Genomic DNA, 144,179 nt, shown 5'->3' on the forward strand with positions numbered 1-144,179 from the left:
TTTCTCTTAATCATGTGTGATGGTCTACTCCAAAACAGGTGTACAAAGTCTAGCTTGCACAAAATTGTAACTTTACCTTTTGTGCACCAAAAAACCATTGTATTTGTTGCCTCTATTTCTTCATCTACAAGATCTGAAGTTGTGAGTGTTGTTATACAAATTTAAATGATATCTAGGACCAGGAAGAACATGAATTTTGTTCATATTTCCTAGTTTCCTGTCATTTCAACGTATCATAACATTCATGTTAGGAATCAGAAAGAATGAACTACTGTGTTATGTAGCTAAGCCTGTTTTTTTAAATAGTTGTTCCTTGGAAAGTACAAGTCCCACTTGAAGTTCAAAAAATATATGGAAGTATTGTACAGAGGCAGGGTTATACTGAGGAAAGATAAGAAATTAATATTTACATTTAGATGATGGTGTTCGTACATTTCAGATATCAGAAATAATCCATTTATGGAACATTTCCCATATCTATCTTTTATGTCAGGATCCTTTATTCACTGTTTGAATTGTAACCTGTTCAGCACTATGAGTTCTGGAGATATGTGCAAATACTGTGTTTTCTAATGCAAAAGAGAATGTTGATGGAATTTCCCCCACCTACATGATTTCTTCATAGTTGCATTGCCTTAATGCTGTACAGATTCTTGGGTTTCATATATCATTAATTTCAACTTGCTTTCTTTGTAAAAATTCTAAGAGGCAGAAAGCCTTAAAGAGAAAATTACCTCTAGTAAGGCAAAGCTGTGGAAACATTACCATACTTTCCTTTACCCTCAGGTATTTAGCTACTTTTCTTTTTTTCTTTTTTTAATTTCTTAAAACATTTCTTTAATGTATGAAACGTGAGTTCTTGTTTTTTCCCTCAAATACATGTTAGAAGAAAGCAATGAATGAACAGGTTCTAGGAAGTTTGCTTCAATAAATGTAATGGGGGACGAGCTGCTGCCCTCAGATATTGCCTCCAATCAAGCCCTGTATACTCTTCATAAGAAGTTGAATTGACATAATTCTTAGAACAGCATTTTTCAGGAAATTGTCCTATTAAATAGGAAAATTTTACTCAAGTCTGCAAAAGTGATAAGCATGACCCTCCCACTCTGCTTTGAAAGGTCATTTTTATTAGTATAGGCAAAATTGGAAAGTAAATGCATTTTCAGTGTCTGGTGTCTTTTGGCTTTTAATGGCCAAATGGCCTGATTTTTCAGAAGTGTAAAGCATGTGCAGGTTCTGCTGAACTCTATGGGAGCAGCAGGCATCACAAATTTCTGACAATCAGACCATAAGTTTCCTAACTTATTTCTCTCTTCTTTTTCTCCTTTCCCTCCTCACTATTTTCTTGTCATGTCAAAGATGACAAAGAAGCTTCACTCATGATCTGGTAAGTATAATGGCTCTCATGTCAAGGTTGTACACTGAGAGAACTATTAAAGTTTCCTTTCAATTCATTACAACTGAATTACATTTCAGACAATATACCAAGAGGTTCCTTACAGTGCCAACCACAGCCAATTAGCAATCCATCTGAGACTATTTAACACCACAGAGTTCTGTGCGGTTAAACCCATTATGAATTATCCATAAAGTATTCACACTCAGATTTAGCCTGTGAAATTAGGGTTCTCATCTATATTCAAAATTTATAAAGGATTGTCACCAAATAGTTACCTTTCTCAAGAAATGAAAAGAAAATGTCATTGGTCTAATATTTAGTCAAACTGTTTCTCGAGAATGATGAAGGGATGGAAACAAGGGGGTGGGAAGAGAAGAAATTGCAGCTCTCTTAAATGAGTACCATATATTATGAAGCAAACATTTTTTAAACAAAGTCATTTTAAAATGAATTGCTATTATTTTAGATATGAAAGAACAACACTGGCTTGGAATAAACTGTACTCAACCATAACTTTTCTAGTTATGGAAAAGTAGTATTTTAACTAGCCTGGCATAGTTAAAGCATTATATGCCATTAATATACAAATGCTAGTATATCTATTCATACCTGAGATGTAGAAGAACTGCTCATGTAAAATGTATATACATTTTTTATAATCTACAGATATAAACTTTTCTATCCAAAAATGACTGAACCTATACTAGGGTTCATACTTGTCTAACATCATTCCTGAAATAGTTTTACTAGTATAAAAGTGCATGTAGCTGTAGCAGAGACTTTAAAATGTGAGGTCAAGGTAATTTCTTGCCATTTTAATAAGCCATTCAGTTTCTCTGTGCAAAGGATTTTTAACTTGTATTTATTAGTTTGATTCTTTAATCCACCTCACTTTTCCCTTTTATATTTAAATGTGCTCTGTCAGAATGTACAAAACTTTTTTTAAATAGTTAGAAACAAATGGTTGAATAAGAAGCCAGTGTGACAGAAAAAAATGTCCATGTATAGATATTGTAGGCAGGTGACTAGCCTAGAGCAAAAGGGAATTGCTTTTGTTTCCATTTCTTCCAAAGGAGAATAGAATGAAAGACAGCAGTAACATTCTCCACAGCCAAGAAAAACACACTGTGTTAGAAGCTATGATTATATATTTTAGTTGGATTCAGTGATGATGCTTTTAGCAATAATTGCATTTTATCAAGACTTAAATCGTCTACAGAATAATTATTCAGGCTAAAATTGGGGATGTAGTATGAGACAAATCACGCTAATATTTTGGTTTGTGGTGGCCTACAGGGGAAGGAGGCAGAGAAGGACTACCTCCTGACTTTTTCTGAAGTTTTAACATGAGTGGGAAGAGGGAGGGTTTAGCATGCCTTGATTTGAAAACATTTCAGTGCTGACAAGCAGCAGTGTAAAAGGAGTAGTTCAGAAATTGAAAGATATGTTAAATAATTTAAAGATAATATACTATTAGGTAATATAATGACTCTAAAAAACCCCCAGTAAATGGGTCTTTACTTGAATTAAATTAAAATTACACAGCAACTTAAATCCCTATAATCTGCTAAGGAAATACAGAGTCTCTATGATTTCAGTCTATGTCAAGGAGAAGAAAAAACTCAGCAAAATCAGTGTGTTTAGATGTTTAGTTACCTTTGGAGAAAACCAAAATCATAGCACATTGAATAGTGTTTTTTAAAAATAACATGGTGATCTGAAGTATACAAGAAATGTGTAATCAAAAGCCTAAGGAAACAAAACCACTAAAACCTGTCAAATTTGTAATGAATAGTCAAGAGTTTGAATTAGGACAAGTCTTCTTGGTGAGGTTGGGCTTAACGTCCAAAGAGAAAAGGTCTAACTGGGAGCAGTCATGGTGTTCTTTTCCACAGAGATCCAGCTGTAGAGATTCAAACTATGCAGAAAAAGAACCCAAAACCAACACAATTTTGTAGAATGAAGAAAAAGAGAACAATTCCATGTCTGTGTAGTGTCTTCTTTGAAAACAACTGTTCAGACATCTACAGTTGAATTCCTCTATCAATTTTTTTGCCCCTGTGAATTATGCTCCATTTCCCTGTGTGTTAAGAGATTTAATTCTGTCTCTGGTTCCTTTGAAATGCATGCTATTGAGAAGATGCCACTGGTATTTTAAAGGGTTCATACAATTTAGGAAGTACAGCCAGAAGGGCCTTCATTAGGTCAGAACCATTGCAGCTTGTAAGATAAGGAATAGGAAAGACCAGACAGACCAAAGAATTTGTGATATCAGAGAACCCTGCAGTATTTTGCAGGGAGTTGGCTAGGTGAGCTATGCTGTATGAGGCAGAGGAAAGCAGAAATAATACCAGTCGGTTTGGGAGCCTTGCCAATCTCATCAGGGAGAAAATTTCTCCCTACATCAAATCCAGCAAGCAGCATAGCTTTGTGAGCAAGACACATCAGCCAGTCACCTGAGAAGTTTTCCTATGCTATGTAACATCACATTTCTGATAGTCCCAAGGAATATGAGAAATCATTCAGGAAATGATAATAAACATATGACAAGAAAAATCCTTCCGAGTCTCCTGATGGACTGGGAAGGGAATCCTCCCAGAAGGAAATTTGATGTGCTGACATATCGCAGACAAAAGACTTTGTCTTATATTTTCATAATTGTGTCCAAGAGAGGGTTGGAGCTCAATAATACTGTGTGACTTTGAAATCATGGGATCCTGTACCATTTCACGCATTATTCTCCCTCCTGTTTAAGTTTCACAGTTTGATGATCTAGCTGGCTGGCTCCAAGATTTATGCAGTGTATGCATTCAGCATAGTTTGGGCTGTTGTGTGAGTCTGAACCCCAAGCCCACTTGACAATGCAAGTGTCCCTATGCACTAGAGCTGTACTGTGTAGAAAAAGCAAAAGGTGGACCGATGTGTACAGCTTGTCCGTTGCTCCATGAAGGACACAAAAAGATAACTTTGGTCTATTACTAAAGTAACCTTCACATAATTAGGTAATATGTATATATAGCATCATTTCATGTAACTACTGGCACTCTTCAGTAGAAAGTAGATGCCTGTATCAGCCTCTATCCTCTCTACTATTCTGCTTTGGTTTTCCACTTATTTTTTCAGCTTGATAAGAACATGTCAAGAGCATGAGTTGTAATGAAATGCACAGGGGCATGTATTTAGAAGAAATTAAGCACAGATAAAGAAACAAAAAATTGTTAGGGGAGATTTTCCAAAATTACTAACTACTGAACTCCCTCATGAAAGCTTCTCTTGGGTAGTATTCGTACTTTCAGGCATCTAAATATGGTCTTAAACTAAGAAAGTTTGTAGTATAAAAAAAAAAAACAACTCTCTTTTAGTAGAATTTTGTGTTCATTTGTACATGAAGGCTTCAGAAAACAATGGCCTAGTTTTAGAGGAGATCTTATTCTGGGTGCATATTTTAATGTATTCTTAAAGAAATATTTATGACAATTGAAAAAGTTTAAATGCAGTAGTGTTGTTCAGACCATTACATTACCATCAACAGTTGGTTGTTAGCTGCCTTGAGGGACAGCAGAATTAAACTCAGATAATGTATTTTAATTTAAAATCCAGATTTGTGGTGAGCATTAGGTCATTTCTCTGGAAAGATGAAGGATGAGGATCAGAGGTGTGATCTGAGAGCTGGTGGTGGTTTCACATTTTACTGAATCGCAGTGCTAGTATATTTGATCTCTGTGTTTTGTAAGGAAGTTCACTATTTTTCAACAGAACAATTTACATGAAATTTTAAGAAGTCAGGTCCTTCTAAAAATGAAAGGAAGGAAAGCAGAAATCTTTTGAAGATACATATTCTTTCCCCTAAAACCTTGAGATGGAATTTGGATTTTCTGGGTCTTGACTATAATAACTGGAGCTTGCAGAGCAAAATGAAGAAAAGCAAGAAGGCGACACAAAAAATGCAATTGGAATGTAAGCACTAGTCCCAGTGAAGTGTTAGGATGTGATGGAAATAATATCTTGCATGCTCTAAAGAATGTCTTCTGCTCATAAACTTTGAAGCTCTGAGTTATACAGTGTATTTTGCAAACAAATTTTTCTATATGCCAGTGTTAATCCAGATCTGCACCACAAGACATTGAGCATACCATGTAAATTGGGTAAAACAAAAACATCCTCAAAAGGGCCAAAATGTAGCCATCTGCTTGGACCCAGGGAACGATATTTAGAAATCTTGCTTATGACACCATTGTAGTTTTCTATACACTAGCAATACAGCTACTCCATATTTCTCTCCCAGCTGGGGTAAAATAATGACACAAGTTAGGTGGCTTGCTGAGTTTCTGTTTGCAAGGCACTTTCAGACCCTCTGGTAAAATGTCTGATCTGAACTTTGTGTTCTATTGATATATACACTATAAAACGTATTTGTCAGATGGTAGCAAGTTATGATCTATGGCCTAAAAGTAACCAGATCACAGAATATATTGCAGGGGCAATGTTTCAAGGGAAATTACTCTTGATGGAGCACCTTAGACAAGCAACCCCTTTTTTACATATTAATTTACATGCTGAAGCATAATATAAATGTTAAAACCCTAAATGGTTTTGGAGCAGGAAAAAAATGTTCCTTGTACTCGTTCCTGCTCCAAACCTATGCATAACCCCAGCACTTTTTTTTTTTTTTCACAGCTCTGTCATTTCTTGGGCTTCCATCACTATCTCTAAATAAAAATTCTAGGGCACAGAGAGGAGAGTAATTCAGATGAGGGCTTAAGGCATATTGCTGCATCGCTGAAGACTGCCAAAATCAGCCAATTACAAATTCATTGAAGTTACAATCGATATTACACTTTCAATTTCATGAATGTTCTTTCAGAAAGACTCTTTTCAACTGTACAGAAAGAAAAAACAAAAACATACCCATGCAAGACCCTCAAACAATTAATTGGACTACAGAGTGAATGATTGGTTCTGTAATTTGGTTAAAACGATGTCCTAATTGCTTGTGGGTTGGAAGGATAAAGGTCTATAGTAATGCATCTGCTAGAGATAAACCATCCTTAAAGAACTGTGCTTTAAATGTCTGAGAGTATTCTGAATGAAAGCTTCAATGGCCATTTTCTCACTAATATAATTACAACATTAGAAGGGAAAAACAGAATTTCTCTAACTTTGTCAAAAAAGATGAAGAAAATCTATTTGCATCAATGAGGTAAGAGAATATAAGTGTATCTTTGAGCAGCTGGTTAAAACTTTCAGATGGCAAATTATGCATAGACATTTAAATGAGTTTTTATGTGGCATGCTGTGATGAAGGGAATGTCTTCCAGCTGGGATGTAGTCAGAATTGCTGGTAAACTTTATCACTGTATTATGATGTAAAATTTATCATTTTATCACTGCATCAGTAATTTGAAGATTTTACTATTTCTTTTTTACTACCCAGCTTCCTCAGCTGGGCTCTGCGGGCTAAAAGCTTAATTGCTGAAGATCATAGACATTCCCTGATTCCAACCATATTTTTCTCTGTTATGCTACTTCATCACCTTATCTCACTCCTATTATTCCTTTAAAAATTTGGCATAGCGAGTTCAAGCTCATTGACATTGAACAGATTGGTATTTACTTTTAATCTAGATTCTATGTTTTAAATGTTTCAGGTTTAGGAAAGAAAAAATTAATTCAGGGCAAATGTAAACATGAGTCAAATGTGAATTTGAAGTGTAGTGAAGAATTGTTACAGTCTATCCTATCTCTCCAGTTCATTCCTTTTTCTCACTTTCATTTTTATGACTTATATCCTTCCCTTCACTTTCTGACCGCTTGCTGACTCAGCTGCTGACATAATTTTAATTTCAAGGATAACTTTCACTGTCATCAGTGGGAGGTTGGGGCACAAAAAGACTCCCTTGAACCAGGAAAAATATAGAAAAAGACAGAGATATAAAATAGCAAATATGAAATTATATATTTATATAGGTTAGATAATTGCATAGCATGATCCTTCAGAATTAATGATTCTTTCTTTAAGTAATTGCTTTAACTTGTATGTCTGTTATAGTTTCCTGGTGATTTCCACAATGAATGAGTAAGCCTGTCCACCAGCCTGGAAAAAATCAGAGGCTAGGAGAACACACAAGAAAGTATGTATATATATATACACAAATTTATATTTATATATATATATATATATATGTTTTTGCTAGTTTTATTCCTACTTAGATTTCTGCTTGTGAATCAGTGTTGGAAACAGGATATTGGGCTAACTGAACTCCTGGTCTGAAACTGGCTCTGCGTTGGTTCGTAAGTTTTCTTACAAACACTGGCATATTTTATGGCGGTGGTTCCCATGCTATGTTCCATTCTATGTACCCATGAAATTATTCACATCCACTTAACAGCTTGATGATAAAGGGATGTGTGCTGCTCTGACAGTATTTGTTAAAAATTCTTCAAAGTTATGCATTTATTACTTGGTTTTTATACTCACGCACTCTTACCTATCTTTAAATATTAATTCTTTATTATTTTGTTGTCAGTTTCATTTTTCAAGGCCTTATGAGTTTTTAAATTTATAACTATTTTTCTTTCTATCAAACCCTTCCTCAGGACTAGCCACTGTCACCAATTTTAAAAGACATTGCCAGAAAGCATGAATTTTTATGTATAATGTGTATGACAGAACTATAATTTTTAATATTTTTTTGACTATTTTTATGATTTACATGTTCTGTTGGGGAGGATTTGCATTTAATCCTGTGACATGTTTAGTATCAGCCATGCTATAATTACTTAAAAACCCCCTGCTTTATTCCTATACAATATCACAATAAAATCCAAACCTATCATTTCAGACCTTTGATTTTTATTGACATGCTTTTAAAAAGTTGCCACTAAATAAACAATATACCAACAGCTGAGTCCTTTGAGATCAGTCAGTAAACTGTATTAAAGAGTTTAATTGTCAAGCTGACATCACATCACCCATGAACAAGGATTAAATATGAATTAATAAGCAGGATTCATTCTGTTTATACAGACAGCTATCTAAATTTTGGGTTTGATCTGTCATTGCAAGTCAGTGTTTTAAAACAGCAAAATAGTATATAGTAAAAATGAAAGAAAAAATCATAATTCTAATTAAACACTGGGATATATACACACTTCAATAACTACGTAGAAAATATATTACTAGTAGCAAAACCTGCCACAAATCTCACAGATGAAACTTGGTCCCTTTATTCATGTATCTATTAATTTTCTACTGAGTCAGCAGTGTGCTAGCATGTGTCATTCTCTTTCTAATTTAATTTCCTTGTAAAGAAAACATGAGTTTTGAGGATGTACCTGATAAAATATGGTTGAATTTTCTGATCTGTCTTGGACTTTAGAGGGGCTGCTTTTTTTGTCGGTAAATAGGCAAACTACTGCTCAGTTTTTTCTGACTGGTATAAAATGTGAAATCCATTGAGCATATTATGTCATGTCCCATGGCACAAAGGAGTGCCATGGTGAATGTGAAGACACGTAACCATCACCAGAGCTATCTCTTATTTTCGATATTAATTGACTGAATAAATCAGATGAGTCAACATAGTGTGGGTATTTTGGGTACTTCAGTTTGATTATGTATTTTTAATAAGACGTCACTACTGCAATAATAAAATGTTCACCCTGAAAAGAAAGATAGCTAGTTTAGCCATGCAGTTGGTTTTCTAAAGCTGTTGGAAAACAGCACTGAGGCATAAAATTCTTAGTCAATGGAAGTTGATTGATTCAGCTGTCTTTATAAGAAGCATGAATTTATAAGTAAACAGCTGGACTCTCCACGAGCTGATCTGCACCTGTACCATGTGAGATCTCTGCCTTCAACATACCCTGTTGGTAAATTCATTTTGTTTGGATTTGTGACAGAAGACTAAACCTGAAACCAAAATGGAATATAGGGTCTTGCTTCTCCAAGGACTGTCCTGAAAGGCTCCAGGTCCTTACTACCACCACCACCACCATGGGAAAATGGAAGCACTGGACAGATAAAAATAATCTCATAACATGTTTGGAAAACCATCAGCTAATCTCATCCTCTTTTAGGACCTTCCCCTCCCCCCTCTGGCAGAGTGTTTGCTTTTATCCTCAGCCTCTATGACTTGCAGAAAGGAGCTGGGCCTGATCATGACAGAAAACTTCCTCATTTAATTGAAACAGGATATCGTAATTGATTTTGAATCCCAAATGGACCAGCAGTTTCCCTCTGGCTTCATTAGAAAAGCTTTGTACAGCTTTTAGTGGCTATATTCATGGGGAGCAGTGGAGGCATTCGAACAGAGAAAGGATGCATTTAATGGCTCCACCTGTTTTTGTGTACAAGATCGCATGATTATCCATTTACAACAGCTAAAATGGAAACAGCTGTTTTAGAACAATTTAGAACTTTATCCCCTACTTAACTGCACAAATAAATAAAAATCCATTTCCAATGCAAATTATTCTTAATACCAGCTAAAGGAACTTAACAAGTTAGTTACTTTTGTACTCAGATTTTTAAGGTATTCATATTTATCCATGTGTTTTATCTTTAAAAATAGTCATGTGAGGTTTGATGATGACAGAAGCTGAGACACACACAACGCGGGCAGGCGTCTCCAGCACAGTTGAGTGAAACTACCTAAATGCAGATTGGCAATCAGCTTCCCTTGTTGCTGCTTTTCTAAGAGTCTGGACAAGACACGGTCTGTAGTTGATGCCATGGTGCTTTGTAATGTGTCTCTGTGTATCTTAAAAGTCATTGCAAAAAATATTATCTGGAATGCCTTGAGCTAGTACAGCTTGTCTACAGACCCCAACGACAGCTGTGTCAGGTATTTTAGAAGTTCTGCCTCTACTGGTTTCCCCCCAGCACGAACAGAAAATTACCAACATTAAAAGCCTATTGGTACACCGAACCTCTGTACCTTTTTTTTTTTTTTTCCCCTACATTGCAATATGTTATGCTTTGAATTTTATTCCCAAAGATTCTACTGTCAAAAATGACAGTGGGCATTCAGGGAGAAGTCCTTTTCTAAAGATGGAGAATGGATTGACACAGTGACTCACATCATGTCTGAGAGTGTCACAGGACTCTTTAAACCAGCATGGATAACCTATATGTTTTAGGGGTAAGAAATCCACGGCAGTTTTCTTTTCTTAAAATCCATGCACAGCTCAAATGTCTCAGCAACATTTCTGCAGCAAGATGGGTGGATTATCTTACCCCAAGCTACTAAGGAATAGCTGCTTCAGTAAAAGATTTGGGGAACTCCACAGTTCTCCATTCCTTTCCTTGCTTCCCACAGAATGAGAAGGCGAAGAAGATTTACTTGAAGTTGTGCTGTGTCTTTAAACTTCTTGAAAAGCCAGGTGAATTCTCTATAGGCATTCTGTTTCTGTATGAACTGGCTATTTTGCCTGACTGTCTGACTTTTCTTTCCAGACACCTCTTCATTAGCTTCTATTTAATACAGTCAGTCAGGTCTCTATATTGTATTTTCAGGACCTCACCTCCATCATATTCCGTGATTTTTTTTTTTCCTATCTGAAAAATTGTAAGGTCTTAATCTCCCAGACAGATTCCATGGGGTCTAAAAAGGTTTGAATCCATATATTAGCAATTTCCTCAGCAACAATGCTTATAGAATCATCTTCTTGGACACAAGTTTCCATGATACTTAAAAAAATTTTAATTATCTTTAAAACTATGTTCCTTCATTAAATAAAACTGAAATCAGGTAACAGGTTAAAAAGGTATTAAAGAACAATATGTAAGCAGAATGAAGTACATATACACAGAAAGTTTGGAGTCTTTAGTCATCAAGAATTCATAGAGAATAAGGGAAATACTGTCTTCTAGAAAAGGGAGTGTGAGTCTATATTTTAGAGTGCTAATGTTGAAATAATCTACTTAACAAATAGTAATAATAATAAATTCTTGGAAAAAATAAATGAGAGGAAAATGACACTTAGAAATTTTATTGCTTTCAATTATTTGATCATTTGTGATGACGTGGCTCATTCCTGGCTTTTGGAATGAAACTAGGGACATTTCTGAATTTGTTTAGTGCTGCTTTGCCATACTGAGTTAGTCAGACACTCAAGGTCTAATTCTGTCTGGGAAACTTCATCACACTGCAGGGTAATTTAAAAGCAAACAACAAAACCTCATCCTCATTTTGTAAAACAGCACAAAAATAATATGAAGTATGGTTTAGCTCAGGTATATAGTATTAAATATTATGTCTCTTAAAAGCCTACGGGGTTTAAATCATTGTAATAGTACACATTATAATGGCTTATGATGCTGTGTGAGAAATGATCAGTGCTGCTCCTGCCTGTAAGTCAGAAGACAAAGTTCTATGCTGGTGATGTGATATGAGCATTATGAGTCCGTAATTTCTCACATTTATCTTGTACATTCAGCTTAATTCTTAGCCAGAGTGTAACAAGCATGAAGCACACAGAAGTGGCGAAAAGGGTGATGGAAGCTTTTCTAGCGGGACTCGCTTATTTTCTCTGCTCTTGTCTCGTCCTTCTTTTGACTGGAGGTTACCCTGCAAGATCCTCATTATGCTAAAATGTGTTGTTAAATGCTAATTAAGAAAAGATAATAGCTTGAACTTTTAGACTAGTTCAGTAATCAGGAGCCTTCAGCTAATACATATGCTTGTTTCCTCATTTTAGAACAACTTGAATCTGCAGTATCTCCCTGTGTAAGATTTTTTTTCCCAATTTTTCTTGGAAACTAACTTTTTTCTGTTGTTCTAGTTCAGTTGATTATAATTTGGTATTTCAGTGAACTGACACTAATATTCATTAAACTAGTTTGTTCAGCCATAATAAAGAGCAGTGACTGGAGGTCTTCATCAGCTACCACGTGGCAACTGGCCCACAGCAGAGCTGTGATTATTGTCACAGTGTCAAATCCATCTCTTCTGCCCAGCTAAATAAATGAATAAAAGGAAAGACTCAACAGTTCAGAGTCATGATACAAATAATTTCCAATCTGATTCAACTAGTATGAAGAATGAGCTGCATTTACTGTGGTTTGCATGTTGCATGATTGCATACTACAGAAATACTGCCAAGAAATACACAAGAGTTGAACATAACAGCAATAAGAATTACAGAGAGAATTACAGAGAAGGGAGGAGATGCAGATCTGCCCGGCCACTGCCAAATCACGCAGCCCAGCACATGTTGTCAAATAATGTGAAACTGATGGTTTTTGGAGGGGTCAGTAAAAGCCTTATCAACATTCTGCTGCAGTAAATATTTTCTAGAGCCCACAGCAGAACTGGGTTAAAGAATCTTTTAAAGATATTTGTAGGACATGTCTAAATGAATGCCCTTTAATCTACTTAATAGGAGTTAGAAAATACGTTCTGCTTTCTAAACATTTTAGTAGTATTTATTTACTCCTGAATCTTTGTTGAATAAATGAGACTAAATCAGAAGTATACGGTGAAGGGTTGATTAGTTCATTCCTCAGTGTCCTCATAATTGCAGAAGTTTGGCTTTCTTCAGAGAAAATTATTTTCCTGTAATAAGAAGAATTTCAGAGCATTTACCTTGAATTTTTCAGAATATGAAGTGTTACCAAATCTTTGAAATGAGATCTGAATGGCAATAGAGGGTAGTGTTAATTATACTGTGCCATGTATTTCCCAGAAATAACAGCTGGCCATTTAACATATTATCTGGTCTTATTATTTCCCGTGAAAAAATGAATTCATGACATATTTAGCACTGACTTTCTTAAAAGACCTGGATTTTCTTATTCTCTGACAACTGCCATTGAAGCTGAAAGCACAAATCAGAATTTGGCCTCCAAAAAATAATAATATAATGAGGAAAGAAAATGGTCTTAGTTTGGATTGAAAGCTTATTGGCTTATGGAAAATGTTGCTATAAGTAGCTCATAATGGATAGAGAGTCAAGCTGTTTGGATCGTTAAACCTAGACTGAAAATAAATTGCTCAATTCCAGACCCAAAGAAAGTAGAATAATATTATCTCTTATGTATGCATTTATGCTCTGCTATTGCCAGATAGTAAGCTATATGGGTTTTAGAAAAGGGAGGCAAGTCTTGAAAATCATCAAAAGCCAGTGATGGGTAGGGAGGGATAGATTTCTTAGAAAGTTAATCAAGCTTGAATTCCTATTAATAATAGTTCCATGTTGTTTTCTGGCCTTGCTGATCAATCAGCACTGTATCTGTATGCAACCATGGTATTGCCCTTTCTGGACAGAATTTATTCTCAGATTCCCAGTAATTAAGGTTAAAAATGTGTTTTGTTTTCTATGTAAGCATACATATTTGTGAACCATGACAAAGAATGAAAACTGCAGAAGACAGTTACAATACAGTGAAGGACAAATCAGCTGTGCAAATTAACTTTGTCTGACCATGCATTTAAGTTTTGACTTGCGAGAGAAATTTGTATTTCTGATATTAGTTAGTTCCAAAATTTTCCACTAAAACTTCCTTAAAACGTCATTACTATTTGGTCTTTTGCTTTACATGCTCAGGATTTGAAAACTCTGTCAAACACCATATCTGTTTGACAGAGATTTTGAAACAAGCATCATAACTTTTGATCATTATTGATCTTGTCTACATGACCAAAAAACTAAAATATCTTTATTCTTTTTATGAACTACTTGAGTTTACTGTATTTTTACCACACATCATCAAACTTCTTTTGAGTAGTTGTCAAATGATAATTTCCAATTCGAACTGTCTTCAGCCAAGTCCCCATGTTTTTTCTAATTCTCTCCAAAAATGCCCAGCTGTATGAGTGATATCAACAGACTGCGATACTAGTAAGGTTACTTATTACCCTCTCGGGGAATCACCTTATGTGTGGATGTGTCTTATCTATTCTACCTCCTCAGAATTCTTTCCTTCTTTTGCACTCTAGTGGATGATTCGTGAAATATATAGAAATAAGTAATGTATGCAGAACATGAACATGAAACCAGTTACTTAAATCATTAGATTTAAAGGACAATGGGAGAGAGGAACAGGATCAATGACCTAAGTTACATATGCAGATTCTGTGCCTTGCAAACCTTTAAAGCTCCTAACTTTAAAACATGGCTTTTACCCTTTTGGCATCAGATCATGTTGTATTTGTATCCCTGTTAAGACTCTTATCAGAATTTTCTCAGAAATGGAGGCAGAATTTGTTTTCCTGTGGAAGACTACTCCTCAGATCAGAAGGGAATTTGGTCATGGGTTCTCCATGGGACAACTTGCACCTTTTCCTAAAATTTTAATGGAAAAAAAAGATTCTCCTGATTATTTTAAAGTGACTCACATAATGATCAGGTCTTTCAGTATCTTACCTGAACCAAATGAAGTAAAAGGCATTTGAATCATGGTTGTTCTATAGTTCCTGTTCAAAGTCATGCTGGAATCACCCTACAGACTAGTCACAGGTGACACACAATGAATACCTTGCTAGTATCACTAGTACAAAATTAAGATCTTGCTATTACTGCTAGTAAACCAATAGCCATTTTCTAACATAATTTCTTATGCTAGAAGAGCACTTTATTCCACCAGGTTATCTCCAGATGTTACTGAAGCCAATTCTGGGGAAAAAACCATGGGTAAGGGTAAAATAAGAGTAAAAAAAATCTTGGCTCCTGGTGTTCAAATGTATCTATAAATTAAAACTCCTTTGTAAGATATTTTGTTTGAAGTTATGTAAAACTTGGCACGGAGCCAAGTTTGTTCCAATGGCTGATAATTTCTTTCTCTGGTTATTAAATTTCTGTGTTTGCAATCATTTCTCATTCTGCTAATGTAATGCTATTTCTTGACAGACCACCCATCATCATTTAATTTTGTCTGCTGGGAAAACTGTGCCAGTCTATTCCTCTTCAGTGAAGGAGCCATATATCACAAGATTTTTTTAATCCTGGTATACAGTCAGAAGTAATTATGCTGTAGTTCTTAACATATACTACTGGAAGAGAATAAGCAGGTTTTTTTTTTCTAATTAGCTACTATATTTTTAAAATTAATCTTTTGACTTTTCTTATAAAATTTTTCCAGGCAGCTGAACAACATTGCTTTAAATGTGGTGTACAGAATTTAAGTAGATATGATAAATCCAAAGACAGGTTAAAACCCTGTTAGCCTGCATCTTGTTATCTTGCAATTCTTATATATGAGAATTAAAATTCAACCATACTGATTTGCAAAATCCTAACCTAAGCTCATCTTACAATTTGTTCTATAGGATTGAAGAGGTGCATAATGATCATCTGTGTTGAATTTCCAGACACATATTGTCTTTCAAAATGAATGTTCACAAATCAAGACACCATATATGTCTTTATGAAGACTACTTTATATTTAGTATGATGATGAGTGTAGGAGTACTATTAGATATTAGGAAAAAATATTCTACTGTGAAGATAGTCACATTAGAATAGATCATCCAGAGAGGTTGTGTGGTATCCATGATTGGAGATATTCACAATTTACTTAGATAATATCCCATTTTCAGCATGAACTTAGCCCTTTTCTGACCAGGTGCTTGGGCATCCCCCAACCTGACTCTTCTATGGCACTCCAGTGTTTTAACCACCCTGTGATCTGGAAACATGTTTTAGTGTTTCTTCATAATCTATCAATCAAATTACATATACATCTGAAACTTGTAATGTTCAGACAGTTTTCAAACAAGGAATTCATCATCCAGCTCAGCTGTTCACAATCCATCAGGTTTTATTCAAAGCACTCCAGTCATAAGAGCATATTCCTTATACATATAGACTAGTTCTAATATTGGCTGGCTTTTCCTTTCAGATTAAACTCCATAACACTGGATCTACTTTCAAGGTTTTCATTTGAACTTTTAAAGGTTATTGTATAGCATGTGCACAACATCTTTCAATAAACTGTCAGGTTAATTTCTGACTTCTGTTAATTTAGTGAAACTCAGAGTAAAGGTTTGGCCTTTGCCAGTTACTTCTTAAAACAGAGAGGAATGTGTATTTTAATTTGTTCTTTGTGATTGTTGAAAACATCCTTCTGTGACATGGGTAAGAAAGGCTTCTGTGGCTTGTAATGATCCATAATTACATTTCTGCCTTGAAGCAATAACTTCATCCTCAATTTAGCTCCAGTCTTTAAGTGTATAACTAGATACTTCTATGGCACTATAATAAAAAATAGTGCTTGTTATAACTATACATTTATCTCTCTACATACTGGGTCTGGCTGAGATGGAGTTAATTTTTCCCACAGCAGCCCTCATAGTGCTGTGCTTTGTATTTGTAGGTGGAAAGGTGTTGATAACACACCAGTGTTTTGGCTACTGCTGAGCAGTGCTTGCACAGCTCTCTAACATTCCCCACTCACCACTAGGCTGGGGGTAGGCAAGATATTGGCAGAGGACATAGCCTGTACAGATGACTCAAACTGACTAAAGGAATATCCTATGCCATATATCATCTGCTCAGCAATGAAAATGAAGAGAAAGGAGGAGGAGGAGGGACATTTGTAATTATGACATTTGTTTTCTGGTTCAACTGCTATGCATACTGAAGCACTACTTTCCAGGAAGAGACTGGACATTGCCTACTGATGGGAAGTAGAGAATAACACCTTTGTTTTCCTTTGCTTCCATGCACAACCATTGCTTTGCCTTTATTAAACTGCCTTTATCTTGACCCATGAGGTCTTTTGCATCTTATTTTATTCCCCCCTGTCCTGCTGAGGAGGGGTATGATAGAGCGGCTTGGTGGGCACATTCAAGGTCAACCCACCACAGTCTAAAATGTTTGCACACCTTTTTTGCTTTTATTTTCTGGAAACATTCTAGTAAAAATGAACACTAAGTCAATATTGGAGATCACCTGTAGCAGGTGATTTTAATTCATAAATACAAATATTCACATTGCAAACCTGATTCTTAGAATTTATGCTCGACGTTTAGGAAAATTAAACAATGCCTTGCAATAAACTTATTAACAGCTTCAAAAAATAGTACAATGAATAATACACAGAAGTCTCTTAGTGAATAGTTTTGACTAATCCTAATGAAAAATTTGGAATTTCCTAGAATACAATCATAAAGGGAAAGATACGAAAATAATATAATACGGAATTGGTTTATAAATCATTCCCTGGCTCAGATCATATGTGGGTAAATATCCATTTAAGTTACTGAGAGTTTTGCCTGAATAAATGTCTGGAAAAATTCTGCAGAATGTTGCTGTTGAGACACCTTAAAAGAGAAGGAAGGTGTTGAAGGGAGAAAGGAGACACAGAATTTCTTGTAAAGGACAAAGGAACTCAGGCCATTAGAAGATGGAAACCTCAAATGATCTTATTTTAATTTCTTTTTATATCTCGCAAAGGGATGTGGTGAAGAAAAGCTTCATTTTTATGCATGTAACTAAAAAATTTGCATCCTTTTTGTTTTTAAAAAGGTGATGAATAATTTAAAAATCTCTCCCTTGAATACTGAGAACAAGGAGAGCGAGGTTCAGCTTGGGGTTGAGAGATGACCGTTAATACAGTCTCCACTGATTTGGAAAAGGAGTCATCCTGGATAAGTTAAGGGAAAGACTAACATTTTCTCTTAAGAGCCAAAACCATCTTAAGATCTATTTCAAGAACAGTCAACACAGAGCTGACAGGATTTCATGAGTCTCAGGCTTGTGGGGCATGTCACACCCTGTGGACCACACTTGGTACTTAACTTGCCCTTTGTTGTTTTAAGAAAATGTTACCGTAAAGATCCTAAGGACATTTGTACACGCAGACAGTTACAAGAAAAGTTGTACCAAAGGAGCATCTTTTGTAGATGTTCCTATTCCAAAATTATTTTTTTATAGTTGAGTGTGCACCAGCTGCACGCTAAGCTGCTTTGAAAAAAGGTATCTACAGCAAGACAGGTGTGCCAGCAGAACGGGAAAACCTTTACCAGTTAGTAAAAATGTTTCAAGAGCATTATGCTACCTTATAGCAAAAAAAACCCAAACCAAAACTGCTCCAAGCTGCAGAGGAAAATGGATTTACCCATCACATCTATGAACATAACTACTCATTCTCTTGCCTTACCTTGTCTTCCTCTTTCATTTGGCCTTCCCTTTCCCCTTCTTGTTCCTTTTTTCCTATTTTAACCAAGGTCTGTGTTCTTATCCTCTAAGTAGAGAAAGTTCTCTACATATCGAACATACATACCTTACTTCTGTGCATCAAGGATAAAGCAGAACTTTAGTTTTGGGGTGGGCTTATTCTTGTTTTCCGGTGATTAAATTTAATTCATCCTACTTCAGTCTTGCAATTCTTTTCCTGCCTCCCTTTTTACAGGTAGAGTTTGACTCTTCAACTTTTAGCATAAAATCTCAACTTGATAGGGTGGCTCTTACCTGAGTACGCTGGGGTACACCGAAGCTAGTCTTGAACCATTTCCATCATGGAGCATCAACTGTCTCTAATATTTCATTAATCAGTGAAAGGCTCAATAGTTATTTTAACTGACACCTCAGCTCTTTTTTTTTTTTTTTTCCTGATCTTTAAAAGTCCTTATACCTTTTCCAAAATGTAAATCTTTGTCTCTACCATATATTTTTCTTCATCTGATAAAGGAAAATTAGATTTTTTTTTTTTATTAAGTGACAAAGCCCTTAGAAACTAAAATTCTTTTGAATCTCTTATATTAGGCCTCTATATAACTTTCAAATTTTGTCTCATGAATACTTCTCTGCCTTTCTATATCCCACTGTTTTGAGAGAGAGAGCATTTGAAAAGGATAACCATATTTTAATTTTGATGTAGTTCCTTTACCAAGCTGGCTCTACTTGCTGATACATTCTTTTTCTTTTTTTTTTTTTTTTTATTGAGCTTTTTTTGACATTTCACTGAGGCAAGATCAACTCTTTCGCTTAAAGCAAGTTTAAAGCAAGACTTACTGAAGAATGCAAGTCTATATGAGAGGTGATTTTTATGTCCTGCCTCCTGTGCTAAGTTGGTATATCTGTGATAAACCCACATACCTGTGTTTTGTTATCATCAGTAGAATGAGGTAGAAAAAGGAAAAGCAATAGCCAGGAACACATAAAGAAACCGTTTTATAATGCAAAGGTGTACGAAAGGGGAAAGTAGGAGTGAAAAATTAGCCCACTAAATACATAAGCATTAATAGGCATAATACTAGTTTGATCACAATGTCAAAGTTTTTGTAGATACATATTTAACTGGGGAGATAAAATAATAAATTGAGCAAGGGCATGTGCATCTTGGAATGTACAATGTAAAACTTACAGAGAATTTGATATTTATTCTTTCATCTATATGCTATAATTATATTGTTTATTATATACACTGCTGAGATTAATTTGTATAGGAAGTAATATCTGTCAAAAGACCTGCAGTAATGCACTTAAAACATTTTCAGGCACTAACCTGATTAATCATAGTGTTATTTGGAATCCTAGAACATGCATTTTTCCTCTTGTTCGTGTTTTGTTTTTATTTTGATTTGTGATTGCTAAATCAGGTAGGCTGCTTGATGTGCTTGCTGTGTCTGGCACTGAACCAATGTGAGTCAGCACATGCTAATACAGGAGAATTTATGTCCCATCAGAAAAACCCAGAAATTCTACCAACTCCAAGTGAAACCTATCTCCATGGGTTTAATAGGCAAACTTTTTCCAGGTGCTTTCATAAACACAGGTTTTCAGGCTTTATATTCAACTGCAGATATAGAAATGCATAGTGAGAGATGAAAACCCCACAAATTACTGTAGATGCTACTGTAAGATTTAAGAATATAATTAAGTTCTTTTATATCTAAGAATGAACTTATCAGCATTTTAACATAGGAAGCCTTTTAAGAAGTTTTTTATTTGAACTCAGAGACTTAAGGGATCTAGTGAAGCATATACTTATTTGGATTAAGTTTTTACTTGAGGAATTATAGCATATTTAAAATGAACTGCATTGTCTTTGTATTAGGTAGAGATCATAACAGCAGGATTTATTGTAATTTGCACTTTTTACCTTAAAAACAAATTCAGATGGGGAAGTTTGCCAGAAGATAAAATGAGATATCATGGGAACTAAGCATTTCCTATTAAAACAGTTTAAATAAATTATAAAGATAATCTGTTCCGGTCCCAAATGACTTCAAATCAGGCTCAGCCTATTGCTTCTAATAACCATTTTCTGTTTCCAAGTATTAACAAAAAAAATTAACAGGACCACTAGGGCTGGGAGGAGTATTTGTATCCTATCACTTCACATCTGCATTCACATGCAGATGTTGTTTAACCACACAGGATCTACTGTAGGATCAATACATTAGTGGTTTTCCTTAAGTACACAGTTTGGCAGTAGTCCACGTGCAATTTAACTCACACTATTACATCTCAGAGTAGTGATGTAAACACAAAAATATTGCCAAGCTCTCCATCACTCTTATGAAAGTTTAGGTATATATCAGTTCCTGGAAAATATCACAAAACCCAAACACTTTCCATATGTGTTTTCTCTACAGCTGAGTCTTGCCTTGAAGAGAAGGACTTGTATTATCCTAAGTACTGAGTACTTTGCAAAGGACAGAAGGATTTAGGCACAAAACAATAGCAAAAGTAAGTCACCCATTACTCAGAAAGACTGGAATTAATATTGATTCTTCCCTTCAGTGTCTCCTTATTGGCTGTTTTCAGGCAGCTTCCTGTTCTGCTTTATAGCTTCTGAGAAGGGTTTCTTAAGTTAAATAATTTTCCCCCTAAATTGTACAGGAAATGGGTGCTGTAATGTTGAGCTTTTCAGTAACCACTTTATGTCTAGCCATCACTGTAAGTGTGATCAGATTCTCAAATATGTGACAGTTGTTGAACTTCTTTATCTTCTTTCTTTTTCTGTATACTTTTGCTTGGTTTTGTTAGAAAACAAAATATTTTTTTCCATTCAAAACTTTCACTAAACTTTTTATTATAAATTATTTTTACTTATTTTCTGATTGTCTTAGAAATTCAAACCAATCTGTAAACCTCCCAGGTGCTCTCAGATGGCCAGATGCACCTTCCATTTCAGAAAATCTTCACAGTGATTTTAGACAAGAGTTGTGTTAAAAAACATATTTGGAGTTAGTCTTTAGCTATTCAACCTTTATATGCCACCTAGAATTCTAAATCCAACTCCCTCTCTAGACTTAAATGCAGATGGTGTTTGTTTTTGTCTTGGGAAGTCTGATTCAATTTCCTCTTAAATATTTGACATCTCTTCCACTAGTTCTAGGAAAGCAATAGTATATCCACTGTCTGGAATTAGGCCCTAATTGTAAACAGGGTGCTCCTCCTTCCATAGACAATACACTAATTTTAACTATTCACTGCTTAATTTACTGTAGATCTACCAGCTTCCAGGTGAGGATATGACATACATAGCTGTTAAATTAATGATAATTGGTCTGGACAGGTGAATTAATGTGCCTAATCTAGAAACATCTTAAACACTTTGGATTTGAATATTTGTCTTGAACATCATTATCTTGACATTCCATATATGAAACAACTATGAAAAAGTTCTATCAAAACAAAACCTGGTTTGACAGATAGTGTAGAAGAATTTATTTGAGAGCACTGCAAAATGAGAAGTAGAAAACACAGGAGAGGATATATCTTGTTTAAAAAAAAACAACTTCTTAAAGTAAAGCATTTTAAAGTTCTCAGTGGAGGACACATGACAGTATATATATTCTTTAAGTAAAGGATGCATTTAATTGCTTTACTGATTCAGGACTAAGGTCTGTAGGACTTGTGCATTTTATTGGTCTAGTTGAGATCAACTGTGACTTGGCTATAATTTAAGGATTTTTTAAAACCCTTGCTGAGGTAGATTTCAGTTAAATATGCACCTCAGGAAGTCAATGGAAATGTGCATATTTAACATTGTCAAACAAAATTCAGATTTAATATACTGCAAAATATGATTTGCAAAGGCATATGCAAAAGTAGTAAGGGCTTTGAAGAAAAAGCAGCAGTTTTAAGCCTGTAGGGTGAGATATTCACCCAAGTTTTCTAGCTTTCCAGTGCAATCTTGCACTTAATCCTACGTTCATGAGGTCACATATACCAGTCTTCTAATAAAGAACCCTTGAATATATGATACTGCACTGCATGTTAAGTTGATGACAAAATTCTCTGTCCTCTCTTCTGCTTGCATGGCTAGAAGTTTAAGTCTGGGCCTTGAATCTGGCAAACCCCACTAGAATTTGTACCTCAAGTCTGTATGCTGGGTATCTTTCCCTGAGTAGAGCAGTCTACCCTCCTTTTTCAGCCAAAATAGACAACTTTTGAACAGTTTCTCTAGTTCTCTGCTACTCTGCCTGCATTTACTCCCAGAAAACAAGTTTCCTTAATCTTTTCAGTCTCAATTCACAAGAGATATAATTACTGTTCAAGCAGCAAAACAAAGGCATCTAGTCTCTTCACTGTTTCAAAATTATTTCTCTTCAGAAAGTAACTGAAAATTGCCTCACTCTGGTCATACAAAAGACAATGAAATTTACCAGTCGTGTACTAACAAGCAGTGTCCACACTACACAAGTTATTAGCAATCATTACAGAAGTAAAACCACAGAACTAAAATACTCATATCAACCCCAGTTACTTCAATAACAGTCATGGTTTGCTCATCCCTGTCACCCCTGATTGCAGAATCAAAAGCTGTAGACTGAGCAAATACTAGGTCTGGAAAAGATTTTGTGCTTAAGTTGTGTTTGCCTCCTATGGTGCCTCAGCCGTACAGATCTAAAAATCCTCAATGTTATGAACTACTGTGTGCGTTTACGAATTGTATTTACATCTGGCTGTTATCCAACAATAATTCATTTTCACATTTTTTAACAAATTCCCTCTACCTATGCCATACAGTAAGTTCCTTCCTTCTTTGTTTTGTCAGTCCCAATATGCAAGTATCATTCACACTGGAACACACTGTCAGGATAACAATTTTCTTTCTATTACTGAGTGACTGCAGCACTTACTGTTAGGGAGGGTGACATGACTGGAATCCTCTGACCCTGAGGATCTTCCATTCACCATCACTCTCACTGGTCCTTGCACAGACCTATAGCAAACTAAGTTGTTTATAATAAAAAATATTTCAGAAAAAAAAAATCTGAAGAATACAAAAGGTAGTGAATGTATTTCTGCTAAAACAAAAATACAGGTAGATGGAAGTAATCACACAAAGAGTGAGGGATGTTAAGAGTGGCCACTGCCTCCAGCAGCTCAGAGCCTAGGTATCCCTCCTGCCCTGCTACTGAAGCCCAACCCATGGCATCTGGGGCCCTGACATCTCCATCCCATGGTGATGGATGTGCCTGCTGCTTTCCTGTTTGCAAATGGTGCTGATATTGCAAATATAGAAAGATAAAAACACCTTCCAAAACTCATTTATATCTATAGCATTCTACAACAGAATTTTAGCTCCACAATTAAATGGCAATAAAGTGAGAAAGAAGAGCAATAAATTGTTTAAATAATTTAGTTCCACTAACATAGATATTTTTTTTTGCCTTCTCCCAAGTTCCTCCTTTCCCCTGTGTCCCAGTACAGAATGTTCTGTACAGTCTCAAAGTCATTCAGTAGTTTATGTACAGAAATATCCTCACTAATTTTTTCTTTTACTTCGGTACTTTTCAATTGACATTCATTCTGAACATAATTGAAAATTTTCCATAGAAAATCAGTTGGAGCTACACAATAATTTAATGAACATATAGATCTAATATTCCATCCTGAACTCAGCTTGTTGACATGTTTAAACAATAAGCTCTTCTTTTCTTCTTTTTTTTTTTTTTTTTTTTTTTTTGTAAACAAGAAGGAAGCATGTCCTCAGAATTAGATTAGATCCTCATTTCATTGTGGCATCTTCTTTAAAGCTGCAGCCCACTCAGCCCATGGTAACAAAATAAGTAAATCAGTAATAAAATATGAAGAAGCAGTTATCAGCACAAACATATGCATTAAGAGAAAACACAAAATGTGTTTATCTTTTTTTTTCATCCTTTCAGCCTTAAATCTTAGACCTCATTTTGAAGTTAAGAGCAAAAGGCCTTCCTGTTCCTGAACACCAGTTCTTTGAAATGTTAACATAACACCTAACTTTTGGATTTTGACTAATTGCTCTGACTTTTCTTGATCTTTTTAATATTCTCAAGTGCCGTATTCTCAATGCCTGGATACAGAGGAAGGCAAGCTTCATTTACTTTCAGATCAGAACATTTACACAGCATCTACATCACATAGTCTTTGTATCTGCAGGAAACTTTCTTGAAGAGGACAGTGCATTAGGCACAAGAATTATCAGAATATGATATTTCCCCAATACTAATGTTTCAGAGAGAGCGTAAAAAAGAAGTGAAGTAACAGACCAACACTTTGCTCTGAAGAACCCTGACAGCTGATACAGCGTCATCTTCAAAGATGCTTCAGATCAAGTGCTTTATGAGGATATAACTGTCAAATAGATATTAGCATTACTACAATGGGACAGAAATCATAATTAATTTAAATATCAGTAAAGTGCATCTAAAGTAAGTCAGAGCTGTAGATGGCAGTGCCATATTCTATATCAGAGAACTTTTGACAAAATGCAGATAAGGACTCTGATTTGACAAGAAATAAACTTAGTTTATTTATTTTCATCTTGTTTATATAAAACTTCTTAGTTTCTACTGTGGAAAAAAGATGAAGCCTCCAAAAATTGAGAAGATTTCAAGTCCAGTGAAGAGAACTAAAGAATACATCTGATACTACTGAAAATAAGTCACATTTTTTATATAGGTGACTGAATAGGTTTCAGAGGACAGTTTATGTTTTAGGAAAAGATATCTCTGTACATTTCTAGAACAAGATTATTTGCTGAACCAAAGTATCAATCTAGAGTGATTATATATACTACATGTTATAATTTCACTGAATAGACTACAGGGAAGATTCTACATGGAAAAAAAAAAAAAAAAAAGAAAAAATTATATGTGGTTGTTAATACTTCACTGCGGTTAGAGACTGCTCCATGCTCAAGGTGCCTGCCAAACATTTGCTATAAATCTTAGAATCCAAAAAGCTGTGAGTATAAATGGATCCATGCAACAAGCCATCAGGAAAGTATTATAACTAAATACTTTTTCATGCCTATTTTACATAGCTGAACATGGTGTGATGTAAGTGGAGTTACTCCCAATCAATGTCAGCCTAAGCCAGGGATCAATCTGTCTTTATAATTTTAAAGAGAAAATATTTTTTTTCACTTTTAAATGTCATAATGTTGTGACTGACACTATACTAGTATAATGTTCAATTTTATTAATCAAACAAATAATAAGTCCCACTCTGCTGATTGCTTGCTTTTTTTTTTTTCTTTTTTTTTTTAATGGGTGCTATATCTGTTTAGGCTTTAAAAAACCTTCCTTGTGTACAAGAAAATCAGGACTTTTGCAGTAGCAGCTAAGCAGTACTGTCTGAATACTTGATTCATAGTGCCTGGATTTTAACTCCACAATAGGACTGTGCCAAAGAACTTAACGGATTTTGATCAGAAACTATTATAGTTGTCTTGGACATCTCTCTTAAATCTAGTGAAGCCAGTAAAGCAGATAAAAAGAGATAACTGAAAGTTTAGTGTGAATGATCTTGTTTTATGAATGCAGTGTTTTTCATACATCATAGCTTATTCCAGTTGCATTCCCTAGAGGATACCACATGATTCAGAGTTAAAAGCTCTAATGTACATTTGATCAATTTTAGTTTGTCACTTGGAGGAAAAGCTGTCAAACTGCCATTAAACTAAGTTTCTCCTTATTCTAAAGTACAAAAAAGTAACACTTCAAATAATGGGAGTATCAGGCAAAGTGAACTTATACTGTAATAGGGAGTGATGTAAGTAAAGCACCCCAGAGTACAGGTAATTGCAATGGGACAAAATAACAAATACAGATGAATTCTGTCTTTCAGAAAAGCATTCATTTAGGTAGACAATAAAAAAGACCCTGCAGCAGCAACAATGAAAACAAATAATTTTCTTAACACATTCCTAAAGGTTTTATAAACTAATTTAGAGTTCTGCAAATCATTTTCCATGCTTTAGTGCTTTTCCTTTGCCTGATAGTCGCAGTGCTGCCTGCAGGGCCTGAGGAAGATGAGGGTGCAGGAAGGGACAGGGTGGGTCATAGATGAAGGACTGATAGAATACATCTGACAGCAACATAAATATTAAAGGGATATGGGACACCTGGGATTTCAGTTGTTCCAATTTCAAGACAAATTTTGTTCCATATTTCAGTCTTCCTTACTGGTGCATTCTTGGATATTATAGTTAATTTATATTTAAAAAGCAAAATATCCAATTTTTAACAGGATTCTGAGGGCACTCCTAGGCCTGGCTGTCCCTGCCTGGTTCCTCGGGGGTTCCCCCACCTCTCCATGGCTCAGGACCCCATGTAAGCCCCTTCCCCAGAGACACTTCAGCAGGGTGAGTCTGCAGCTCCCCACAGCTCTGCCCAACCACGGGCCCTGCTGACCCATGGGCTCATCCCACTCCCATCACCAGGGAGGTGCCTGATGCCCTGGACTGGGGTTGCCCTGGTGTCCCCCAGCTGCCCTGATCCTGACTGGGGGGTGGGATGGGTGCTGCTGGTAAGGCCCTGCCCTGCCGGCTCCCAGGGTTGAGGAGCCCTCAGTGCTCCTGGCACCCCAACCCCAGTGAGCTGCCAGTCCTTGCTGAGCTCTGACAGTTCTCATGGCAGGACATCATGCTTTTCCTACATCTGAAATACAGCTAATTTTCAGTAAGTCCTGATTTTATATAAAACTTGTTACCTCAGATGTTATTAACTGACTAGGGTGCTTTGTGAGTTATAAATTGGTTAAAATCTAGCCGAGTCTGACTTGGTTTGAAAGGCGAAACTGAGGAGAATTTCCCAGTACATAAAGTGGTGGGACATGGTCAGAGACAGCTCAGATGTCTGACCAAAGATCAGTCTGGGCAGGGAAGGCATCCCATTGTCCATGTTTGAGTGAGCAGGGGGGGTATTTGATAGCAGGGGAGGGGGCTACAACCATGGCCCCCTGTAAGAAGCTTCTCGAAGCTCCCCTGGCTCCAAGTCAGACCCACCTTTGCACCAAGACTGAGCCAATTAGCTGCATCTCTGCAGTAATGTATTTAAGAAGGGGAATCTGGAAGGAGGAGTTGGAGTTGTGAGGAGGAGTTGTGAGGAGAACATCTGTGCGAACACCGAGGTCAGTGGAAGAAAGAAGGAGAAGGGGGAGAGGTGTGCCAGAGCAGAGACTCCCCTGTACCCCATGGTGAGACGGCAGGGCTGCCCCGTCCTGCCACCCATGGGGGTCACCAGTGGAGAAGATGCCGGTGTGTGGCCTGTGGGGGCCCCACGCTGACCCAGGTGGCTGTGCCCGAAGAAGGTCGGGGCCCTGTAGGAAGAAGATCCTGCTGTAGTAGTTCAGTGCTGGGAGGGAGGATTGCAACACACAGGGGTGACCCACACGCCCATGGGAGGGACTCATGTCTGAGCTGTTTGTGGAGGACTGTCTCCTGTGAGAGGGGGACCACACTGGGACAGGGGAGAAATTCCAGAAGTTCCCCCACCCTGAGGTAGAAGACGCAGCAGGACTGACTACACTCCCCATTTCCTGTCCCCTGCACTGTTTGGGAGGAGGTGGTAGAAATATCAGGAGCAAAGATGAGCCTGGGAAGAAGTGAAGGGTGGGGGAAGGTGTTTTCAGGATGTAGTGATGTTTCTCACAGTAATACTCTGTTATGTGGTGTTCTTGTTAGTGTTTGTATTAAATTTATGTTCTTTTTTTCTTCCCCTAACAAATCTGGGTTTTGCCTGTGCTTTAAAGGATGACATCATCCTTCCCTGTCCTTATCTAAATTTCCTGGGGCCTTTGCTTTCCTCCTTTTCAGCGCTGGAGGATGAGGGAGGGATTGAGCATCATCTTTGCTTATTTGTTCCTTCTCAGCACTGGGGGTGAAGTGGGGGAGTAAGCAGCTGCGTGATGCTCAGCTGCCCTCTGAGCTCCATGACACCCATCCAGCAGGTCCATCCCCTGAACAGTTCTGTGGAGGCAAATTTGTCTGTCCTTCAAGTTACATACAAGCTGGAGACATGTGGACCAGGAAAGTGGATATTAAGTCCAAAGTGGGTGGGAAACTGAGTGGGCTGTCATGTTCAAAGGGTAATGACCAGCAATAGAAAGTCCAGCTGTTGGCCAGTGACTAGCAGTGTTCCTCAGGGGCCAATAGTGGGGCCAGTTCTGCTTCATGTCTTTATTAATAGCATGGGTGATGGCATGGAGGGTCAGCATATTCGGGGATGTCACTAGACTGCACGACAGGGCTCCTATTCAGAGGGATCTGGACAAGCTGGAAAAAGTTGAACCTTAGGGAATTTAGCAACACAAAGTTCTACACCTGGGATCCCATGCAACAAAGCAGTCCAGCTAGAAAGCAACTTTACATCAAAGTACCAGGTACTTCTGACTGACAACAAATTAAACACAATTAGCAGGGTACTCTTGTAACAAATCCAGTCATGTCCTGGAGTGTATTAGTAAGACTGGAGACCAAAGGGTGAAGGAAGTGATTCTTCCCCTTTAATTGGCACTTGAGAGACTGCATCTGGAGTACTATGTCTAGTTTTGTGTCCTCAGTACAAGAAAAAATTTGACAATCTGGAGCAACCCCAGAAGAATGCTAAAAAAATGGATGGGCAGCTGGAACACAAGACATAATGCACAGGGTGAGAGAACTGGGTTTATTCTTCCTGAAAAGGCAGAGATTCGGGGGAGATCTCATGGTGGTCTACAACCAGGAGAAGGAGATAAATTCTCTCAGAGGTGAACAGTGGAAGGGCAAGAACCGATAGACACAAAATGCAATATGGGAAATTCTGACTTGATATAAGGAAAAAGCCCCACTGTGACAGTGGTCAAACACTGGAACAAGTTGCCTGGAGAGTTAAAAAATTTCTTCCCTTGAAGATTTTTAAAACCCAACTGGACACTGCCTTGAGTAATTTGATCTAACTGGGCTTGCTCTGAGTAGGGAGGTTATATGAGATGACAAGAGGTCCTTTCCATCTTGCAGGCTTTCATAGTTTCATGACTGATCTTAGTGTACCACGTGCACTGATGGGAAGCAGAGACCTCTGAGATAATGTAGGGCTTGGTGGGTTTACTTTTAGTGTATCAACAGAAATACCAGTGATTCATTCATTATGTGACTCAGTCGTTGAGGCAAGCAGCTCCAGTGCTGGCATGACCTGCAGTGGAGCACAGGGGAGTTTCCTGAATTGGAAAACCTCAGGGGAGCCAAGAGAGCCCCATGAGCCTGCCAGTCATGTCACAGCAGCTGACAGGACTGCAGCAGGGCCAGGAGCAATGGCACCCAAGCCCCTCCCACACATATAAAAGAAGCTCTGGGGAGCACAACTGACCATGAGTGCTGTGAACAAAGCCTTCAGAAAGCGCACAATAGCAGGACCAGGGAGCAATGCTATCTACCCAGCAGAAAGACATGATCTCTCCAAACTCTGCACCCACCACAACAGAGGCAGCTGTCCAGATAGGTCTGTGATGGGAACATGCTGCTGCACTGGTGCCAGGCTGCAGGATGGGCCCTGATCTTAGGCCAGTATGGGCTGGCAGCAGTGAGAGCACCTGTGGGAGGCGCGCCCAGGGAGAGGAGCTCCTCCGCTTAGTGACGGGGATCCAGGAGGAGGAGAGCAGGTTGAGGAGTATCAGAGAGTGAGAGAGAGAGATGAACTATTGGAATTGCACTCTACCTTCCCTGTGACCTGAAACCCAACAGACAGACAGAACCCATGATATGGAGGATTCCCTATCCTCTCTCTGCCTGACTGAACATGGTGATTTAGGGGACAGGGGGCAATGGCACCAAATTCCTGCCCAGTGCAGCAGGTGCATCTCCTCTGTGACAACCCCACCTTCCCAGGTGCCCTTGCATAATAGCTATGTGGTTCTGCAAGTGGAACTGAACAATAACAAGGATGACGGTTCATCTAGCTTGGAGGTGTCACCGAGGTTAAGTCAACCTGTGCCCTGCTTCAAAAACTGCTTCCATAAAGAAAAAAAGTCAGGTCATTGTCATAGGAGATTCCCTTCTAAAGGGAACAGAAGGCCCAATACGCAGGCCAGACCCACTTCTTAAGGAAGTCTGCTGCCTCCCTGGGGACAGGGTTAAAGATATGAGGAGAAAACTTCCTACCCTGGTGGGCCCTCAGATGATTAACCATTGCTGATTTTTCAGGTAAGTGGCGATGAGGTTGCAACAAGGCCAAGGGCAATCAAGAGAGACTTCAGGGCTTTGGCATGACTGGTTAAGGGATCAAAAGTAGTGTTCTCTATCCTTGCAGCTGCAGGGAATGTTGAGGGAAGAAACAGGAAGAGTCACCAGATCAGTATCTGGCTCAGAGCCTGGGGTCACAGGCAGAATTTTGGATTTTTTGATCATGGGTTGGTCTACATGACACCAGACCTGCTGACAACAGGGTACACCTGTCTCAAAGGGAGAAAAGGATCTTTGTGCAGGAGTTAGCAGGGCTAGATTTGAGGGGGGAGGGCAGCATGACAATGTTTGAGGGACTGTGTTAGTAAAGCCTTTAGTTTGCTATCTCAGTGGAGATAGGGGGTGAAGATCTATGTGGCAGCAAAGCCACAGGTGTTTTTAATGTGTTAGAAATCACAGAAGAACCTGAGAATAGTCACATAGGAATTAGGGCTTCTTCCCTAGTGCATCTACACCAATGCACACAGTGTGGGCAACAGACAAGAGGAGCTGGAAGCCATTGTGCAGTGGGAAAACTATGATATAGTTGCCATCACAGAAACACGGTGGGATGACTTGCACAACTGGAGTGCTGCAATGGATGGCTGTAAGCTCCTCAGAAGGGACAGGCAGGGAAGAAGTGGTGGCGAGCTGCGTATGTTAAGGAGTGTTTTGAATATTTGGAGCTTGATGGTGGTGATGGTAGGATTGCATATTTGTGGGAAAGAATCAGGGGGAGGGCCAACAAGGTAGATATCATGATAGGAGTCTGTTACAGACTATCCAACCAGGAGGAAGAGACAAATGAAATGTTCTATAAGCTGCTGTGAGAAGTCTCACAATTGCTAACCCTTGTTTTCATGGAAGACCTCAACTTACCAAATGTCTGCTCTAAATACAATACAGCAGAGAGAAAACAGTCTAGGAGGTTCCTGGAGTGTGTGGAAGGTAACTTCCTGACACAGCTGTTGAATGAGCCAACAAGGGAAGGTGCCGTGCTGGACCTGTTTGTGAACAGAGAAGGACTTGTGAGTAATGTGATGGTTGAAGGCCATCTTGGATGATGAAATGAGAGATTTTTTGATTCTTGGAGAAGTAAGCAGAACTCTACCTTGGACTTCTACAGGGCAGACTTTGGCCTGTTTAGGAGACTAGTTGACAGAGTCACATGGGAGGCAGTCCTGAAAGGCAAAGGATTCCAGGAAGACTGGATATTCTTCAAGAAGGAAATCTTAAAGCTGCAGCAGTAGACCATCCCCATGTGCTAAAAGACAAGACAGTGGGCAAGAAGACTGGACTGGATCAGCAAAGATCTTTGGCTGGAACTCAAGAGAAAATGAGAGTTCATGACCTTTCGAAGAAGGGGCAGGCAACTCAGGACAGCTACGAGTATATTGTGAGGTTATGCAGGGAGAAAATTAGAAGAGCCAAAGCCCAACTAGAACTTAATTTGGCTACTGCTGTAAAACACAATTAAAAATGTTTCTATGTATATGTTTCTATAAATACCTTAGCCACAAAAGAAAGGCTAAGGAGAATCTCCATCCTTTATTGGATGCAGGTAGAAACATAGTGACAAAGGATGGGGAAAGAGCTGAGGTACTTAATGTCTTCTTGCTTCAGTCTTTAATAGTAAGACCAGTTGTTCTCTGGGTACCCAGTCCCCTGAGATAGAAGAGAGGGACAGGGAGCAGAATGAAGCCCCCATAATCCAAGGGAAAATGGTTAGTGACCTGCTACATCACGTCAACACACACAGGCTTGTGGGGATGGATGGGATACATGCAGGGGTACTGAGGGAGCTGTGAGAAGTGCTCACCAATCCACTTTCAATCATTTATCTGCATTTATCCTGACTAGCTGGGGAGGTCTCAGGTGACTGAAGGTTAGCAAATGTGACATCCATCTACAAGAAGGGGGACGTGACCACTCTATACATCTACCTGAAAGAAGGCTTAGTAAGGTGAGTGTTGGTTTCTTCTTCCAAGTAACAATAGGACAAGAGGAAATGGCCTCAGGTTGCACCAGGGGAGGTTTAGATTAGATATTAGGAAAATTTTCTTCACTGAGGGTTGTCAGGCATTGGAGCAGGCTGCCCAGGGAAGTGGTGGAGTCACTATCCCTGGAGGTGTTTAAAAGACATGTAGATTTGGTGCTTAGGGACATGGTTTAGTGGTGGACTTTGCAATGTTAAGTTAAATGTTGGACCTGATGATCTTAAAGGTCTTTTTCAACCTAAATGATTCTATGATTATGTGACGCAATGGGTTACAGCCAGCTCAATCTCACATCATTACTCTTGGGCTTTTATGAAGTAAAGAAGTCATTATTCCACTGTACTCAGTGCTTTTCAGGGCACACCTGGAATACTGTGTTCAGTTTTGGTCTCCACTATATAAAAAAGATGTGGACAGATGAGAGGGCTGAGAGAAGGGCCACAGAGATGATCAAGGGATGGGGAAGCCTGTCAGATGAGGAAAGGTGGAGAGAATTGGGTTTATTCAACCTTAAGAAAAGAAATGCTCCAGTATTTAAAGGAAGACTACAAAGAAGACAGAGACTCCTTTTTAACCAGGAGTCACATGGAAAAGACAAGGGGTAATGGGTACAAGTTACTCCTGGGGAGATTCCAACTGGATACAGAGGAAAGTTTTCCACGAGAACAATCAGCCAGTGAAATAATCTCATCAGGGAAGCGATGGATTCCTCAACACTGGACACTTTTAAGATTCAGCTGAAGAGGGTGCTGGGCCATTTTACTTAGACTGTGCTTTTTCCAGAAAGGTTGGACTGGATGATCCTTGAGGTCCCTTCCAAGCTGGTATTCTAGGATTCTATGACTGATTAAGTAGGATGTATATAACAAGAGGATGATTACTTGTTTAGCAAAGTCATTTCAGCTATATTCGACATAAATATAGCAACAGTGACTTGCTAGACTCCCCTGTTTTGGGGGATTTAAAGAATTGCTTTAGATATCAAGTAGAAGATCAACCCAGAGACAGTTCTGGACACCTGTCTCTTTCAGAAGTAACAGAACAACAAAAATCATTGTTCTGATTCTTGAAAATCATTCTGTGCTTGCAAAATACTAAGTGTGGGAAAAGGGCTAATAGCATGTTTGAACACTCTTTTCAATAGCAATAGTGTTGGAAAGAAGACTTCTGTATACCATATGCCCTGTAGCATGGCAGAAAAATTTATGTTGCACTAGCCAGAGTCACTGCAGGAGAAGGGTGGAAACAGAAGAGAAACAGATAGAGGTGAGAATTTACAGCTTCCTTTATCAGCTCTAATACATCTGTTCTTGGTAACTGAAAAGGGGCATGGATTTTTCACTGAACAGTAAAAACACTACTGAGAAACTACAATCACAAGGTAGAACAAGGCAGAGAAGAAGGGTTCTGGGTCACCAAGCCCACTCTTTTCTCTCAGGAACGGTCTCATATAATCCCTATCAGAAATTTAAGCAGTTTGAAAAGGTTTCAAATACTTCCCACTTCAAGCTTGACTTGCTTCTAATCAGTCTCGTAGTTTGACTTCATCCTTCAGTGTTTTTCCAGGAAGAGCACAAGATTTTGCTGTGTGGGTTTCTGAGTAAATATACACTTCAGCACGTGGCTTACTACCATTAAGTGTGTTTCAGTTGTGATCAAAGCTAAATTTCAACTGATGCTCAGCATATACATCTGTTGAGGAAATTCATGAGCAGAAAAACTGTTCCTTACATTACTTAGTTTTGCTTTAAAGATAAATTGTGATTTTTCTTTTAAATTAGTCAAAAATGGCAACTACCAATCCTACAAAGGCAGTGCTATTAAGGCAGCAGAGTTTTATGATTTCTCCAAGCGCTGCTTGGAGTGACTGTAACAGTCCATTACTATACCTGATTTCCATTAATATACCTGATTTCCAATCAGAGAATTGCCAATGAAAAATCTAAGTAATTCAATGCTTGTATCTATTTGTCACTTGATCCAGCACGGTTCTGCAATTGCCTACTTTGGTTTAGCCACAGTGGGTTCACCCCAGCCTCTGAAGAGGGATGGTGTCACTATAGTGAAAATGATCTGAAACATTGTGCTGACATGAAGCTCATGCAGGTTCTATCCTATTACATGTCAGAACAGTAATTTTCTTCCCTTGATGCTTTAAAACTCATGTTTCCTCACAAGAGTTCTACCAACAGCAACTTATGAAGCTCAATGTCTCTATACTTAACCTTCCTAAAAAACAAATTATGACTGACACTATAATTTTCTAGCAAAATTGTCAGAAACCTTGTTTAAAAAAAAATCCACAACAATAATATACTTTGTTTGGTGGAACATGCATTGAGACTACTTAAAATGAATAGATGGAAAGGGAATTATCAGAAGAAAGATTGAAAATCTCTTTAGTCCTGACTCATCAAAGTCTGTAAAAATATTTAAGCATCCTTATAGTGTCATTATCTTCAATTTCACCTGAAGTTAAGCATATCATTAAGTGTTTTGCTGAAATGGGCCTTTTGGTTTGTATTGTAATTTTCTTATACACAGGCACGCACATTTATGTTTGCATTTAGGTGTATGTCTCCATGTGTATGGCTTACACAAAACATATAGTATTACTGACAATTCCCCTCAGAAAAGCCATTGATTTAATAATTCATTATATTACATATCGACAATAATAAAACACTTTCTGTGAAGGCCCAGTTGGGAAAACTTCCATTTCACTAGTTTGAGGTTATAAGTATACTAAACACACACTTTTGAAGGAATGGAATAGTCCCAGAGGGCATGACCAAACTTCTTTTCCACACAAAGGAACACATGTGCTTGACCATTCGCAGTAGAAACTTTGAGAAACCTGTTTAGCCTGGACAGTAAATCATTTAATAGGTGTTAAAACATTTTCTAAATGAGTATTGAATCTTAAATTATCTTTTTTGTCTCATAGATTAAACAAACAAACAAACAAAAATTTAATTTTGTGTTTTCAGCTCTGCAAGCATTACAACTATTCAGTTATATGCTGACCTTCACTACTAACAGAAGGAGTAAATAATGTCCTGGTGCTGAATAGAAAGTTGGATTACAGAGATATTAGCTATTTGTAGTGTTGCAGTGAATGAATCCCATGCCTGCCCACCCCCCACCCCACCCCTTTTTTTTTTTTTTTCCAAATTCTGCACAGACTTAAGAAAAGCGCCAAGATTTTTAACTTTAAAAATATAAAGTAATGTTGCAGCTATAAATCTTGAGGTGGTACACTTTTCTTTATTGATGCTAGAATACTGTTCCAGACTTTGGAGCCCTAGAAAAAACGTAAGACTTTATTTTAAACTCACAGTGAGGCAGCGAACCCTATAGACAGGAAAACAAACCTGCTGCGAAGATGTATTTTTAACATAGGCCTTTCTTCTCACATTCTTAATTTCATTCCACTGAGGTTGAAAATAATTTGACTGCTTCAGTAGACAAGGAAGAGATGTCAACATCACTTGCAGAAAACATCTAGTGACTTTGTTCTGTTCTAAGTCTAGGGAATTTTCTGCACTGAGTTAGAAAAGTTGGCTTTGTGCACTATAACAGTTAAACTGCACTTGGCTTGCCTGAATGGTAGAAGTAGTGCAAGATATTATCTCAACCGTACTCAACAAAGAATAAGTCCTTAAAAGTGAATTGCCTAGTGATGCTACTCAGCTAATTCAGATCAGGTTTTCCTTTCCTGGAAAATAACTGCTGAAGTTCTTCTTTTGCCATCTATTTGCATCAATATTTAAAGTGTTGCATAACTGCTGATGGCACAGTAAATTATCTTGTATAGTACTTGTACCTTTCCTTTCAGATTTCTATTAAGCTACCATAGAAACACTGGGTTCAATCAACCCCCTCTAACTAGTGTGCTGTAGGCATTTGCTGAATTAATTTGAGGGAGAACAGAGACACTTTTTTTGTTTGTTTGTTTTTAAAATGTCCAGTTTGGGCTGAAAAATTCCCCTAGTTAAGGGGAACCTCCTACATCCTTTGTTGGGTGATACTTGGATTGACTACCCTCCCTGTATGTATGTATCCTACTTTTTTATGTAATATGTCTAATTTTTTTTTTTTTTTCACCTGTAGCTATTTGTTGGATCTTAAGTATTTGTCAGTCTGATTAAATAGCCCTCTTTTATCAATTTCCTGTTTTTCATGCAGCTACTAATATATCCCTTGGTCTTGTTTTTATCAAGCTAAACAGCTTTGAGTTCCTGGAGAGAATTATTATTTGGGTTATTTCACAATACTTAAATCATTCCATACATCTTCTCTATATCCTTCAATTTATCAATATTGTTTCAGAACTGTGGACACCAGAACAAATTACATCACTAGGCAATTCATTTGCATTGCTACCAAGAACAAAGGGAATATGATCTTTCTGATCCAATATAAGATTTTATTATATTTAAGCAGTAAAGGAATGCATTGCTGCTTTTGAAATAGGAGCTTATGCTTAGCTGATTACCCATTATCCACTTCTAATCCTTTTCATGATTTTTCCATTTTTACAATCTTTGTGGCATCTACAAATAACATTAATAATGATTTTTTGTTTTCTTCCAAAGCACTGATAAAAATGTTGTGTAGAATATAGCGAAGAGGTCAGCCTTTCAGTACCCAGTAGAATATTCGCTTTTTAAGAAGATTCCCATTTATAGTTGCATCTTGAAATGTATCAGTCAATCAAGTTTTAATCTACTTAATGTCTACAATGCTCATTTGCTCTTGGCTGAGCCTCATTTTCAGTAACTCATATCTGCAGAAAAGCTCAGAAATTACTTCAGCAATGAACAGTTCTATTAACTTTACATCCTTATACTGTTTTTCAGGTTTACAGCAACCTCTTATAAAACTTTGGGATAACTACTTTTATTGAAAACACTGTTATTAAATCAGTATACTCATGAGAAAGAAAAATGGGTTTGTCAACGTCTATTTTCTAGAGCAGTATGATGAACAGTGTCAGTTTTATTATTAATATAATTCTGTACTAGTAATTGTATTATTACTCTTGGGTCATTCTGACAGTGCTTTGAATACTTAGCTCATGCCAATTACGTATCTGAACTCCTAGCAAAAATAGTCAAACAATAGATCTCAGAATTTACCACATTATCCTAAGACTTACGGAAATTCAACATAAATGATAAGTTAACACAGGAAAACTGTATCAGATTTGTGAGGAAGAAATACACTTTCATTATGTGTCCCTTCAAAATCTAGTTCATCCATAGTTCTAGTTCTGATTGATAGTATTGGTTCGACAGGAAACCATGAATAGAAATCCTACTGTGAAGCTTCTGTAGGTTCTGGAGGTTGGCAGTCAGTTAATGCAGAATGTGCTTAGAGAGATTTCCATGTATGTGAACTTTGTATGAGTTAGTGAAACATGAAACTACTTTCCTTTGGGTCATCCATAGCTGCAAAAATGTTTTGCCTGTGGCGTCAGTGGAGAGCTTTCTGGAGTGATTTTTCACTCACTTCACATTTTCATTTAGTTTTGTAAACTTGAGATCTCCTAAGGAGCTTTGGTATTTATTCCATACAGTTAATATTGAACAAGCTAATACATTGTGGATAATCTATTTCTACACTTTGCTTTATTAGCTCCTGAAGTCTCATTTCAACCTGGCATAGCCTACTAGAGTCATTTCTGAAACTGTCAAGAGTTTTGGGGATGTGGCAAGACCTTAGTAGCTGGTAATCAATGAGCACCCAGGACCTAAACTGTCTTAGCCACATGGCAGATTTCATCGAGTGGATTATCAGACTTGCTAAATATTTAAATGAAGGTTCCTTTCTTCCTTGGGTTGAGGCTTTCACTAAGAAAAATAACTTTGCACTAGCAAACAAATGCTTTGAACTGCAGTTCACGTATGTATACATGTGTGCTGGAGAGATACTTGATTTTACTTAGAAGTATCTTTTAATATTTTTGAAATGGTAAGATAGGGAATCAGTCACCAAAAAAAGAGAGTTACTTTGACCTTTCAAGACATTTTAACTGTCTACAAATAAGGGCCCCAATCCCCATGGTGTTATGCTATATAACTGTAGCAGCTAAGTAAGCTATCCCAATTTTGTATCAGTATTTGGAGCGGAAGCAAAGACAAAAGGTTACAGTTTCCACAATTCTGAAAAAATATGAAGTAATTTATGAAACAAAAATAAAATGGAAAACCATCATTGTGACTACAGTTCTGGCTGTCACTGGTGTGAGAAGAAAAAAACTGTACAGATGACTGAAGATGAGAAAATACCAGATACCATGAGGGGCGACCTTATTGCTCTCTAGAGCTCCATAAGGAGGGGAAATGGAGAGGGAGGTGCTGATCTCTTCTCCCTGGTACCCAGTTTGAAGCTGCTCCAGGGGAAGTTTAGACTGGACATTAGATTTTCTTTACCAAGAGGGTGGTCAAATACTGGAACAGGCTGTCATAGAGAGATTATTGATGCCCCAAGCCTGTCAATGTTTAAGAGGCATTTGGACAATAACCTTAATGACATACTTTAACTTTTGGTCAGGCCTAAATTGGTCAGGCAGTTGGGCTAAATGATTGTTGTAGGTTCCTTCAACTGAAACAATCTAGTTCTATTCTATTCTATTCTATTCTATTCTATTCTATTCTATTCTATTCTACTCTACTCTACTCTATATTCTATTCTATTATTTTGTTTGCAGAGAATTTGAGAGTATTTACTATTTAAACATTTAAGTACTTATTATTTAAACACTTTTTGTTTAAATAATAAATTCCTAAGTTGAACAGTGATTATGCTTTTAAAATAACTCAATTCAGCAACAGAGCTAGTCATATGTTTTCCATTTACAGATGCTTAATAATTACGTTACATTCTAAATTCTGTCAGAATAGAGAGGCCAAATAGGTCCCTGTGATAACACTGTTGTTAGGAATAGTTCAGTGTTGCAGTGGTGGTACTGTCATTTGTTAGAGCATTTTAGAGACACAGAAAACTCTTTCAAATATATTTCAGAGTCCCAATCCAAAGACCACATACGGGTATATCAGAATAAGATGAAACTGATGCAGTCTATGATTTATAGTTGTTTGTTGTCTGCAAAAATGACCTTGTTAAAAAGAAGTGATTAAATGAGACTGTTATGTTTTCAGTTGAATCTAAATATCAAAGCTGACTCTAAAAATTTATAAACATTTTTAGAAAACAGATGGTCTACTTCTGTGAATAAGGCTTTGAAGAACGAAGTTGGGGAAAGAAGTAAATTAGACTTTTCCACTGATCTTACTATTTAGTAAAGCTTTGAAAAGTTGTGAACACTTGTTCCAGTATTTTGGGGACTGTTATCGTAACAAATGTTATTTAGGTTTACTTTCACTATCTTTTATCTTATCTTTTATACATTTTTGGGCCTCCAAATACAATACTTTCACATAATTAAGAAGCATTAAAACAGCATTGAAACAGTTAAATGAAAAGGAGTAAAAACAACTGCTAAATATAGGAAAAAAATCTTAGGTTATCCATGAGAATACACAGAAAAAACTTTAGAGAAATTCAGTTCTTCTTCCATCTATTGTATCTCGGGAGGGAGAAAAGCCATGTAACACAGTTGCCTTCAAAACCTGCATGACATACCCAGAGGTACTTTTACATACCCATACATTTCCTATTACTGCTCATGGAAGCTGAACAGATTTAGCAGCCTTAGTACACACCTTATGTGTGGTTTTCTCCTGGAAGAAACTGAAGAAGACCTGTTTGTTTCTTTGGCATTTGCTGAGGTCATAGATTTGTGTACTAGCCTCTAATCTAAACAAGTATTTTTCTTTCTACATGCAAAGAACCCTCAAAACCTTGGTGGTCCTTAGTAGAAGTCAAGGACCAGCCTGAGCCTATAAGGGGCTAAAGGCATGAGTAATACAATGGCAGCCCTAGAGAGGCAGCAGCTAGGACACTGATGGCATGGCTATTAAAGGACAAGAGCACAGGCAAGGAGCTGATTTGGATAAAAGGCATCAGAGTTCTGACACATGCAGATGCCTTCACGCAGCACTGCCAATGCTGTTAATACAAAGATCATCTGTGGGGAATAACAGGGAGAATGACTTCTTCTGAGGGATGCTAAATAGCCATGGCTGTTGCGTGCAAAGACTTGGTATAGATATCAGTGTGCTTGAAAAGCAGCACTGCTAAGCTGCGTGTCCTCAGCCAAGCCACAGAACAGTGACCACATTAGTGGATCTTTTTTATCATAGACTTGACAATGCTGAACTTGCCTTCTACAGAAGTTTGACGTAGCCATTTGCTTTAATGTGAAAGCTACTTGCTCTGGGACAAGGTTCAGGGTCTGGATGTGAGCAACCATCTTTTAAGTACGCATTTTCAGCACTATTCACACCTGAAGTCATGGCCTGTTGCTGAATCTCTGTAGGGCAGTGCAGCTTCTGGTGCTGATTCAGACTGGGTTTGAGAAACTAAAAATGTTTGCCTTCAGCAATGTAACTGTATTACTCTATTCTCCTGTTACTAACAGACAAATTGATACACCTCTGAGCCACCTGTTCAGAGCTGGGTTTTCTGTGGTGATACCATCATAGTTTTGTCACTGGAAGTGGAGTTTGTTCTGGGGAGAATCCCTGAGGCCTCCATAGAAGCTCATACTCCTACTCGTACTTCAGAGTTCACTAATTTGCTTGGCTTTACGTGCTACTGCAGTGACATCAGTGCAGAAGCTGAAGGCTGTTAGTAGGCAGGGCATTTATACAGGGTATCTGGGTGGTGTGTGTTGTGGGTATGAAGTTGTTAGATTGGGATCACCTCACTCAGACAGTCCTCAGGAGCATACTAAGAGCACAGGAGCCACAATGCTCAGTTGTAATTTGCAGCCTGAATCTATCCTTTTGTGTACATCTTAGTCCATCTCTCACTGCTCCACCTGCATTTACCTTCCTTAATACAGTGTTATTGTCAGATGGCTGAGAATTGTAATTTCACATCAATTTCCAGTGGTGAAGGATGGGATTTTCTAGGAGTAGTTTTAGTCAGAAAGAGAATTTGTACCCTGATTAGCTGTATGCCAATGACAGATATAAACCTATCCCTAAGGGACTAAGATGAAACACGCTATCAATTTCTGAGCTTCACAATGATTGACTGCAGCCCCAATTAGGCTGGGACATGCAGTTTTATTTTGTGTACACCCTTCAAGGGCAGCTTGAAAAACCTTGTACTCTTAATTCTACTGAGTATATGGTTTAAAAAGTTTTTAAATTGAATTGTAAATTTAATTTCTTTAATGCAGTACTATCCTTCTGTCACAGAAAGGCAAATATTTTTCAGAATGAATTTATGTAGGGGGTTAAATCTACCTCAGACATTTAATTTTGAAGTGACCTTGTTTATGCTGGGTGGAAAGAAACATTTATTATGTGTTTGTTAACCTAGAGCTCCGTGCTCAGCATTAGAGCAGTTTGGGCCTCTGCTGCCAAAGATTAATATAGTTTTGATTTAAAGTCAGTGAAAATCTTACAATGCTTTTGATATTTTATTAATAAATTCCGTATAAAATTTGACCTATTAAAGAAAGGAGCCTCATTCCACAGAAAAGATGTGGATTTTTCTCATACTTGTGTTTTGGTAACCTAAATATTGTGTAAATCCTCTTATAACTTGGAAAGCAATGTCTGAATGACTCTGAAAATATTGTGTTTAAATAAACACACAAGAAGCAATAAAACTTTTTCAAGGACAGTGCTGAGTTGTTTGAGCATCAGATGTGAATGTGATTAATGATTTCTGAAATAACTTTGCATAACGCGCACAACTGAGGACACATATCTTTGGGTTTTATCTTTCATCTTTATCAATGCAACTAAGTCTTTTCTTTCAAATTTCTGTTTATGACCTATGGGACATATTTTATGGTGTCATTTAGTATCATTGGTGCGGCCACTATTGCAGTTTGATTTTAAAAAGTTTTAAACAGGCATTGCCAGTCTGAAGGTTAGCTCTAAGGGTTATGATTTAGAGTTATCAGATTTACTCTGTATTATATCATGGAAGGAAAACAAGACATGGCCTCAAACCATGACATTTAGATGGAGACTTCAGAAACTCAAAGACTGAATCTTGGCAGTCTGATGAGGGGTTTTAATTTTGCCTGGCTTAACAAAAAGGTCACTTTGTAAAATTTAAATCTGAATTCACAGCCCTATTTCAAGTTACCCACAACTTTTAGACAGTTGTTCAGATTCAGGATTTTAGTAAAAAATGTATCATGGGTAGAAATATGTTCTTAATTTCAGTTCTCAAATAATTTCACAGAATCATCTAGGTTGGAAAAGACCTTGAAGATCACCTAGTCCAACCATTAACCTAACATTGACAGTTCTCAACTACACCATATCTTTAAGTGCTATGTCAACCCTAAATTTCGTAGTCCAGGGACAGTTTTGGGGCATAAATAAAGAAGGTTTTAATTATGGCAAAGTCAAAACTGCAGTTGTTCACATTGAGTATTTGCTTCCTAAGTTGAAAGAGAGGAAGGAGATTCACTTCTACAAGTGAAAGGCATGCATCAGCACAAATTGCATTGGTTCAAATCCTGTGATTTAAGAGAAGTCAAAAAATAAGATGTAAAGAAACATTAATTAACTACATGTTGATTCTTAAACTGGAACTTTCCTCTCAGCTTTAGTTGTAGATCCCTGCACCTAGTAATTGGTTTACTTGCTCTGTTGTGAGTCAGTGTTGATAATCTACAACATTATGATCTATATTTATGACCCCATAAAGACAAACTAACCACATATTAGCACTGCTTCTGACTGCATTTCTTTAAACTATGGAAGAATTAATCCTGATGAGTGCACACACTGTAGTCAAATGGCATTGTTAAATCTGCCACTGATTGAAAGAGTAAAGAGAATTTCTGATCAACACCTTGTAGTCTCTTTTAATTGTCTGTTGGTACTTGGATTCTGGCATTTATCAGTTCTTCAAACAGCCTTTCTTGCTTACCCATCCGACCACTTTACCTAACTGATTTTGAAGAGTTAATGATGTCTGTCAGATTTTAGGGATCTGTATATCTAAGAAACAAAAAATATGATTATTTGATGGGACATTGATGAGCTAGTTTGTATATGATTTAATTGTCCCCTTCTTGACTAACCCAGTCATCAAATTATACTGTGTGTTACATGCAAAAATTTATTCTGTAATTGTCTTCCTGCAGTTTCAGGCTCTAGAGTCTACAACACCAGATGCTGTAACAATATTCTTCCCATAGTGTTGATAAACAAGCCAGAGAGCTCATAATGAGGTATCAATCAATCCCTGATGCCTATAGTTAAAATTTTCTGTTCCTGGTGCCAGAGTTACGTGCAAAGCTAGCGATCACTGATTTCTTATTGCTAGCTGTAGTGTCTGACACATCAGTTACAACAAGCTATAGATGTATACAGAATGAGGCAAAATGGTTGTACTAAAGGACATTTGCCCCCTCTGGAGCTTTAGTCTTCAACAGAGGTCTTCCAAGCAATACATGAAATATTCATTTGTACTTGAGCTGTCATTTGTCTATGTCCCCTTATAATTTGCTGTTCCTGAAGCACTGACTATAGTGCTCTGTATTTTATCTCTTTGTATTTTGTCTAATAAAATCACTGTATTTTGAGTTAAAAGTTTATCTTCTCTAGCTCTTTCCTTCAGGAAGTTGATTTGTGGAGATTAGAAACTCATTAAGCATTCACACTCCATGGTGATGAGTGTAGCCTACACAATCAAACAGTCAGATTATTGGAAATGTGTATAAGGTGCAACATAAAACATATTTAGATAGCAATTGAGTGTAAATATTTCATAGCAGAAATCAGATGCCAAGTCTGAATGCTTCCATACAACGAAGTGACTGCATTTTTCAAATTAATGTCTCTTTAGCAGAACATAAACCATTTAAAAATAAAATCAATTTAATGCAGTACTCCCATGTAATTCTCAGTTTACATACCTATGCAAATTTACCCTGTTACTAAATGAGATTATGCACTTCACAGACAACAAAAATGCATATATTTAGAAATTTGGGATACTAATTATATTAGACTTCAAATTATCTCTTAGGCTAACAAAAGTAAGCCTGTTCTTTTTCCTTTCGTAATGTGAAATAACATTTTCTAAGGAGGTCCCATGGAGGACCCAGAAAGGATCATATCCCAATCAAATTATAGTTACCCTAAACTAGTTTCTTTTTATTCTGCATTGAGACAATACTTATACTTGTAAACCAATGGGCATTACAAATATATATTATGCCTTGACCTAATGTAATGTAATGGATATATGTATGTTTATACAAACACATATATGTGCACATATACACATATGTGCATGCGTGTATGTATGTGTATGTATATGCATGAGTGAATATCTTTAAATACACCCTTTTATATCAAAGCAGAAGTCATACTGCAACTCTCAACATGACTTCTGTTAAAAAGATACCCTATTTCAGTTAATTCAGTTTACTATGCACATGCTCATACCTGTTTCTGAAGGAGCCAAACTAGTGTCTACCCACAGGAGCCTAAGAAATGTAAGTCTATGCCATATGTAAACTCATATGAAAATGTATTTGAATTCTCTAATCTAAAACATAGATATTTTTAGTGGTATTGTAATTAGATAATTTTTGAGGAACAACGACTTTGCTATCAATTTACCCAGTAAAAATATGCTATATAGAGAGGGAAGAATTAACATTAAGAATAGTATTAATAATTATCATTGTTGAAGATGAAACCATTCTTTCACATCACTCTTGCCTAGCCTGTAATGCACAAAATGGTTTAAACTGCTACTTCCTTGCACAGCCAATTTGTCCTTCTGTCTTTGGCTCCCATCCTTCATTCTCATCATTGGTTGAATTCTCTGCCAAACCCATCATCTCAGCTGAAACATTTCTGTTCTTGAATTGTACCTATCTTCATTTTGATAACATTTTTCCGTTTATTTTTGGTGTCCTTTTGAACATCTCACCTTCATTATCCTTCCCTCTTGACTGCATTTCCTCCTTTACTGATGTTGGATTACCCCCCACCCCAATGTATTCCCAATATATTCCCATACTTGTAATAAACCCAACCTTCAAAAGCCATTCCTCTCAAATATCCCTGGCAGCTTCTTTTCTGGTGCTTTCACCAGGGTCCTGGTGCTAGGAATATGAAGAACCTGCTGTGGAGAGAGACCACACTGTGAATAAACTATTCTGTGAGGGGCTCCAGCAGGATAGACCTAAACTGCTGCATCAGTGCTTTGAGAGTACTGTGCACAGGAAACAAGACTTCTCTTTACTACCTCAAGCAAAAGTAACACATTTTCTCAATACAGATGACAAATCTCTCTATAACAATATTTTGTAGCTGTCAAACTGGTAAAATCTTTAGATCAGAATTTTCAAAAAATACATGTGGACTTTAGTTCAAAATTTTTCATCTAACATGTGCTTCTGCTTCTGGATTTGTATACCCAATGGATGTAAATCCATTTGGTTGGGTGAATTTTCTGTACATTGGTATGATCATCTGCACCTGAAGGTGTTAGTTCTTGAACTACTAATCATGTGCAAAAGGTTCAAGTCTGAGAATTTTTCAGTATTGTCACTGAATAAGTTCCTTTATATCTCAATTTGATATTAAATTAGTGTGATTTTTTTTAGCACTGGTGTTCTCAATTTTTTTATTTATAACGACGATATTTCAACTACTGCATAAATAATTTATCTCATGTGTCACTGCAAATACACTATAGTTTCAGCATGCATAAACACAATACAATTTTACAGTAAAAGCCCATAAATTAATGTACCCATACATCTGAAAATCCTGCTGTTCCAAGCAGGAACTTTGCAGAATTTAGTTCCATTTCAGATGCATTTCTTAGGAATATATATTCTTAAAAGTCACTTTACCTATAATTAAAATGAGAGGCTGATCTGGATTTTTCTCTTTTTTTGCCACTTAAATTTTTCATACATAAGGGCAATACATGAGCACAGCTTGAAAGATACTGATAAGTGTGTACTATGAAACACTGAAAATCCCAATGGAAACGGGACTCAACTAGATCAGATATTTTCTTTCTACATCTTTTCCCAAATCTAGTGTAATTCAAAAAAGAACAAAAACCACATATATACTACCTCAGAGATTTTGCATCCATTTCTTAAATCTCTTCAGATTCAAAGTATACCTCTGTGCAGTTTAAGCCTGACTACAGCGACTGCTGTGCATGTTGCTGTGTGAGAGGGCAGAAATGATAAATCACTTCTTGCAAAATGAGCCACGCTCAGACAACAGACACAGTAAGAGTCCAAACAGTGATCAAAAGGCAGCATGGCTCAGTATAACACGGCTCAGCAATTCCAGGCTGTGTTGAGCAGTTTAGAAACAATAATGAGAGGCACAGAGAGTGCCAAAGACTCTCTTTACTCCCCCTCCACAACATAATATGCTTCTGGTGACACAGGACTATGTAGTCCAATCATGAATTACTTAAATGTTAGATTTTGGTAATCATATAAAAAGACCATGCCCTATTAAAAAAAAAAAAAAAAAAGAAAAGAAAAGAAAAGAAAAAGGATACTTCTTTGGGTTTGGGGTTTTGTTCCAGTAGTCAGCAATGAGCAGGAAAATGTGATATCACTCACCATAGCTGAATCCAGCTTGACATCGTAAAATATCACCTCTGTTCTGTCGGATCTCTGAAGTTACACTAGCCAGGTTGTTTGCTTTATTGAGCAGCCTAGTATAGCCCTAATATTTTTATAAAATAAGCTGAAATTGAAGGAGTGTAGTAATTATATTAGCTAGTTAATAAGCCAGTTAGATATTGATTTATGGCTCTTAAAAAGAATTATGGTTTATGTTGTACTCTAGTATGTACGAACAGCTGTGAATACTGCCAGCCACTTCAAGAAACAGATATAAAGAGGTTGTTTTCTCTTATGAGATAGATTTGAAGACTTCTTTTGCTAAAATTTTCTGCCACTGCTACCACTGATTTAGTGTTACTTCTCATAACAACAATAAGGGTGGTTATACGGCCAAGACTTGAGGAGGTACTCTCATCCTTTCATCACCAAGCAGATTAACGGAAGTGTGCATCAGACTGTAGTTGATAGGAAGTCAACACGCCCTTGCTTGCAGAACTATTTTTGCTGTAAGAATGAATTAATGCTACTGAAGTATCACTGGCAGCTAAGCACTGGACTTAACCATGTAGGTCAGCTAGCTAGTTTTCTCTGATTCCCTTAAAAATCAACGGGAAGTGGGTCACTTCTAAAGGGTCACCTTAGGGATTTTCTGTGTTAGACCTCTCCTTTCAGTTTTCCTCTGGATGAACCTGCTTCCCTGTACTGGCTTATAAGAGTAGGCAGAAGACTAAAGAGCTGAATTAGGCTCCTGGAGTTAAGTGTTTGCCAAGACCATTTTGGGTAGATGAGACCTGAGGACAGACCTGGGCTGTGTTTCATGAGAACTTTCTTTTTTAGCCACTTGACAAAGGCAGACTTTTGTAGGCTTATTTTGTATGGTGCATCAGTAGAAGTTTATTTTATGTCAAGAGTGTGGCTTTACTGTTAGAAAGACTAAATTCGAATACTAGCTCTGAAACATACTTGAAGTTTGTGGGAACTTTACCTAATGAGGAAAGAAATTAAGTACTTAAGGACTTCACATTTTACTTTTTAATGTAATTCAATAGAATCTATGGTAATAATTGTCCTATATTATATTATCATTATTAGTGATAGAAAATAACTTTTTTTTTTTTTTCCTGCAGATTTAATAGCAACTTGTGTTGCTAGTCTTCACCAGATCATTCTAATGTTTAAAGTTTTATGGCTGCAGAAATATTGCATGAAAATCCAAGTTCAGCATCAGCTGGTCCCCAAGATATTTGCTTTCTGTTTCATTATTCCAACAAATCAATGGAACAAAGATTGCTCCCTCTCAAGGCCATGAGAGCTGGACCATCTCTAATCAGTACTACCAAATTCAGTGATCACTGAATCATTTTCTGTAAATACAGATAGTTCTAGTGGAACTGTTTAATTTCAGTGAAGCTTCTACTTTGCACATACTTGGTAAGCAGGAGTATTTTATGATTATATATTAAATACAGTCCTTTTTTTGTTTTCATTATTTACATCTTTACATAGGTAGCTCAATAAACAGAGAAAACCTTAAACAAATATATAACAATGAACCAACAGAGGAAAAAACAAATCATAAAATGCGGGAGAGATGAACATGCACATGATCAATGTGATCAAGAAATGCCCATTTATTAAAGGATACACAGTAATTTATAGACTACCATAAAGTACACACGCAGCTACTTGATTGCTAATAAGCTAAAGCTACTTGTCCACACGCCCTTTTGCCCTCTATGATTGGTCCCGGTGTGGTGTCCATGTGCCATTCTCCTGATAGGCAAACATCTTTTTTTCCACAGTCCAGCTTCCTTATCTTTTTGCTATGCACACAGTTTCTCAGCCCCTTGGCTTTGCAAGTGTTCTTCACAACAGCCACAGCCTGTTGTTACAGTGAGGCCACTCGGTCTGGATCGCTCATAATATGTCCGTTGTTTTCCAGCCATTCCTCCACAATAAAAGGATGTTGTCTTGCTGTTTTCAAAGCAGCAAAATCATTCATCTACCTGAATATCTGTAAGGTCTTTGACACAATCACACACAACGTCCTTGTCTTTAAATTGGAGAGATAAAGGCTTAATGGATGGACTTTTAGATGGATAAGGAATTGGCTAGATGGCCACATCCAACAAAATGCAGTCAATGGCTCAATGTACAAACAGAGATCAGTAACAAGTGGTGTCCCTCAGAGGTCTGTACTGGGACCAGTACTGTTCATTATCTTTATTAATGACATAGACAGTGGGACTGAGTAACAAGTTTGAAGATGACATGAAGCTGAGTGGTTCAGTTGATTTTCTAGAAGGAAGATATGCCACCTAGAGGGACCTTGACAGGCTTGAGAAGCTGGACAATGTGAAGAGTGGCCTTCAACAAGGCCCAGTTCAAGGTCCCAGACCTAGGTCAGGGCAGTCCCCAGTATTAATATAGACTGAGGGATGAATGGATTGAGAACAATTCTGCAGAGAAGGACTTGGGCATAGTGGTAGATGAAAAACTGGACATGAGCCAACAATATGCACTTGTGGTCCATAAAGCAAATCAGATCCTGGGCTGCATAGAAAGAAGCATGGCCAGCAGGTTTGAGGGAATGGACAAGAAGAAACATGTTTAACCTGGAAGAGGGTAGGTTTAGACTGGACATAAGGAAGAAAATTTTTATGCTGATGGTGGTGAAACACTGGAACAGGTTGCCCAGAGAAGATGTGGGTGCCCCATATTTGGAAAAGTTTAAATCAGGTTGGACAGGTCTCTGAGCAACCTAATCTAGTGAAAGATGTCCCCACCCTTGGCAGGTTAGAACTACATCATCCTTAAAGGTCCCTTCCAACACAAATCATTTAATGATATTGTTCTCTATCTTAACAAACTTACTTTTGCATACCTGATTTGGGGTTCTGAACTGAGTACTATGACATAAGAGAGAGCGCTTGGAATTATGACAGATAGTTCAATGAAAACATTAGTGTTCAGTTGTAGTTAAAAAGAGTTAATGAAACATTTAAATTTTTATGGAAGAGGTAGAGATTAAACCATAAATGTCTGTCTGTCCATCCATCCATCCATCCATCCATCCATCCATCCATCCATCTTTACATTTATAGCTATATATATGCCTGTATTTAATATAGATGAATACAGATACAAATTTAATATATATGTATAGAGATGTATATGTATAGATAATATATATGTATATGTCTGTATATATGTATACAAGTGTACAAATAGACACATATACAGATAATATATATGTATACAAATACAAATTTAATATATATGTATGCAGACACAAATACCTTTCCATGTTACACCTATATCTTGACTATATGGGCAGTTTGGGTTCTTCCAACTCAGAAAGGATACTAGACTTAGAAAAGGTAGGAAAAAAACTGACAGGAATGATCAAAAATAGCTATATGACAAGGATATGAGGCAAACTGAATCTTTATCCTGGAGAAAAGAGAGAGCTAAAGTGGAAACTATAAAACTCTCTATTGTCCTGAGTGTCAAAGTGTAATATCTAGGGCATGAGTGCAGTTTAGCATTAGCTACCCTAAGCTAGAAGTAAACTACAAAGGAAACCTTTGCACTATAGTTGTGTTTCCAATTTTTAGTAGGAACATTTGCCACAAAATGATAGGTATGTTAACGTAACGTAACATAGTTTAGAATGCTATAATGTAATTTAACCAAAGGGGAAAAAAAAATAGTAATTTGGAGTAAGAGTACCTTAAATTATTCTTTGTTTTTAGTTTGCCTCAAGTTCAGTTTTACTGAATTTGTCATTATCTTTTCCCAAACTCTGCTTCTACTTATTTTATTTCCTGTTACCTGCCCTGAAAACTTCAGAACCATGATTTAGACCCATGTCAGCCAGAACACTTCCTTTACAAGCAGCAGAAATATCCTGTACATTATTCTTTATCGTTGGAATGATCATACTACACTCCTTTTCTATATTTTCAACATCTGATTCAGATATGAATAATTTAAAAATAAAACTAATAATGAAATATCTGTATGTTATATCATATATTGACATGATGCTTTCCTCAGCTGATGCTGAGCAAGTTACATTTTTATTGTGAAAACTATTTCACAGTGAAAAACAAGCAGAAATGGATATTTTAGCATGAAGACATTTCATTGGTTCTACTAGATTGTTTTGGAACTAGGAATGTGTGTGTTTGTGCATGCTGTCATTTATAATACAGATGAAGGATAAAATATTTTAACATGGTATTACCTTCACTATTGTCTGAAATGAAATAAAATTCTCAAATGCAGTCTTTCATATTAATGTGAAATAGGTTCTTTTCTTCCCTCATAGACATGATGCCATGTCTATAATTCTGTCTGTCGATTATTAGGGCTGAGAAAAGATCTCCCCCAATAGCTTCAGATTTTGTCTTTTGTGTCTTTCCATTCCTTTCCTAACAATTATTTTTTTTTTTTTTTAGAAAACTGTTCTCAACCCTGTTGATATGTTGATTTATTATCAGCTTTTCTCCACAAGCATCCAGATTTAGTTTGTGAAAATTTTCCAAGACCAGGATACAAAGTCTCTTGTAAGAGTGCTCTCTCATGATTCTTCGATTTAGTTTCCTATACTTTTCTTAAAGGAGTCTCTCCTGAATTTATGACTTAGAAGGTATTTACTACAACCGCAAATGAGGAAAGATAGGTATCTTCATAAATCTCTCAGTAAGAACCCTGAAATCTCTATGAACTTGAGAAAGCTTGCTCTTCACAAGACAAATCTGTTTTATAAATTTCTGCTTTATATTAACATTTGCAGAGATTTATTCCTTAAGAATACTTTGATCCTGGACTGCTTTTATCTTTTATGATGTTGACTATGAGTATTTTACATAAATTTTTGAAATTGCTTTAACTGGGACATATTCCATGTCAGTGCAATAGTAATATGATGTTATTTATAATTATAAATATAATATCGAGCATATTTCTCATTTATATGTGCTAATTACTCAAATTATAATATTAATTGAAGTAAAAATAAGCACTAGCAACATGCTAACTGTGTTGATTTTAGGAAACGACATCCTGTTGTAGACTACTGAACCTCGAAAAATGAATTGAAAGGTTATTGTTTGAGATAATTAATAGACAAGGGTAACATTAATTTGATGTCAATGTAACATTCTTGGAGTGTGGTCAGTGTCATATTCATGACTAAAGTGAATTGTTAATGTAATTAGCAAACAGATAAAAGCACTTGGAAAGAAGAAAAACAATGTTGCATATCTGGAGGGGGGTTTTTTTGTTTTTTTTTTTTTTTTTCTGGCACTTATTTCAGAAAATTTTCCAAAGAGGCCATATTTCTGCAGCCAATAAAAAAAACCCTGTCGTTATAGATTTCTCAATCTCTAAATGATCTATAGGTTTCTGTTTCATTATAAATTTCTGGAAAAAAAAATTCCTGAAATTTCCTGGTCCTTTTAAACAATTTTCCACCCAGAACATAGAACTTCTCTTAAGGTGATTAATCAGTCTGGTCATGTACAGTATGCAAGGCATTATGCATTTTGTGCTGGAATCTTTAGTAATAAATTCAGCAATCACTGACCAATGTTTGGTCAGAACAATTGTTTTTTTCTGTTTTGCTTTGTTTTTAATTTTGATGGACATGCATATAATCTAATTTTGTTCTCTTGCCAAATATCCTACTGTACAGCCTCATTTCTCCCAGTTATGTTATTTCATTTCTACAGAAGTTACATAATAGTAACCACTGAGGAAGGAAAAACAAACTGTGAAACGTGTTCATCAGTGAACTCTGTCCATCTTCAGCCCTAAATATGTCATGAATCCTGTAAGGAAAAGTGATAATGAGTGGCCATGTTATTAACGACTGCACTTCAAGTTAGAATAGAGTCTGTATAAACTGTAATCCTACTTCATCCTGCCAATTTAAGTTGAAAAGTTAAGTGTTTAACTTTTCAACTTAAATAATTACTGCACTTCAGTATGTTTGTATTTATGTACATGTGTGAGTATCTTAAGAGTGAATAAGATCATAAAACTGGTTTACTGTATACGATAACCCAATTTACTAATTCTCTTTTGGGGATAAAAACTAAAAACAAGAAAAAAAAAGGGGGGGGGGGCAAAATCTCTCTATTGTAACACATAATGAATTCTTATTATGTGACTAAGTAAATTAACTGACAATCAAAAAACCCATCGATAGGCCTATTCATAGGCCCATACATAGGCCTATTTAAAGCTGAGAAGTCACAGTTCTTGTACTGGAATTGCAGCACAGCCGGAAGTTCATAGCAGTATGTGTCTTTTCAGAGAGAGATACCCACTTCCATAAGTATATGCATATGTATAGATGTAAATTGCATATGCAGTACACACATATGTAGTATGGTATGTAAAACAGTATCACTTAAGAAAGTGTCACTGAGTGTATACGTGCAAGAATCTGAAAGAGTCAAGTTTGTACCCATTACAGCTTTGTGACGAGGAATTTCAGGCAAGAGTTAATTTCAAAGATAACTCAAGCATAAATATTCATGTGCAGTAACAAGAGTGTTTAAGTGTAGATAAGTAAATATGTGCACTCAAAATTTTAGTCCAGCACCCTCTGATACTACTCAGGAAAAATTCCATAACTAGCTTGAAAGAAATTATTCTTGCAGATATTCAGCCAGTTATTGTACTTTGAAAACTTTACTGAGAAACGTCCTTTCTTTTCCTTCATTGTTGAAACATAAATAAACAGGATTGACAAGTCATAGTTTTATTTTACTCTGTGGGGGTGATAGCTGATAGATTTTGATTGCACTTTAAGTCTGACTGGGATTCTGTTCTAAGCTAGTGATATCTCATATGTGATGGGTAGAAGAAGAACGTTCAGAAGAATGAAAATGCTCCTGTCTGTATCTTCTGGTACTTCAGGTGGTCTAGAGAAACATTCAAGAATAGATCCTTGGTCAACCCAGACATAGGTGCTGCATTTCTGAAAAATAGGTCCTTATTATTGAAAAGGTTCAATGCTGAAACCTAAGATATTTTTTTAGGGGAATTTTATATTAGATGGCCAAGGAATTGAATTTCAGGCTTCCTCATGTGAATATTGCTTGGTAGAGATGCAGCCTCCTCTTTCCTTCTCTCCTGCTTGTGCAGTGCCATTTTGTTTCTTGCCTACAAAGCAGCTGAGATTCAGCACATAAGGCGAAGAGAGACTAGATGGTTGGAAGTGGAAGAGAGTTTTGAATGTCCTGAAGGTAAGACAGGAGTTGAACAAAGCACTCCCATCCTGTGTCTGACTGCTTTAATGAAAACAACAGCAGCATTTCATGAATGCCTCTGCCTGAACTTTGTACAAGACTGTTCCTATGTGTCAGGCATGCATCAGTTAATGCCTTATGACTAGATGTGTTTGCTTGTGCTCAGGCACTGAAGTTGGCTGCCCAGACAAATCTCAGGCTGACAGGTAAATGCCTCATGAGTTTTAAGTGGGTCAGGGATAAGGCAACTTCAAATGACCGTGTTTTCCAGGTGGATATTTTTTTTGTACTTATGCAACATAATTTCATCCAAATTTTATTTTAGGCATGAAAGAAGGTGCCCTGAATCTCACTTCTCATTTGTCTTATGGTATGTCCTTGTGTGTTTCTATACACTTGGCTATTCACTTGGGTTTGTCATCTGAGCTCCTGCTTCTGTGTAGTCTGATTACAAATAAATCAAGGCACAAAATTCTTACCTTGGCAATGACATAGACTTTTTTTTTTTTTTTGTTCAGGACAACTTAATCTTAAATAAAGTTAAGGTGACGTTTTATTCTTAATCATGCCATAACTCTCATAATTTAATTTAAAATATCTTATTGACTTAATTATTTGCATTTGCTTAGTTCAGGGATTATATTCTTTATTCTGAGGGAAATACTGGCAGGCTGTGTGATACCTTTGCCTACCATAGGCAAAGAAATGAGTGTCTGATACTGATAACAAGCTACAAACTCCTTTTTGTTTTCCAGCATCACTTCATTTGCCAAAAGGGAAGATCACCTCATGCCTACCCTTTGTCTCTCTGCTTTCCACATGAAAACAAAAGGTAAACCAAATGACTCCTACAGAAGGCTAAAATGGAAGGTTGATAATTTTGATGCCAGACCTTTCTGAATGACACACATGCTGTCTGTGCTGAGCAAGCCCAGGGCATGTGGCTGCTCTCAACTGGTGGTCAGGTCACAACCCCCACGGTACACGAAGCCACCTGTGTTACAATTACAGGGCTGGCATGTGGGAACAAGACAGTGCAAGGAAAACACACAACGGGGTTTGAACAAGTTCCCCCTGACGTTAAGAAAGGAGATAATTGCATTATGATGGACCACGGCTGATGCCTCTTTTGTTTCCCCTAAGGGAAAGAAAACTGCACCCCTGGGTGCTCCTGTTTGAGCTGGAGCCAAGCACTGCCAATTGCTCATCCTGACTCCAGGTTCCCCTTGGGAAGCACTCTTGTGGCACACCACTTGCTGTTGTTGAGCTGTGTCTCCACTCACCAGTAGTTGTTGCAGCTGCCATGGAAACTGCAGCAAAGCCCTAAATTGTCACGCTCTGGCATGGAAATTATTTGTGGTTTGGAGTCCAGCTGTCCCTACTGATCTGTCTGCTGTCTTTCTTACTCTGATCCTAACTACCACTGTGGTTTTGATGTGTGATGTGGACAAAATGGGAGTTAATTGCCAACTACAGGCAGAAAGGGGAGTTCACTTGGCCAGCTGATGGGTAAAAGCAAACAATGTTATGTGTTGGGCATTGAATGCCATATCTGGGTGGAAACTCTTCCTCTAAAAGTAGTCTTATAGTCCTCTGCTGACCATGAATAAAGTATGTATTTCATCTGGATATCTGACTGCAATATGTGAGCCTGCTTCAACTGTGTCTTTCTCTCAAAGGATAAGATGTAAATCAGAGGTTTGCAGACTCAGGAACAGACAATTTAAGAAAAGAAGCACAAAGTTCTTCAGAGAATACTCTTCAAGCTCATCACATAAACTGTAAAATCCTGGACAGTTGATGTAGAAAACTAGAACCTTTGAAGAAAATCTTTTCTTTATCTTTAGAAAAAGTAAAAGCACATGGATTCAGTGTATGGGATTTGCATGTGGAAATCTGATATCAGATGTCTGTCCTTGCCTACCCAGTGCCACCTGTAACTTCCTAGTAGAGGAGGAAAGAGAAAGGCAGGCATCAGGACTTCCTGGAGCAGAAGCGGGAAAATCCCAAAGGAGATTAAACATACACAGTCAGAAGGCTCTGTAAAAGTTCTCTGCTTTCTTAAAACCTATTAACTGTAAAGTACACATGGTGGCTCCTTCATCATGTGGATTTTTTCATTACTCATACAGTAAGGAAGAGCTAGGAGAATAGCTCAATGCCATGTGAGTCATGTTGAAGAGAAAGACATGTCCTCAATGAATACTCGGTAACACCCGATAACATTCTATTATAATCATCCTTTGCTGTTCACCACTACAGTGACTCCCTCTCTCAGGTTTCTGTACACAGCAAGTGAGAGGAAATGGGAGAATGAGTCAGGCTGAAATCCAGAGATGTCCAATGTTCTTCCCATGGAGGAGATTTCTGTAACCTTGTTGAGTAACTTCTCTTACATGATCTATTAGTGTAGGTTCCTAGATGGGCTGTGGTGGAACAGTAGTAAACCCAAGAGTCATCTATATGTTCCCCTTTATTACCCATATGTGGCTGGGATACTGTAGCCTTCAGATTTAATAATTTTCCTGTTAGAAACTTGTAAACCTAATTAATACTATTTCTCACTTCTTAGTGCAGTGCCAGAAATATGGCTAGAGATAGTGAGACAAAAAGTGGATGGTAGTTGTTTGAATCATTTCCATAAAACAATTTGATTCCAGTTTCAGTTGTTAAGCAAGTCCTGCAATATGTCTGCTTTCCTGGCAGGAACATGTCTTCTGCATTTGCTGGTCTTTGCTTAGGGTCCTAACTCCAGAGTCCTCTTCTGATCAGGCAGCAAGCATGTTGCCACCAAGCTGTGGGCTTCAGGACTGTGATGCTACTGTTGGTAGCTCTGCTTGCTTTCATGTAGAGTTTGAAATTTGGGGATTTTTTTCCCCTGAATTTAAATGGAATCAAATTGATGTTTTGAGTGGTGAGCAAAACTGCCTTTCTCGTGCCACATCCAGATGCAGTTATGTCCATTTTCTTTCTCTTTTTAATTTTTTTAAAACTTTTTTTTTTTTTTTAACATATGTTTTCTTCTTTTTATAGCTGTAATGATTCAGGCCTTCTCCTCAGTGAGCTTGTCCCACAGGCTCTGATTTTTCCCCTCAGTAGGCAGTACTGGGAAGGATCTAATTAAAGGCTTTTTAAGTCCTCCTAGGAACACTCCTTGCCTTCAGTGATTAAGATTACCTCTATAAATTTACCCATTTAATACAGTTCTAGTTTTGGTGATATGAGCTTTGTTCCCAAGACTTGAAAAGATTTCTCAGCTTTTATTTTTGTAGTAACTGATGCAACTGTAAAAAATATTCCAGTGTTTTAGAACTGCCTGTTAAGGTAGCCTCTTTTCTCTTTGAAAGTGAAGCAGTTAATCCTACCAGTAAAAGAAGGTTACAAGGTATACTTAAATCTATAAACAAACATGGTGCCTGTACACAATTTCTTATTTCTAATTGCCAGCTATTGTGCCTGTATCTTCCTTTTTTGTTTACAGTAGCCTTGCATATATGTGTTTTAGTGAAACATAGAACTTCCATGGAACTTACCTGGGAAACATAGTACAAATTCTGTGAGGAAATAGTTATTAAAGAGTTTAGAACACTTGGAAATTCTCATACTCAGCATCATTAATACAAATAAATCATCTTGACTCAGAAACATCCTTAAGAAAATATTCTATTTCTTGTTATTCAGGAGATAGAAATTATATTCTCACATTTCCATAAAGAGTGCCTATAACATGCTGGTAGTCTAAAAATTTCCTGCACATTAAGGACCCCAAACAGCCAGGTGTTCAGATAGTGAGAGCTGGTTTAGGTGGTGATTACTGCTGAGTCTTACTGGAAGGTGATTCTGCTTATTTCTAATTGGGATGTTAAAGGAGTGGAGTTTCTTTGCTGGAGGAAACTGTCACCAATGAAGGAAGTTCAGTGGACAATGACATAAAAGCTGCAGCTGACTTAAGATGGAGCTAACTGTCATTGTGCTCCAAGCACTTGAATTCCAGCCGTACTAGGTCTTTGACAAGACTCGAGTTTTATGATGGACGTGTCTATGCCAACAGGAGTTAGAAATGTGTGGTACATCTTTTATTCTGCTATCTCCATATTATTAATTTACTTTTCAAATATTCAAGAAAAGCATACAGTGGCAGTGACTATGCAAATAAATTGGGGGTGTTCAAACGCAAACTACACACTAAAGTGTTACTATTATCACCTACTTCACCTACTTCAAGTTTATCTGTATTAACATGCAATACAGAAATATCTTACTTTTTGCGAAGTTTGGTGTGTTTTTTCTTACAAAAATATAAACTATTTTGACTTGCTAATTAGACAGAGAATCTAATTCAAAAAACTATTACTTTAAGTACTGTAGGTTTGTCCTGTTCATATATTTATATATACATTGGGTTTTCTTGATACCTTGTCCTTTATAATTTTGAATATTCCTTAGGAAGCTTTGATATCTTTTTAGCACAAGTAACTTGTAAGTAGTTCACCTATGGATTTATTTAACTCAATAATCAGATTGCATCTAGATTAAAGTAATTTAGTTTTTGGTTTTCACAATTTTACTATTCGCATACATTGACTGATTAGAAGAATATGATGTAAATGGAATATGTTTTGCATACAACTAAAATAAGTGTTGTTTAGCCACCAATGTGAGGATTAAATACCATGCTCACAGTTAATTGCACCAGAAGAGCAAAGGTGCAGCTGAGACTGAAATGGACAGAGGGACTTGGAAATAAGGATGTGGACTAGCAGGGTAGAGGTAATAGACAAAAAGGAAAGAATTAATGGGAAGATTCCTTTTTTATACAGGCTACATCTTTAAACTGTGTATATTCTCTGTATGGTCTTTTGAGTTAAAGCTGTCCTAAGATTTTCAGAAACCCACAGTGCTGAGTGTGCAAATGCACAATACTGTGTATACTGAGAAAACTGAATTCTCTATACAGTAAGTCAGGATTCACTACCCATGTGGTGTTGGTATTCTCTGTGCTTGAATCATCAGTCTGAAATATTGAATTTCACACCTACAAGCACCAGTAATTGTCCTCAATGCTACCTTTCAAACTAGGCTCTGTGTAGCCGGTATGTAAGGTGGCAGTATTTCAAATAAAGGAGGATATATTTTCCATCCTTTTGTTCCTCCTTGTAAATAAATGTTGAGATAATGCTTTGTTACCAAGAACCTTCTAGGAGGAGGGCATGTGGGACTAATGACTAGAGGATCCCTTTTGCTATGAGAACCTGCAATTTCATTGGCAGAGTTGGACACTGGTTTTGATAATGGACTTGAAAATATACACTATTCAGTGATATAAGGTATTTACTATAGAGCTTTCTTTAAATTTATACATATTCAAAATTAGACACTATTGTTGGTGGTGAGGTGCTTTGTAAACCACTGTGTCTTCCTCTGTGTAAAAATGGAGAGGCCTTCTGCAAGGGTAAAAAGATATGGGAAGGTAGAAATATTAAGGCACTGTCCTTCTGTCAGCCACAAAATTAGGCCAGTGGTGGAAACTGCTGTGTGCAGATACCTGTGATCTACTGCTTTTATGGGAAAAAGAGCTTTGGCTGCTGACTGGTAGTGAAATGAGGACAGGGCTGAACAGGTGATATTTAGTACAACAATGCAAGGGGGATGTTAAAGCTGTTTGGGTGCAGAGGTAATACCCTTTCACTGTAAGATGAAAGACCATTGCTATATTTAAATCACTTGGGAGGCTCAGCACAAACAGTTCCACAACACCTAACTTTCATATCCATGCCAGCAGAAACACATTTCTACGAAACAGGATCTCCTCCTCTCCTGGTCCTGACCTTGGCTTGAAGTTTGTGTTCATGAGAAATGATGTTCGAGGCATGATGTTGATGGAGTTGAAATCTCATGTCTGCCATGGTAAGGATTTTCATTCAAGCTGCAGGGAGAAGTACCTTGGTGTGTGTGTTTCTGTGGTGATCTTTACACTAACACCTACAGAATTGAAATAAATGGTTTGGACAGAAATTCATTACTTCTATGAATGGCATGGCAAAGGCTGTGTAGCTGAAGGTTATGAGATCATCCTTTGTAGAGATCTATCTGGATTATGACCCAGAGGTTGAGGTAAACCCAGTGGTGCTCAGCACAGCTCTGGAAATTCACTATAGTGTCTTCAAACTGTAATCGGGATTCATGGGCAGGGAAAAAGAGGGAAGGAAGCACATTATCTCAGAAGTTCAATTTTATTTGCTGGAAAACCTGTGCAATACAGAAAAAATGAGGCAAAGGCTATAACCCCACTGTCTAGAATACACATTGCCGAGCATTCCCCAGGTAAATATTTTCCTTATAGGACACATAAAAGTGTAGTCTTAAGGAATGAGCATGATAAGAACTGTTATCTACTTTAAGGGTGTCTAAGGGAGAGAATAACCTTTCCCAGATATATGTGGGAGCATAATAATGTTGCAGGGAAAGTAAGGAGGATGAACATGATTTTTGTTCTGCAACATTGTATAGGCCTAAATCTTGAACTGACCTGCTGATCGTGTGTCGGTTACCGTTCTGATCAGATAAACCATCATGTTGCAGTTCAGAAATCTTGGCTTAGGTTCAGTAAAAACATTGTAGCTGAATCTTCTCATCTGCCCTTGCATGTCAGGTTCTTCTCTGACAAGCAACAAAGAGCTGTCACCAGCTCTGGACTGGTCAATTGCTTCTGTTCAGAAACTGAGTTGAAAAACCATAAAAGCTGTCACTGAGGTCTTCCCAGGCTCTGTTCCAGGTAGAAGATTTTATGTCTTGTTCTGCCAGCCCACATTAGGGTAGGAAAATCAAGTTATATTCCTCTCTTGTGGAGATGAAGAGAATGACAGTTCAGTTGCTCTGACTGCCAGCAAAATGGCTCAAATGACACATAAAACTCGAGAATATAAAAAGCTGTCCCTCTCCTAAGGTCAGTTTTAGTATTTAGAAAAGTAAGAATGCCTTTTACATTATTTGTTTAGGTTTTTTCTCTGCAAACTGTCAGTTGCAGACTATTTACTACTATTTTATTGAAATTACCTCAGTAGAAATGGGAACAATTGTCTTTGCTATCAGGTTTTGTGTATTATATTCATCTTGTGTTACAAGTCTCACATATGTATTATACAGCAAGCAGACACACATTGTGGATCCCTACTCATTGTATAGTGGGTATTTTGGACCTTTCAACCTGAGTGTCTGCAGATGACAGCTGAAGGAAAGTTAAGGCTACTAGAAGCAAGTCCTATTCAATATTTCCCTCTTTTCCTCATCTTATATGGCTGCAATAGTTGTGAAAGAAAGACAGCCTTAGTACTGACACAATGGCATGTTAAATCAATATTACTCTTCTAGATTGGTCAGGGTTGCTCAGTGAGAGTTTTGAGACTGATTTTGGATCCCAGGACAAGCTTGTTATGCAATAACATTTTTTGAGACTGAAGAGGAGCATACATCAGGGTCTATTTTTCTCACTGAAACACACACAGTGCTAATTCACCCCTTCTTAATCCTTGGAGGCTCCAGGGCACTTCCTTTGTCAGAGTCAATTTATATAACACTTTGCAGTTTTAGTTAAGTAACTGATGAACGACTTCATGCGTTTTAGATAAGGCATATTTACAGAGAATTAGACCCAGAGCTTATTTCTTGTGTTGTTAAGAACAGAGTAGGAAACAAGGAAAAAGTTGAATTACTGGTTTGTGATAGAAAATACCTGAGGAGCATTTGGACTTTACTTTCCTTAGAACTTCTGAACCCTTTGTATCCCTTTCTGGAAGAAAAGAAAGAGCTTGTGATGTGAATAGAAGGGGATTTCACTTCAAAGTTGGACAATTAGACTTTCTGTTTGGCTTGAGCACAGGAAGTTTTGCTGTATGGTATTATCACAAGATGTTTTTGTCATGATCCTGCTTTTAGAGTTCTCAGACTGCATTACTCTGCAGTGAACTAGGAAGAAATCAGGAAACAAAAATCACTCTCTTCCTTTTTCTTTCTTGTTTTTTCCTTCTCCTGCCCACTAAAATCTTCAACTGTCAACGTCTTGAAGTACAGATGATGATAGAAATGAAATTATTCTTGGCCAGTCTGCTACACAGCAATCCCTGTTTCTAGTTACACATGGGTTTTTTCAAACTGAATCCTAGTAAAAAAAAAAATATTAAAAATAAGTGCTATACAAATAGTATATAAACAAGAAATACCTGCTCCTCAGCTGTTGGGATTGTCTGCTGCTTCCAAATACCCCGGGGGGAAAAACAGTCCACAGAATTTGTACAGAGGTAAGGAAAATGAGAGATGGGGAGTGGCATCCATGTAAGAAGGGAACAGTAAAGAAAAGATTTAAGCTTGATTGATTTAAAGGAGTAATTGGAGTGTGCAGCACCAAAAAAAAACCCCAAAAAACACCATAGATGATCTCCCTTTTTTCTACAAGTAAAGATTTGTGAGGAAAGAGGGTCAAAAAGGTTTCTCTTTGCATCCTTTTATAACACAGTAACATGGAAACATTCACTGAAACTGACAGGCATTACATTTAAAAGGAACTGCTTCAACCCAGTGCATAATTAAACCATAAAACTCACTGTAATAACAGCATTACAACTACAGGTTTACAGAGCTGTGAATATTGTTATCTATATAAAATATTTTTGAAAGACCCTCTCTCTTTTTAAAAGAAAGATAAGTCATCATGCTTTGGGGCACAAGTCAAACTCTAATGAACAGGACAGAGCTCTCCTCCTCTACTAGTTACGTCAGATGACTTTATTCCTGGGTTTCTGCATTTTCTGTTCTTTCTGATATGGTGGTTCCAGTGCATTTTTGATCAGAACTCCACTAACTCTTCTGATGGCCACACTTCATTCTAACAATGCAAGAAATAGCTAGTCAGAACAGGGTACATTTACCTGTGATCTTAAACAGTTCTAAATATTTGATGGGACCAGCAATCAATACAAACTTGGTATCTGTTACAGAGGCTCTCAATTAAACAACAAACCACCAAAAATTAAAAATTTATTATCAACAGGTTCAAATGTCTGTGAGAGGACAATAGAACTTCCTAGGGCTTAACAACAACCCAAAATGCATTAACAAATCACCAGTCCCTAGGGTTTAACAATAACCCAAAATGCTCTATCACTCACTTAACAAGTGAGGGCTCTCAACCTCAAGGACCTGCTCAGGGCAGCATCCCAACCCAAGGCACCTCAAGGAGTTTCCTTGGGCGATGTCCCAACCTAAGGGGAGAGTCCTTGATCACAGCACACTGCTCCAGGGGACAAGATCAAAATGGCTCCCCAGGGGACTGCACTTATACCCAGGCTGAATCTGACCTGTAATCAATGGCAGCTCCCATTGGTCAAAGGCCCCAACTACCATGAAGCCCTGAGAACAAAGTCAGTCAGGAGCTACTGCACTTCAGCAGCCAAGAAGCCCTATTTTCATTGGGTGGGTGCACCTGCCACAGTATCTTACACTGAAGACCTCAAAACCGTGTTGAATGGGAAAGTTGTACAATAACAATTGAATGTAATTTATTATTTGCAATTTTCTAGTCTGTTTCTCTGGGCAGAAACAAAACAAAATCAAACCCTAATCAAAACTCAATGCAGAGACTAGAAGCAATCACTCTTCTGTTGCATCCAACAGACTAGCTAAAGAAAACAAATCATGATTTCTGAATTAGTGATGACCCATACCATTTGGTTCAAAGCGCACAGTGAAATGACACAGAGAAATAGCTGCTGTGATATAGAAACAAAAAATGGTTGCTGTATGAACACCAGTGTGACATTATGTGATCACAGGGATGCTGCTTCTAAATCTACATCATTCTTTTAGAGTAAACATACAGTGAACAAACTTGAGATGTCTTTTAGCCATAGTGTATGCCTGAAGAAATAAAAATTACATGCAGGGTCTCTGAGCCCTCTATTGTCTAGTGGTTGCAGTTATTATATGACTGAGACTGACACCAGGTAAAAAAGCTTTTCATGTTGTTTTCATCTTTGTCACTTCATGAAGGCAGAAGCTTTATTCACAAACAGATTGAGAGACTTAGGAGCATGTATGTCCCAAACCAATCTAATCTAGTAATTATGGTGCTTTTCAGCAGAGAGCTATCACCAGAGCTTCCACATGCATGTTTAAATGCAGACAATAGGTCTTACTGTATTGTATATTGGAGTACCTCTTTCAGTTGTCTTCGAGAGCAAGACAGCAACCCATGCCTTCTAGAAGGACCTGTATCTCCATGGGACAAGTTTAAGGCATTTAGAAAGTGTTCAGGTAGTATGGTGATACTTAAATAGATGAACATAACATATTATGGCCAGTAAAAATGGCAATGGAAATTTAAGTATTCAGAATGTAATTATTAGAGCTGGAATTTAGCCAGTATATTAACTGAATTAGTGCTCCTCTTTTATCAAAGTTCAGTGAGATTTCTGATTGTCTGAAGCAGTTCCTCACATTGAGGAGTTTACTTGCAGGTCAAGAGTTGTACCTGTTCTTTCTTGAAGCCTGTATCCCTTCTTACCTCCTTGATGTTACAGGATGGCACAGTGACGACTTGGAGGGGAGGTATGTGGTATCTAACCTATTTCTCAGTTTTATCAGAAAAATACCATCTTTCTTGAATTTCAGTAGGTGGTTAGGTTTGCTCTGGAGATTTACTGAAGAAATGTGTTAATACAACTTGTGTAGGTGTTTGAAAAAAGCTTCCAAAGAACAATGAGATATTCTTATTTATCTGGGGACTCCTACTTTTTAAAAGATGATAAAACTGCATTAACTACAGTTAGGAAGTTTAGCATGTGTAAGTTTCCACTTACCTAGGGAGTCTTTCCAATTGTGAACAAAAGACTATGTGCAGCACATTAATATTAATAGGCCTCTAGCTCCATGTGAGCAGGTATTGCTCCACTTGTTATTTCCTACTCTGTTAATCCACACTCCATACACTTGCATTACACTTACTTCTGTGCTGTCTCTCTTCATGTAGTGAAAAATAAAACTGCAACAACTCATAATAGGCTTGTGGAGCTGAGCAGACATGAGAGGACTTCTCTCCACCTCTTAAAATCTTTCTTGCAAGACAGAAATTTGCTCCTGGTTTCTTCAAGCACAGTGTGATTTCCTCTGACACCTAAACATCAGTACAGTTTAGCTCAAAGATACTTTCATTTCTTGCCCAAAGATTTGAGAAATAAAATGAACTTTAAAAATGAATATGGAACATCTACAATTCCACCTGCAAGTTTTAGCTTCATCAGGTCTTTTAAGGTTCATGCCCTGAGAGTTTCAGACCACTAGGAGCCAGATGCAATCAATTTAGAGTGACTGAATCTGTCAGCCACCTGGAGGTGAAGTGAGGAGCTGTGTTTCTCTTTGCAGTCTCCGTGTCTTGAAGGAGTATACTACAAGGGTGCAGCAGTACTTGTAGCTCCCTCATGAGACTCTTTCATGTGATCCAGCATGTAAGTACTGCTCTATCAGTGAGGTGGATTTGGTATTTCTCCCGTTGAAATGGATGTAAGTAGAGAGGTTTGACTTTGTTTTCATGTCTGTAGCTATGCAAACTAGCCTGCCATTTAGATAACTTTTTTTTGTTCTTTTGTTTCTTATTATTACTTGCATCCCTTCCTCAACTCTTTCTTCTTTATTATGTTCCATCCCATATAGAGGAGAATTATTCTTGCCTTCATCTGCCAAGCACCTGTTACCTCTGTTTTCAGATACCCTTTCAGACTCAAGCGTTTTCATCTTCAAAAAACTGTTCTCTGAATGGCTGCACTGTGCTTTTGCTCTGCAGGATTCACTGTTCCAGACGCTGGGTATAGTGATGCCTAACATCATATAAATGTTGGAAATAGAAGTGCGGTTTATAAGACTGGATTTGAATGAAAATTGGAATTGGGGTTTTCCTTGTATTTAGTGAAAAATTACATCAACAGACATTGGGCTATATCTGGTTTTAACAACCAAAAAAAAAAAAACAACACCCCCCCCCCCCAAAAAAAAAAAAACAACAATCAAACCAACCAAACAAAACAGTCATGTGGTGTAGCTATTGATATGGTATCTCTGAAACTTAGTATTATGTTTTAGATTAAAGAATTAGCCCTTGCTAGGGGGGAAAAAATCAGTGGATACATATTAATGTTCAAGAACTTCAGTATGCTTTCACTAGCTGTCCTTTGAGCTATTTGTGTCACATTGGATGGTAGTGGTAAATGTAAAAAAATTTGATAATGGACTTTCAGTGATTTAAATCTTTGGTTTGGTCTTGGGGGGGGGGGGGGGGAAATCCTTTCTTATTCTCCTTTGCTCAAAGCGGAACTGCATCTTAAAAGTCCAGGATGGTTTGTATGCTAGTTCTCCATCTTATTTGCCACTCAGCTGGGTACAAAACCTTTTTCTTTGATGCAGTCAAATGTAGAAATAAGCCTGACAACTGGCACTGCTCATCTGCAGAGTTAATGCTCATCTCCTGTTGTGCTGCTTCCAACATTCTCCCCACAGCATCTTTCTCTTCTGTGTTTTATGCCAGTAGCTTGTGGCCTTTCAACATTTCCTATTCTAACCCCTTTTTTGTCCTCAGCTGGAAGTTGGCCTTGTGAAATCTTCACCTGTGAGGAGAGGGGGTGGGAATCTAGATGTAAACTGTCTGGACTAATTCCAGATTATGGAATGTAAAGTATATCTACTTTTTTTTTTTTTTTCTTTTGAGCTCTACAAACTAATCTAATTGGAAAAAATAACTGCTTTTTAGATTTTTTTTCTTTCTAATGGGAAAAAGTTTATGTTTGTATAATTCTACAGTAGTTTCTAGCTGGCTACATAGTATGACAACCTTACAATGAAAGAGATATTGCTTAGTATTTTTAGGGGTTACTTGCTGGCCTCAGAAAAGAATCACCTCCCATTTTCCACTTCAAATGACCTCAGGCTTTGAAGGAACACGTAGAACTCGCACAAAAATTCTGTAGTGATGAACAATTTGAGTGAGGCAGCAAAATGTGGAAATAAACAGTGACTACTATACAGGAACAAGTACTTAACTATTGCCTCTGTAGTATAGCATCCCTTTTCTCTTGGTTATCTCTTCTTGTCTACAAGGTAGCGAGCAAGTGATGAGTAATTGCTGGTGGTAGTGAAGTTGTCATGCTTCAGTTAATCTTATTTCTTGCCCTTTTTCTACTTTTAGAACTTAATAAACTGAAGTCCCACCAGGGGATTTATATTCTGAAGCCTGTGAGTTCAAATATGTGGAGCATATTCCCTGTCTTGAATGATGAGAACTTTTTACCTCTCATTTTCCATGATTTAAACTCTGTTCTGTAGTCTTCCTCATCTCATCATTTAAAAAAAAAAAAAAAAAAAAGAAAAAAAGAGTGATGAACTTACATTCACTGAGAAGCCCATTTTGTTAAATTTTCATAAATTTACATATCTTCAAAATATACTGGCATTCAGTTCTGATTCTCCTCCAGGCTAAACTGTAGAGCTTAGGTCTAAACTGGACTCTTTTGAAATGGTAGTTTATCCCCATGCAGACTTCACAATTTTACTGAAAGTGTTTCAGACCCACAGCTAGTAAAATGTTTTATTAAATGCCTGTTTGGAATTCTGGTAGCACAATACGTTATGATGCAAATACAGCTAATTTTCCTCCACACTCATGCTCGAACAGGTGATATAGAATCAGGTTTAATTGCTAAATGTCATTGACAGTCCTTTCTTGAAGTTAGAGAGAATTAACTGTCATTTGTTACTTCTTTCTGTCTTCTCATATCCTCAGGATTGCAAACAGATAAAAGAAACTCTACTATTGTGCACGTGCTTTTCTCTCTGACTTAGCTCCTGTCTAACTTTGTATTGCTGCTTCTGGTCCCTGAGATACTAAACATTCTTAAAATAATAAACGGATTTCTCAACCCTGAATTTCTCTTGAGTGAGGGGGGTCTTTTGCTGTACTGATGTAAAATTCGTTAAGTATCTGTGGAGGGGAAAGTAGCTTCATTTTTCTCTTGAAAGCAAGTCATTGGCTCATCTCTAAGAAGTGGGCTAGGAGGAATGCTGAGAAGCAGCAGAAGTGCATCAGATTTATATGCTGCTAAACAGTAGCTATTAGCTGTGCATATGGAGAGATACTTCTTTTGTGTTTCACCCCAGGAAAAGACTTTTGAAATAGAAGTTTTATCTGCATCATTATGTTTAACAGTCTTGGGTGAATTTATTTATTAATCGAACATTTCATCAATTGCTTCTTGATCCCATTTAATATTTTATACCTCAACAATATTTTATGTTCGCTGTTTAATCTGCCTACAGTTGTGCCTTTCACCAGAGAGCTAAAAACCATGGCTATAGAAACAATATTTATTTATTTGTCTCAATATTATGCCTATTATGCAAGCACAGGCTATTAAATATTCCAAGACTTGATTATGCCAGTGGGCAGCATTGCTCTTCATGAAGTTATAGTAATCTCATCTTTCTTTTTTGATCAGTGTTACGTTTAAGAATACCTTTCCATTTGCAGCTACACTGGCCAAGTGTTTTTCTTCATTCACAGGATAGCGACTGTCTAGTGGTCACTCAGAGTGACCTTGTGGAAGACTGTTTTATGACAGCAAACTTAATTAACATTCACTATTTGCCTAAGCAGGAAGATTTGAACTTAACAGTAATTCATTATAAACACATCAGAATCTAATCTCTTAATGTCGTTAAAGGTAAGGCAGATGGGAATCTGCCTTGTACATTAATTTTTATCCATATTCTTCCTACTAGTTACCTTGTCATTGAACAGAAAAGAAATGTAGTATTAGATGGAAAAGCAGACTATGTGTTTAAATGGAGATCTGAGTTAAACTACCTTACACAGGATATTTGAAATACTGATAATACCCACCTGTGGGGACTGTGGTGTTGGGTGTGGTTAGTAAATTTTCTTTGACTTCTGGGCAGTGATGTATGAAAGCTATTCTTGACCACCACCATAGAGAACACTTCTGAGAGAGGAGGTAAAATGTGAGGAAACAGCTGAGAGCTGTCCTCAGAGAGCAAGTGTCTGGGAGGGAGATGCAGAAATGTACTATAGCAAAGGATGTATGAGAGTATGTGTTAAAAGCAATTGCTTGTCCTTTTTTAAGAGACTACTTCATGGTACAGCTCTGCTCCAGGCTTTTTAAATAAGCATCACTCCTGTGAAATTCATTATTTAGTTTCTTCGGTGGCCAGTGAAGATGCATTATTTTTGTGTAATTTTGGTCCTGGGGTGGGGCAGGGCAGGGGAAGAGTAAAAGGATGAGTGTGGGGACCTGAATGCCCTCTCATGTTAGTATGAACTAGACAAATAATGGAACTGAGTTTACATTTAATATGCAGCTAGAAAATGAGGTCTGGCATCTCCTTTCTTTGTGTTTGAATCAAGCAATTAAAAAATAGTGTTTCTACTTGTAGTTGGTGTGAAGGCATAGAAGCTCTTTATACAAAATGCTGATCGGTTTAGATAATTCAGTAAACTGGTATTATGTATACATATTAAATGAGTGGGAAACACAAGAAATATTGTAAAATTCCCAAAAGCAGTTACAGCTTCTTTCTCGGGTCTAGATGTATCTACTTATGAAGTGTGGTTTGATTTCTTGACTATTATTTGACTTTGAAATTGAAACCACCTTACTAGTTTCTTGTAGCTAACTATGGATGAGTGACGATTGTATTTCTGTGAGGTCAGGAACAGTGATTTTCACTGATACATATTTTGAATTAAAACTCTAAACTTAGTTTGTGTCATGTACTACACTCAGAAACTACTAGGCAGAAGAAACTGAGAAAGAAGACAAAAGAAGTAAACAGTTTAGACAAACTAAAGGCTCTGAAACTTCACTGCTAAAAATGTAATTTTGATATTTTTCTCTCTTATACTGTAAGAAATAAATGCTGTAGGTAAAAATGAGATTGAGTTAGTTGTGGTTATCTGTGATAACTAAATGAGGAGTGCTAAGCAGGACATGTAGCAACTGAAGGCCAAGAAAAAGTTGATGGAGGGGGCTAACATATGGCCAATGAAATAATATCCTTGACAAATTTAAAGTACTGTCCACTAGTCTCACTTGGAAGCAGAAGTAGGAGAATAAAGAGCTGAAGGAAAACAAAGATGGCCTTTGGAAAAAAAACTGATGAAAAGACACTCCCACACACACACACTCCCACTTGGGGTCTTTTCTTTCTTTACCCAGAAATTCATTTCAGTCCTACAGGTCTGTAGGCTGGGATTTTCTGAGAAAGGTAGATATGAATTTTTCTCCAGTGTTAAATTGATAAATGTGTTCTGGTTGTCGACAGACACTTCTGAGGATAATACTTATTCCACTTGGGAAGGGAGAATTATATAAAATTCCCAGCACTTTGATGTTTTTTCTCCAGATTCCAATATTACTTGCTCATGTTTTGTAAGGCGTGGTGCTCTAAAGTGTCTAGTAAAAATAAATTTGTGCAATTTAAGAATTATATACAATTGAAAGATTAACTGTCAAATCCTGAAGAAAAAAAATGGAGAAGGCAGAAAATCAAAATGAACCATGAGTCAGCTTCAGTAAAAAACAAAAAAACAAAAATCAGGCCTAGTTTTTGGTGTGGGTAATTTCAGAAGGATTATTGGGTGGTTTGTTTGTGGAATTTTTTTTTTTTTTGAGTGAAATCTCAGTTCTTGCATAAATGTGCATTTTAATTTAAAATTAGTATTTTGGCTTTAGCTGTCTGCAGACATGATATCTAGCTAAATGTGTTCAGTCCTTCTTTCCAAAGGAAAGAATACTTAATATGATCATTCTTTCACAATTCTCACCTCCACATTTAACTTATTATACCAAAGAAATGTGTGCTTAGCCCTTAGACATCAGAGAACTTCTCAGTTTCCTCCCTAAGAATCGAAAACTTGCACCTTATTCAATATCTAGGCATCATATCAGGAGACAAAGCTATATGCAGTCCGGATTTTTAATTTTGCAGGTTAAAGAATTTCTCGTGTAGTTTCTCCAGAAGTTTCTGTCAGAATATACCCAACCTGTTGCAAACTTAAGTCCTTGCTGTTGAACGCGCATAATTAAATGCATATTGGTCTGACATGTGAATTCTTGTAGGCAGAGATTTTTCCAAAAAAACAGAGCAGTTTGCACTTCTTGCAAACAGGCATAGTTCTGAAATAAAAAGTAAAAACACCAAACAAAACACTGGACATCTCTTGCTGGATAGCTTGACATCTTTTTTCCTTCTTGATTATAACCAGACTAACCTTTAGGGAAAGGGTCTGAATGTTCAGGAAACTCCCATAAAGCATACTGAAAAGGTCACCTTTTGTGTAACACAGAATTGTGTAATTCAAAGGATTTTGAATTCATAGAATGGCATTCAAGTTATCTCATCAAAACAAGAACTCTTTCTCCATAACTGATGGAAAAATAGTCCTCCCTAATGTATTGTTTATCTCTTTCTCTTTCCTTCTTTTTCATGTACGTATTGGTTTGGCACGCAGTTTTACAGTCACATACTGCATAGAGCAGCCTCACGCTTGAACATTGGAATAGGTTTATTTATTGGAAACACACCTCATCCTATTGCTATGAGCTAGAAGGATGCATTCAATTATAAGCAGGTCACAGAGACAGTACAATAGCTAGTGTACACATTAAGTTGTATTCTTCTTATATCAGCTAAAATATATTTTTGTGATTTACAGGTTTGTTCAGTTGGACAATATTTCTACAAAAAGTAGAAAGTTCAGAAAAGTTTCAACAGTTTTACAGCTGGCATCATATTTTGCTTTCTTCAGACGTCCTGAGAAGGAATGATGATAGAAGGGACAATCCAGGTTTGAACAATTGGGCCAGACTGAGTTTTGGTGTGCTGTTGATGGAGTGGGAGGGTTGTGTTTGTTGTGTTTCCAGGAACACTTACACATGAATCTCAAAAGGTTGAGAGTTCACTTCAGCTTTTATATTCCAGTCTTTTTGATCAAGATATCTGACTCAAAATTTTAAGAATAAAACATTTTCTCTTGAGACTTCCAGTGATCTTCAGAGGCTATAAAAGTAGCTGCATTTTCTGTATTTTCTGTATTTAGGAGCTCTGAAGAAGGCAGAAATACCTTGTTGGTGTGAGAGGGGAAGCACAGGATAGAAGCAATACTATTCCCTCCCATGAACTCCAAAATGTTCTCCATTTAATCTTCAGGGAAAATTCTGGTTCTTGTTTTAACAAATAATTGTATTCCTTCTGTCTTAGGCTTAGCAAATCAGAACTGACACAGAAAACAATGAGATCTATTGATTCTAAGGTGTCTGGTGTATTAAGATGCTGTCAAATGAAGAATATTTCTTTTTATGTATGACATTATTAAGTATCACTCTTGTCATGGCTGTTATTAAAGTTTCTAGTCTCAGATCAGCAAGGCCCATAGCTATTAAATATGGAGATGACAACTTTTTCTTGAAAGCAGGTGTTAGGGGCAACACATCCAAAGGACAGGGCAGGAACTAAAGTCTGACTGGCTGTTGGAGACCACCTATACAAAGGAGAAATACACAGAAAAAGATTGTTGCTGGGAATCCAGCAGTAAGTTATTTTCCAGCCACCTATGTGCATATGGAAGGGAGCTTTCAGTGTGACAGTGTGACTGAATGTTTTAAGGCTTCAGAAGACATTCACAGTTCCTCTAACTGTAGCCATTTTTACATGGTCATTAATCTCCCCTTAAGTCTTGCTTTTCTGAAAGGAACAATGGTATTTCCACACAAACTTAAAAAAAAACTCAAAGAAACAAAAAACCCAACCAAACCTGCCGCCCCCCCCCCCCCCCCCCCCCCCCCCCATATTCAAAGGATCAGTGATCTTTGCTTCTCAGGTAGTTGGTGGAGAACCAATGAGTAAGGAAAGAAAGAGCTTGCTTTTCAAGAGTCAACTTTCTTGTTCGCCTTCTTTCCTTACAGCACTGAATTTGTGCGCATCTAAATCAAACAATCATAATCCTCTATCTAGAGCAATGTCTACTTCCAAACTTCCTGTAATTGGTTTCTATTTTATGTTTCTTATTCTGTTGAGATCCTTGCTAACTACGTTAGGTATTCTTGGTGTTAGTAATGAGATAATTTATATTTTAATTAGAAGGGAGCTGCTACAAAATATTACAATGGATGCCAGGAGCATTTATCTCTTGACTCTTGTCTCCTTGAATTTTCAACCGCATGGCATTCTGAAAAGTGGCTTTTGCTGTCCAATTCCCACAGTGTGTCCAAGCAATGCTCTTCTTTTCATCAGACTATAATGCTGTTCTACCCTTTTTGTACTTAATGACTCTTGCTATTTGTCTGAAATATATAACCAGATATGCAGTGGAAACTGTAGATTTGCTTTTAAAGTACAGTCTTAAAAAACAAGATTACAGGCCAGGTTGGTTTGTTATTTTTTATTTTACTTTCCCTTGTCAATATTGTGCACAGTAATGGGGGGAAAAAAACCTCATCCTTCTCCCCCTCCCTCTGACCCTTCTGGTAAATTAAGGTTACCCAGGCAAGAATCTTTTTTTGTCATTATTGTCAACCCATCACAGTATTTCTGCATATAATGTACAGGAGATTAATTTTTGACACACATCACTGCTGAGATCCCTTAATTCAAAGTAAAAGAAAATCTATGGCCACTTTATGACCTTTCAGCAAGAAGAAAAATAACTTGGCAGACATATTTTTACACCTTAGAAGGGAGAAAAGTTAAAATGAGAAACAAAAGAGACTGGAAAAACAGTAAAAATTAAAACCTCAAAAATTTCTTCTGTGAGTAAGTAGCAAGGAAATAGGGAATAGAAATAATTGCAAGGGAGTGAATAATTTAATTTTGAAGCCAAAATGTATGCTGCTATATTCCCCCCTGAATTGCTCCATTTTTAGTATATTGCTAATTTTTATATCCAGTCATTTGATGTATAATGTTAAAGAACTTCTGTGCACAAGTATTTGTGTTAAAGCTTAAAATTCTCCAACTATGCACCATATTAGTAATTCGGATTATTTCTGTATAATTTACCATGCATATCATTGTGCATTTGTGGATGACATTGTCAACTTGTATGTTCAACTTTTTAAATAATTTTGTGATTAAAAGTGTGATTTTTCTAAAAGTTTTTTTATGATCTGAACACTTAAAAGGCCAGATTCTTGTCTTTGAAACACCTTACACTTGTTTTTAAAATTTCCTTCTAAACTGTAAAATATTTTAAAATGGAACAAAGAATTAGGCTCCAATTTCTTGACTCATTTAAGAATCTGCTCAATTCTAAATTAATGGGCATATATCTCATGATAACGGTGTCCATTGACAACTTGCTTCCCTCTCTCCACCCCATAAATGTGTCCTCCAAAAATAATGATTTTTCCTCTCTACTTACTATATAAAAATAATAAATTTTATGGCTGTAGCATGCTACAGTGAGGATCAGCAGAGAGTAAGTAAAATGAAAACACTGGAAAAAAAAAACCAATTAGTTGCACAAACACCTCTTTATCTGTGGTGTTTTGCAAAAAAAAAAAAAAAAAAGTGCAGAGACACAATATTTAACAGCCTTTAACTTAATTTAAAAGCAGAATTTCCTAAAAATGGCCCCTTTCATGTATGTTTGCTTTCAGCTGAACATACATTTATTCAACGATTTATTCTTTTTTAGAAATAAAGCCCACTGTAGCTTCAGTTAACATGATCACCTCATTTAGCAGGCACATGTGAAGTCAGGAAGAACAGCCATTTTAGCAAAGCCAGCTGAGAAGTATGCTCAATAGCAGTGCTGAATCCTTCAGCAGGATGATAAAATGCTAAAATAAAATGACTAGAAGTGTGTGGTAATTAATAACGGCTTATGTGACATTCTCAGATGCTTCAGAAGGAGAGATACAAAAAGCTTAATTAACAGATAGGGCACTTGTTCTTGTCTCTGCCTATTGAAAACAGAGTGAGTACAATATCTAATTGTTAGACTCCTACAATTAAATAGAAAACATTTTTTTAGTTGAAGGCTAGATGTATTTAAATTAGATCACTGACACGTATTTTGCCCATTTGCAACAGCAGGAAATGTTTCTTAACGTTTAGGTTTAACAGGAGATGAATTGCTTCTAGAGATGAAGTTGAGGCTATACCCTCAGTGGAAGAAATCTGTTCCTTCCAACTTGGAATATGGAGCTTTGCAGTAGCCTGTCCGGACTTATTCATACTGCCGTGATTTCTTAGCTCATGTTTACTCTTGACAGTAACTGTGTTGTTAAATGGTGACAGTCTGGCAAGGAAGGCAGAAAACAAAGTACACAATACACTGTCCATCACTCTGCCATTCCTCTGCTTTTATTCAATTACTGTGCAACTAAAGGCAATTCCCATTGTTTACCTTCTCCTTCTGCTCAGTCCTACTGTTACGTCATCACATATTTGTGACATTTGTCTGTTGTAACAGCAACTAATGTTATATAAGATATTTAGGATCATTATGATTTCAGCACAAGATTCAATAAGTAAAGAAGGTGGGTTGGAAGTTTTCAGATGCAAACCCATCACTGTTATTATAAATGTATGTCAGGAATAATTACAGAGAATGAGTTGGAAATAGATTTGTCTGAAACATTTAAAACTCTCCTGAAGCACGGAAACCTACACAAAGAAACTATTATCTGAGGGACTGACATGGCCTTGCATTTACTCAGAGTTTTTTATAACAGCACTTACTGTGCTATCATATGTGCCATCATATCTTGTGACAGTGGCATGTCCTTTGTATTGCTATAGCAATAACAGGATAAAATACTGCTTTTCTCAATTTTTTTTAGCACCATCACTGATGCACACTGCTATTCCCTGAATAAAGTAGACAAAGAATATTATATTTCTTCTCCTCAAATTACTCCCTTCTCTTACTTTTATACACCAATTTAAAATGTATTTCCTATCCTCAACTTAAATCTGTTGGATCTGTGATTCCACAGTAATTTCAGAAAGTTCAGTCTTTCTCCTTCACTGAAAATGCCTGTACTGCACAGTATTTTGTTCTTGGCGAAGCAGCAGCTGGTAGGGTAGTGCTAAGCTTTTTGGTCATTCTTAGGGCATGGCCAGTCCCCAAGCACAGGTGATGGGGAAGCAGAAGAGAGGATTTCTGCAAGCCTGAAGTAGTGGAGGAGCCTGACAGGGTTTCTCCAGGTGCTTGTGGTGAAGGGGTTGGTTTAACAGACCAAAACTCTTTTTAGCTCTCTCCTGACATCACCTCAGTTTCCAAACAGTGTTGGCAAGGAAAGGTTTGGTTAGACAGTCTCCTGTTTGCCTGCCAACAATTTCTTGCAATATCTTGACTGCATCCTTTCCCTTGGGGCTGAGGAGGCAGGCTCAGGGACAGTGCAGAGGCTGATGAGGTTGCTTCCCTGCCAGAGGATTTGTGTAAATATGTCGGATGAGTTCCTGTACAGCCTTTACATTGAATCTGATAACCAGGGGCACAATGTTGTGTGGCCATCACTTCTCATTAATTCTTCTGCCTTCCTCAGAATATGATTGGTGACAAAAAGCCAAAATTGTATGAACAGGTTTGAAAAGTAAACTGGTACATACAAGGATGTTATTTACCTGATTCATTTGACATAAATGCAGACGTGTCTTTGAATGCTGATACAAGAATAGAGTGCAGCTGTTGTGGTGCAAACAGGCTTGAATTGCTTTCTCAAGGTTATCTTCACAAAGTTGAGATTTTTTTGTTTGCTTGCTTTGAAAAGACAAACCCCTTTTTACTGCTTAAAGGTCACCCGTGGACAGAAATTTTCTAATAAGCAATTTCTGACTTCTTCTTCCAAGGGATGACTAGAAGTAGGAATATTAAACAGGTAAAATATTATTGTATTTCCCATAATCAGGTGGAGTTGAAAGGCTTCTTCAGAGGAAAACATTCCCACTGCCAATATAATGTGACATATAATACCAGATTTCTTACTGATTTGAAGTAGTATTTGATTTTATTATTAAAAATTGGTGGAAACCAGATTGTGGACTACAGACAGCTGTCTAACTTGCTTTGATAAAAAAAGTGGGTTTTGTTCTTCTTTCTGCAGACATGTAAATTATGAGTAACTTGATCATTTTGTCTGTTTTTCTATGTAGATTGAAATCAAACTATAGAGGCAACAGGGATGATAAGACTAGTTCATAGTGGACATGGATTACTGCTTGCTTGAAATTTTTTTCTTGTTTATTTGAAGAAAACAGTCAAAGCACAATACCTTGTTTGCATTTTACTGAATATTTAGCATTGTTTAACAATAACAAAAATTTTCCACAGCAGATGTGCATTTACACATTTCAAGGACATAATTCCTCACAATGCTTACCCCATCAACAGTTGCTGGGCATTAATGGTATTCTCTTGAGGGAAAAGTCTGTTATCTCTTTGATGTGAGCAGATCTTTTATCAACGATGATTACTAATCTAGTCGAGGGAGACCAGAGAGGCTGTTAATTATTCTGTTCAGGTGTGCTTTAATGAAGTTATTAGTAAAGTACATCTGTGAACTTTCTCTTAAAAAATAAAGCTTGCAGCAAATCTGAAATTGGATTTTAAGGGAAGAAAGTCTGGCATTTGCCTGCAGGGATTGCAATGTTTGTGAGCATAGGTATATTTGTTAGTTTACAAATAATCTTCCCTAATGTGATTCATGCAAGATAATTTCTACTTTAATAATAAACACTCCTTATGTTGGTAGCTTCTTTTCCTGGTAAGCAATGGCTTTTCCCCTGTCAAGTTTTTTAGCCTTGGGTATTTTTTGGATTGCCATGCCCTTACTCAAGGCAATGTCAGCAACCAAACAGACCTACTCAGACACGGTTCAGTGTGCATCCTCCCGTAACAAAAACTTTTGATCCAATTTCTAATTTCTGGGACAACCCTACTGACTGAAGATGCCTTTAGCAGGCAATACTTGCATATCCATGGCTGATGAGCCTGAACTTAAAATCCAGTTGCAGAAAAGGGAATAAGACATTAGCTTGGGAAAGCAGGGCACTAACAGCTAGGTGGGAGATTCTTCTTCACAGAAGTACAATTTGGTTAAAAAGTTGGAGTTTGGGGTTTTTATGCTTCTGTTTGCCACAAGCGCATATGAATAGGCAAAGAGATAGGTAGTACCAACTAATTCTTCCCTTCTCATCTATTAGTTTTCCCATGAGTTGGTGCCAATCAGTGGGAAAGTCCCAGTATCTTGGCATAACCATGTGTTTGAACCATGATCATTGTCAGTTATTTTACCTTTTTTTTTTTTTTTTTTTTTAAGACAGTGGTTCACCAGTGTTATTCTAGTTTTTATATTATGCCAAGTGGCATTCAGAGTCTCACTTTTTTAAAACTGCGGGAGCAAAGGCTAAATAGATAAATGTCTATTGACTGGCAGTTTGCCTGCCCTCTCCTACCCTCAATTTCTCTCTATTGTTGGTAGTTTCAGCAAAAATCATTCTGCACTGCTTCCTAAAGAATTATTTCTGCATTGCTGATCAACAAAAGTCTTAAAACTAATGTTTTAGGTCAGATAATCATGGTGTCTCCCAAGGCTCATATTTCAAACACTCAGAACATATTCTTGTATATTTTCAGATGTAAGGGCTCTTGGGAATTTTGAGTGAAAGTAATATTCCCTCCAGACATCTCTTAAAGAAAAAAAGCACTGTGCTGGTCCAAGTTTTTACCAGAAGAAACTGTAAAGGGCAGGGCATGGCCAGCGAGAGATGTAGCTGAGAGAGGGTTAAAAATAAACACATTCTCAGCAGTCTTGGATTCCCAATAGGAAAAAAAGGATTGGCTGACCACTCTTAACAAATATACATAAACATGTACAGGCTCTACAGCTGCAAAGTTATTGTACATCTTCTAATACTTAAGAGGAAGTGTGCACTTCACCTAAAAAGGCTTGTGTTTCCTCTTGTGGTCACAGAATCATCTAGGTTGGAAAAGAACCAACCGTTCACCTAACACTGACAGTTCCCAACTACACCATATCCCTCAGCGCTATGTCAACCCAACTCTTAAAAACCTCCAGGGATGGGGACTCCACCACCTCCCTGGGCAGCCCATTCCAAATCCTAACAACCTCTTCTGTAAATAAATGCTTCCTAATGTCCAGTCTAAACCTTCCCTGGAGAAACTTGAGGCCATTGCCTCTTTTTCTATCACTTATTACTTGATTAAAGAGACTCATCCCCATCTCTCTGCAACCTCCTTTCAGGTAGCTGTAGAGGGCGATGAGGTCTCCCCTCAGCCTCCTCTTCTCCAGACTAAACACCCCCAGTTCCCTCAGCCGCTCCCCGTACGACCTGTGCTCCAGAGCCTGCACCAGCTTCGTTGCCCTTCTCTGGACACGCTCGAGTCATTCAATGTCCTTCTTGGAGTGAGGGGCCCAAAACTGAACACAGGAATCGAGGGGCGGCCTCACCAGTGCCGAGTACAGGGGTCAGATCCCTTCCCTGTCCCTGCTGGCCACGCTAGTGCTGACACAAGCCAGGATGCCATTGGCCTTCTTGGCCCCCTGGGCACACTGCTGGCTCCTGTTCAGCCGGCTGTCAATCAGCACCCCCAGGTCCCTCTCTGACTGGCAGCTCTCCAGCCACTCCTCCCCAAGCCTGTAGCGCTGCTGGGGCTTGTTGTGGCCCAAGGGCAGCCCCCGGCATTTGGCCTTATTGAAACTCCTCCAGTTGGCCTCAGCCCATGGCTCCAGCCTGTCCAGGTCTCTCTGCAGAGCCTCCCTGCCCTCGAGCAGATCAACACTCCCACCCAACCTGGTGTCATCTGCAAACTGACTGAGGGTGCACTCGATCCCCTCGTCTAGACCATCAATAAAGATGTTAAACAGGTGTGGCCCCGAAACAGAGCCCTGGGGGACACCACTCGTGACTGGCCGCCAACTGGATTTAACTCCATTCACCACAACTTTCTGGGCCCGGTCGTCCAGACGTTTTTTTACACAGCTAAGTGTGCGATTGTCCAAACTTCAAGCAGGCAGTTTTGCCAGGAGAATGCTGTGGGAAACAGTATCAAAAGCCTTACTAAAGTCAAGGTAAACAACATCCACAGCCTTTCCCTCATCCAATAAGCAGGTTGCCCTGTTCTAGAAGGAGATCAGGTTTGTCAGGCAGGACCTGCCTTTCATAAACCCATGCTGACTGGGCCTGAGCATCTGGTTGTCCCACATGTGTTGTGTGATGGTACTCAGGATGAGCTGCTCCATCAGCTTCCCGGGCACTGAAGTCAAGCTGACAGGCCTGTGATTTCCCGGATCATCCTTTTGACCTTTCTTATAGATGGGCATCACATTGGCCAATTTCCAATCTGTAGGGACCTCCCCATTCAGCCAGGACTGCTGTTAAATGATGGAAAGCGGCTTGGCGAGCACCCCAGCCAGCTCCTTCAGCACCCTCGGGTGTATCCCATCTGGTCCCATAGACTTGTGTGTGTCTGTGTGATGCAGGAGGTCACTGACTGTCTTCTCCTGGAATGTTGGGGGTCGTTCTCCCAGTCTCTGTCTTCTGGCTGAGGAGGCTGGATTCCCTCAGTACAACTAGTCTTGTTATTAAAGACTGAGGCAAAGAAGGCATTAAACCACTTGGCCTTTTCCTCATCTCTTGTTACCTTGTTTCTTCCTGCATCTGGCAGGGAATGGAGGCTCTCCCTGGTCTTTCTTTTGCTGCTGACATACTTATAGAAACATTTGTTTTTGTCCTTGATTGCTGAAGCCAGATTAATTTCCAGCTGGGCTTTAGACCTCCTGATTTCCGCCCTGCATAGCCTCACAGCATCTTTGTCATCATTGTGAGTGGCTAGTCCCTTCTTCCAAAGGCTGTAAACTCTCCTTTTGTCCCTGAGTTGCAGCCAAAGCTCGTTGTTCAGCCAGGGTGGTCTTCTCTGCTGACGGCTTCTTTTACAGCACCTGGGCACTGCCTGCTCCTTTGCCATTAAGACTTCCTTCTTAAAGAGCGCCCAGCCTTCCTGGACCCCTGTACCCTTCAGGACAATCTCCCAAGGGATCCTGTCAAGCAGGTGCCTAAACAAGTCAAAGTCAGCCCTTTGGAAGTCCAGGATGTCAGTTCTGCTGCCCCCTCTCCTGGCCTCTCTAAGAATAGAGAACTCTATTATTTCATGGTCGCTGTGCCATAGTTGGACTGGATGATCTTCAAGGTCTTTTCCAACCTTGACAATTCTGTGATTCTGTGATCATCCACCAGCCCTTCTCTGTTCACAAAGAGGAGGTCCAGCAGGGCACCTTCTCTGGTCGGTTCACTCACCAGCTGTGTCAGGAAGTTGTCTCCCACACATTCCAAGAATCTCTGGGACTGGTCCTGCTCTGCTGTGTTGTATTTCCAGCAGATGTCTGGGAAGTTAGTCTCCCACAAGAACAAGTGCAAGCGATCGTGAGATTTTGCCTAAATTTTTCATCCACCTCTCTGTCCTGGTTGCCTGGCATATAATAGACTCCTAGTACAACATCTGCCCTGTTGGTGTTAAAAAAAAAAAAAAAAAAAGTTTGAACGCACATTCAGAAAGTAACAGCTGGTTTCAACAGAGACATGGTTGCTCTTCCCTTCAAATTTCCAAGGTGCTCTGCTTTTCCATGTATTCTTGCTGCCATGTCAGAATTAATGTAGCATTTCATTTCTCTTCCTCTGTGATCTTTAGTTACAGCTTTCATTGGACACCAGAAGACACAAATTTTTCCTGCCTCTCTTTTTTCTGTAATAACTTCCTTCTTTATATGTATTTTATAGAAGGAAAATAACTGTTCAACTTCTGGGATGGTACTTAATTTTATGTAGCTATACAGTCCTGTTGGTTTAAACCCCTGTTTGTAGTATATTGTTGCAAAACTTCAACCTGGGATTACACCAGCCAATGCTAGCTGTTCCTTCCATGCAACTGGGGCTGCTGTTACACCTTGGGGGTTTAAAATCATAGTACATACTATATCAATTGCAAGATTATAATACTAAATCACTTGCAAGAGTACAGGTTAAAAAGTAGAGCAGTATGCAAAAGCCTTGTAATGAAGGCTTATTCTATTATGTATGGAGAACCTGGGTTACAGTAACGTTAATATTGTTCAGTAATGTGATCGGTCAAATCATTGAATTACATATTAAAAAAATAGTGGGGAGGGAATTCAGAAAAAAAAGAGATCTGAGTGGCATGGCAGAATTCTTTCTGATTTCTTCAGAAGTGGTATTGAATTACCAAGGGCAAAACCAGTTTTATTGTAATTTTTTCTTAGCAAGGGGAAAAAATGTGGTTCTAACACTGTTTAGTGAAAGATATGTTACCATACTCTTCCAAAATACAAAAGTAGAAAGAAAAGCAGTAAAAAAAAAATCTCCAGCCCTAAAACATCTCCAGTAAGAGTGAGTTGATACAGTTTAGTTATCAACTGACAAAATTTTATTCGAAATATTTTGCCTTTTATAATTTACATGAGAAATGTAGTCTTCTGGAATTTTGGTGGGAGTTTATTATTCAGGAACTTAAGTGCTAGCCTTATGAAAAGAGCATGGCATGAGGGCTACACTTGGCTTTGAAACCTTGATAATAATTTGGGGTTTGCTTGTTGTTGACTGAGTCAAGACAAACAGATCCCACTACTGCTACTTGCTTTGGTCTTGATCTTGTTAACCCTTAAAAGGTATTTAACTTGTAAATGTATTATTAGTATTTTTTTCAGGCTGTAGAATTTATATTCTGCTTAATTCATACAACACTCCTCATTCTTTTCAACCTAGTAAAATTCAAACAATTTTCTTCCATTGAGAGTCTTTTCCTTACTGTACTCTCTCTTATTTATAAACTTTGAGATAGAGGAAATATTAATGTAATTTTACTGCTTTTCATTGGATGAAACAGCAAGCAAAAGTCTAAATCAACTTTTGTAAATCTGGTGGCTTTCTTTAGGTTTTCAATCGATCAGCAAATTTTCTCTCAAAAGTTGCCTTCAATGGCAAGAACTGTGCATTTAATTATAATTTATATGATATGGGGAAAACAGGAAAAAGGTTTATTGCATGTGCTTGGTATCGTGCACTTTGTATATTACAGTATAGCATTTTGTTCCTAGCGTTGCTGCACTAACATAAACTTTAAATAAAACAATCCATGCTAATGTTCTGCTTCAAATTTCACTCTTGAGAAGCAAAGAAGTAAAAGGATGATGTCTTGCAAAATTATATTCTGTATTTTTGCATGCTCAGTGCAAAAATTTAATTTACATGCACAGCAAATGCATGTTTTTATATGCATTTTAAAGGCAGTATTGTTTTCAGAGGCCACAACTGAAAATATTATGTTATAGATGAACTCTACCCTGGTGGGTAATTTCTGCACTATATTGTTGGTAGTTTATTGTATTTAGTGTTGTTATGGTAAGTAAAAGGATATTTATATCTATAGAGTTATAAGGTATATAATGTATTGAGAAGACATGGTGCACCATAGAGGTGGCATCTGGCAGGGCTTCTGCAGTGGCCAGGAAAACCTGTGCTGCCTCAGAAAACCTGGGCAAGAAGGAATTGTTTGCAGAGATGTCAATGCAAGGCACCATTAGGTTGGAGGCCTGCACTGTGCAAGCCTTGTGAACTCAGATTTCCAGTGCAAGTAAAGCAGATGATTCCTGCAGAAGGGGTTTGCTGTCGGGCTGAAAGCTTTCCTTTTCAGAGGACCTTTGCTCTCTCTGCCTCATCTTTCACACCCATTCTCAAGTTCATGTGCAACCTCCAAGTTCATCTCTGACCAGATCTTCATCTCTGGTTATAACCTCTAGCTATACTCTGCCTTCTCTACCAAGGCCCACAAACAATTCTTAAATTTACCAAAATATTCAACTTGTACATGTTAAAGTGTGTTGATACTCCTGTCATGGCTGTTTCCAGTATTTCATGCTTTTCTCACTGGGTAAAACTGATGGAAAAGGATGCTTACCATGCAGATCTGGGGACAAACTGAGATACTTCACCCACTTGATATGTAAAGCAACCTAAGAAAGGTTCAGCCACAGCCAGGGACCTCTTCCCCACTGACACCGCTCTGTTCCTTCAACACTTACATACTCCTAGGCTGGGAGCCCCTGAAGTACAGCTTTCTGTTTGCTTGTACCATCTTTAGAGAAATAGTGCACAAATCCTTCTGGGGGCTCTTATGATACTTGCTGTGTATGGAGCAGCAGTGATAACCCCCAGCATGAGAGCTGTTCCTCTGAGGACAGAAACTAGGTCATAAAGAGAGAAATAGGTCTGATAAAAGTGTCATGCGTTTTCTCCATCTCACCAATGAGGAACACTTTGCAGAAGCTCTTTCACAGGGATGTGAGAAGTTTCTAAGACTTTCTGTCCATCTTTGCATTAATCTACTGTGTTTTGTCTTTTCTTAAAATTTAATTTAGAGGGACTATTGTATCATCCAAACTAACCTCTGTATCACAAGCCTTTAAATTTCTTCATATTGTGGCCCATAGCCTTGGTTTGACTCACATATATGGTAGATGTGATTAAAGCACATTTATCAGAAAAGCATCCAGCCTATGTGCAGATACAGAAAAACACAGAGTTCACCACTGTCCTGGCATCTTCTCACAGAAGCCACCCTTGCAGCCCACCTGCTATCAAAACCCTGCCATGTAAACCCGACACAACCACCACTGCAGATGGTGGTAAAATTGACTCCCTGGTCCAGTCTGCTGTCTTTGTTTCTGTTTACACATCCCAGAATTTCTTGACCCCCTGACCATAGCACTGGACTGGGACTTCTGTTGTGTTATGTGGTTCAGGTCTTTGTGGGACTCCTTGCACTCTACAGTGGTCCTTTGATTGTGTAGCTGTGGTATAATTTTTAAAGGATTGCTTCAAGTTTGTCACTAATAAAATCCTCTTTTAACAGACTGGAACTATTTAAAACAAAGGTTGTGTATACATATAGACATTGACAAGCTACTGCTGGCTCTGGCTGAGGTCATGCTATGTAATTTTAGTCGCATTAACATGTGTCAAGCATGAATTACAGAAGCCTAATGAGAGGCAAAGTGTACAGGTCTGGCCTCCTGTGTGACCCACAAAGTACCATGTAACACTCACCAGGAGATTCAGATCACACATTGTGACTGACCTTTCATCATAATTATTTACTGTTTCACCACTCTTTATGCTTCACAAATTTTTTAGTGATTTTATGGTTCCCTACAGATCACTCATTAAAATATGAAATGTTAATGGACTTATTAGCATCTCTTGTGGGTACCACCTTCTAATTGGTGATTCCTTGTGGAGAGTTGTTTTTCAGAGGGAGGACCCAAATGTCTAAGAACTTCTTTATAAGCTCTTAGATATATAGTTGTATAATTGTCTTTTTATTAATAGAAGATGAAGACCTAAATCATTTACGGTTTGAAGGTAGCTTAGGAAGAGTTGTTGACCAGAAGAATTTTAGACAGAAAAATAAATCCTATTAACTCTGTTATGCTAAAGACCCTTAGGTATCTCAAACTTCAAAAAGTTGTTGGTTTTTTTTTGTTTTTTTTTTTTAAAAAAAAGGCTATCTTCCATTTTAAAGTTTAACATGGAAGAAGAAATTTAAATTAAGAAATTAAAACAAAGTATTGGTTTGTACCAGTTACATTACTCCAGTGATATAAAACGTAAACTCGGAGGGCAAATTTATTTTAGTCCCTACTGTAATTTTGCTTTGAATGTGAACCAGCCAAGGCTCTGTCAAGCTCTATCCTCTCCCTGCCAGCACTGCAATTTGGTTACTGAACTGTGTTAAAAATTACCCACTTGTACCTGAAGAAGTTCAGTACTTTTAAGTAATTACACAGGTGTCATTTTCTATTCCTCTCCTCATTTTTACTTCAGATGTCAATAAAGAGGCCCTTACACAACCTTTGCCACTAACCTCCTCCTAACTAATTCTTCACCTGTTAGTCTCATTCTTCTCTGCAGCTGACTTCTTATGGTTGTGGGGTTTTTTTCTGCTAAAAATCTGATTTTATTACTCTTTTCACTTTGTTTTTATTCCTCAGCTCTGCTCTATAGCTCTGGACTATATTTTGCAGTTTCAGATGCCTCAGGGAGCTGCATGCAGATTATGTTCACAGGAAAGAAAGAAAACAGTGATTTAGCAAAATACAGTTTTTAGATTTGACTTAGCTGGATTTCCCCAAGTTGTGAAGCATGAGGGAGGAATAGGATTCATCTTAAATACTGAGCTAGGATGAAAGGGAAAGTTAAGGCTGGCATCACTGCCCTGGTATCTCCCTCACCTTTTTCAGTGCAGTTGAGTTGTTCCAACACTAATTCTGACTATTATCAAAAGCAGCTGACTATTTTTACTTCAATGCATCTGATAATTGTGCATAGATATTTCTCACAAAAGTAATTTTCATGTCAAGGGTACCCTGAAAAGTTCTTCTATCTTCCTGATCTTCAACTTCCGTATGCATTACAGGCAACGTAAATTAGCAGAACATCTATATCACAAATATAGAAGCACCTGACTATCATCCAGAACAGCCGCCTCCTCTGTATTTTTGTACAGCAAACTTGTAAGCTAACTTGCTGTGCAGAAAGTTACCTTGTGAGCTAAAATCTGAAGGGCTGATTTCAAGATATTGGTACCCTATAAATTCACGTTTGTGATATACGTTTTGTACTTATTAAAGAAGTATGTTTCCCTGGCTTAGGTACTGTTTGCAAAGCACTTTTGCTTGATTTCATGTTTCCACACAAATATAGGGATCTATTTAAAAGAATTGAAGGTTACATAAATTCCCTACCCTCTTCTTCCTTCAGTACAAACTCACCAGTCTTTTATATTAAGTCTCCCATGTAACATACAGGGAAATTATTGATAGTAATAAGCTGAAAGAAATGAGATTCATTCTCCACTGAGTGCAGACAAACTGTAGTTGAGAAAGAAATGAGTATCTGTAGGACTTAAATGAAAACGAGGTTTCCTTGTATGTGAGGAGTTTAACTGTGTATTTAATTTCTTTGTCAAATTATTCAACATTTTAAAAGAAATAACAAATTAAATGGTTTAGATAAAGATGGAGGAGATAAAAGTTCCTCTGTGAAAGTACTGTCTCACTATCTCCTATTTGCACTGAATTTAAGCAGTAGGCAAAAAGACTACCTATCCCCAAACCCTGCAGCCATTTATAAGAATATATTTCCTTCGGAGTAATTTTTAAGGAACCTAGGAGTAACATGACCCAGTAGCAGTAAATAATTCTGCTACCTGCACTAGAATGAAATTTCTGATGTCTTGTTTTTCGTCTCTGCTACTTGTGTCTCAATACAATATTTTTTCAGACTACAATGACTATGGTAATGTGGTCTTGGTTTATTTATGGGGTACACTGTGTGGTGAAGTAAGCCACCTTTTTTGTATTATTCAAATTGCAGGCTGATGCTAGTGCAGCACTCAACCCCTACACACCACATTTCTACAGAATTGAGATTGCAAAGACTAATAAAAGTATGTGGGTTTTTTTTTTTCCCTGGAAGGTGCAGGTGATGTGATGGAACAAAAACTGTAGCCAAGAGAGGCCAAGTCAATGCAGAATGGTCAAAAAAGGTACTTGTAGCAAAGATGGAATAGTTGAACTGTACACTGAGTATCTCCAGACCAGCTGAAAGAGTACACAAGGTGGAGAAGCTTGTTTTCAGCTGAGAATGGAATTATTTTTTACGTTTCTAGGGATTTTCTTTCTATTCTGTACCATACTTTTAGAGATGGAAGTTCTTGTTATAATTGCTTGTAGGAAAGCACCTGTACAAAAATCTGTACTGAATTTTCATGGTTGGGCAAAAGAAAAGAAGGTAAAATATGCGTGTTCTTTTAAAAGAGCACTATACATCACATAATACAATCCCACTGTGCACAGCAGTGTGTGAACAGTCTTGTTCTTAAGATGGGGATTTGGCAATGGGTTGTCAGTCTTCTCAAAAATATATCAAAACAAAAGTCACGATTAATACTTTGAGATGATGGACACCTAAACAATGAACTCTGTTGTTGCACATCATGGTACAGATTAGTTATTGTCTAGGAATGGCACATGACTGCAAAAGCTGGTGAGAGGAAAATAGTCAGCTTCTTATTTCAGAGTGGATATTTCAAAATACCAACCAATGTACAAAAGAAAGGAGAAGGAAAGAATATACAAGGAAAATTAATCGTTTTGTGGTGATCCGTGGTATTTCAGCTGGACTGGGAAGCAGTTTGGCAGAAAAGAACAGATGGGGCTCTGGTGTTGACCATGAGCCAGCAATGTGCCCTCAAAGCAAAGAAGGTCAACAGCCTCCAAGGCAGCATTAGGAAAAGCATTAGCAGCAGGCTGAGGGCAATGATCTTTCCCCTCTTTTCAGTACTGCTGAGATACATCTGGAGTGCTGGGTCCAGTTCTGGGATCCCCAGTACAAAAGACACAGATGTATGGAAGTGAACTCAGAAAAGTACCACAAGTCTCACTAAGGGCTTGAATTGTCTCATGTATGAGAGGCTGAGTCAGCTGGGATTGTTTAGCCTGGAGAAAGGAAGGTTCAGCGTGATTAAATAAGTATATATAAATACCTGATGGAGGTGGTAAAGAAGAAAAAGTTTAGATTGAAATAAAAATATTGAAATTATTCAATATTCAAATATTGAAATCTAAACTAGGTTTAGATTGAAATACAAGAAAATCCATTTTAAAAAAGAAAAACCTTTTCTACAGTGGTCAGGGTGGTCAAACAGTAGAACAGTTTGCCAAGAGAGGTTAAGTCTCCATCCCTGGAGATACTCAAAACCTGACTGAGTAGTTGCACAGTGGCGCTCTAGGTGATGTTCCTCTGAACAGGGGTTAAAACTAGATGATCTCCAGCGGTCTTTTTCTAACCTCAACAATTCTGTGATTTAGATGACAGAGACTGGCTCTGACTATGTAACCTTGAGCCTTTTGAAGAATAATTAAGGGTTTTTTTCTTACTCCTTAGTTTTGTATTTCTGCATTTAGCCTCATGTTTAGCAATATGAGCTGTGTTGTTGCAGACTTGAACATTTTAAGATAAACTGCCAAGTGGTTTAGTTTGACTGTTACACCAGTCTTACCCTACAGGCACTTTTAAAAACTTCTCCTTAGACCTTGTAAGAGCTTTTTTTCAGCACATCTTCATCTTCTGAGGAATGAACTAGGTTTTCTCTTCTGTTCTCTACCAATGGGATCCCAGGCAGAGAATTCAGTATCTTTTACCATCAATAAGGCAGCATGTTAATTAACCTTGCATTTGTTAGCAGGGGTTCTGTAAAGAGAGGAAGGCAAGGGAATAGATAACAAGTAAAAAGTGAAAAAAGTCACACTTGTTTCTAGAAGTTTAGAAGAGAGCAATCCTCTTGACTTTAGCTTCCCAACTTGTAACAGAAATATGTTATCCAGGGGAATCATGAGAATCAGTTTTATCTTCTTTCCACCCTAAAGGGAAATCTGAGTTATCCTGGGACCGTGAAATGGAGTTTATGTGAATCTAGGGGTGTGATTATATGAGGGGTATGTGAGGAGTGGGGACACACTGGTCAGCACTGATCCTGAAGTGTGGCCTGCTAGGGTAGGCAATGCTGTTATACACTCTTCTTCAAGGCACTGTGGGGTTATTGTGTGGAGTGTTGTAGTTTAACCCCAGCTGGCAACTAAATCACTCACTCCCCCCTGGTGGGATGGAGTAGAGAGTTGGAAGAATAAATGTGTGAAAACTCAGGGGTTGAAATAAAGACTGTTTTAATAGGTAAAGGAAAAGCCACACACATAAGCAAAGCAAAACAAGGAATTCACTACTTCCTATCAGAAGGCAGGTATTCAGCCATCTTCAGGCAAACAGGGCTCCATCACATATAACAGTTACTTGGTGTACTGGTTTTGGCTGCAATAGAGTTAAATTTCTTTACAGTGGCTAGTATGGGGCTGGTTTGTATTTGTGATCAAAACAGTGTTGATAATTCAGGGTTGTTTTAGTTATTGTTGAGCAGTGCTCACATAGAGTCAAGGTCTTTTCTGTTTCTCACATCACTCCGCCAGCGAGGAGGCTGGGGGTGCACAAGAGGATGGGAAGAGACACAGCCGGGACAGCTGATCCCAACTGACCAAAGGGATATCCCATACCATATGGCATCATGCTCAGCAATATAAAGTTGGGGGAAGAAGAAACAGCCACCAACTTCCCACATTCCTCTTCCAACCACAACAGGTGCTTTTTCTCATCTACCCTATACAGCAGAAGAACAATACGTGTTCTGCCAAAACACTGCAATGTGCACAGGGTTGTCCTTGGAGGGGAGGGTGACAGAGTGAATCACACATGACTGATGCTAGTTGCCTTGCCTAATGAGTGGTTGGAAATTACACAAATATGAGGGCAGTGCAATTAAGACCTAATACAAAACAGACTACTGCAATCTTAGGATGACAGTCCTCTCTAGGGCCTACTGTCTAAGCCTATTTCCTGACAAAACATAGCAAAACTTCAACCGTTTGCTTGGAAACCTGAAGTCTTGAAGCTTAGCTGTAATTGTTAAAATAATGAGAGAAAGATGAAGAAAATACTTATCCTGCTGCAGTGCACTTTGGAGAGAGCCTGAAGTAGTTTGTTTCAGCATTGGAGGCAAGAGGCTTGACAAACAACTTTTTTTTTTTTTTTTATTATAGAGGCCATTCAAGAGCCCCACCTTCAAAGAGCATAAAAGCAGAAGCTTGTCAGTCCCAAACTTTCTCTTTCCTGTGGATTAGCTGCCAAGGAAACAGGGTGGAGCTCTGTGTGATAGAGGAAGGTCCTTAGAGCACTTTGATGCATGTTCAGAGCTGTATAGAAATGGAGGGGCTCTTGCAGAAAATAAGAAATACCGGGGAAAGCAGCTCAGTTATGCAGTGTAGGCCTGAAGTTTCCTTTGTATACAGAAAAGGTTCTGAGCTGGAGTTGCTGCTATTATTATTTAACTACGGGCAACTTGTGACTTTTTTATTCCACTGTTTCAGTTTTGGTGTCAAGAACTGAATGAGGTATATATCCAGCATCTTTATGGCTGGGAAAAAGATACTTCAGCTTAGTATGCAGGTAAAATATCTTAAAAGTTTTCCTTGTAGTTCAACACTTTTCAGTGCGGTTGCTCTTGTGTCATCAGCTATTTAAATCCTTGTCCACTTCTGACTGAAGGCATAATTAAAATCATTTGATACACAACCTTTCTGAGCATGCAGACTTTCTGTCACTAAGGTTAAACACTTCATCTAAAAGCATATGTTTTTCTAAGACTGTGCAGTAAAATTACAGCATACATTTTGAAAAAACTTTCCTTTGTCCCGAAGTCTTTACTAGCATCGATCTTTCTCTTAAAATGCTGTTATGAAATTCCAAACTAGAAGAAGACTTCATTGGACTAGGTATGCTCCATAATAAGGCTGAGAAATAGTTCATTTCCTGCAAAAGTCAGTCTAAATGGAGAAAATGGAAGCAGAAAGACAGTATCAGCTCTATTTTTAAGATAGGAAATTAAGTGACTTGCCTGAAGCCAAGCTAACAATTTAATTTTTTCATATTCTGAATTATAGTACTATTTTCCTTCCTTTTCTGCAGTAAAACAAAATCAGGCTGATAAAGGAACTAGAAGTGGTGGTTATTGACAACATCATAATGTTCAAATCCAAATTTTGTTCAAAGGCTTTTTAAATTATTATTCTTAATTAAAAAGTTAATCTTTGGCTTTTAAGTTTTCCAAAAGTATCAAAGAACATATAAGCAAAGAGTCTGCTGTTGAACTCTGGCATTCTTCTTCCTTATTCATCTTGTTATCTAGTAGAATCTGTAGCTAGGATTCATGTTTGATGCCTTCAAAGTTGGACAGCTAAAAATAGGTTGCCAAAAACCCCCAAATGTGTGTAGTTGGAGAATGGGTGGATACTCCAGAAAACCTTCTTTCTTGACTTTAGTACACTTCATAGGAGATGTAGGACTTGACAAGACCCTCTTGTCCTTGGATCACCTATGTTCTTGGTGACTGCTTTCACTTCTGAGCTCTGGGAAAAGGTGGAACAAAACTGGTGCTTGAACACAGTAACAACACCTGAGTGGGCATAGAGAACTGGTGTAACTTAACATCTCCGCTCAGGATGCAAGTCTTCCTATTTAAGTGCTTTCTGTTTATACAGTATGTAACTGAGGAAGTTGCTTTGCCTCTGTCAGTGATACAAATGTAAGTATTAAATCTTCTAGCTGTTTATTACAAATCCTTCAAAAACAGCAATTTCACCTGAGAGGTCTCTGAACACAAAACTAAACTGTGAACTTCCTGAGATAAATTTTACTGATTCCTGTGAAATATTTGTGGTCTGTCAGACTTACCAGCTTTCATGATTTCTAATTGCAAAGGTGATGAAGCAAAGTGCTGCTGACAAGCCATCTGGACAACCTGCATAATGTAACAGACTTAAAAATGCATGGCAAAGAAGTTCCTTTCCCTTTTTCTGTGGCAGAACATTGTGGGATTTCTGTGGTTTTGTTGCTGTTGGCAACATGGTTGCTCTTTCTGGGGCTGTATGTGACTCGGAGGGTGGGAGGACAGGGACAGAATGCTGAGAAGTCCAGATTCCATTACTGGTATCAGTAACATCTCACCACAGTTAAGCAACTTTAGTTTTCTGTTCCAGTGCCTCAGCTACAGGACAGATACAAGGAATGCCTGTTCAAAGTGTCGGGATTTAATCATTTGGTCTTTGGTTTACAGTTGTTTCCCCTACTACAGATAATGCCCAAGAAAGGCCCTGTTAAGCTTTCCTTCAAGAGAAGAATACCTCCATTTTATGTCATCAACGATCGTTAATTTTAGCAGCCTTTTAATTATTTTTTTCTTGTCTAATGAAAACTGGCTCTGAAACAGACAACACAACCTTGTTTGGCCTTTTAGCCAGTTGCACAGCACAAATGCTGAACATCTTTCTGCTGAGGTGAGGAAGACGGTGACATCACTCTGGCACTCAAATAAGAAATGTGTCAGCCCCTGACCCACTGAGTTATCTTTTTTTCTTTTTCCCTGCCCACTCATACACTCCTTACTTCCATCCAGTACACATGCAGCAGGACACTGGTATTCAGGCCCCATTAGGTTATTGACACTTCTGTTGCTCAGGAACCTCCTGGGGTCAGATGAGCTCAACAGTTGACGCTATATTAGAAGTATCCCTGACCTTTTGTCTTTGCAGTCAGTATGGTAACCCTATGTGGATGCCAGTTAAGAAGCCATGGGTGTTTTGACTGAGGGGTTTTCAGAGTAGAACTGGGCCAAATATAACTTTGAGGTTATATAATCACATTTATTATTAGATTCTGAAACTTGGAGGTACAGAACTATTCCTCTCCCACCTTCCTTCCACCAATGCATTTTTATTTGTACTTGCAAGATGTGTCGTTTTTAGCAAAAGCAGATCAGCAGCAATCTACTTTCAAATCTATCCGCAGAATTCTTAATCTCCTGGAAGATTTATCACTGTAGCAAAAAAACCCAACACACCACGGTGTGGAAATGGGGAGGCTTCTGCCTTCCTTTGTCACCCCCTCTCAGCTAGAGAAAGAAAATGAGAAGATGTGTGTGCTGAGAGTGATGATAAGACTGAAATGAACACCTGCTCACGGTTCTGCTTCATTCAGATGCTTCCTTAAGGTGAGCCTGCTTTCTGAATTGCAGCTGTTAGATTTTCTGAATAAGTGGGAAAATTACAGTTGCATCAAGGAGGAAAGCACAGTGACAGATGCTGAACTGGATGAGCAAATGGTTGAGGAATCAAGGAAGGAGAGTTCCCTGTCTATAAACTACAACACCTGCACAAGCAGTAGGGTGCAGAATTGAAGCTTGTGCTCTATAGAGTAACTCCTATATTAAGCCAGTGGATTTGCACAGGGGGCCTGCTGTTATCCACAGGGGCCAGCAGCAAAACAGCTTTAGTGTTTTGTATTTCATTTGCTGAAGCTTAGTCAGCTTTGCCCTAGAAGTCTATGAGGACCCACTTACACATTTCCATCCCGTGTTATTTTGTGATACATCGCTTCCAGTTTTAAATAATACATAGGTAAAATCAGATTGTTTTCTTGTGTTGCTGGTGTGGTGAGGATTTTCCTAGTAAAATGCAAAACAGTATCAAAAGAAATTTATGTGTCCATCTGTCTGGTCTTCACTCTCTACATGTGTTATGAGTGTGATGTGCAGGGAGGGGAGGAAAAGGCAAAGATTTCATTAGAAATTAAAGGAAAAGAAAGGTATGGTAAACAATAAACTAATGAAAATGGAATAGTTCAACTACTGCATCACACAGTAACTCAGACAAAAAAGTCTGCTGAAATATTCATGAGGAGAGAAATCTCCAAAAAGAATACGCTGGGAGGAATTAAGGGAGCAGAACGAGATGTGTGAGGGGAATTCAGAGTATGTGCATGGACTGGCACTGAACGCAGAGAAGACTTCATTAGAAGGAAGTGAGTAATAAAATGGAAATGAAGGGTGAGCAAAGGCAGCCTTTTCATGAAAAGGTGATGCGAATCCTTACCAGCTAATGGGAGCTGATCTTTATGGGAGCCCTTTACAGCAGCTGAAGAAACTTGAGTATGCCAGTTCTTGGAGGCTAGGGGTAAAGGCGAAGGGAGGTCAGGGAGAAACCTACTTTCAAGATGGGAAAAGCTCATTAATGGTGAATAGAAATTAACATATCCCACAGAGACATGGTTTCTTGATTTTGGCTGGAGATGTGTTGGTGTCTGTGAAGGTTTTTGGTGATAACTCAGCCTTGTTTATAGGCTGCTTGTGCTACATAATTCAGAAACAATGTATTTCCATTGCATGGTTTCTGTCATATAGTCATCTGTGAAAAGCTGTGTTATGAGGGCATTTTCAGTTTGGAGTTAATGAATAAGGAATTTACTTTGTTAATGTATCATTTTGCTCATGCTAAGAGAGAAGTTTCTGAAAAAACACAGTAATGCTTAGATTGTCAGGAAAAGCTATTTCGCTAATTGAGAAATCTCATTTGAGAGGTAACTTCATGCCAGGCCACTACTGCAATATTGTACACAAAGCACGTATGGAAGTGATTATATTTTAATCTTTGGCCTTGATGGGGGTCTGCTTCCTACAGCCTTTCAGTTTAACTTCTAGCTTGGAAAACATACAGACTCCCTGTAGAGTGACATTTATGCTCTTGTTTAACTTCTTGTCCTTGAGGCTGGCAGCTCGGGTAACACTGCTTCTGGAAACCTGACATCACACTGAGAAAAATCTGACTCTTGCCCTAGGAGCAGAGAGGAAACATGATGCTCTGTACACAACAGTGTTCTGACTGCTGGTGCAGTTACAAATGACAGGAGCAGCAAACCCTGCATTATCTATGCTTCAGTGGTTTGTTTGATGATTTTTTTTTTTTCCCCCTGTGGGGTCACATTAGTTATATCTGCTTTTGTAATTTATAAGTATTGTGGCTAGCATGTACTCATAGGGTCTTTAGGCTGTGTCTTGGGGAAATCGACACTGTGATTTAAGGATAGGTTCAGCAAATGAGGACTGAGGCACAGTTCTCATTAATTTTGAGATTACAGTGCTTTCTCCTATGTATGGATGCCGAGCTACAGAATGGTTAAATGAATTGTCCAAGATAATCCTTGTCTTTTCAAGCACACAGCCAGAAATCACTTCTAAAAATAGCATTGTACAAGAGGTATTGACCACAGCACTGAGAATAGCAAACCCCTAGATCTGACCTTTTCTCAGGAGAGAAAAGTCCACAGGATGTCACTGACACATCATTATGAGAAAACAGAGTAAAAGACAAGAATACAGGTGTGCCAGGTTTTGGGCTTGTGATGGTGGTTAATACTACACTTCTATTTTTCATCTGAAATTGAATAGACAGTGCTGGATGCAGAGACAGTCTACACATTAGAATCTATGTGAGCAAGATAAAGGACAGTAGCAGGAAAAGAGTAAATAGCCCAGCTGTTGGTTTACTGGGAGTCAGTTAAGGGTGGAAATGAGAGGAGATATTTTTTTATTGCTACTGCCCTTTGCCCTGGATCATGCTTTCTTTTCTTCTTTCTTTCTTTTTTTTTTTTTTTTTTTTCAGGAAAAGTAATACAGTTGTACTGTTCCTTTTGGAGTAGATGATGTTCGGACTACTTATGGAGGCTCTCAAATAAGCAACCAACCACCAAAAAATTAAAAACTTATTATCAACACAATCAACTAGCCCTCCACGAATTACAGGTTTGAATGTCTGTGAGAGGAGAACAGAACAACTTCCTAGGGTTTAGCAATCTAAAATGCAGAATAAAGAACTCTTACAGTTTAACAACAAGCCAAAACACTCTATCACTCACCTGACAAGTGAGGGGTCTCAACCTCGAGGACCTGCTCAGGGCAGCGTCCCGACTCTACATCCCTTGAGGAGTTTCCTTGGGCAGCGTCCTGACCCAAGGGGAGAGTCCTTGACCCCAGCGTGCTGCTCCAGGGGACGAGCTCCAGTGGCTCCCCCAGAGAACTCCATTTATACCCGGGCCCAATCTGACCTGCAGTCAGTGGCAGCTCCCATGGGCCAAAGGCCCCAAGTACTGTGCAGCCCCGATAGCAAAGGCCATCAGGAGCCGCTACACTTCAGCAGCCAAGAAGCTCTGTTTGCATTGAGCGGGTGCACCTGCCACAACTACACAGACTTCATAATTTGTTGGCCTAGATGATTGTTGTAGGTCCTTTCCAACTGAACTATTCTATTCTATGTCCATCTGTTCATTGCCACACTTTGAACAAGCACCAAATAGGTATGTTCAGCATCTCCTCATGTTTATCCTGTCACTGGATACTGGATGTTTGCTCAGAACATGAACATACTAACCTCACCTCACATATATGTTTTTTTAAGATCTTTTCCTGACAGATGCTTGTGAATATCTGTAAATAATGAAATAATAAAATAATGAATTCTGATATATTCACAAAGTTGTTCCAGGAATTATGACTGAAAGCCCAGATAGTAACCCATCTCCAGAGGGAGAGACATGTAAAGCCAGAAATGTCTGGGTTTGAGCTGAAATGATCCTCTTCCCAATGGGAGACAGTGTGCATAATCCTAAATTTTAGAAAAAGAACAGGTAGTTCCTGCCACGTTGGGGCCAGACGATAGCTTGTAAAGGCAGGGTTGGTTTGAAGTTTTAGGCAGCTTACCTTCTTTTTCAGTGGTTTTCTTGGTAAAATTGTGTAAGTTTAATTCCTGCCGGGATCTGAGAGCACGTGTCCGTTGCCCCTCCCCCACCCGCGGCCGGTCGGGCTGGAAGTGAGGCACAGACCCGGGCTAAAGTAACAAGGAGTTTAATACAACAGAGTGATAGAACAATCTCAACAACAACAGTAACAGTGATAATAACAATAAACAGCAATAACAGTGAGCAAGATAAAAGATACACAGAGAAATACTGGTAGCTGGTTTACGGACAAAGGATTCCCGCCACCGAGCCCGCCAAAGAGCAAGGTGAAAAAGGTTCCACCCCTGGACCTGACGCCAGCATGGTATGAATAACCCGGCTGGAGATCCCTTCCCCTTCTCTCTCTGTTGGGAAGCTTAACACTATCCTAGCTGAACCAGGACAAAAATGAAGGAGCTGAATTTAAGTAATGTGAATACAGAAAATGGAGAAAACAAATATCTGTCTAAGCAGAAGGGGAAAAAAAAAAAAAAAAAAGGAGCAATAATAAGTATGTAGGTAGCTTTGTGATACAGAAATGCTCCAAATGGTGATCTGAGGAAAGGCATAGAAATATAATCCTTTTATAATCCCCTCTGGGGATTTTGATATCTTTATTTATTTATTTATTTATTTTTTAAATCTATAGGAATCTAGTGTCTGTTATTATTCCAAAATCTAGAAAACAACATAGAAGTCTATTAAGAGTCAGAAAGTTCAGAAAGTCATACTTGAATTAGATGAGAGCTTGACCAGGAACCATCAGGTTTTTTCCTTCTTTTCTATTATGTCCAGCTTCAAGAAATCCTTAACAGGGATGTTTCTGCTATTCATAAAACAAGAGGAAAGACAGGTTGACAGAGGCCTGCTTTGTCTTTCATCTAATCCTGTCTGATGAGCACTGTGTAATTGAACAAATGTATAAATGATACAACCAGTTTCCCCATTCAGCTTTTGCCAATGCCTCTTGAAGATAACAAGCGGTTCCTTGCATTGCTGACTGTGATTCCGTGTAGCGAGATAGGACAGTATGTTGAGTAAAAGCAATGCAGATGAATGCTGATGGTGGTGAAATGGAAGAACAATGGAGTCACTTCCCACCTGGGCCATTCAATAAGTCTGTGTCACAAGACCCCTCTCTTCTTGTGAAATTTATAGGAAAATCTGTTTCTGCTGTGAGTGCGTATCAGAAAGTCTTCCCTTCCTTTCTCATCTCTCTGGCCTCTTGTGTAGTGGTGGTTTGAAAAGAAGGTGCTCAAGTGTGCCTGGCAGTCAGTCTGAAATAAAGGGAAGTATTGCTTTTCAGCAGTATTCAGTCTCTCAGAAGAGAGATTCAGCATTCACTTTTTGTCTGTTAAATCTTTCAGGTGTGATTCTAGCTTTGAAAATGTTGCAGTAAAGATGGTGTTGTGAGTTCCCATATTTATTCATTCTAAAGATTTGCCAAATGAAATTCAGAACTGTATGAAATACAGTGGCTTTGCATTTTGATCTTTTATATATATGTCTTCTAACTGCCAATTTTATCTATTCAACCTAGATCCTGAAAAGCTATCCAGATTCTTTCTGATTCATGTGTTGTCAACAGAAAGATTTTGCTGGTGGAAATTACTTAATGATAGCCAAACTTGAATATAATCTATTAATGTCACGATTTATTCCTGTAGCTATGCTTGTTTTCCCAAATCAGCAAGGAAAAGTAAACAGACAAAACTACAAATATGCATAGAGAATGTTTCTCTTTAGCCCCTCTTCCCCATGATGTACACACTAACAAGCACGGAAATGGGCTGTGAGCTGTGTCTAACTCTCCTTTCTATTCAGGGTCTTTATTGTATCTACTGCATCATTCTCATCCATCTCCCAGCCACATCTCTATCACTGGCCCTTCCTCTGCCAAGCCAAAGAGCACAGTCTAGGAAGCAGCTACTGTTCATCTGGCAGATGTGTCCAAACAGCTGAAGCTTCCTTGCTCCTAATACACCAAGGACTACATTTTGAGCTTATCCTTCTCTTGACTGTGTTCCTCCTGACACGGTTTTACCAATTAACTGCAAACAATTTTCTATAAGAGTTTATGTCAGAGGTCAAAAGTCTTTGCATGTCAGTCTTGTTGGAGCTCCACCACCAGGCTGTTCAGAGCATACCTGGTACTACATGCCTCATTACCAGCCTGCATCTCAACCTGTGGAGATTCTCTTTTGTTTTCTCTGTTGTTTGGTTGTTGGGTTTTTTTTAATCTATCACTGTCTGAGTTTGACTAGAGATTCTTGTGCCAACTATGTGCTCCTCTTTCTCTTTAGTATATAGTAGTTTGGGGTTTAGGTTTTTGTGGAAACTTTAAATATCAACAAGATCAGGTATTTGCTGATATCTTAAAAACCTTTATTTAAGATATATATATGAAGGGGTTTTCTCTTTAATATTATTTATACTAATACATTTTTGATAATTAATGCATACTAATTCTCAATAAAAAGGAGATTAAATTAAGATGGAAGAGCAGGTAGAGTTCTGTAATAAACAGTGGTATTTGGGAAGAAAAAGGCAGTCAGTATCTCATTTTCCTGTATGTGTCTGTCTGCATGAACACATACTATTACTCCTTGTTTTGCACAAATTAAAAATTCAAAGAGCTGAAGCATCAAAAAGTCTCAAAATAATTTGGTACTTAATGGGCTAAGACTAAGAAGTAGTAAAAAACTTCTGATTGCCAGAGAAATCATTTGAATCAGTTTTTGATAGTGAACTGAACTGCACAAGACTTTCCATGTTCCAAAATGTACAGAAAGAATTGGAAAACTAGCCAAACTATTTAGAAGCCCAAAAGCTCTCTCTTAAGTCTCACCATGGCACATGATACAGAGTTATAAAAGACATTTGGCTTTGTGTTCTGTTCAAATACATAGTGGTTCAGAATGTATCTTCCTCTTAATTTGCCCTACTGGGGACACTGATTAGTTCTAGTTTCCAAAATTTTGAGGTTGCCTCATAAAATATTATTTTGTTTACTAGTGTTTTGAAAAATGGCAGAGGAACTATTACATTAGCACAGAAATGTTATGGTTGGGAGAAAGCCCAGCACTCCAGCTGCAGTGAGCTGTGAACGGAAAATGTAGCCTGCAGAGATTAGTCAGAGTGAGAATTCTCTGTCTGAGCAATGGTCAGGTGGAAGGGAAGGAGAAAGTGTCTAATATTATCCTCCAGAAGCAGTAATATTACCTAGTTCTTGGGGGTGAGAAAGAAAATCTTTTTATGTCATCATAAAGAATTATCACCAATGCTTGCTTGTTTTTATGATGGAGATTAATTAATTATGGTAAAGCAGGGTAATGCTTAAAGTCTGTTGGATTTTCCTTCTTGAGTTGTCACTGTGAAGCTCTGACCTGTGTGCAGGAGGCTTTCTTTGAAAGAGGGGATTTAACTTGTTCTGTAAATAAAAAGAAACTTGGTGGCAAATCTGCTTAATGTTACTTCATAGAATCATAGAATGTTTTGGATTGGAAAGGGACCTTAAAGATCATCTAGTTCCAACCCCCCTGCCATGAGCAGGGACACCTTCCACTAGCCCAGGCTGCTCAAAGCCCCGTCCAACCTGGCCTTGAACACTGCCAGGGAGGGGGCAGCCACAGCTTCTCTGGGCAACATGTTCCAGTGTCTCACCACCCTCACAGGGAAGAATTTCTTCCTTATATCTAAGCCGAATCTACCCTCTTTCAGTTTAAAAACGTTACTCCTCATCCTATCCCTACAGTCCCTGATAAAGAGTCCCTCCCCATCTTACCCGTAGCCCCCTTTATGTACTGGAAGGCTGCTGTAAGATTTCCCCGGAGCCTTCTCTTCTCCAGGCTGAACAACCCCAACTCTCTCAGCCTGTCTTCATAAGGGAGGTGCTCCAGCCCCCTGATCATCTTCATGGCCTCCTCTGGACCCACTCGAGCAGGTCCATGTCCTTGTTGTGTTGGGGGCCCCAGAGCTGGACACAGGACGCCAGGTGGGGCCTCAGCAGAGTAGAGGGGGAGAATACCTCAACCTGCTGGCCACAATTCTTTCGATGCAACCCAGGATAGGGTTGGATTTCTGGGTTGAAAGCACACATTGCTGGCTCATACTCAGTTTTTCATCCACTACTACTAATAGTAATATAATTTAGCACCTTTTACCATAGTTCTCCAGGTGTTTTATTAAATCAATTATCATTTGCTTATTGATAGAGAAATTGTAGAAGTAAGATTGCCCAAGTGTATTGGCAAGTTCAGGGGCTGTGAATTGAGAGTTGAGTTCCTGATGACTTTTAGAGACTGATCAAAACCTTTTTTTCTGATGTTATTTTAGCCAGAGCTTATCTATGAACAGTAGTGGCAGTTTATGAAAAAAATATTCAGTCTTATTTTTAGCAAACACTGGAAGAAAAAATAATCTTGTTGAAGATTCATACAGAATGGATTTATGTTTTCTAAATAAATTAGATTCAGTTTTTTTGTCACTCAAAGAAATTATACAGAGAATCTCAGCTTAAAGGTCAGAAACTTTTAATGGACATTTTAAGATACAATTTAGCACTGAAAAGTGGAGTGGTAAGACATACCAAGTTTTTCTATTTATGTGCTAATTTTAATTGGAGACTCCAACTAAAGGCAAAATTCCTTGTTTTGTACAGGTAAACAATCGATGACAATGTTTGTGTTCTGGATAATTTCAGTAGCTATCCATACAGAATATGTTCTATGTATTTATAAGTATCATGGGAAGGAAGGCTAGTAGGGAGATGAAGAGATTTTAAAATGAAAGCTATAGGCCTTTTAGATAAGTGCAAGTTGCATCTAAAAAAAAGTCAGTTGTCTTGCAGGTGGGATTTTTACCTATTATGTTACTATTATCTTTTATATGACTATTAAGTAACTCTTATAGGAGACTGCAGATTCCTATTGTTCAGACGTGTTCTTATGTAAAGGACATAGTTAAAGTAAATTGGAGTATTTCATGTAAGGATAAGAGAGAAAGCAAATGCAAATATAGGTAAGTGTACAACATATTCAAGTAAAAGCATTTGGGAGAAGGACTTTTAGAAATGTAGTAAATTGTCTCCTGGTTTGTCTATGCTGAGCATAGTTTAATGGAAATGTCATGCATCGTTTCTTCCCTGTGCTTGAGTTCAGACATAATTCATTTGTTTGTTTTTAAATAGCGCTCAGTTTATTTGAATTCCTTCTGACTGAGGAAAACAAGGCTGCCTTAAAAAACATTGGAGGTTAGTCTTTTCAAAAGTATTAGATATTATTGTTTGTTTCAAATCTCAGTGTTTGTCCTTCTGGTTAGACTGCCAGGAAGAAAACATTTCATCTTTGGAGAAGTAAAAGAATACATGCATGTGCTCAGTTTTTAAGACCCTGTCCCTCTCACAAATTCCAGACAGAAATCATCTAAGACAAACTCCACTTGTAGTTACGCAAATGCATGGGTGGAAAGGATTGACATTATTTGCTTATATGTTCATGTCCCATTGACAATGAAGTTTCCAAGAAGAAACTTTCCCTGGTTGAAGAGCTAGAACTGGGCTGACTCAGAGCATGGGTGAGTAAGCATGTAATAAGATGAGCCTGGCCACATGTGCACTGTCTTTGCTACATTAGATATAGTAAGCCATGATTTCTAGCAATAGCAGTTAGTCTTGACTGAAAGATCAGAATCTCTCTTACCTCCCTAGTTCAGTAGGAACCCAAGCAGGATTCCACCTTCACTTCAGTAATTGATTCAAACCTTGCTGAAGTGCTGCTTTAACAATTTCCATGCAGCTGAAATTTGAATAGATAAAGACAAAGAAACTATACGTAGCTGGGGGAGGAAAACAAAACAAGGACTTTATTTCATTGAAATAATACCTGGGAGCTCACATACTAGTCTTTACATTAACTTGTCTCTATTTTACTGAATTGTTGTGATTCATAGATGAGCATATTAGATTGTCCTTACATATACATATGCAATTTTGGCTTCTAGTGAACTCAAGAGAACATGATGGAAAATGCTTATGCAACCCATATCAGAGAAAGTTGCTAATGTGGGTCTAAAATAGCCTCAAACTACTACAGTTAAAACTAAGTGCCCTAGAAATACTCTGACTTCACTTGAGTGACCAGCCTGAAAGAAGGTCACATCATGCTGGGAGGTGATCTGACCTGACACAGTGGAGCCCTTTTCAGACTGAAAAATAAAACTGTACTAAGCAACTGAAAATAGAATATAGTTTATGCTAATATTCTTTGTTTTGTTCTCAGTGCTGGGTTTGCTGTCTTACCACAATCTGCCCTGGATCTGAAAACTGAAAACTCCCTGTCTTTGGTGAGGACATGAAGTCAGTTACCAGCCTAATGGCGCTGCCTCTTCCTTCTTACTTACCTTTCTTTTATATGTAGCTACATATATGTGTGTGTAAGCATGTGTATATTTAAGGGTGTGTACGTACATACATATTTTTTTGTGTGAGTGTGCATTTACAAAAATAAAATTAAAGTTTTGTTCTGCTACAGACTGCCTTGGGTGGAGCTTCAATTCAATTTTTAGGATATTTGTGTTCTAGATTTCACTACATTTTAATTTTTTCACCTCTTAGGTCAGTAAGTGGGATGTATGAGAATAGGACCATAGATTAGAAACAGCATTAAGAATAAAGAAAAAGAAGCTGATTGTGTGTTAGCAACACACTAAAGAGTACAGTTTACTTTCTACCTGGCCAAAAGTCATTTGGATATTTCTCTAAATAAAGCTTAGGGCACATGCTGAATATCCTTCAGTGTTGGTTTGGTTTTGGCCTTGTGGAGATTGCTGTATCCAGCAGACCGATAGAGCCAAGGCTGCCCCAGCTTCATGCTCCAGGTCCAGCCAGTAGCAAAGCTGAGCATGTACCCCCAGTAATCACACACACATACACACACACAACACACATATACATATACATATACACACAGCAAGCCACACAGATAGACAAACAAACTCAGAACTCACACAAACAGCACCAATGGCCTCATCCTTTTCCCCTGTCTGGCTGACTAGAATAAATGTTCATTAATAGGAAACATATACATATATTTATGTATATACAATACAGATCACTTCAGTATCTGGCTTAGATGATGCCTCTTAAGAATACTCCCCCTGGATCCCAGGACTCCTCAGCTGCTTGCACCAGGACACATGAGCCCCTGAGCCCCGCAGCCACACTCCAGCTGCTGGTACAAACACCTTTACACACATCAACACACACACATCCGTGCATGTGCGCATGTGAACAAACATACATTCAACTGCCTGGCTCCTTGCACCCCCTGGTGTCTCCCTTTCCTGTTTAATTCTGCCCCTAAATATCCCATAATAAGTTTTATGCAATCCCTAAGTGCTCTTCCCCCATAATGAGCCCCTATCCCCCAGCAATGACCCCTCAGCATGGAGGTGATCTCAGGACAGGGTCTCCTGCTGACTCGCAGAGGGGGGTATCATGCCCAGCCTGTGGGGCTGATGCCCTCCTGGGATGCCCTACAGGGGCTGGGGCAAGGAGTCATATCCCTGACTGGGCAGCTGGGGTTCCCCCACCCCCACAGCACTGGCTTGTTCTGCTGCTTCAGGCCTGGGGAAACAAGCTTCTTACCACACATTCTAACAGTGCTGCTGCTCAAGTGCTGATTCACTGCCTACGGGACTAGGAAAGTTAAAACGTTTCCTGAGCAGTTTTCAGTTAAAATTATATTCTATCTCTTCATAGTTTCCTATTTTATTATTTTAATTCAATTCTTTCGCATGACCTAAGAAAATGTGGTGAGATGCAGTGTGCTATTGACTAATTGTTTTGCTTTCCCCAAGATGTGACTGCATGTCTGTGGTAGTGTAATAATTTGCATGTGCTTGTAAAACATTTTGGAACCCTGAAGGTGCTGTATAACTTTCTTTTACACCATTTCTTCTTCAGATGTTCAAAAGTGACTACTCAAACTGAATTAAAAATAAACTACTACTTTGTGTTCATACTCAGTAAGGAAGATGAGAGATCTCATGGTCGCAGGCTTCAGGTCAAGTGCTTGTAGACTTCAGCAACAGCATTATGGAAATAAAATAAGACTGCAGGTTTTAGCACTGAAAGAAATCATCTTTCCCCAACTCCCGACCTTTGTTTTTTTCATACTCATAGCTGTAATATAACATCCTCTCTTAAATTACTCCAAAAATTTTTCCTTTTTCTATATTGTGTTCTGATAAGATAATATTTGCACTCATAAAAAGCTAGACTGTGATTTCCATTTGAAATTTTATTGCGGTAACTTCATGATTAGTGCAGTGTAAATTTGGCACAGGTGTAGAATGGACAGAAGGTTTCTTTTAACTAAAATGATTTAATTTCTCTTAACTATATTGAGTGGGTGCATTTCAGGGCTCCAGACTTTGAGAAGATATTACTTTATGACTGGAGAGTGTGTGTGCATATTTGTAATTGATACGGACAATGATTTATTGCCATTTTTCTTTGAAATGTCTTAGTAAAATGGTCCTTTGCTGGAAATACCCATCTTGCACTGCTGATTCTGCAGCTCATTTATAGAATCCTGGAATTCAAGGTTTTCATTTTAATCAGGTTTGCTCTTTAAAATTAAGGCAGCACATAAATAATCTTGTGGCGTTAATTCAAAGTAGTTGTCATACTTGTCAAATATCTGTAGTCTGCACAGTTAAAGGCCCTTGGAGGGAAATGGGGATGGGGGGGGTGGGGGTGGGTACTGTTTGAAAGAGAATTTACAATGAAAAAGAATCTTCTCTTAAACAATCGACAGGATGTTAATGAGGTCAGAATAAGCAAAAAAGAGTGGATATTTTTACTTGGTAGTTAATGCAAGAATGCTTGAGCTTTATAAAGAAGTAAAGGGGAAGCTTAAATATCTGTTTGCTTCATACACATGGAGCTTGGTCCCTCCTCAGTTCTCTGTTACATGTTCCCCAGAGTAGCTGTTAGTAACCAGCCTGTCCCTAGAGTTCTTCATTAAGCTTCATATCCTTAATCTGAAATCTAAATTTATATTCCTTAGAGCTTTTGAGAGGAGGGAGGTGGGTTGCATTTTTGTTTTGTAATTACCTGATTTTTTAAAAAACCTAAATCTAGAGCTAACTTTTAGAATTTATTACAAATAAAATGTTTATTGATGAAAAGTAAGAGAAATGAAATCTTTCATAATTTGTTTTGAAAACTCATGTTCCTACTGGAAAAGGGGGGCTTTCTTAACATGGCAACCCATTTTTCAATATATAGAACAAGCAACGAATATTTGTTATTCTCATTTTTCTTGCTTCAGGGATTCTGGATGATAATACATAGAGGAGCTGTTTTATGATCATTTAAGGTGTTCAGGGACAAGTACACATTTAACCATTCAGTTGTCTGACTAGACATGGCAGAATAAAATGCATTCATACAAGATACGCCTTCAAATATTTACTGACTGTTACACAGGATATGCTGTAGAGATGGCCATCTTATTAATAAATAACATCTTAAGAGGATCATCTCCCTTTCATAGGATTGATTTTTATCATATTGGCTGCACATTTCATTCTCTTTTGCCCCGTCCCCTGGCATCCTGACTCTCTTCAAAATGACAAAAGAGGAAAGCTGTGTCTTCCATTCATATTTTATTCTGTTGCTAGTCTGTTTCTTTAAAAGTTCTTTTCTTCTTGAGTATTTGTGAGGCAGGCATTTCAAAGTACTTCATGAACGAGATGGATGAAGAGAAACAGTATTTGTGGAAGAAAATGGATCGAGTAAATATGGAATAATAGTTTCCATGCACAGATTTCAATGTTAGCTTTTGCATTTTTCAAAGCACTGCATGAGGTTGTTGCCACACAAAGTTCTGTAAGTAAAGCTCTGCATGACTGATAGAAAATGGTGAGCTACTACTGAATGAGGAAAGGCACACTGTTTAGGTCTAAGTATCACCTTTAACATTTTTGCCTTGTTTTCGCAAGAGGTAATATTATGCCTAAACATCCAGAAGATGTAGAAAAGAGGAACATCCAGTCTGAAATTTCAAACTTGGCTTCCTAAAATATAACCAGGTGTCTGAAAACCAGTCCACGCCTTTTCAATTCCCTAGCAACTTACTATAAATGTAAATATTACTGCTATTTTTTCTTAGAGATACCACATTGCTGTATACCAGATAGTAAGGTAAAATGTTGCCTGTAGCAACGACTTATTTGTCATGCTTGGAATCAAATGTCTGTCAGAAGTTCGCAATAATAAATCTGTTTACAGATGGAACAGGTGTGCTCACTCTTACTAGCTCAGTGTAGTCCACTGCATGGTAAGACATTTCTTATTGCAACCTTGAGTGATCTGGTCAAACATAACATAGAAAGATCATTATTTTCTCTCTGAACAGCCATAAGAAAAAAGTGATTCCAGTCTGTGTTGCTCTTTGAGAATCTAAACCCTTTTTTTCAAAGCCCAAATGCCTCTGAACTATTTTAGCAATAAATTGTCTAATCTACCAAAAGATGTTTCAGAAACACCATTCTACCCCTTCCCATGACAATAAATGTCACTCCTACTTCATTTGCAATGAGCAAAGTTGATTTAATTGATCTTAATCCTAAACCAACCTGAAAAAAAGAAATTAGATTGTCCAGCAGTATTGGAATGAAAAGAAGACATACCAGAAGTATCATTTTACAGGCGTTGTTGCCATCAGCCTGTTATCTTACAGTTCTTTCAAGCAACTTTATAAGAAAGTTGGAACACAGAGCATGTAGACCTCCTCTCTGTAGGACAAACATTTGTTCAGACCCTCCTCAACAGTCCTTTGAGAAGAGGAAGTGAAACCATCTACTAGTTAATTTAAAATGATTGCATACCACTTCACAATGCTGAATAAAATAGTTGGCAGTATGGTCCTTTGACCTAACATTAGTCTTTCATGTAAAAGATCTTGAAGAAGTATAGTTTGGTAACATGTTGATTGTTAGCTGATAATTTCTTGTAATTGTCTTCTAAAATTTCTTAGATTCAGAACAATACAGTTCATTGCAGAAGAGCACCCTGAGCAATAATACATTGTAAATGAAAACAAATGTGTTGTCAGATATAAAACAAAATAACAAACCCTATATTGAGAAACAGATGGCTATGTTTAAGGATAAATTTAATAAGCTGTTCACTAATGTATTTGACACTCCAGACTGCATGCATTTGGAGCAGGGAAACCACAATGAATGACTGTTCTCTGTGAGATTCATGTCTTTTTAGGACACTGGTTAACTGCAGAATTAAGTCCAAGCAAATACGTACAGTTGTACTTGTTTACTTGGTCAAACTTGAAAGATTATTTTGGTTTAGTAACACAGCTTTCTTGATTCTTGTCTCCCTGGTAGTAGCTTGAATAGCTTTTGTGTGTTCACTGTCAATTATTTTTTAATTTTTTGTTTATATGTTCCGTGATTTCTTCAAAGAGTAGCATACAAGGTTCAAAGCAGTTTGGTCACTTGATTAGTCTGACCTGAATAGTAACGAACTGTCTCTTCCAAAAGTGTTCTTGATTAGAGTAGAATCAGTGTTGATTCCTATAAGCAGCTTGCTGCTGTGCCAACTTATAAAATCAGGTTTTTGTTGTTATTTGCTTGTTTCTGTATACATATGAAGATTTTGTTGAATTTACAGTATGGGAGGATGCAATGCTCCAGCCTTGAATGTTGCAGTAAGAAATGGTCTTCAAGTCATGTAATAATGTAAAGTGGTGTGCTTTGATTCACAGAAGAAAAGTGGAACTCATTGGTATAGCTTTTAATTACAAGAACAGCAAAATAGCTTTTGTAAAAATTACCTTCTAGTTAGGTGATAAAAGCAAAGTTCTGTGGCGTATAACATCTTGGTTTTTTCCTTTGCTACTTTAAAATCTCTTATTTACTTAATCATTTGCTGTTTGTTTGTTTTTACTCCCTAATATATTGTCATCTCTGGGAGAGAAAGAAAGTGGTAGATTGGTGCTGTGTAGCTAGAATGGAAAAGATGTTTTTTCTAAGAACCTCACTCGTGATCTTCTTTCAATAGAGAAGACACACATATTATTATCTTTAAAAAAATTTTTGAAATTACAAAAAAACCATGATGTCTAAAATCTCATGTTTGGTGGCAACTACTTGATAGCTGTTGAAAGAATTTGGCTTTTTGACTGTTAGTGGTATTTTCATATGTAAAACCAAATTTTTTTGCTGATGGTCCTGTTTTCTGGGTAATATAAACTCACAAAGATGCTTTGGTTGTTCAGAAACCTTGTTTGACAAGTTGAAGAATTTTTCCTAATGGTGATTCATATACATTTGTTCAATCAAATGTCTTTAGCATCTATTCTAAAAAGCATATTTAACATGCACATTGTCAACAGATTTTTAGGATTTTAGAAACAATGTTAATTTGCTCATAGGAGGAATATTATGTCTATTCTGATGATTTTTTGAGCTTTTTGGACTGAATTGTGAAGCATTGAAAACTGTGACAATTATAGTTTGAGTGCATTATATTGTATGTGACGTATACTTAGAAATGACTGCTGCCTTCTGAAGGTATGTATGTGTATATATGTATATATACAACACATAAATATATATGCATGCCTATGCATAAATGAAGAGAGAAATATATCCTTTACTGTGTTTTTCTATGAGGAAATATTTTACTAGCAAATTATCAAATACTAGCAAAATCTGAAATTAGCATAATTGATAAGGAGGTCTACACCACTTTAACATAGCTTAGGTACTCTAAGTTTGGAGAAGATGCCAATTTCCATGGGATTTTTTGGCAGTAAAACCTGTCCTGCAACTTCCAGTGATTTTAATGTTTAGACTATTTATAAATGTATGTCAAGAACTGGTTTTATTTGATTACTAGACAGTTAGTTCTTTGACTGTCACTGAAACAAGGAAAATCAGAACACACAAGTAGTTGTTAAAGAATACCTAAGCATGGTGGATTATAAAAAAAAAAAAAAAAAAAAGCAAAATCTGAAAGTTTGCTGTTTCAAATTAATGTTTCATAAAATACCTGAGACTAGATGAAGGAAGGGAGAATGCAAATGTGGTAGGGGAGAAAGACAATAGTGGCAACAGTAAAATTTTTTTTTTAGCATGTTTGAACCTTGCTTATATTTTTAACTAAAGGATATATATTCCAGAAGGGAACGCCAAGTGGTTGTTTTTTGATGTTTCAATGCAGAAATAAGTACGATTTTGTTCTTCTATTTTATAATTTGAGCTAATCAATCATCTTCTGTCAAAACTGATTGTAATGGAAAAATTAAGTTTTGACTAAATGAACCATTTCATATCTATTGTCTTCTGCCCATGGAAATCTCCAGAATTTTTAATGGAATGACTGAAGTGATAAAAATTGGCTTCATCTCCCAATCATGTATTCCACTACATTGCAACTTGTTACTGAGGAAAGCATCTTGAGAGATCTAATTGAGCTTAGAGGGGAGAATGGAAACATGAATCACAGCATCAATTCTGGATCAACATTTTTATTTTGATTAGGTTTCTTTTTAAAAAGAAAATGCTACTTCCTTATGGTCAAAATGTAAATGGAGTGTTTGGAAAAAAAGGATAGGTATTTTGGAAATATCTATATTTCAAGCATATGAAAAGTCTTCTGGACATCTGTGTAAAATAACACAGGACAGAAAGCCTTAACAAGCTAAATTTGTGAATTATAAGCAGTCTGAATTCGTAGGTCTTCTTTCTCAGGCAGCTCTGACCCACTTGCACCTTGCTGTTTCTCCTTCAACACCATCTCCTGTCCTTGGCTGCTTTTTTTTACCTTTTTTTTTGTGTTTTTTTTTTTTTTTTTATAAGTTATTTGAAGAGATCATCTTCTCACCTATTTTCAAGGTCTGGTATTTTTAAAGGGCACAGTTGTTCTCTGAGGATAGAGATTATAGCTTGAAAATACAGTCCTAGGAGAAATTCCAGAAGCTGTCAGTGCTTTCGCGTTCATTGTTTGTATGATTTCAGCTGGGCTTGTTGGCATATTTAAGTATGATTCTGAACACTCGAATCAGTGATCGATGGGCTTGATATATGGATAGCTGGCACAGGCAAGCATAATCTTGTGTCAGACAAATTGAGCATTAATGTTCTTAATTAGCGCAATTTTTTAGAAGTGGACAAGTCCATTGAGACTATTCAACAGCATGAGATCTATACTCTTAACTCCTGATCTTAATGACATTCCTCCCTCTTTTATGACAGATGGACAAGTGAACGTGTGCAAAGAAGCAAAAATAGATTATATGCTCTCTGTTTGTAAATGAGTGGATGTGTTTCATCCTTGTTTTGATTGATGGAAGCTTTATTCCAGGGAAGGTTATTCTCAATTTATTATTCATACCGTGTGGATGATGAGAATAGCCTAGAAAATGCTTTTCCAAAAGAGCTTACTCTACTATCAGAGCCTGTATGAATGAACTTGTAGGCTTTAAAAGAAGAAAAGGGAAAGGAAGACAAGTGTCCAACACAGAAAATGTTCTCATCAGTGTGTATTTAACCAGGAACCAACCCCCTCTGCATGAACACACCTTCACAGGACAGAGATGAACTGCTGTTTTTCTGCCCTATGCTTCAGACCTTGGTTTAAGCTCTGAATCCATCCGTGACTGCAGCCTATGCACAGATTCAGAGGTTTACAGCTCCCCACCTGTCAGTTTTGCTGGCATGAGAAGGTTATTAAAACACAGAAAATAAGTAGGTCTATTGTGTGTGTTATTGTATAGAAGTAAATTAAACTTAGGACTCTGAAAATGAGATTTTTTTTTTTTTTTTTCTGAAGCTGAGGAGGTCTTTTTTTATCATTATTCATCATTTCTATAATTGGCTTTTTTGGTTTCTTTCTGAATACTGACTAGGCCAATGACTGTAGTAAAAAACACTGAATTTTGAAACTTGATAAGACCATATGATTTTAAATGTTTTTGAGACTGTAGTAGAATTATATTTTACAGGCTTTATGAGAGGAAACTGCTACTATTTTTATTGACCGAAAAGCAAACTTGTTCAAGGTGTTGCCAGCTTATTTTGCAGCCATTCTGAGCTTGCCTGAGCAAAACATATCATCCCTCTTCAGCTTCAGGCAATAATTGTCAAAAGCCGTGCTACAGTTACGTTTTCTCATCAGTCATTTCTGATGTTTCTTTTCATCTCTGGTTCATCTGTTTCTTTTTTTTTTTTTTTTTTTATGGCTTATAGTCCACTATGTCCAGTATTTTTCAGGCACCAGTGGCCAAGGTGGTCTCCAATACCAGTCAGAGCTGGCAGGGTTTAGGGCAGGCTACAGGGCAACAGCCTGCCTGCATGCCAGAACATGGTGCCTTGCTCAAACACACCTGAGGGCAGTAGCCACTGGGGTAGGTAACACAAGGTGATGTAAACCAAAGGAAATATAGCCAGAGATGCACTCTTGGAAGGAGACACTCTGTGCTGGGGAAGGTACATCTCTGAGGGGCTGTTGTCACCAGCAGCCCATGACACGGCAGGGCCACTCCTGAGGACTGCAGCATGTGAGTGACCCACACCAGAGCAGAGACACCCCCGAGGGACTGCAGCCTGTTACCTAGTTTGCTCCTGACTTTGTAGCACTAGCTATTACGTTTATTTTTGCTTGTGAAGTTTTGAATTCTAGATCACTCCAACAGGTATGAACTCTGAGATGTCTTTTCAGTTAACTGATTTTTAAGTTGACTTTTAGAGTATAGTCCCCATATTATTCAGGTCACATTAATTTTTAAAGAAGGCCAGGACAGTGCATTTTCAAACAGTTACACGTGGCGAATGAGCATTCATACAATCAGACTAGTCTTTGCAGAATGTTGTGAAGGGGATTTTAGTACACTTTTTAACTTAGCATAAGTAAAAAAAGAAATAGTCATATATTCCTCTATCTCCTAATGTAAGTCACATTCAAACTTAGCCATTTTTACAGTGGTCAGAATGTTTCATATTTTCCTAAGCTTTCTGCTGAACAGTGGAGCATCATTCTTCCCTCATTTATCTTCTGTCAACTCTACATAAGTAGCAAATCTATAATGTCACACCAAAAACATTCCCTGCAAGTATGGAGAAATAATTGTGTATGCTTACTGCAGGTGATGAAGGAGGTCAGTCAATAAATTAACTTACAACTCCGTTGTGGTATTTTAGGGTTTCTACCCCTCCCACCCTCCTATGGCACTTCCCTGATCAGACCTTGTGTGAATTCACACAGTTCTCTTCCTCTCCCATCATTCACTCTCAAAATTTACAAGCAGCAAGGAAAATGCTTTTTTCCAGAGTTGGAAGCAACCAAAGCAAGCCATCTCTCTGAAAAGGAAGGATGTTCATTTGAGGCCCTCACTTCTGCATCGAATTTTGAGTATAACTTTTTTTTTTTTCCCTCAAGATTTATTTTCATTCATATGTGTTCAGTGAGTTAATTCGAATGATGGCCTCACAAATTGTTGTGTCATTAAAGTGAAACAGCATCACTGCACAGGAAGGAGTTCAGAATTCCTGTTACTGCTGATGGAGACCCTGTATCATGGAGCTGCCACCTTGCTGTATAATTGCTTTCTTTTAACTAATGTTCATCTCCATATGGAAAAAAAAAAAAAAACAAAGGAAGTGGTTGAAGGGATAACTAAGTATAGAAGCTGTAGAAACTAAAAGTTCTGCTTTGAGGCTTTGTAGTTCAACTGTAGTTTGCAAAACAATGAAAGCTCAAACCTTTGGTCTTGCACTATATCATATAGCAGTTCTTGAAGGCTTTTACTCTGTTCTTTTACCTTTATCTAGACTATCAGCTGTTCAGTTGCTCACTTTCAAGTCAAATGCTCGAGAGCATTTTCTCTTTCCTGTTTATCACTTCAAACAGCTGAGGTTCATGTTGTAGAGACACTTTTTCCAGTAGGAACACTCTCTGTCAGTCTGGAATTCCTGTTCATGTCTGGCTGGCTGCCTTACCAGCTGTAGTTTGATACTTACTGCAATTAATTTACGAATTAAAAACAGGCTTCACTGTGCACTGCTGGGGTATTTTACACCTCCCTGGCAGAACAAGCACCTTTCTAATTGCAATGACATTCTCACACTGCCGTGTCTGACCCTGCTGATAAATTTGAGTCAGACAAGTGTACAGAAACCTGTAATTCAGAAACTGTCACTGTTCCCAAAATAGTGAAATAAGAATGGAAACCTTCACTGATTTGAAAGGAAAAATTCTTCTTAATAGACTCAAATGTAGACTTTAGTCAGAAAGAAAATAATAACATGGTGAAAATCAGCATTCAAAGTCATAATTTCATGTGGAAGAATACATTATTTTGTTGTCTTCTAAGTATTTGTATTAGTTTAATGATAGAGTTATAAATTATGGCTTGATCCTGAATTCACACATACCTGTAAAATACCATCTACATACTCATATTTAAAACAGTCTAGTTTTCTTTCCTGTGATGTGTATCTCTGGATTTGGAGGAAAAAAATTGTTGTGCACAATCATCTGGTGTCCTATAAATATCCCAGATTCAGAGAGAATCTTTTGTGTGACTATGTGGACTTGTAGGTGCTTGGCTGATACAAAAGGGCAGCAGCAGTATTATAACCAGGTCACCAAAGCATTTGGATAACCTGTAGACCCATATTTAGCAGCACTTTACCACTATGCAAAAAATGTGCGGGATTCTGCAAATGAATGAAGCAGCAACAGCTGGATGCCTAACTCTAGTCTCTTTGTTAGGACACTTGCTTAAGATATTTTTTATTTACAAATTCTAATTTACTTCCCCCCTACACCACCACCACCCCTCCTCCTTGTGTGGCTTTTTGATGCAAAAAGTATTAAGGAAATCCTGGAGTTATTCCTCAAGGTATGCCTACTGGATTCCCCCGCACAGACCATGATGGCAAGTTTCTGAATCTCAAATGGCTTATGTACAGCATGAGGGCTGTTTCAGTGCACTAGTCAAGTGAAGGATATAAAAGATTGACATTTGGAGTGCGTGCCACAACTTTTTAGACATTTAACAGAGATTCCTAAGTCACGATCATTAATTACATCAGGCCGCCCCTTTCAAGACTGAAATTATAGGCATCTGGAGAGGGTGGTTTGACGCACATATGATCTGCATTGCTGTTAGGATCCTATCTCTTACTGTCATGAAAGACTGGTCATCTCATTTGCTTAAATCTCTAATTTCCGTGAAATCTCTCCATGTTACACATTTAAGTCTGCATTTGGCTTTCTACATGATACCCTGACAGAAACCTTGGGGGCATAAATCATTCAAGCAAGAATTTGACACTACTGAAAGAGGAGTTAAGTCTAACCAACTAGAATTAGATTTTCCTAGATTTCAGGATCTTGGCAGGGGTTTCTAGATTGTTTATAAGACACCAAATGTTATTAAGACCAGGAAAGACATCACTAAATGGTGATGCATAATTCTATTCTCAGAATCAAAAGTCTGGAAAGGCACTTGTCTGGATTTCACATATTGTGAGTCACTGCTTTGCTATGTTGAATCTTTAATAGCTGACTTCAAAACAAGATATGAATTGATGTAAATTGTGAACAGAGTGGAAAAGCTACCCAAAAATGCACAAAAAATGCAAAAAAGATTGCATACAAAAATGCATAATAGTTTATAATAACATTAAGTAATCAACATGTTTCTAAGGGGAATGATCCCAATTTATCCCAATAAACTTCTAAAATAATTTTTTTCAAATTGTAATGCATGAGAAGGGAGGCTATTCTTGGTATAAGATCACTGCAAGAGAAAAAGTGTCTGCTTTTAATGTGCAATGGCGCTTTTCATTTTTGGTGTCATATTGCAATTATAAAATAATAAATTGTTTCATAGCAAATTTGACTGAAAGTTAAATTTCATAAATTTAATTTTCCATCAAAACTATTCAAAGTATTTCCCAGTTTTAATAATAATCATGAGCCATGACATTATTATTTCATTCTTTTGTCTAGTGGATGAATAAATTAACTCTGTATAAATATTTTAGGTTTTGAAATATGTGCAAGAGAATCCTCAGATGACTGAGGTAGGAACAAATATTATGATGTAAGGAAAGGTTGTGGAAGACAGGTAACACAGAAACGTTGATGACTGAAATCATAAAGATCAAACAGAGATTCTGTGTCAGTGAAGAATTTTTCTTTGCAGTCTTGGTCACCATGCCTTCAGATAGGAAGACAAGCAGTGGCTGTGAAATAATACAGATTTTTTCCTGAGCATTTGTTTGTTTAACATTTTAGCAGGTGTAGGAAAGGACTTGTTTTAAGATTATTTCTTACACTTAAAGCAGTGGGGAAAAAAAAAAAAAAAAAGTTTGGACAAAAGTGGAACAGAAGTAAACCTTGAATAAAAATGTAAAAATGCAGTAACTCACCCTGAATTAGTTGGCAGTGAGACTTTTAAATTTTCAGGTTGCTTTAGGAGACTTTTTTCTTTTCAAGTTGATGAATTCTGATGCTCTCCTTCTGACCCAGAATTTAGAAGGCAAAATAATTGGTTCCAGAGGTAAGTTCAGTGTCCTCTATCTGTAAGGACCTCAGGAGCTTCATGTGGTTAATTTATAATGTGAATGTATCTCTATGGACAAAGATTAGTCTGTCCTTCAGTATTCACATGTGTATTCCCTATGTGTGAAAATACCAAGAAGAATATGAAGAAACTATGTAAAACAAACAGAAAAAGAGCCTTTAGCAGGACTCATATTGGCCAATGGAATTATAAGGCTCAAAGAGATCCTGTCTTATAGTAGTGACATTCTTACTGATGAGTTATTTTGGAGGTATACGTTAATCTCAGGCTTTTTCGTTCTTTCCACTGTGATTCCAGGTACTAAACTTTACATGTTAAGAGATGGCTATAAGAAATAATTCTGCTAAAAGTGCTTCATGTAGTTCTGAAATGTTACCTAATCAGCATCTGTGTAGCTTATAAAAATGCATAACACTTTGGTGTGGCATGACCTTTTTACCAGCACTCTGGTAATCTTTACTGCACACCTAAATAACTCAGTCTCAAAACCAACCTTGGTATACAATGTGGCCATCTGAAATTCAGGCATATATATCACAGTAGGATGTATTTTATTTGGGGAAGAACATTTCTTACATATCAACAACGATGTGTGTGTTGTGTACAATTTGTGTACTTCATCTTAAGGTTGTGGAAGGTTACAGATTCCGATGGTCTTATTTTTAATTTTTTGCCTTCCTTTCATTCTCATCAGTTTCCTTCTCTGAGACCTATTCTTCAAGGTGGTACATCTGAGACTCTTTTTTTTCTTCAAATTCTTTCTCCTGGGAAGCTTGTTCATTTTTCTGGGTAATTTTTCTTCATTTTGACTTTTCTCCTTCATTATCCTCTGCTCTCTCTGCTCCCTTCATTCTAGTACCCAGGCTTCCACACCTACTGATTGGTGCCACATTGTTTTGCCTCACGCTGTTTGAATAACATGGAAGTCACAGAACTGCTGCGTAACTGCTGTCACATAACTGCTGTTAACTGTCCTGCTATTATTTTAATTTCATAAAACTGACTCTTAAAAGAAAATTTCTCATAAGATTCTATAGTCAAGACCTTGAACATGATAGACAACTTATTCTAATTGTCCCACCATCACATAAATCTGTGGTAAACAGTAGAATCTAGCATTTATAAAACTCAGCATTGTATAGAAAAGTTACAGAGTTCAGAATTCCCTCTGGAAAATTACAGGAATATTATATTCTATTAACTTCTATAGGGTGGGGTCTTTCACATACACAGCTTCCTTGAGTCATGTTTTTTATTAATGAAGATCTTTCTTCAGGCTTTGCTGAAGAAAAGTATTTGCTTTTCCTCTTGCTGCAGGCTGACTGCCATGCCATTTTTCCATGTTGTACAGTAAGGATGTAAATTTTATTTCCTAGTCTCAAATTGCCAATTCAAATGAAGCTGTGTTTATCTATCTTTCAAATCACCTCTCTAAGGTCCTGTTCAGTAACCACCTCCCTCAACTAGTTTTACAGAAACTATGGAGAAGCTCTCAAATACTGAAAAGGTTTTTTTTGCTGCTTCCCTTGTTTTGACCTCAACTAGTAACTTGAGCTCTGTGTACTTGAAAACACCACATCTAGTCTGTCAGAGCATTCAAAGTGCTCCAAACGGAAAAAGGAACTCACAGACCTCAGTAATGTAGCTACCAAAAGTATCCATTGGATGGTGCAAATGTATTTAATAGTGAAGAGAGGTTTGTTTCCTATGTTGTTTTCTTTTCAGTATTTTTGATCTAGATAAAGCCAATACATGTTGGCTTGCTGATCAACTTTTGCCATTAATCCCAAGGAAGGAACTTTTATTGAAACCTGATAAACTGCTCCTGACTACATCTCTAGTCTGAGGAGAAAAGGACATAAATTCCCTCATGTAAATGGCGAGGGAACCATCTGACCCACATTATGCTCCCAGTCAGTTGTAGAGTCTCAGTGTGATGGTGCTCAGACACACAGTTGTGACACTATATAGAGACTAACATTGCAAGGTCCTGTACCTGCGTCAGGGCAACCCTGATATCAAAACAGGCTGGGGGATGAAGGGATTGAGAGCAACCCTGCTGAGGGGGACTTGGAGTTACCAGTGGATGAAGAGCTGGACATGAGCCAACAATGTGCCCTCACAGCCTAGAAAGCCAACCCTATCCTGGGTTGCATTAAGAGAAGTGTGGCCAACAGGTCAAGGGAGGGGATTCTCCCCCTCTACTCTGCCCTCATGAGACCCCACCTGGAGTCCTGTGTCCAGCTCTGGGGCCCCCAACATAACAAGGACATGGACCTGCTCGAGTGGGTCCAGAGGAGGCCACAAAGATGATTGGGGGGCTGGAGCACCTCCCTTATGAAGACAGGCTGAGAGAGTTGGGGTTGTTCAGCCTGGAGAAGAGAAGGAAGGATGTGGGGAGAACTTAGAGCAGCCTTCCAGTACTTAAAAGGGGCCCACAGGAAACATGGAGACTCTTTATCAGGGACTGTAGTGATAGGACAAGGGGTAATGGTTTTAAATTAAGAGAGTACATTTAAAGTAGATATAAGGAGGAAATGTTTTATGATAAGGGTGGTGAAACACTGAAATAGGTTGCCCAGAGTGGTGGTAGATGCCCCATCCCTAGAAACATTCAAGACCAGGTTGGATGGGGCTCTGAGAAACCTGATCTAGATGAAAATGTCCCTGGTCATTCAAGGAGAGTTGGACTAGATGACCTTTAAAGGTCCCTTCCAACCCAAACCTGTTCTATGCTTCTGTGATTTTTAAACTTGTCTATTTTTGGTTTTCACATTTAAATTCAGTATAGTCTTATGATTAATGCATGAATATGGAGCTTTTCTGATGCTACTGGAGAGGATGGAATCCAAGTTTTGCAGTGCATGGGTGGCTGCTTGTTGTACATACTCCTGCTACCCACCTAAGTCCTATTCTGCTCTGGCAGTTGTGGCTCCAGTTTTTTTGATAGAACTGTTAGATATTCTCCACCACAGCTGATGGTCTAAATTCTGGTATAGTTGCCAAATAAGAGTAATTCTACAGAACTCTTCTTCGTTATGTTGACTCCAATATTTTTTTGTCAGTTCTGGAAATAAAGTTACTTACAGAAAGAACTTAAGTATGAATTTAAACCTCTGCTTGTAAATAAACTTAATTTTCAATCTAAGTGATTAATTTTAAGTCCACATACTTGAAAGTATTAAAGATCATTTTCTATATCAAATCTGCTTTCATCTTTGGACCCTCTTGTGTTGACAGTCTCCAGGAGACAAGGTGGTTTCTACACATAGTTTATGCAACATAAACTGCATTGGAAAGCAGGAGAATTGTCTTTCTGATCCTTGTAGGCCTTGTGGCTTCATTATCTATTTTTCTATCTCACATATGTACAAACTTGACTAGCTGCAATAGACTGATTCAACTCTTTAGAGTGTTGCAGATGGGGTTACGAGGTGCTGACCTCCTCACCATCAAATCTACAGTTCATGTATACATTGAGTGGAGAAGTATTCCCTTGAGAAGTGCTAAAATAACTCCTTTAGGATTGCACCAACTTTTCCCCTTATTATTAGAACTAGAAAAGGTAGAAAGGACAAAGTGATCAGTCTTAAGTGTACAGATTTTAATTATGAACATCTTAATTGAATCTCTGTTAATTTGTCTCTGTCTTCACCATCTAATTCTCATACTTAGAATCTCCCGGCATATGTAAAATATGTGCAGTAAAAAATTTTCTGCAGACATTTGCAGATATATCCGAAGGTAACTCTGCCGTAAAGGTTGTATTAAGTTTTTCAATTAAAACAGACATAAATTTCTCTATTTCACACTTTAATGATCAAATGTAATCTTCAAAGTTTCTAATAGCCGTTACATTTTTCTAGAACGTTTATAAGCTAAAACAAACTGTTCCATTAGTAGCAGAACTAATGAAACTTGCTTTCCTATTGTCATTGGTCATTGCACACCAGCCCACATTTGTACATTTTTTCATGCAACCACCACAGCAGGCAGTGTGGTTTGTCTGGAGCTGTGCACCTGCTTAATGGAGAAAAGATTATTATTTTTTTTTAATTCCTGTATGTTGGCTGCTGTCTCTTGAAACAGATTTGGACTGAGCTCTTTCTGATTTTCCATTACTAAGGGGATAAATATTATCTTTCTCTTCTCCCTAGAAGTTAATTTCTACCAGGAAAGGGAAAACAAACAAACAACAAACAAACAAAAAATAAAACCTTTCATATCCTTAAAATCTAGTCCACTTTCAAATGTGCATGAAATTAACCTGTTGACGGGACTGTAACAGACAGTATGATCACAAGTTTTACTTTTCAGGAAAGCTCACTAAAATCTGATGTGCTCTAGAAAATAAACAAATCAAGAAGGCACCTGGTTTTCAAATGCAGCTTAAGGCCATCACTTTAAGTATAGGCTAAGAATTCCTAAGGTAAAATCCTAGCTGTATGGAACTTGGTGTAAGTTTTCTGTTCAAATGGAGAGAACTGGGTGCTTTAGGAGGAAGTTCAGTTCAGCTGGTTTTAATGTTGCTCAACATTTGCTTTGGGATGGAATTAATTGACTAGCTCCCTTCTGACTCAAAAAGGGATCTGTTTTGAAAGATTCATATACTGACATTTAGTTAAACCAACCTATCCACAGTCATCTATCATCTGCTCTTTGTTTAAAAAAACACCAAACCACCCAACCTCATCTCTTTAGCCTTGATTCAGAAAGTTTTCTGTAACAAATCCATTGCAGTTAAGCTCAAAGCCAGGTTCTGAATTTGCAAGATATAGTTGGGGCATTGTTTGAGAATGGATCTTGTGAGTGAAATTTTGGATCTGGTGATGGTGATGGGATTTTACCATAAATAATTTTGAGGGAGGAGTTCATGTGGAATAGATAGTGCAGCTATGAGCTCTTTGATTCTGTTAGGGTTGCATGATGCCTGGCAGTCCTTTCTAGTTCAGGTTGGTGGGGCAGCATTGGTTGTCAGTCTGCCTTACATGTTTGTAGGCAGAAACTTAAAGATCCTTTTATTGTATTTGGCATAATCACACTTCTCTAATTGTCTAATTCAGTCTTCTTTCTTGCGCTTTCAAAACACTCTGAAAGGTGAGAAGAGATTTTAAAGTGTCTGTTGTCCCTTATTTCCTGCTGCTTAGAGAGCCCACACTGAACCGTCAAGCTTAAGTAAATGTGTCATTGTAAAACTTCCATTTCACTGTTTAGGTCTGTGCTTTTACAAAACCAAGCTATACGATAGAACCAGTTATAAAAAAAAAAAAAAAAACAAAAAAAAAAAACAACAAACAAACAAAAAAAAACCATAACATCCCATTTTCTGTGACATTTGAGGCAAACTAGAGAAGTCTTTGACCTGAAGGGGTTACTTCCAATTCACAGTTCAGTTCTAGTTTATCGGTTTGAAAATGCCAGATTTCAAATTACACAGGTTATAAACTTACAGTGGTATTTCAGTTTTTATGGGGATAATTATTAATTTTCAGTAATAACATTATTTGCAAATAAGAGAGATAAAAACTTTGCCTTTCTGCTAATGAGCGTGGTGTCCCAGAATGGTAACTTGAGGGCTTTTCATTTTTTGTTTTGGTCATTGTGCTGGGTTTGTGTGTGTGGCAGGGTTTTTGGTAGTGGCAGAGGGGGCTACAACTGTGGCCCTGTTAGAAGCTTCTCAAAGCTTGCCGGGTTCCAAGTCAGACCCACCTCTGGCCAAGGCTGAGCCAATTAGCTGCACCTCTGCGATAACATATTTAAGAAGGGGATCCTGTGAGGAGGAGTCAGTTTTGAGGAGAGTTGTGAGGGAGACACGTCTGCAAACACCGAGGTCAGTGGAAGGCAGGAGGAGAAGGGGGAGAGGTGTGCCAGAGCAGAGAGTCCCCTGCAGCCCTTGGTTGAGAGGGCAGGGCCACCCACTGCCGCCAGCCATGGAGGTCCATAGTGGAGCAGACACCCACCTGAAGCCCAGGGAGGATTCCATGCCAGAGCAGATGGCTGCAGCCAAAGAAGACTGGAATTCTGAGGGAAGCCTGTGCTGGAGCAAGCCAGTTGCTGGGAGGAAGGCAGCCCATGGAAGGGAACCATTCTGGAGCAGCCTGTGAAGAGGTTCAGCCTGTGGGAAGGACCCACATTGAAGAAGTTTGTGGAGGACTGTCTCCCCCGAGAGGGGCCACACGCTGGAGCAGGGGAAGACTGAGGAGTCCTCCCCGTGGGGAGGAAGGAGCAGCAGAATCCATGTGTGATAAACTGACCGCAACCCCCATTCCCTGTCCCCCTGTGCTGCTAGCAGGGAGGAAGCAGAGAAATCAGAAGAAAAGCTGACCCTGGGAAGAAGGGAGGGGTTGGGGGAAGGTGATTTTAAGATGTGGTTGTATTTCTCACTGTCCTAATCCCTTTGATTAGTAAATTATTGTTGGTGGTGTTCAAATTAAATTGATGTTCTTCCCAAGTTGAGACTCTTTTGCCCATGACCATAACTGGTGAGTGAGCGCTCCCTGTCCTTGTCTCAATCTCCGAGACTTTTGTTATGTCTCTTCCTTCCCATCCCACCAAGGACAAGGGGTGAGTGAGTATCTGAATGGTGCTCAGTTGCCCCTTGGGCTAAAACCACAACAGTCACATATTAATATCGTGTCCTGTCCCATCCCTTGTTGTGTCATGTGACGTTCTCTCCCTCCCCAGATTTACTCATAACTGAACTGAAGTTTATCTCAGTTGCTTCTAGAAGCCACAGGTAAGAGAGACTGTGGTCTGAACCAAGGGATGGGAGGGCAGCTACCACACCTGATGTCTGGCAACACACCCAGCACCAAGCCACACTGGTGCAGATGCTGTTGCACCTCTGGTTTCCTCAAGAAATGCATTTCTGCCTGAAGCAGTGACTCTTCTAATTCAGATAACAGTTTGTGCTGAAGTAGCTACTTAAAGCAACAGTCACTACATGCTAAGTAAAATGATAAGAAAACAAAAGATTCAAAAGCCAGAAAGATGAAGGAATTAGTTCTTCCCAAAGCCTCTGCACTGTGAGTCCTGGAACAACCATCTCAGGCTTGTTGCAATTAGCTTCCAACCATTTCTAGATACACAGTGTTATGTAGGCAATTGCTATTTTTTTCTGTGAGTTTTTGTTTCTTGAAACAATACAGTAATTAACATTGGTATTTCTGGGGGTATTGTGGTTTTGTTTAATAAAAAAACATTCCTTATTACTCTGACAGGTGTATGAGCCATTTTGTCAAAAAGACTTCTTTGAAAAGGAATCAGTGTGTTCTGCTGCTTTGAAGAAAACAACTGTGATTTAGAAGATAAAAGCAGTTACAAACAAACGGTCTTCATTTACATTCAGGCATCACTGTTTACGTAAGTACATGAAAGAAATTATCTTCTTAATATGCATTTCAAAACTGGGGAAAGAAAAGCAATCCTACCCATGGATTTAAAATGTGCTCTTGTTAGTGTTGAAGAAGGGAGAAATTTAAATTGATGATGAAGTTTTAAAGTTTCTTAAACCTCATTTGCTGGTGCAATCTCTGATGACGGTCCTCAGATGGAAAGTTAAGATTTTAAAACAGCAAGGCTGCTGGAACATGAAACCTCGTACTTCTGACAAACTCCTGTCAGTCCCAAGAGATCCATCTGAGATTGGAAATTTAGATCTTGAGAGTAATAAAATGCTTGAACAGAAGAGATTTCAGACTCTGGAAGGAGATAGAGAAAGTAAGTGATTTTGACTTAAATACCACTCTCAGACAAAAAAACAAAAAAAACCAAACAATATGATTTTGCAATTTATCACTGTAGTTAAAGAATAGGAACTGTATTTTCTTTCAGCACTTGATAGAAGGTAAAAGTTTTGAAGTTAGGTGATGACTGGTTTTTTTTCTGGTGTGGTGATGGTGTTCTAATGTGGTAGCAAATTTTAATAACTTGTTTTTTCCCTTGTCAGAAAGCGTAAGAGGAAAGGAAGGAACTATGACACAGCTGGTGATTATGATACCACTCCAGTTGTTGATACACCAATTTCAAGTGTTTATTTTGAAATAAAAGTCTCCTATGCTCATTAATATTCTGCTTGGATGCTTTAAAGAACTTCTTTCACTGTTAGAAACTAATAGCAATGTAATAAAACAAACAAACAAAAAATACCCTGTTGTGTTTAAGTATTCTATCAGTTTAGCATTTTTCAAATTGCTAGAAAAGTTTACATTTTATTAGACAGCCACTTAAGATTCCTGGGCACAGATTGGAAAAGATGTCTATTTCCTTTTAATTTCCAGAAGAATCTAAGACCCACTTTCATCTGATTTTCTCCTTTAGTTGTGGTTTAAGTAGTCTTTTCTACACTGCTATCTTGGAATGGGAGGTTAAAAATACTGCAGTGACTGGAAAACCACCACCTTCTTATAAAAAGAAAGTTTCAACCCTCTTGATTATTTCTTAGTTCCTGGGTTTCTTGGTTTGAACTATCAGCTTCCACCTTACACTGACACGCGAGTCAATAATCTTTTTAGCCTTCTTACATATCCATAGCTATATCCAATGTTTCAATGATAACTCTAAGCCAAACTGCAAAATGAGTTGTTATTTTTCAGCTTTTCCTTGGAGTCAATGTGAATTTAGATATTTATATTTGAGGTAATTTTTATCAGGTCATGAGTGAGGAAAGCTGCAGTACTGTCCAGACAATAATAACAGGACATTTTTAAATTTTCATTTTACACAAGCCTTATAAATCTACTTTATGCAGAAATGCCTGTATTTGTAAGGTTAACTTTTTAATGCTCATTTCCTTTTCTTAATTTTGAGGATTACAAGGTATCTTATAATAAATCTCTGCGACATCTAAAAATTTAGTTGCTGATATGAACTAGTGAATGTACTGGCTTTAAAATGTATAGGCATTGATATTCAGCATCTTTATTAGTATTCCTTTGTAATTCTTAATCCATTTCTTCTGAAGTCATGGAAAACGAATATCACTCCCTAGAGGTAACCTAATACTTTTGAGCTCCCATAACTATTAACTGATGCAAAAGTACCCTACTGGCTAATGTAACACTACTGTATATTTATAAGGCTGTGAGTTCAAATTCTACTGTGATTGTCTTAATTTAAAATAAGTAAATTATTATTTTGTCATATATTTTTAAACTAGTTTATATGTTTTAAGTACTTTTCATATAAAGGATATTCACATCTTACGCATTGCAATAATTCATAATGCTAACGAATCAACTCTCCATATTTTATTGTTGATTGAAAAATATGCTTCTCAGCCACAATAAATTGAAATAGTGTTTCTTCCTTTGAAAAAGGCATAAGGGGGAATTCTCTGAGATGGCATCTTCTTTGGCTAGAATCAATTTGTGCTTTTGAGTTTCTTGGTTCATGGTTCTCTAAGTGGAAACCGTACTGTTGGCTTCTTAGATGTAAATTAATGTTATTTGTTTGCTTTAAAGACCTTTCAAAAGTACTTGTGCTGTGCGTGATGAATGTGGTACTCTGTAGTGTGAAAACAAGACAAAAAATCCAAACAATTTAAAACTTCTGCATGTCAAAATAATGGGAAAATATTTGCTTTAATTAATAGCCAAACTTTCTCTTGTGATATCTAACATAAGAGATACAAAGAAATTTCAGTTTTCCATCCAATATTTTAAAAAGTTCCATTTTGCAGTTGAAACTTGTATGCGGTTTTTCTGTGGTTTTATTTCTGTACACAACTGCAGAATGTCATCTCCAAATATATAATTCTTTTAAGCCTCTGTATAATAATTCACAAGCTTCTGTATATTCTTGGCCTGTGTTCAAGTTGATTTAAAATTGCATCCTTGAAGAAATTTGATACCTGTAGCCAACTTTGTTTCATTCCAGAAACTCTTAACAGAACAACAAATACGTGTAAAGGCTTTTATCTCAAAAAAAAAAAAAAAAAAAAAAAAAAAAAAAATTAACAGAAGGATTTCAGTCTGTATTTGAAGAATGAACTTTTGAAATTTTCTTCTGGTCTTATTTAGTATGATCTTACATTGTAGTTGACTAAAATATTTAATGACTTTCTACCTAATCACTGAGTATGTAGTTCTACATGGACTCAGGCAACAGTGTAGGACTATCTTGATTGAAAAGCCACAGTAACATATGATAAGAAAGCTGATCACCAGCATCACAAGAGGCTGGCTTTACATGATTGAACCAGACCTGATGGAGTTCCCATCCAGAAATTGACAATCACAACTTATGCACCTGGCAAGTTTTTATTGCCAAGCATAGGGTTTTTCCATGACCCCACTTCACTGTTACCCCTGGAGTTTCAGTTAACTTCTTGCACTACTCTGAGGTATTCATCTCTGGCAAGGATTTCTGAGATGTAGCCTAAGCTCTGATGGAAGACAGACTTTTCTTGTGGCCTTATCACATTCACTGTCCTCATAATGTAATATGATGAGGAGTCTCATGCACAGACCATGCACAGACAAGATGAAAGCTAGGAGGCCTGTAATTGCCACTGCACCCACAGTTTGCATTAAGTTCCTCCTCAACCTTCTGCTTTGCTGGGTCAAAGCAGACCAGAGGATGACTGCAGGAGGAGCTGAAGCAAGACCAGGAAATGCTGGCCAGGCCTAAACAAACAAGATGCTGATACTAAGCATTCAAATACTTTCCACTGAACATGGAATACAGATGGTTTTTTTGCATGAGTATGGTTTGATAAATGCTGTGCTGCATCTCAGGTTAATCAATAGATGCAGTTATTTCTTTGCATTTCAAACCAACCAAGTTAAAGATGACAAGTGGAAACATCTAGCAAAGGAAATGAGCGTGGAAAGAGTAAGCTGTTTAAATGTTAGTAATGAACACAATTATTACTGAGTCAGTCCTCTTTCCTTATGCCTGGGTTCAGAAATCCAAATGTGGGAACTGAGTGGCAAGGGAGAATTTCCCTATAATAGAAAATCATTGTAGTATGTTTGTATATGACAAAGCAAAATCCAAGTTTGAATTAAAGGTTATATTAAGATGTAGGTATTCTAGAGAAAACCATGAGTTACCATCCTTACCATAGATAATGAGACAGTTTAATAATTTTAAATTATTTTTGTCCTGCTGTAGTTTTTCTTCTTACTGAATTATATGTCAATAGGTACACTTTGCATATCTTAATATAGTAGTAGTTTTGTTGGAGACTTGGAGCATCCTGAGGATGTTTGAGATATTTTTTTACCTTTGGAGTAGAGGATTTATCTTCTTTCCAGTCAACATACAAAACCAAGATCAGTTGAATACTGTCATGACTTCTGTAAGAGAAAGGATCCCTCTTACGTGTAAACTTAGTTTAGATGGAATTTCCAAATATATGTCTAAGTGGTTAGAATCTTTCTTAAATCTATAATTTGTCGTGAGAGACTCTCTAAATTGTCTGACTTTTTGCCTTCCTTACATCTGCAGTATGCAGAGCAGACATCTTTGGTTTAGCATTTATTTAAGGTGCCATCTTGTTAGGAAACAACAAATTTCAGGCAAAGGTAAAAAAAGCAAATGCATTCAAATTACAGACAGTCAGAAAAGTTATCAGCAGTACATTCTTTTATATAAGAATGTAACAGCTAGAATAAGTAATTCTGGGTATTTATAGTATTGCAACATTTTCCCAAACATTTAACTTGGTGACCTGCTCACTGGGTAGCCAAGTAGAAAATGTCAGTTAAATTTAACCATTATTGGATCTTTCATCCATTACCAATAGAACAGAGTAATCAAGACTCTGCTTTTATATGTCACAGCTGAAGAAAACTACTGCTTCTGAGTGCATTTGACAATAAACAACTGTGTCTGAAGCATACAATAAACTTCCTGTCACGCTCATTCTGTTTGTATTGCATGTTCATTAATCTTATTGTTTTTTCACTGTCATTTCTGAGAGTTACTTAAATTAACACTGGGAATGTGAACTCAACAAAATGTACAAGAAAGGCAACATGGAAATGTACCTTACAGATAAAACAAATAACACGATGTATTTGGATACTTATAAAGCAAATATTGGTAAGTATGGCATTTGTATATTCTATTTGTTAATATTAAAAGTGTTTTTTAACATGTTGTAGAAGAGTACACTTCTAATCTATTAATAACTTTAAGCAGAGTTAGTGTGCTATGAAACTTGTGATACAGTGCTGTTTTGAGGAGCATTTCTGGAACACATACATAGTCTGTCTTTTAAAATAGCCTTCACATAAAATGATGAAATGGGCTTGGTACGCATGTTCCCTTACTGAGATTCTCTGCAGAATAAAAATGTGGCTCCATATTTTCTGGTTTAGACAACCAGAAACCATCTCTGTGGAGATAACAGACTATTAGCTAAGCAGATAAATATTTTGCATAGCTATTCTGAGTTTGATTTTTTTATTATTCAGTTCTCAGTATTGACAAACAGTTTTAAGTATCTTGAAGCACATGGAACCCCTGGTTGCTTTTATGGATGTTGCTTGAATGAGTGATCTCCACTGATTAGTTTCAAAACTGATTAGTTTCATAAGAGAGACAACTTTATGTACAACTATATCTATAAAACATTGAAGAGATTTCCTTGTCTCAAGAAGCACCAAGTGGCACAGTTGATGCTACAGGACAGAGTGCTTCTCTCTCTCCTCTGTTTTCAGCATCCCCTCCACTGTCACAAGAGGGTTTGAATAAAGCAGTGGGAATCTTCACTCTTTTTAAACATTTCTCTTAATGTAAACTTAATTTTTTTCAGGTTGGAAGCATGCTTGCTCTTTGAAGATGTGGAAACTAAATAATTTCTGAAAGTGAGTACTACAACTCTGTCTGTCAAATGAGCCATGTTCCATTGTCTGAAAGCTGCTGTCACATATTCATGAAGGTCAAGAGCTGTGTCTCTACCTTCCTTGAATAGATTGTAATGTTCAACAGGTGCTGAAATTAAGTAAAAATCCAAAGTGTGAGTGAGGCACATGGGATAGATATAAAACATAGAGGATTTGGAGAATTACACAGGCATAAAATTCTACACCACCTTTTAAATCTGTGCATAGAAGCATAGAACTTATTAACTAGGGAAGGGCTGTACAGAACATGACAGTGATAGCAGGTCTGAGATCAGGTCCTCAGCCAAACCTGAAGCTCTTCAGCAGATTGGGACATCGATGATTTTGTTTTCCTTTCTGAAGTGTTTCACTAGTCAAGGACTAAACAGCCATATAAAAATAAAAATGTCTGTGTGCCTTAGGGAACTTTCAGTAATTTTAATATACTACTAAATATCTTGTAGAAAAATCTGTGTTGCCATTATGATAGATAAAGCTTTCAGTGAGGCTCAGTCTTTAGAAAATTAATTTTAAGAAATGTAAACTTTTTCCACGATTTGGAGTAGACTGAATCAGTGTTTTTAAAACAATTTACAAGGAAATAGTAACACTTATTGAATTTTACAGACTGGTATAATGTGAATCTAAACCACTGAATATTAAAACCTTTACTCTCCAAAGTATAATGTGCTTGAACTTAAGCAAGTACAGCATCTGGTGCAAAACTGTATTATTCTTAGAAGACCTTCTTACTGGCTTTGTGTCTGCTTTTTTTTTAAGCTTCAGTGATCCACTGTTAATAATGAAAGGTAAGTTAGACTTTCAGAAAGGGTAAGTGAATAGATGATATTTTTATGTATACAGGAAAAGATTCGAACACGGATCCTTAAGGTAACCCTTAAACCCATTTATTTTAAACATCTAAAGTTAGAACTTCAAACATAAGTGATAATGAGATTCGTGGTGTGCAACATCGGATGATAGGATCCTGCTGTTCATTCATGTATGACAGGTCACTGACTGACAGAAATTCACTACGCTCAGTAACCAGTATTTGATAGGCATATCTGATCAAGGCAGCATAAAATTATTGATATGAAGATGTTAAGAAAACAACATTTACCACTTCTTTGGTTAGCTTGTTTCAAGCACTATCCATCTTCTGTTTTAAAATATGCTTACTTTTTAATTTGAATACTTTGTATTTTCTTCCAGACTGTAACAACATTGAGTGCTTGGAGCACAGAGGAAGTAAAGGATGTCATCACTAGAAGAGAGTTGGATATTTGGGTGGAGAGAGAAAATTTTGAGAGTTGGGCCTGCATGAGTGTAGCATGTATTTACAGCAGAACAGAATATAAAAATCTGACCCTATATTGTGGCACTGAAATCTTGTGCAAGTACACAATCACATTGTTTTCTGAAGGAGTTTAGAAATGTTCTTATCCAACATAAGAAATCCTTTTTATTTTAATGTAGATATACCTTTTTTGTGTCAACTAACATTTTGCCTCTGGTTCTACCAGAATATTGCATGTTCTATTGTTTTAATCAGTGTTTAAAAAGTGGGACAGATTCTCAGTTAGATCAAAGGCAACCTCACCAAAATCACTGGAACCATCTGGTCTCCCAGAAAGTTAACTGTTCTATTTGAATATCTGGCCAAGTGTTTAACTTGGTGGGTTGATTCTTTTCCTTCTTTTGTGACTTCCATTTTTATCAGGTTATGGTTTCTGTCTATCTTGTCTTCTGAGTGATGCAGAACCTCTGAAACAAAAGATCCAACACTGTTTATATGAAAATATTTTTTTGTTCAGATTGATTTTCCAGTGACTTACTGTCCTGTCATGGTTTTAACCCAGCCAGCAGACAACCACCACACAGCTGTTCACTCACCCTCCCCTGCCTGGCAGATGGGGGAAAGAACTGGAGGGATAAAGGTAAGGAGACTTGTAGGTTGAGATAAAAACAGTTTAAAAATGAAAATAGATAATAATAATAGAAAATACAAATGAGTCATGCACAATGAAATTACTCACTACCTGCTGACTGATACCTAGTCCATTCCCAGCTAGAGATCCTGAAGAAGCCAAGATCCCAAAACCACAATCCCAGAAGTGAGAGAGCACCTCCCTTCCCCACCGACCCTCCTCTATATACTGAGTATGATGTTATATGATATGGAATATTCCGTTCGCCAATGGTTCGTTGCTCAGGCTGTGCTTCCTCCCAGCTTCTAGTAACACCTGTACATGGGCAGGACATGGGAATCTGGAAAGTCCTCGATATCTTAGCAACTGAAAACATCAGTGTGTTATCAACATTCTTCTTATACCAGATCCCATACTGAATCCAAAACACAGCACTATTCCAGCTACTAAGAAAAATTAATTCCGTCCCAGCCAAAACTAGGACATGTCCTTTACTTCTCATGATGGTAACACTTATGTGGGAGAGGGGACAACTGATTTAATTTGGTTGAACATACCTGTATGACATAGTGCTATTTGAAAGAGAGGTACAAATGCTCAACCAATTAAAAAAAAAAAAAAAAAGTATTTAATGTGTGTTGGAGTCAGGCTTCATTAAAATTTCTGAGCAGAAAACTTATTTTGCTTTTATTGATGCTATGAAAGTTAGAAGACTGAACAGTAACATGAATCGGCAGAGAAAATTACCTTTGCTGGAGCGAATCAATATTTGAAAGTGTGCAACTGGTGTTACTATCTTTTCCAGCATGTACTTAGCACATGCTCTGTTGCTGTTAGAAAATTCTTACTAGTACTTAATATTTTAGAGATTTATATCGTCTATACTTTCCCTTCTAAATTTTCTACCTCCTGCATATGAACATGAACAATATTTGTGTATTTTATATATATAGCCTGGAAAAAGTTTCATTTGGGACTGTGTGATTTTATTGACATACATTTTCACTCTGATGTATTGAATTTATAAAAAAATGTGTATCACAATTGCTAATGAGCTAATACTTCAAAGACCTTTAATTAGGTAGTTAGTACTGTAACTAGAGAAATATAAGGAGTTTAAAATTTCAAAATAATTTCTATTTACAGAAGCCCTGGAAAGGTCCCTTGTTATATTTCCTTATTTTTAGGCTAACAAACAATATACTGAAATTTTGCTACGAATAACAAGACAGTGATTAATCCAGAATCAGTTATTCATAACTAACTTTTTTTTTTTACTGATACGAACTTGAATTTGTGTACCTCCAGGACATTTTTTGTGTGGTCTTAAAGGACTCTTTAATGCCGTGAATGAGGTAACCTTTCAAAAATATCCTGTCCCTATTTTTAAGAGTCTGAACATGCAGCCATTCTGGAGAAGTACCTGCAAATGGTGTTCATGTAGAACTTCTCTTGTTTCCTAGAAGACTATGGCCCAGAAAAGTTTGTAGAAGTCACCATTTTACGTGATACAATAAAGAACAAAGTAAAATAAAAGTAAATATAAGTAAAAAGTAATAGTAAGTGATAATGGTTTGGCCTCTGTTTAAATTGAAAGTTTATTATTTGGCATTTACATTTTGTTGCATGTGCCTGTTAATGTGTATATGCATCTGTATATCTCCATTTGTTTTACACTCAGCATTTGAATCGAGGACTAGTTGAAGGTGAGATTCTTATAGGCCTTGGTCTACTCCCCTGTAGAGAACCCTAACCTGCCTGTGGTCCCCATACTCAGGGCAATGATGGTAAACAAAGTCTGCAGTTCTACTGCTGTTCGTATCTCAGCTGAACTGTATATCCTGGAAGTCCTTGTGGTGCCATACTCTCGTATTCCCACCATGCTGCTTAAGATTTTCCAGAGGGACCAGGCTGGCATAGGAGGGTTAATCCATTACACTAACACTGGTAAGGCATTTACATTTCTGAAGTCAGCTTCACCAACCAGAAAATCCGAGTGCTTGTTTCCACGAAGATGAGACTAGTGGTCTTTGAAACAAGGCTGGAGTGAATCTTGTGATTGTGTGTCCAGACCAATACATCACACACACTGCTATCAAGACTTCCATTTTCACCAAAAATTAAACGTGTTGCTAAGCTCTTAGTGGGTAAAGGAGACAGGGCAGCTGCTCTGTTAAAGTTGTCCTCAAATGTAGTTGTGACAAAGACCAAGATTATATCTCAAAATTTCTGATGGTGTTTTTAATAGTCCCTTTTAAAAATGAAAAGAGATATTGGCCACCTATGAAGTGTATGCAAATGAGGGAAGAGATTTATGCCTAGACCTCAAAAAGTAAACTATTCCCTGCCTAACTGCCATTCCTAGGCTTGTATTGTAGACTACAGTGTTCTGTAAATAAACAGCTAAACCCTGACTAAGTAAAACCATGTAATTCCTAAAGGGCGTGGCTACAAAGCAAACAAGGGTTTGAGCTGTGCAGTGGGTATTCCTTAGTTACAGTGCCTCTGCCCACTTTGTTTTGTGTGACCCTAGGCTAGTCATTTTACCTCTCTGTCACTGTATCCATGCTTAGAATTAGAGTAACACATGACATACTTGCTTTCTTATCATTGTTGTTTGGAAAAATAACTACAGAGTGTACACATAGTTCTGAAAAAGCAGAATTCTGCATGAATGCAGAGATGGCATTTGATTCCTAATCTAGAGAGACAGCTGTGTTTCTTAGTATGCTACTTTGTTAATTATTATCAGCAGTTCGACAACATGGGTAATATATTTGAAAATATTTAGGTAATACCAAAGGGACTATTATAAGGAAAAAGATAAAAATGACTGCTAGATCACTAGATGGAAAGGACCTGATACATTATTATAAATAATAGAGAAGGTTAATCTACAAATTACAAAAAATAAGGTACTGGTTATGGTTCAGGTGCACTACATTTTTTAATTTGTCCTAATTTAGTGACAGATTTTTGAGTCTGAGATGTTAGACAACTACATCTCCTGCTTTCACTGTTAAGAAACAGAACATTCTTATCATTCATTTAAGCTATAAAATTGCCTTTTGTATAGCATAGGTTAAGCAGTTTCATGGGTCTGAGGGTTCCATAAATCTTAGAAGCCAAGGTGTTGATTGCTTTAAAGTGACTGCCTATTGTTAGCTGTAGTTCTTCCCTTACACTGGGAATTAAACCTTAAGGAAGCCTGTTTAAAGAATGCTTACTGCTGTCTTTTAGCACAGAGAGTGCTGATTTGCAATTGTAAAAAATGTACGGTGATTCTTCATCATCTTGGGGTCTGCAGTGAAATTAACTCTTATGAGAAGTAAAGGGGATTTAGGGGTACTTCTGGAAGAGGTGTAAAAGCATTGAACAGGTCATAAACATAAACTCTAAAATGGAGGAAATAGGGTTTATGGACATCTTGCCTGTCTTTTTCTCCCCAAAGGCTTTTCTTTTTGATTTAGCCCTAAGATGTGATTTAAGTTGGACAGCTGAAATGCTTTAAATCAGCTGCCTCATTTAAATGCCATACTCTGGAAATTCTGACAGCATCCAAAAGACAGAGCCTTTTTGGCCTGAAAGCTAGTGCATAATATTTTATTTGTTGGCCCAGTAAAAGGTATTGCATTATCTACCTTGTCAGTAGATCCTGACATTCACAGTGTTTACCTCTTACCCTGGGACTCATAAAACCCTCTTGATAAATTACTTATGAAAAGTCTGGGTAAACAGGCACAATGTTGGTAGCATATCTCTCTTCCCTACCTCGTTTGAATAGAAGAGACAGCATGTTTAGTTTTTCCAGTATGGGATGTTTCAGAACAATTACAGTAATTGAATCTGGTAGTAGACACATTTGTGGCTTTGCAGAACTGTAGCGATGTTGTAAAATTGCATTCATTGTTTTCCCTCTTTAGTCTCCTGCAATGGACCCCCTCCTCTTCCCAATGAGAAGAATACTGACTGAGGTAATAGCTTTTATATCTGTTAAGGAGTTAGCCCTTAAAGTGTATATCAGATCAGCTTTTTTATGTGCATATTGGCTCCCCACAGAATGGCAAGACAAAGTCAGGGATTCAGCATCATCCAGACTGTGTTTTTAAAGCCATTGCTTGACACTTGGAGCTTCAAGATAAAAACCTCATCCTAAAAGTTGGCTCAAACGAAACAGAGGTTTCTACAGGAGAGTAGAGCTTGGCCATGAGAAAGAGCCCGCTGGCTGCTGGGCCAGTGCAGGGCAGGAACATTCTCAACTGGTCATGGGCAGGGCTTAATGTTCAGCACCATTCACTAAGGAAAACCCAAACCTGCGGTGGGCAGGGGAAGCAAGCAGCCGATTCAATGTGAATGATAGAGCAAGCTTCAACTTTATTGAAAGAAATCACACCTTATATAAGCACTCTACAATAATCATGCATACTACTCACAAATCTATTGGATACATGTAAAAAGCTACATTATAATATCCCAGCCCCTTGTGGCATTTCAGATATGTCACAACATCTTCCCTCTTCTGAACCTGTTTTTTCTCCCAGGGCCGTTCCTTTATCATATACAAGGTCATAATGTACCTCAGTTTCTCTCTTTGTTAACATAACAGTCTGTTGTTAGCATAACTGTACCCTGGGTTTTTTCCTTTGTTTACCTCAGATGGCTGCAATCAGCTTCTGCAGAGACCCATGGCCTTGCTCTCTGCAAGCCATTCTCCAACAATAACCCACTAAAATAAAACATCATGCAGTTGTTCCTCTGGAAAGTGGATGAAAGAGTGGACACTGTTTATGAAGCTGATGGTCCATAAATTCAGGAACTGTGAAAAATGCTTGGATGCTACAGTGAACTATATTTCTACAGGTCTGTGGAGGAGATATAGTTTCAGTATAGGCTTAACAATCATGCAGATTCAGAATGATATATAGAACTACTCCATCCTCATCCCTGAAGATTTACACCTTAACCAGCAAAGTTTGAGGGTACAGAATGGTATGAAAGAAAATTCATTAGCTGATAAGAAACCATGCATTTCAACAGGTTAGAAATAGATCTCCTAGGGAAAAAAAAATATCCCTTCTTAAATCCCTCAGGTTTTTAAGGATAGGCATGGATGGAAAACTTGCTCTTCAGAAATTACTAATATTCTATAAGTGAAATATTTATAGCCTGTTTTTTGCTTTTTTTCCTGAAGAGGTTTTTCATCATTTTCCCCCCTCTACATATTTTAATTAACCATGGTGTAGAACAACTTTAAAACTATTCTCGTGTCCACAGAGATTGACTGGATAGGAATGTTGTGGGCTTCTTGGGTTGGAAGTACAAAAAACCAGCTTATTCTTTTAGTACCCAAATGCTCATTTAAATGACATGATTCAGTCTATAAAATATGGCATTGTATAAATTAATCATACATACTAAAGTTCTGTAGTACTGAGTTTTAGAAAATTTTTATAAGGGATCTTGGATTTAAAGAAATTGGATTTAATGAAAAACAGTACTCAGAAAACATGACAGAGTGAATTCATATAACAATGATGTGAAATAGTCTAACTGGGTCCTACAGAAACCTTGATGACATTTCAGAGAATCTCTGATCTAGTTCAGCTTTGTAGGTTGAAAAGTGATACTCCTTAAAAAGGGTACCTGTAAACCTGTAATGTACGAGGGAAAACATTTGAGTACCAAAGAAAGGTTGTATTTAGGTAGTGACTTTCCTTTTATCTTTCTGGTCTTTCAGGCCTTGTCTAATAACTCTGCAAGGATGCAGAATGAATCAGAACATAATCACTTATATTTCATTTGAATGCAGGTAGGATGTTTTGTGATAGAGACTTAGACTTAGCTCTTGAAGTGGAAGACAATTTTGGGAGAACTGCACAGAAAGTCCAAACGTGTAATAAGTAAAGATTACAAAATATTCTTCTGCTCGCCTCTTATTTCCTCAGTCCAACTGCCTATCTGTCTCCATGTCTTTCAAATGGAGGGAAGATTCTCAGCTAATCTCTGAGAGAGAAGTAAAATATTAACTATTACTCCTCTTTCCTTAGTGCAGGAAATGTTCTAGGAAGAATTCCCATATATTGTTTAATAGACCAAAACTTTGTGGAGGAATGTTTCTTGCAGAAAATTTTCTCAGAATAAAAGTCCTTAACTGTACTACATAAAACATCTCTGGTAAACTGATGGGAAATAAAAAAAAAAAAAACAACAAAAAAAAAACACCAAAAAACCACCCACAAACAAACAACTAAAAAAACCAACAACAAAACACCACATCCCAAAACAAAAACCCATATGCTTTTATGTAAGTCAGATAACAAGAATGGTTCAGTTTTTTGTTCAAAACTTTGTGATAATTTCTTTTTTTTTTTTTCTGAAAATAATACCTTTGCACTTATCTGAAAGGCCTTTACATTAATTTAGTTGTGTAACTCTTTAAAAGACAGAAAAGTATTGGCCTTGTCATAGAATGCTAAGTGGGAAAAATGTGTTTTAAGTAACTTCTATGGAGTCACTGCAGAATCACCATTATGCAGGATTGCTGAACATTTTCTTTTCCTCTATTGCACCTATTTCACATGCAGACCATATTGTCCCCCAGGAGCATGGAGACAGGTATATTAGTGGGAAACTTTGTCTTCAATTAAGTGGTAGGTAAAATTTATAAAAATATGTATTAAATGGTGTATTTTGCTTCACTGTGAAGGATGAAAGGAGAAAGACGGTATTTCTGCCCTTTAGAGCAAGCAAACAAAATTTCTGGCATAGCAGGAATCCTATGACTAATTAAAACCAGTGATCATTCAAATAAGACGGTTTTCTTTTCATCAAAAAAAGAAAATAACAACAGATTTAAAGAACAAATTTAGGAGCATGTTCTAACCTTTCTGATACATGAGTAGGAATAAGAATAGGATATGTGTAAAATAAGTGCTCATGGAGAACTTCTGTTAGTGTTTGGGTTTAAAAAAGGGCTGCAATTTGGTCAAGGTTTTCCATTTTTTGCTATTACATTTAACAGTTGCTTGTTGAAGCTCTTGTCCTGCAAGTTCATGTATCCACAAATAAATTTCAAAAAATTTTATTTTTATTTATTTCAAATTTTAAAATAACAGGTTACACCAGCAAAATGCATCTAGGGATGAGAATGGCTGATGGTAGACTATCAGTTCACCATGAACTAGTGGTTCCCTCCTGTGCTAGAATAAGCATGGTTTGTAGATGCAAGAGCAGGAATCTATCAATGAGTGAGATGTCCGCAACTGAGCACACTGAAAATTTGGAAAGAATCTAATAAATAAATCAGGCAATTTTAGCTCTTAGAGAAAGAAAATAAAAACAAACAAAGAAACAAATAAAAAATCCAGCAACAACAAAAAAAACACTAAAGACTCCACTTTAGTGAGAGATCTAAGAAACCCAGTCAACTTAGTGTTTACTTCAATTTAAAGAAACTTAAAAGGTGAATTGATTACAGTACAGAGGCACAGAGCTGTTGGGATTTCTGAAAGTGAAGAGCTTACTAAAGTAGCAGAAAAATTCAAACTGCTAAAGAAAGTCTGAGTTCAACCAGATATGTTTCCATAACAAGGAATATACTGCTACTTTTCACTTTTTTTAAGGATGGCAATTAAATATGGTTATCAAGCAGCATGACGATCCTTTAATACTTGAACCTTATGTGAAGATTTAGATATAGATCAAATAGAAGTTATTGGTTGGGTGAGGTGTGGGGCCTGTGTTATGGAGGAAGTCAGTACTTGATCATAAATTATTTGTTTGGCCTGAAGATTTGTGACTTTTCTGTAAAAGCAGTTTTCTTATTAGTGTTTTAATCCATATTTCCAGGGAAAACAGCTCTTCTCTTTAATCCTCAATTTATCTACAGCTAGGTTTGTTGAGAGCATTTATGTTGCCCTTTTTGGAATGCTCCCAAATGAACACTTACATCCTAACTCCCTCAAAATCATCCATCCACCTCATTAGCACTTTTGAATATAGGACTATATTCTGTGTATCACTAGATGGGTTTGGGATGGTGTTGTGGTTTGAACTCAGCCGGCAGCAAATTCCCACATGGCCAGTTGTTTACTCCCCCTCAGTGAAATAGGGGAGGGACAAAAGAAGAAATCTATAGGTTGAATTTTAAAAAATTTAGCAATACTAACAAAAACAACAGTGACAATAGTAGTCCAAAACAGGTAAAATGCAGCAGTGGCTCACCGAGCAGTAACTGGTAGAGAGTCCATCCCCATCAGCCATCCAATGGCACCAGAGAATCCCACCCCACCATTCTGGAAACCAAAATCAAATAAACACGTGTGAGAGAGCACCGTCACCTATATGCTGAGCATGATGTCACATGACACGGAATACTCTAATGATCAATGGGGACCCGGCCCTTCAGCTGTGCTCCCTCCTCAGCCCAAGGAAAGTTAACTCTATCCTGGCCGAAACCAGGACAGATGGATTGGGCATCAAGTTGCGTAGCTCTGACTATGCAGCAGTTTGTTTTCTGGGGCAGAGGTCAGGAAAGGCCCCCACAGAGCAGTAAAGGGACAAGTAGAGGGTTGCCTGAATGTCCAGAACCAGTGTATTTTCCCTGCCCAAATGTTCGTAGTCAGGGTGTTTGATGTCACATCTACTACTTTGATCTTGGGTAGCAGTAAGCAGAATTTATCAATATTATGCATATAAACTTCAGTTGGCCAGATGTAAATGTATTGTAGCCCAGCTCTTTGCTATCACCATGGTATAGAATGGGAACATTGTGGGTGGTGGGACTGTGTAATCCCTATGCAGAGCATATGGACTGACAAGCGATGTTTACACAGGAGCTGTTGTCCTCTTATGTATGTTTGTCAGTCACTAACCAGGACAAGACCATATCCTTTAATTTCTGTATTTATTATTTAATTGCAACAATAAAAATGGAGACCGGGTGACTGCAGACAGAAAGTTTTCTGTTGAAGCGGGGTTGTGTCATACCCAGTATCTAGGGTTTCATCTTAGCAACGACACTGACACATTTCTATATGCAGCCAGTATGTGCCTGTCCATCAATGGAGTCAGTGGGGGCCTGGAAGTTCACAGATTAAGTGACGGCTAAAAGACATGGTCTCTATCATCATTTAATTTAGCTCCTGATTGATGAGATTGGGCCAGTTTTCCTTTCATTCCAAGATGAAAATCTTTTAACCTCACTTCAAATAGAAGAAAGCTACTCACTGTTCCTGACAGAAAATCCAGTAGGGAAGAATAATTTTTGAAGTGGTAAGAACAAACCAGTCTGTGCCGTCTTTATTCATCCTAATAAAATTATTTTCTTGCACATCTATGCATTACACATCCAGAGGCTGGGTGTCAGTTCCAAAGGAAGCTAGAAGCAATGAGTAAGTCAGCTTCACTTCTTTATAATTACATCATTTGGGTTTATAGTGCCCTCATTAGCTAAATCAGAAATGCCACATAAATCTAAAGCTATGACATCTCTTCCCCTAAAAACAGGAGGAAATCACTTGCTTTTAAAACAAAATATCATTTGTCACATGGGCTGTGATTTCTAGATGTGGCCTGAAACAATTTTCATAGTGGTTAAAATCTCCTGTATTTATTGAGTTTGAGGGAACTAGAGGCCAAAAGTGCTACATCTTTTCAGCGAATTCAATTTGTGATTCTAGAATGAAGACTAGGCTTTTTCTAATAAAGCTTGTAGTGGAGCTGAGGACAGAAAAGGTAAGCCCTTTGCTCTTTTTTTGCTACTCATTTCTGGGACTGAAATGTGAAGTCTGATCTCTTGCAAAGGTGCAGAATAGCACTTCAGGATTTCTTGAATAGCCTATTCTTCTTAATGGGCTTTTAAAAATCCTGTTCTGAGTGTTTTTCAAATTGTAGCCTATTTCAGCTTTTATCTAGCACTTCTACCTTTACTCCACACTAACTCTCACTGTGATAGCCAGAAACTGTCTGCATTATATATCTATGTTTCAGGGGAAAGCAGATGAAATTTTTGTTTTCCTTTGTTTTTTACCTGAAGTTTCACATCTTTTCTAAGAATACCAAGGCATTTATCTATTTGTTTATGTATGTTCATGTTGCTTATTGCTAAAACCAGTGTTCAAGTTTTATCCTCATTGCAGTCCTAGGAGCAGATCCTTGTATGGGTTAATTTTTGTGGTTGCCAGAAATTTTGATGAAACACTGACCACTTTATGTCAACAGAGCATTGTCTCTGCTCAGATTTAATGTTCCATCCATCTTCCCTGGAGTTTTCTCATCACTTCTTGAAGGAAAAATGGAGTTATAGGAAAGAGACAATATCCTCTGCAGCTGTAAATCATTGTAGGATTGATTTTTGAGGGAGGAGGAAGTGGAGACACAAAGGTATAATGGTTTATAAGAGTTGAGATATCTGGCCATAATAGGCAGATGAAATAGGAATTCATTGCAGTGCAGTACCATATAGTCCTTCTTTCAGGAAAGATCTTTCTCACACAAAGGTGGCATCTGTATGAGTTTGTAACGTGTCCAGCCTGCACGTACTGCAGTGGGTGAGGAAACTGGGGAGGAACTGCACTTAGCCCTACCCACTACCTTTATTCTGCCAACAGATTTAGCCCTGTAGGGACAGTGGGAGGTCAGTGCACTAGAAAACATCAATGAGCTGAATTAAAGCCAGGAAATGGTGATTTCCTCATCAAAGTGTACTAACCTGAACAGAAAGACATCAGTAGGAGCTGATAACTGGTTTAAAAGAAGTAGTATATCCCCCACTGCCAGGAGACAGCACAGGCAAATCATTCCTTGTCTGTTACTGCAGAATAGAAATTATGTTGTCCCAAAAGGCTGTATTGAAATAGAACTTCATGTCTGTGCTTTGTGCTTTATGGAAAGTGTTATACCCTGAGATTGCTGAAGCAAAAGTGTTTGGGGTTTTTTTTTCCCATACCTATCTGAGGAAGTGGGAAAATTTTTATTATAGTGATATTTGCTAACAGGAGTTGTTGAAGGCATCAGCATACTGTAATGCCTAGAGCAGGAAGCAACTACTTAACCTCAGGGAAAGCTTTTACATGGGCTCCAGGATACCCAATAGTCTCTGTTTTGTGAGTTGCTCTTGATTTTACTGAAGAAAGAAAAAAATGAAATATTTTCCCAGCAAAGGTGTTTCTGAGTTAACCTTATAAATGCCTAACTCTCCAGACTCTGCTGAATGAACAGGGAGGGGATCAGCAGTCACTTGTAATGCATGCAGAAATAAATAAAAAAATGTGTAAAGAGTTTTCTGTACTTTAGTTAAGAATCATGAAAGTTACAGAATTATGTGAGGCATGTAGAAATCTGCACATTTTCTTGGAAGGAGAAGCATGGACTGGAAGCCTATTTCATTGGGTCTGGTTTTTACCTCTGACTAGCTTTTAAGAGTACAACAGTCTGTCATTTGAAATCCATAGTCATCTCGTAATTCTGTGCTACTGTGGAATATCCCTTTTACATAGGTGATGCAGGCTGAAGTGAGCATTGCCCACAGGCAAAAGTTGAGAAAAGTCTCAGCTATGAAATTTGGATCCTGAAATGGTGATTCATAATGGTTTTTTTAACTGTCTGCAAGTCTTTTTAGTTTTGCATAGAATCAGCTCTTATAATGAATAAATATGGAGCCATAATCTAG

This window comes from Athene noctua, chromosome 1 (assembly GCF_965140245.1).
Source record: "Athene noctua chromosome 1, bAthNoc1.hap1.1, whole genome shotgun sequence".
Classification (NCBI taxonomy): Eukaryota; Metazoa; Chordata; class Aves; order Strigiformes; family Strigidae; genus Athene; species Athene noctua.